Source organism: Rhinopithecus roxellana, chromosome 11 (assembly GCF_007565055.1).
Source record: "Rhinopithecus roxellana isolate Shanxi Qingling chromosome 11, ASM756505v1, whole genome shotgun sequence".
Classification (NCBI taxonomy): Eukaryota; Metazoa; Chordata; class Mammalia; order Primates; family Cercopithecidae; genus Rhinopithecus; species Rhinopithecus roxellana.
In genome coordinates, this window is record NC_044559.1 from 98,117,643 (window position 1) to 98,239,538 (window position 121,896).

The following is a 121,896-nucleotide window of genomic DNA, read 5'->3' on the forward strand; positions in this document are numbered from 1 at the left end:
AAGATAGGCACATTCAACCCACTGCTGCTACTAATGGGGCCTGGAGATTGGCCCACCTGGCATCCCAGTCCCCAGCATGACTTCATCACAGCCTCCACGAATAACTACACCCTAACCCACCGAGGAAATCACAGACACCACTAACATTGTTTACAGCCAAAGAAATCATATAAAGACTGTACTACTGCACACACCCAGAATCAAAGCCAAAGTGCCCTACCCAACCAACACCATAGACATGTCTGCAGGAAAAAGTTCTTCCCTACGAAGGTAAATTCAAAAACAGAAAAAAGTGACTGTTACACCAGATGCACAGAATATCAACATAAGGACACAAGAAAAATGAAAAAGGAAGGAAAAATGGACCTCCAAAGGAACACAATAATGATACTGCAATAAATCTTAATCAAAAAGAAATTTTATTTGCTTTCTTTTTTTCTTCTTCTTCTTCTTTTTTTCTTTCTTTTTTTTTTTTTTTTTGAGACAGGGTCTCACTCTGTCACTCTGTCACCAAGTCTGGAGTACAGTGGCATGATCACGGTTCACAGCAGCCTCAACCTCCCCAGGCTCTGGTGATTCTCCCATCTCAGCCTCCTAAGTAGCTGAGATTACAGGCACATGCCACCATGCCCGGTTAATTTTTGTATTTTTTGTAGAGATGGGGTTTCACCATGTTGCCCAGGCTGGTCTCAAACTCTCTGGGCTCAAGCAATCCACCCTCCTCAGCTTTCCAAAGTGTTGGGATTATAAAAGTGAGGCACTGTGCCTGGCGCAGATCTTTTTAAATAATCCATTCAAACAAAAATAAAGAAAAAAGAATGAACAATGCCTATAGTTAACAACAGTGTATTGTATATTATATATTTCAAAATACCAAGAAGAGAGGACTTGAAATGTTCCCAACACATAGAAATGATACTCAAAGTGATGGATACTCCAAACACCCTGAGTGGATCAGTACACAGTTTATGCATGTAAGAAAATATCACATGTACCCTGTAAATATGCACAAATATTTGTATCAGTTTTTTTTAAGAAAAGGTATTATGGGAGATAGGTTGGGACAGAGAAGGAAAGCCAGGAAGAAGAGACAGTATGCGCAAAAACATGGACATCAGAATTCGAAGAGGATACTGCTAAGGTAAGAAGGATCATCTGTCTGCAGCACAGCGTTCGTGCCAGGGTTGGTATACAGAGGCCTGGAAGATGTTGAGTGACGATGATACTTCATCCTTTGGCACTAGGGAATCATTGAAGGTTCTAGATTAGGGGAGTGATTTATGCAGAGTGCACTTAGGAAGATCTGCAGTGGGCTTGTGCAGTATGACACCAGGAGAACTTAGTTTAAGAGGGACTCATTTGGAAATGGTCCCTGGGATAGGTAAGGCAGATACAGACTTGAGGGTGGCCTGTGGGAATATGAAATAAAGGTCCACTATAGACACCAACAAAAACAAGATGTCCACAATTCCTTTCTATGTGCCTCAAAAACTATCTGCCACTTCCTACTTATCTTTCTACCAGTGACAATAAGATAACAGAAAGACCAGGTTGAAACACTTCATTTTTCTCTCACTGATCCTATACTTTCAAATAAATTTCCTTTGATTTTGCTTTCCCTTAGTGTAATTTTTCAAATTTTTATGTTTTACCATATTTGAAAAGAGGTCTTGTTTTAAACAATCCCGTTTTAATAAGACATATTCCTAAAGGAGACTTTGAGAAGGCTGTTTATTAAGTTGATATTATCAACCAAATATGCAGTTCTCTAAACAAAGATAATGGTTAATGCAAAAGCAACCACAGGCAATTGAGGTTGGTTTGCTGCCTGGGGCTTTGTTCTTTTAATTAGCATTGGAATAATTCTCACCTGTGAGAGCCAATTACCTCCTCCAAACAATGGCAAAGCCAAATCCATTTAGGATGGACATCCCCAAGTTACGAATGGGTTGTGCTCTAGAACATGAATTTGTCGTTTTAGAGTCAGGTCAAAGCTTTCTCACAGAGGAAAAAAAATGAACCATAGAACAAGCAACATAATGGCTCTGTGACAGGCACTTCTAAACCTTTTGTGTGGATTATTCCATTTATTCTTCACCTCAAATTCTATAAAGTTGGCATGATTATTATTGCTGTTTTTGTGAGGGGGAAACTGGGATGCAGAGTGTAAATATCTTCCCTCAGATTATACAACTAAGAAGTGTCAGCACCAATGGACTATGCTCTTGTTTGTTTGTGAGATAGGGTCTCCTTATGTCAACCAGGCTGGAGTGCAGTGGTATAAACCTAGTTCACTGTAGCCTTGACCTCCTGGACTCAAGCAATCCTCCCACCTGTCTCCCAAGTAGCTGGGACCACAGGCACATGCCGCGACACCCCGCTAATTTTTTTTTTTTTTTTTTTTAGAAATTAGAGACAGAGTCTTGCTATGTTGCCCAGTCTGGTCTCAAACTCCTGGCCTGAAGCAATCCTACCTTGGCCTCCCAAAGTGCTGGGATTATAGGCATCAGCCACCACACCCAACCCATGCTCTTAACCAGTGTTCGATCCTACCTTCTCTGGGGAGTAGGAAGTTTCTAAGTCGGGCCATGCGTAGGGTGAGGCAGGTGAAGCACTTGCCTTGGGTGCAGAATTGAAGGGGCTGCAAAAACACACAAACACAAACCAACTTGGTAGGCCAGCCCCAATCAGCCTATCAAGTCTGTAGTGAAGTTTCACTAACCTCCTCTCACACTGTAGGGCTTGGTCAGCCTGGGCCATTCAACATACCCATCTTAAACTCATCAGTTGTCCTTAAACATGAATTCCAGAATCACCTGTAGCTCTTGCCCCACCCCAAAAAATTAGGATTTGGTGGGCCCAGGGTGGTTTTTGTGGCACTCCCACCTGCAGCTAGCCTGCTGCCATTGACCCTTTGCCTGGCTAATCACCTGAGATGGAAAGCCAAAACTGGACCAGGAACGAGCAGAGGGATGGTCAGCCTGAGAGCATAGCTACTTGGCCAGAAGAGCAAAGAGGGGGAGAGGAGGGACGAGAAATCAAGGACAGGCTTCTGGGACAGCATAACCAGGCCAGCTCTGTCCATAGTGAAGGGTAGCACCATTAGTATAGAGAAATCTGAATAACCCTACAGACTATCTTTTTAAACAAATGCTACTTGCCATTACAACAAAACACACGCTATAACAACTAAGTGCAATGTTCAGATCAAATTTCAAAATATTTGTTTATCTATTTTTAAGTACTTATTTGAATAATCAAAGGAGTAGTATCTTTATCAATGTTTAACTCTTTCCCATTTTTCAGAGCAAAAGTAGAAGCATGAAAGTTTAAAAGGCTAGCACATAAACCTAAAAAAAGTGGCTTGATCTGGATGAATAGCAGTAGAGACAGAAAGAGCTAGGATATGTTTTAAGGGCAGACCTAACCAGACTTGCTAATGGATTGATTGTGGGAGGTGAAGGAAAAGGAGATGTTAAGGTAATTACTGCCAAAGCACATGGAATCTGTCCCAAGCCACTAACAGCTTCTGGAGGCATATGGATTAGTATTGCATTTAGAGCATGATGTTGAAACTTCCATGTCACTTCTCCAAAGATAGCTACACCCCAAAGAGAAAAGTGTTGGTTACTCACTGCTATCAAGTATCCACTTGGCGCTAAAATACTGGTAGGGGGCATTGTTAAACATAGCATGCAAGGAATACAAGGAATGAATTTTTTCCTCTTGAAGATTATTAACTCATAGATGCAGCAGGGAAGAACAAAGATATTCGGCATATGAACAGGAGTCTCTCACATGCTTGAGCATTGATATCAACACACACTCTGATTAATTAAAGAGGCTGATGTGTTTATTACAATTTCATCAGGAATTATCATTCTAAATACTAAGATTTGAGTGGACTTTGCAGGATATTAGGATTCAGATAGGCAGAAAAGTAGAAGGGAAGCACACTTAATCAACTGGATTTCATGAAGCAAGACTTCTGTCAATTCTGAGCTAAATGTAGATGCAATGCATCAAATAAATGTGAAGAAATCACTGAAATGAAGTCCCATCAGGATCCTCCAAGCAATTCCTGGGACTCGGGATTCATGTTCCAGGGCCCTTAGTCTCTGTAGCAAGGATAATATGGAAATTGGCTGCCAACTCTTATATTTAGCCAAAACCTTGAGTTTTCTGAATCCATAGGCCTTTTTAATGGCCTCTGTTAGTCTTTTTCTCTTCATCTTCTCTAAAAGAAATTAATAATATCTAATGAAATACTATAAGGTTTGGGGTTCTCATTTATAAATTTTCCTTTATGACAAACTAGATGATGCTTAGAATTTGTTTTTATACAAAGGTTCTTTCCTGCTCCATGATATTTTCCAGAACAGTATTTGATACATAAAGGTAACATACATAATATACATTTAAAATATAAAACAAATTACATCAAACACTATGACTACACTTCTAAGCCTGAAACTAGACTGTTGACAACTTATATTTATTTCTGTGCTTTTCCCCATCCTCTTGTCCTCCCTTTATCACTGAAGCAGCCATTGCTTGATGTTTTAAAAAATTATTTATGAAGCTTTTTTGTTAAGTTTTTATTATTGGACACATGCTTCTGTCTATAAACAACATACAATTTAGTTTTATTTATGAGTTTTATAAAATGGTATCATATATGAACCTTCTGAGATGTATGTTTCTGAAATTCAACCATGTACTATGTGATCCAGTCATTTTCTCTGCTGTATGATATTCCATCATGTGACTGTACCTCGATACATGCATTTACTCTTCTTACCACGGAAAAAAATGTATTGTAATCTCTAGTCACTCAAAAGTCCAACCCTGTGTTTTATAATTACAAGATTAGGAAATGATCACAGCTAAAAATGTTAATGCATAAAGGGAAGTAAGTTTCACAAGCCCATCATTAGCCTTCATATTTATATAAGGGCATGCCACTCTGAATGGCATCAGTCTATTTTATTTTTGAACCGAATTTATGCAGCACCAAAAAGAACAGATCATCTGCATGATGGGCTAAATTTTCACTTGTCAAACATGTGTTTTGAATCTTGTAATACAGACAGCACAGAGGAAAATATAAGAAAGTTACCCTCTAGAGAAGCTACTTAAATAAATTTGCCATCAAAATAAACCAAATGTATAATTGAAAAAATATCTGATGTGTCACCTGCAAGCTTGATACATAAGCATAAACTCTAAGAATAGAGCAAGTAAAAAAAACTTTGGTAATTATGGCATTGATTCTAAATTAAAAGCCATTCAATAACTGATCATTCAATTGATCCTGGAAATTTTTACTTATGCCCATGATAAAGCCAGAGAATAAAAATAATTATCAAATTTTGCAGATTTTATACTCTACATAATTTATACCCATTTATCCCACTGAATCCACTTTAGCAAATGATTAATCAGTTAACTTTTCTTTCTCTCCTTCATGGTTGAAATATGGTTGCAATTTTTATTTTTTGCATTTCATTCACTGCAGGAAAGAATATGAATTTATCAACTATTCAATTGCCAAAGAACCCACAGGCCAGTGTATGTGGAAGATTTCCTTGCTTCCTGAAAAATGGGTGTTGTATAAACTTTCAGATCTGGAAGATCTATGCAGTTTATGCTTTTAACCAATGTGGAATAATGGTTAATAACTCAGTAGTTAAGAAACATGGAGAGAGAATAGAATTATGGTTACCAGAAGCTGGGAAGGGTAGCTGGACAGAGGGATGGGGTGGGGTGGAGGGGTTGGAGGAGAGGTGGAAATGGTTAATGGGTACAAAAAAATAGACAGAATGAACAAGATCTAGTACTTGATAGCATAATAGGGTGACTATTTCCTTAATTATCTGGATCTTTGATGTATGAATTGGTTATGAGAAAGAATAAACATTGATTGAAAGGCTCTCAAGAAGTTGCACGGTATTGATATCTGTCATCATAAATTATAAATGTAGAGAAATGAATCTTGTTAGAAAAAGATTGCAAAATACATTTTGAGAGCTTGACATCCTGATGCACATACACATGCACACACGCACACACACACACAGAATCCTGATTAATGAATTTGCCTTTTACCTTATTTTTGTTGCCTTAACTTTACAGATAAAGATCTATACAAATTAACTTCCCATATTGCTTCAAAATTACTTACTTCAGTCCATCACAATTCATTCAAAAAAGGAAAGGAAAGTGAATCGGTATGGATTTCATGTCCTGTGTCAGGCACCTCATGCAGGCCTTTCCACACATAGTATTTTATTAATGCAAGAGCCCATTTATAGAGGAGAAACTGCAGTTCAAAGATCTACTTGCTGAAGGTCATCCAAGTGTTTAAATGCTAGGAAATAAAGTCTTTTAAATTCCAAAGCCCACATTTGAAATAATTAAGTCCTAATCATTCTGCAATTTCAATTCACCAATCGTAATTCAAAATAAATGGGTCACTGGCAGGCCTTAAAAATATTTAAAAATAAAGATCATCTAATATTCTTCAGCAAAATGGGAAGACTAAAAACTATATAATTTGTAGGTGGTTTATTAAGAGCTATAACTAACAAATCAGAAAAGCTAAGGCTCAAAATGAAGTGAACATTTAAGTTAATATGACTTTTTAAATTGAGGTATTTTGGGTATGGGGAGAGACAATGTTGGTGGTAATAGTGGCTTTTTGTTTTTCTTAAATGTTTTTGCTTGTTTTGATAAAAGCTGTATTGCATCTGCCTCATAGATAAAGATTTAATATTAACAAACCACAAGAACAAACGTGTTCATTGAACTTCTATTTTACTTCCATCTGCTCTGTCTAAAAGTATATTGTTGTCACACTGGGAAAGGTAAAACTAATATTGTTAAGGGAGAATTGAAGCTACAGAAAGGTAAGGAGATTTTAAATGAGGACCTAGTTGCTCTAAATGAGTTTCAAGCGGGACAAAAAACAAGTACAGGGGATACAATGAGAACTGGTATTGGCAATCTTTGAAGAAACAGAGAAAAAGAAAGCATAATCCTCATTCTCATCAAATAAAAGAAGAAAGCGCATTCTACAAAAACCATGTAGTTGAAATGTCCAAAGAGAAATAAAAGGCTTCATGCAATCTACCAACAGTACTAATGGCTGCCTGGGAGGTGACAAAGAAGTCAGACCAGTTCCTCTTCCTCCAATTAACTAGACCTTCACGCTTTACAAAGGTACAAAGGAAGAGGACTGTGTGTCCACCTGCTGTTTGAAAAAACAGCAGGGATTTGAAACAAAGATTCGAAAAATGGTCTGGGTTGAGCATCTGAAACTCTCTGGGAAGTAGCATTTGAAATTCATAACAGGGAGACTCAACTGTATTGAGGGACAGTCAGAAAACACTTTCCTGAAAGGTTTCAGGGAAACCTGAACTTCCCTGAATGGTTTCAGGAAAAGATTTGGATGCACCAGACATCTCTCCCCAAACTTTGAGCCATGCTTGGATAGGTTGGGTCATGAGGTGGGGGCGCTCATTATGGTATTAATTCCCTTATAAAAAGAAGAGGAGACCAGGCTCTCTCTCTCCGAGTGCATGCACTGAGAGATGCCGCCTGAGAAAGAGGCCCTCGTGGGAACCTGATCACGCTGCATCCTGATGTCAGATTTCCAGCCTCCAGGTCTGGGACAAACAAACTTCTGTTGTTTAAGTCACCTAGTCTATGATATTTTTGTCATGTAACTCAAACTGACTAAGACAGTGACCTAACTAAAAATCGACAAAATCCTGGGTAATGAAATTTTCACGTGGCTAGGAACCCAGAGGCAAGTGCTTTGGATCAGTGAAACAATTCCGAGAATTCTTGTCACAGGAAATTTAAACCTAATTCTTGGAAAGTCCCAGACTTTGGCCCAAAGAATTAAATGTGTAAGTAAAATAGTGATATGTGAAAAAGAATTAATAGCTTTTGATGAACCTTTAGGCAATTTAAGACAGTTCAGAGATGTAGCCACAAACAAATTAGTAAATTCTTCATCTCTAATAGTAGAAATGATAATATCTAAAAAAGAAGAAAATGACATTTCCAATTCTTTCTTCAGCATATATCTGAAGTACTGTGTGTCATCCTCAGTGCCATAAGTTAGGAGTAATACTCCCAAATGGAAGTATGTTCATAGTGCACTTCATTCATTCATTCAAGAAACATTTATTGAGTACCTCCTATGTTTTGATCAGTATTAGGATTAGAATAAATTCCTACGAGGAGCGCAGTGAATAGGAAAGAAAGAGTCACTTGCTAACTTACTGTAATACTGTTTTTAAAACCAGTAGTTATCTTTTAGAAATGGATACTGAATCTTTTCATATGATATGATGCCTGAAATTTGCTTCAAAATAATCTGATGAAATGGAGGGAGTGGTGAAGTGATAGCCAAAGCAATGTTGGTCATGAGTTGGTAAGTTGAATATGTGGCAGGGTTACATGAGGATTCTTAATACTATTTGGCCTTTTCTGTATATTGTTCATAATTTTTTATTTAAAAAATGCTTACTACTCTAATAGAGTATATATTATAAAGGGGGAAAAATAAAACAAAGGCATAGTCGGGCCAGCTGCGGTGGCTCACGCCTGTAATCCCAACACTTTGGGAGCCAAGGTGGGTGGATCACGAAGTCAGGAGAGAAAGACCATCCTGGCCAATATAGTAGAGAAACCCCATCTCTACTAAAAATACAAAAATTAGCCAGGCATGGTGGTGCGTGCCTGTAATTCCAGCTACTCAGGTGTCTGAGGCAGGAGAATCATCTGAACCCGGGAGGTGGAGCTTGCAGTGAGAAGAGATCATCCCACTGCACTCCAGCCTGGGCAACAGAGCGACACTCCATCTCAAAAACAAAACAAAACAAACAAACAAAAACATAGTCCCAACAATGGAGAGCATTAAGAAGTAAAAAATACAGGTTGCTCTGAAATTCATAACAGGGAGACCCAACTGTATTAAGGGACAGTCAGAAAACACTTCCCTGAAAAGGTGGCTGCATTAGACCATTCTTACATTGCTATAAAGAAATACTCAAGACTGGGGGATTTATAAAGAAAAGAGGTTTAATTGGCTCACAGTTCTGCAGGTTGTACAGGAAGCATGATGCCAGCATCTGCTTGGCTTCTGGGGAGGCCTCAGGAAACTTACAATCATGGCAGAAGGTGAAAGGGGAGCTAGCAAGTCACATGGGGAAACCAGGAGCAAGAGAGTGAGTGGGCAGTACAGCTGGGGCCTGAGGAAAAGTAACATTGGCCAAATGAATGCAGAGGGAATAGGAAGGAAAAGACTGTTTCAGTCAGGGGGGCACACATGTCTGAAGGCCCAAAAGCAAAGGAGAGAATGCCCTGTTCAAGGAACTGAAAGAAGTCTGCTGTGATTGAGATCAGGAAAGATATGAGAATAGAGATAAAATACAAGGCTGAGAAGTCAACAGACATCCATATAGCTATGGGATAGGGTTTATTTTTTATTCCAGTACAACAGGATGCCATTAATTTATTTTCCACCAGAGAGTAACAGAATCAAATTTGTAGATTTAAAGTATCGCTGTCTGGCTTCAGGGTGGAGAATTGACCAGAAAGTGGCATTGAGAGATAGGAAATGATGATGCAGAGACTATTGTGTTAGCCTAGACCAGAGATGATGGCAGCTTGGACTAGAGTGGTAGCCATGGTAGCCCTGAGTAAGGAGAGTAGCTGATAGATTCAAGAGATACTGAAGACATAGAGACAACAAAACCAAGTAAAAGACTGCGTGGGGATAGGGGTGAGGGAAAGAGGAGGGGCAAGGATAAACTTCATATTTCAGGTACCTGGGTTGCTATGTTCTGAAGGTTTGTGTTCCCCAAAACTTGTATGTTGAAATCCTGACCTCCAGGTAATGGTATTAGGAAGTGGAGCCTTTAGGAGGTGATTAGGTCATGAGGGTGGAGCTCTTGTAAATGGGATTAGTGCTCTTACAAAAGAGCACTTACAAAATGGGATTAGTGCTCTTAGAATTAGAGCTCTTACGAAAGAGCCTGAGGTAGCTGGTTTGCCCTTTTGCTGTGAGGCCTGGCAAGAAGATGTCATTTATGAACCAGCAAGTGGGTCCTCACCAGACACCAAACCTGCCACCTCCTTGATGTTGGACTTCTCAGGCTCCAGAACTGTTAGAACTAAATTTATTTTGTTTATAAGCCACCTAATCTATAGTATTTTGTTATAGCAGACCTGACAGACTAAGACATGCATGCATGGCTGCTATCATTTATTGAGCCCCCAAACACTGACCAAAATACAGGCTTAGAAGGGAAGAGAATGGAGAGTTAGTGAAGCCATGGGAATAGAAGAGAAGGTCCAGGAAGGGAGTGTAGAGTGAACACAGAAAATGGCCTGTGGCAGGAAGTAGAGTGGTGAGGAATCTTACATTGATAGCTTATAAGAATGAAACAAAAGTGACATTAGAGCAAAATTCTCATAGGTATAGGGCCTTAATTTAAAAGAGAGATTAGACTTTCCATATGTGTCCTGAAGGCCAATTGAGAACAACAGTTTATTTATTATTATTTTTTTTTTATTATACTTTAAGTTCTAGGGTACATGTGCATAACGTGCAGGTTTGTTACATATGTATACTTATGCCATGTTGGTGTGCTGCACCCATCAACTCGTCAGCACCCATCAATTCATCATTTATATCATGTATAACTCCCCAATGCAATCCCTCCCTCCTCCCCCCTCCCCCCTCCCCATGATAGGCCCCAGTGCGTGATGTTCCCCTTCCCGAGTCCATAATTCAAGATGGATTAGAGACTTAAATGTTAGACCTAATACCATAAAAACCCTAGAAGAAAATCTAGGTAGTACCATTCAGGACATAGGCATGGGCAAGGACTTCATGTCTAAAACACCAAAAGCAATGGCAGCAAAAGCAAAAATTGACAAATGGGATCTAATTAAACTACAGAGCTTTTGCACAGCAAAAGAAACTACCATCAGAGTGAACAGGCGACCTACAGAATGGGAGAAAATTTTTGCAACCTACTCATCTGACAAAGGGCTAATATCCAGAATCTACAAAGAACTCAAACAAATATACGAGAAAAAAACAAACAACCCCATCAAAAAGTGGGGAAAGGATATGAACAGACATTTCTCAAAAGAAGATATTCATACAGCCAACAGACACATGAAAAAATGCTCATCATCACTCGCCATCAGAGAAATGCAAATCAAAACCACAATGAGATACCATCTCACACCAGTTAGAATGGCAATCATTAAGAAGTCAGGAAACAACAGGTGTTGGAGAGGATGTGGAGAAATAGGAACACTTTTACACTGTTGGTGGGATTGTAAACTAGTTCAACCATTATGGAAAACAGTATGGCAATTCCTCAAGGATCTAGAACTAGATGTACCATATGACCCAGCCATCCCACTACTGGGTATATACCCAAAGGATTATAAATTATTCTACTACAAAGACACATGTACACGTATGTTTATTGCGGCACTATTCACAATAGCAAAGACTTGGAATCAACCCAAATGTCCATCTGTGACAGACTGGATTAAGAAAATGTGGCACATATACACCATGGAATACTATGCAGCCATAAAAAAGGATGAGTTTGTGTCCTTTGTAGGGACATGGATGCAGCTGGAAACCATCATTCTCAGCAAACTATCACAAGAACAGAAAACCAAACACCGCATGTTCTCACTCATAGGTGGAAGAGAACAACAGTTTAAAGTTTGGGAAGTGTATTTAGATTTACCATAAAGAAGAATTTTCTAAAAGCTCAAGTTCCCCAAACTGTAATGAGTTGTTTAAGCACAATCATAATCACTTTCTATGTTACCTCATTTAATTTTCGAATCCTATCAGGTAGGTGTTCCTGTCCTCATTCTGCAAATGAGAAAATTGAGTGGCAAGGAGAGTATGTAATTCATTCAAGATCACATAGCTAATAAGTGTTGATATTGGAATTTGAAATTAGGTCCTCAGTCCTATAGTCTTTCTATCCACTACTCCGAAAAGAAAGCTAAACTAAATTTTATAATTCTGAGGATTCACAATCTAAAATGTGGTGAAAAATGTGACTTCCTTTAGAAGGACTACTATATACAATCATTCAGTCCCAATCTTTCAACTCTAAGTAAAGTACAGATGAAGCACTTGAAAAAGCAGGTTTTTATTCACATATATATTTCTTTGTTTTTATTTTACTTTAAGTTCTGGGATACATGGGCAAAACTTGCAGATTTGTTACATCAGTATACATGTGCCATAGTGGTTTACTGCACCTATCAACCCACCATCTAAGTTTTAAGCCCCACATGCATTAGGTATTTGTCCTAATACTCTCTATCCCCTTGCCCCACACCCTACCCCCTCCACCGACAGACCCCGGTGTGTGATGTTTCCCTCCCTGTGTCCATGTGTTCTCATTGTTCAACTTCCACTTATGAGTGAGAACATGCGGTGTTTGGTTTTCTGTTCTTGCGTTAGTTTCACATACATAACTTCTTGCTGCCATGCGTGTGTGTGTGTGTGTGTGCGTGTGCGTAAAGCTTTTGCTAAAACTACTTTGGATATTGAGGATAAAGATTCAACACTTAGAGTACACAAATCTCTGAGCATTCTACATGAGAGTGTAACTGAAAGTATGCTACAAGGTCATTTGATGTAAAATTAAAAGGAAAAATGTAGTAACAACAAATCGGATGTATATAAAATTAACAGGAAAACATTACTGTCAGGCTACCAAGCTTTTGGGTTCACTCCTCCAGCAAGGAGCTTTTTGTAGCCCATTTGTAGGGGTGGGTGCAAGACTTTGATAATGTATGAGATAAATTCTACGGTGTTTCTACTTAATGCTGGAGAACTGTCAACCTCATTTCCTGGGAGCATTGGCACATGGAGTCTGACTCATGCTGAGAGCTGAAAATTATAACCTTTCAGTAGCACATTAGTCTTCATTTCCCAATTTATTTGTAACATTTTGAGACTGCAAGGCATTTTTATGGCATACATATATTACTATAGTTACATAAAAGTCACATTTCATTCTAAAGCAAAGATAGATGATACATAGCCTGTCATTCTCCATTCCCCCAGAGAAAGCAGAACGTGGAGTATGGGCTTACCAATATAATTTGAGATAGCAACTGAAGTGAGATAAAGAGTAGTGTAGTGTGTACCAGAATACTAAATGGGAATCAAGAGGCAGAGACGTGCTCCTAAAATTCATGATGTAACCTTGAACATGTTAATTTTTTACTATTCTTATTCCTTTCTGATAAAACGAGAATGATATTCACATCTTATCTATCTCATGGTAATGTTCCAGTGCTGTCGATGAGACCAGAGACAAGGGAGACAACAGAGATGATAAAGGTTTCTGCCAATTTCCATCTGTCAAATCACTCATCATCATAATAAATTTATCTTCCTTGTTTCCGTGGCTCTGAGCTCATGCCTTGTATTATAGTGTTTTCTCAATGTTTGTATGTGTTGCTTTTGTAATGATTCTTATTAATGAGCTTTGTGTTTTAACTTGGAAGGAAAAAACAGGTCCTAGCCATGATCAGTTTATAAACAGGGGTTATAGGGAAAAATAAATACTCAAGGTAGCTGATGCAGAAGTTCATTGAACTCCCTGATTTCACTGGGTAAGACTATGCCCAAATTGTTCCAAGCGAGTGAGTCTGTCAACAACATGGTTGGTGCCCCCACCCCGAACCCCTCAGTGCTTACCACTTCCATGCTTGTACTCTGTCTTCACACACACACACCTTCCCCAGTCCTTAGGGGACCAAAGACAGTTAGCGCTTTTATCTCTAGACCTCCATGTTCTCCTTAAAGACCTTTATAAGGAGGTAGGGAGCAGCTATGGAACTGAAAAAAATCATTCCTTTAGGTGTAAATAATCTCAAAGTGAATGCATACAGAAAAAAAGGCTATGATCATAATAGGTAATATTTATTCAGCATATCTGTAAACCAGATCCTCTGTAAAGTGCTTTACATACATCATTTTATTTTATTCTCATGGCAACTTTATGAAATAGGATTGTTATCTCAATTTTGCTGATGAGACAACAGAACCATGAAGGGGTCATCCAGTTTGGAAGAGTCAGGGTTTGGGCATGACTGTCTTGTGATTCCATGCATGCATTTTCCCCTGTGCTACATAGACTCCCTGCAATAAAATAAAGCAGGTTTTGTACATCTAGTAGCCTAGGCTTCTAGTTTGCAGCGTATAACAACTGGTGCAAGACCCAAAATCAGAACCATTACAAAGCCTGAGAAAGAACTTAAATTGTGAGAGCAGCAAGAAAATATCTTAATAAATGCAGCTGGTAATTACCAGACTTTCAGACATTACCTGTGCTACACCACTGGCTGTAAAGCAAACAATCCAAGTTTACCCAACATGAGTAAATTGCTGAATGTGCAAAAAACACAGGGAACTCACAACAGTGTTCTACACAAAGTCTTCCTTTTGGCTGCAAATATGCATACCTCAAGAAAACAGATAGGGATAAAAATAAAGTGAGCTACTGAAAGCATGAGCCATCAAAAAAAAAAATTGGTAAACTGGACTTCATCAAAGGTAACATAAAACAAAAAGCAAAACTTTTTCCCTGTGAAATATCCTGTAAAGAGGATGAAAAGACAAGCTACACACTAGAAGAAAAATATTTACAAACCACACATCCAGCAAAGAAGTTGTCTTTCAAAACTCAAATGAAAAAATCAAACAATTAGAAATAAATAATTAGAAAAGGAGCAAAAGCCATGAATAACTAGTTCACTGAAGAGTGTATACAGGCAGCAAATAAGCACATGAAAAGATGTTTAACATCATTGACCACTAGGGAAATACAAATTAAAATCTATATCACTACATACCTATCAAAGGGGATAAAACAAAAAGTAGTGAAAACTCCAAATGCCAGTGAGAATGTGGAGAAAATATATCACTCATATGTTGCTGATGGGAATATAAAATTGTACAGCCACTCTTAAAAAAAGAGTATAGCAGTTTCTTACAGAACTAATTATGCAATTACCATGTGACCTAGCAATTTTACAATCTTGGGCATTTATCCCAGAGTAATGAAAACTTATGTTCATACTAAAACCTATGCATAGATGTTCACGAAGCTTTATTTATGGTTATCATGAGTTAAGGAGTGGCTAGGAGGAAAGTGACTGTGGCAATAAAAAGTAGTACCAGGGTTCCTTGGGATATAACTGTTTTTTATCTTGACTGCGGTAGTCCTACCATTCCAAACATGCGGTAAAATTGCATAGAATACACACACACACACACACACGAGTGCATGTAAAACTACTGAAATCTGAACAAGGCAAATGGATTGTAGCAGTGTTAATTCCCTGATTATGATGTTATGCTATAATTATGCAAGATGTTGGCTGGGTGCGGTGGCTCACACCTGTAATCCCAGCACTTTGGGAGGTTGAGGCAGGTGGATCACCTGAGGTCAGGAGTTCAAGACCAGCCTGGCCAACATGATGAAACCCTTTCTCTACTAAAAATACAAAAAGTAGCCAGGCGTGCTGGCGCACACCTGTAATCCCAGCTACTTGGGAGGCTGAGGGAGGAGAATGGCTTGAACCTGGGGGGCAGAGGTTGCAGTGAGCCAAGATCGTGCCACTGCACTCCAGCCTGGGCGACAGAGCAAGACTCTGTCTCAAAAAAAAAAAAAAAAAAAAAAAACTACCAGTGGGAGAAGCCAGGAAGCAACATATGAACTCTCTTTGCAGTATTTCTTACAAGTATATGTAAATCTACAATTAAAAGTTTTAAATTTTTAAATTGTATTTAGTAAAATTTAGAAGTAAAATTGGAATATAGGAATGTTTATGTTTGCTCATATAGATTAAATTATAGTTTTACCTTTACAAAATGATGTATAGGTAACTTATTTACATTTTTGTTGCCAAGATTTATCTCTTTTCTTTTTCTTTAGGTAAATAGAGCAAGGAGATCCAGCAGTAAATTAAAGCATATTTGGATCTTCCACAAGAAGTTTTAGATTTTCATGTCTTACATGTCAACAGGGTGTAGGGGAAAGAGTCCAGTCCCGGTAATCAGGAGACCTCAGTTCTGATTCTGTTTTTACCTCTCTCTAGCCGAGGCCAGGTTTGACCTTTAGTGATAATACAACACAAACATCATTTCCTTTAGAACATCAGTATCTGAAATGTCCATCCTTACTGAACATTCTTACGGTATCTTAATTTAACTTATAGAAGGCAAGAACAGCTTTTTCTTACATTTCTCCTCCTGAACTCATGTGCCATGATTCAACTTTCTCTTTGTTCATAAATATATGGAGAACCTTAATCCAAATTCATAAATCTTTAGATATCTGTTCAAATAGCATAATATTCCCAAACCAGTACCTCTCAGATCTCCTAGGAAACCTCAGTTCTTATCTCCACTGCTGATGTCCTGGTAGAGCAAACTTCTCCCAATAACTCACTCCCTCTTCAGCCAAATTAAAACTTAGATTTATTCCAAATGACTCTGACATGTCATTAGAGAAACATTTACTAGCTATGTGCATTTGACCTAACTCTACCTTTCAACAAGATCATACAATGATTGACTTAGCCAAGGAAATGCATGGCAGCATCACCTCAGAATTTTTCTTTTTCTTTGGTTTCTATCTTGACCAAAAAGTTATGAGTTTTAAAAATGCCAAACTGTGTCTTTGTCTTGCAACTAATGTAGCTGAGTTCACATTCTAATACATAACAGACTGATACAATTTTTTTATCTCTTGGACAGTGAGGTAATATGTTGGAAAGTTGGGGGTACACATTCTAGTGTGGAGACCCCATCCTCCATATGCTTAGTTTATTATTTTAAATCAGGCAAGCCCTAAGGAACTTTGGAAGATGGGATGGTCATCCCTAGCAGATACAGGTAATAGAAAGAGGATCAAGTAGGGATCTCTCTAGATTATTGTTCCAAGAGAAGGTTTTGACAAAAATAGTTTGTAGCAAATATTCTGTAAGATAAGAAAAGCTTTGGATTTGGTGAAATACCATTTGAGACTTATAAAATAGGAAGTCGCAGGTACAAGGTGATCTTTAAAAGAAATTCTACAGGTCAAACAGAATGAAGTTAAATGTTACAGACTGAGTGTTTCTGTCCCCCAGACTTCATATCCTGAAGTCCTAACCCTCAATGTGATGGTATTTGGAGGTGGAGACTTTGCAATGTAAGTAGATTTGGATAAGGTCATGACGGTGGGGCACCCATGATGGGTTTAGTGTCCTTATAAGAAGAGAAAGAGACCCCAGCTTGCTCAAGAGCTCTCTCTCTCTCTCTCTTTCTCTCTCTCTCTCTCTCTCTCCCCCCCCCCCCCCCCCCCCCCCCCCCCACCATCTGAGGACACAGTAAGAAGGCAGCCATCTGCAGGCTAGGAAGAGAGCCCTCACAGAACTTGACCATGCTGGCACCCTGATCTGGGACTTTTCCTGTCACTGGAACTGAAAACTAAATACGTGTTGCTTCACCCAGCCTGTGTGTTTGGTTGTAGGAGCCCAAGCTGACTAAGAGCAAGACTGTACTGGATCATATAAATGGGCAAGATTTCAAGCTATCATCATAAAGGGAATCAGACTATTGAGTCACCTCTTAGGGTTTAAAGTCACGTTAGCTCAAAATTTGAAGCAGCCTGTACAAAGAAAAAGAACTCACTTCAGAGACTAATGGGTCCTTGTCAGGCAATAAGTAGAAATATTTATCACCATATAAAAAGTTATTCACCTCTAAAAATAAATGAGTAAATAAATAAATACACAAGTGTTTCCATGACACTGAATCCACTACATAAGTCAAGGACTCTTTGGGATGAATATTTCCTTGGCACAGTCCTCCTGAGGTTCTCAATGCTTTGTGAGGTGAAGAGCAGGGTTAGGCAGTGTTAAGGAGGAGGTGCCTGTGCATATAGACATTTCTAGTGATTCTTGCTAATCCTCCTCTCATCACTGCAGCCCACTACCACATCAGAATAACAGCTCAGAAACATTAAAAACAGGTGAGGAATCAAGTGGAAAAGGAAAAGAAAATAGTTTCCTGGCATCATGTCTTTTTCTGCAGCCTCCACAGTTGGAACTGGTGTGGCACCACCCCACTCCCCCATCCCAAGTGAGCACTATCCCTCTTGCGTCAGGACCAGATTCAAAGCACTCTCTGGAGTTAGTTTCCCTTTGGGGTTTTGTTATTGTGGTTGTTGTTGTTTTGTATTGTTTTGTTTTGTTGCTTGTTTGAGACAGGGTCTCACTCTGTCACCATCCAGGCTGGAGTGCGGTGGCACAACTGTAGCTTCAGCCCCTGGAGTAGCTGGGACCACAGGAGCATGCCACCACGCCCAGCTAATTTTTAAATATATATATACATATACATATACATATATATATACACACATATACACACATATACATATATATATATATATTTTAGAGATGAGGTTTTGCTCCATTGTCCAGGCTGGTCTTGAACTCCTGGGCTCAAGCAATCCTCCTGCCTCAGTCCCCAAAATGCAAGGATTACAGGCGTGAGCCACTACGCCAGGCTTATTTCCCTTTGGTAATCCCCCAACCTCTAGCAAAGTCTTCTTCTGACTATCCCAGCTGTCTCACAGGTTTTATGACAAAAATTAGAAGTGTCTACCATCCTTGGTGGGCTGGATTTCCAAAGAGAATATGCAGAGCATGAAAATGGCAGTGGAATGAGCAGAGATCCCAAGAGGAAAGGAAGGCTTTGGTAAGAGTTTGTGTCATGAGCTCCTGCAGCACACCCCAAGAGATCCTCTTTACAGGGCAATCGTGAAGGCTCTGGGTTTTAAGTACCATACCATCTCCTTAGGAACACCTTGATGATAGTAACCTTCCAGTGAGGAAAGTTGCCCACCTTCCCTCTCTTACCTCTGATATCACCTCTGAGCCCATTCATTGCCTTTGACTTCATTTCACACATTAAAGCTACTAATGCCAATTTGTCCAGAATAGCATACTAACCTGAATATAGACCAGGTCCTGAATGTATAGCGGGCCCGGGCAAACTATGGCCCTCTGGTCAAATCTGGCCTACTGCATGTTTTTATCAGTACAGTTTTATTGGAATACTGCCATGTCCATTTGTATTATATCTGCTTGACTTCATGCTACAAAGGCAGAGATGAGTAGTTGTAACAAAGACCACATGGCCCATAAAGCTTAAAATATTTCCTATCTGATATTTATAGAAAACATTTGCTATCCCCTGGTATAGTCATCTTTGTTTGGGCTGCTATAACAAAATATCACAAACTAAGTGGCTTAGAAACAACAGAAATTTAAAAATTTATTTCTCACAGTTCTGGAAACAGGAAAGTCCAACATTAAGCCATCAGCAGATTCAATGTCTGGTGAGGGCCTGCCTTATTTTTTTTTATTCTTGTTTTTATTTTATATTTATTTATTTATTTATTTGATACAGAGTCTCACTCTGTAGTCCAGGCTGGAGTGCAGTAGCGCGATCTTGGCTCACCACAACCTCCGCCTCCCGGATTCAAGCTATTCTCCCACCTCAGCCTCCCTAGTAACTGGGATTACAGGCATGCGCCACCATGCTCGGCTAATTTTTTTGTATTTTTAGTAGAGATGGGGTTTCTCTATGTTGGTCAGGCTGGTCTCGAACTCCCAACCTCAGATGATCCGCCCACCTCGGATCCCAAAGTGCTGGAATTACAGGCGTGAGCCACCATGCCTGGCCGACAGCCTGCTTTATAGATGGTGCCTTCTTGGTGTCCTCACATGGTGGAAGGGATGAGGGGTCTCTCTTGAATCTCTTTTATAAGGAGATTAATCTAATGCATGAGGTCTCCACCCTCATTACCCAATTATCCCCAAAGGCCCCACTTACCACTTCCTCATATGTCACATTGGGGGTAAGGATTTCGACATATGAATTTGAGGGAAGGATGACATGAGCATCCAGAGCACAGCAACAGTAAAAGTAAGAAAATGAAAAGAAAAAAAAAAACCACACACACATTGTGTACTTAGCTATTTAAAACTCCTTTCATATACATAACCCTATTGGAAACTCTCAACACACTTTCTTTGGTTTTCCTACAATAGTCTTGAGTAAGAAAAAATAATTTTTTTTAATATTCAAATAAGCATATGGCTTTAGTACACTAAATGATAATAATATATTTACTATCAGTTTTCACATATTCTATTTGCTAGAAAGGGCAAATGGCAATCACATTATTAACAGTTGTTGGCCTACTGAGGTCTGGAGTAAAATTAATCATAGATAATTTAACTAGCAATTCTCCCCCTTACGCTAGGGACATGGCCACAAGAGCAGGAGGGCACAGGGAACTGGGGTCTTCTGATGCTGCTGGCTGCAGGCCTTTGAGAAAAGCCCTGTGTGAGAGCCACTATAGATGAAAATCACTCATTTCCTATCACACGTCTTCAATGTCTTGTGCATTGAAATATTTTTATTTTGAGATGGTTTGGGCTTTTTAGTCCATTTGGGCTAACAACATGTCTTAGATTGCATGGCTTATAAACAACAGAAATTTCTCTCTCACAATTATGGAGGCTGAGAAGCCCAAAATCAAGGTGCCAGAACATTTCAGTGTCTGGTGAGAGCCGGCTTTCCCATTCATCAATGGCACCCTCTCCCTGCACCTCCTGCATCCCCACAAGGTGGAAGGGGTAAACCAGCTCACTCAAGGCTTTTATGAGGACACTAATCCCATCCATGAGGGCTCCATCCTCTTGGACTAATCACCTCCCAAATGCCCCACCTCCTAATACCATCACCTTGGGGGTTAGGATTTCAACATATGCATTCAACATAAACATTCGGACCATAGTAGATGGTTTTAAATTTTTTTCCTTGAATTTTTTGATACTTTAAAATTTTTTAAGGTAAATATATTATCTCTGTAATCAGAAAAAAAAAATCCTATTTAAAAATAAACTATACAAAAGGCCCATTAATTTCACATACACTATTTAGGTTATCTATATAACATCCCACAAAGCTAATCTTCTAAAAACACACACACACACAGCCATTAAAAAGTAACTGTGGGCCAGGTGTGGTGGCTCACACCTGTCATCCCAGCACTTCGGGAGGTCGAAGCAGGCAGATCACAACGTCAGGAGTTTGAGACCAGCCTGACTAACATGGTGAAACCCCCGTCTCTACTAAAAATACAAAAAGTAGCTGGGCATGGTGGTACACACCTGTAATCCCAGCTACTCAGGAGTCTGAGGCAGGAGAATCTCTTGAACCTGGGAGGCAGAGGTTGCAATGAGCTGAGATCATGCCACTGCACTCCAGCCTGGGTGACAGAGTGAGACTCCATAAAAAAAAAAAAAAAAAAAGACTGTGTCCATGGACATAGAAAGTAGAAGGATGGTTACCAAAGGCTGGGAAGTGTAGCGGGGTGCTGGGGAGAAGGTGGGGATTGTAAATGGGCACAAAAGAAAAGATGAATTAGACCTATCATTTGATAGAACAATAGGGTGACTAGAGTCAATAATAACTTAATTACATATTTAAAAATAATTTAAAGAATGTAATTAGATTGTTTGTAACTCAGAGGATAAATGCTTCAGGGGATGGATACCCCATTCTCCATGATGTGCTTATTTCACATCATGTGCCTGTATCAAAACATATCATGTATCCTATGAATATGTACACCTACTATTACCCACAAAAATTTTAAAAAGTTACTGTGTTGCCATATACAGTAATCTAGAGGTACCAGTTGGTGGCCTATTAGGAATCAGGCTGCGCAGCAGGAGATGAGCGGCAGGCAAGCGAGCAAAGCTTCATCCGTACTTATAGTTGCTCCCCATCACTCGCATTACCACCTAGGCTCCACCGCCTATCAGATCAGCGGCATTAGATTCTCACAGAAGCGTGGACCCTGCTGTGAATTGCTCATGTGAGGGAACTAGGTTGCACACTCCTCAGGAGAATCTAATGCCTGATAATCTGTCATTGCTTCCCCTGTGCCCCCGAGATGGGACCGTCTAGTTGTAGGAAAACACGCTCAGCATTCCCACTGATTCTACATCAAGGAGAGTTGTATAATTACTTCATTCTGTATTACAATGTAAAAATGATAGAAATAAAGTGTACAATGAATGTAATGTGCTTGAATCATCTGGAAACCATCTCTCCTCCCCACAGTCTGAGGAAAATTGTCTTCCACTAAAACTGGCCCCTGGTGCCAGAAATGTTGGGGGCTGCTGCGGTATTCCACGGCCACCTAAATATTTCCTGTGTATCCCAGGATAGTCGTTCCCAGAGCTCAGCTGTAAGATCTAATACATGAGCTCCCCAGCCTTCTCTGGGTAGAGAATGCACTTTTAAAAACATACACCTTATTTTTAAGGCTGAGCACAGTGGCTCACAACTGTAATCCCAGTGCTTGGGGAGGCCAAAGCAGGCAGATCACTTGAGACCAGGAGTTTGAGACCAGCCCAGCCAACATAGTGAAACCCCGTCTCTACCGAAAATACAAAAATTAGCTGGGCATGGTGGCTTGCACCTGTAATCCCAGCTACTTGTGAGGCTGAGGCAGGAGAATCACTTGAACCCAGGAGGCGGAGGTTGCAGTGAGCCTAAATCACACCACTGCATTCCAGCCTGGGTGACAGAGTGAGACTCTGTCTAAAATAAATAAATAAATAAATAAATAAACAAACAAACAAAAATTAAACAAAAAACAAAAACATACACTTTTAGAATAGATTTTATTTCTAGATTTACCCAAAAAATGAGAAGATAATACAAAGAGTTCCTCTATGCCTACCCCACACAGTTTCAATTAACATCTTACATTATAGCCCATCTGTTACAATTAATGAGCCAATGTTGATAAATCATTAAAGTCAAAAGTGCAATAAGGCTGGCATGGTAGTTCACACTTGTAACCCTAGCACTTTGAGAGGCCAAGGCAGGTGGATCGCTTGAGCTCAGGAATTCGAGACCAGCCTGAGCAACATGGCAAAATTCTGTCTCTACAAAAAATACAAAACTTAGCCAGGCATGGTGGTGTATTTCTGGAGTCCCAGCTGCTTAGGAGGCTGAGGTGGGAGGATCACTTGAACCCAGGAGGTCGAGGGTGCAATGAGGCAAGATTGTGCCACTGAACTCCCAAAGTGAGACCCTGTCTCAAAAAAAAAAAAAAAAGAGTCAATAGTACAATACATTAAAGACTTCCTGATGCCCTTTTTCTCTTCCAGAATCTCATCTAGGATCTCACATCACCTTTAGTTGTCATGTCCCCTTAGGCTCCTCTTGGCTGTGACAGTTCTTTAGTCTTTCCTTATTGTTAATGTTCTTGACAGTTTGGGGGAGTCTTGATCAGATATATTGTAGGATGCACCCACTACTGGGATTTGTCTGATGTTTTTCTCAGGATTAGACTAGAGTTACAGGTTTTAGGGGAGGAAGATCACATAGATAAGTGATACCTTTATCACATCACATTAAAGGCACATACTATTGATATGACTGTTGATGTTTACCTTGGTACATTGGCTAAAGTAATATTTGTCAGATTTCTCCACTGTAAAGACACTCTCTTTTCCCCTCTCCCTTTTGATACTGTGCTCTTCAGAAGGAAGTCACTATGCAAACTCCACATTTAAGGAGTGGGAGTTATGCGCCACCTCTCCTGAGGCAGTTTTAGCTACATACATTTGCCTACATAAATTTCTTTGAATTCTTCCACATAGATTTGTCTCTTCTTCCCCATTTATTAACTTATTCAATCATTAACTCTAATCAATATGGGCTTGTGGATATTTTTCTTACACTTTGGGTTATAATAGAATGTAATTTTATAAAGATATAAAATACTAAAACACAGTGTTCCAGAAAAACAAGAGCTATGATCCAAGCCCTGCCTGTGCTGCTGAAATAATCGATGTCATTTATTGGGACAATCTGTTTCCATGTCCAGTTCTGTCCTTCTGGGGATAGTTCTCCTGCTATGAAAAATAAAAAAGATTAAAAGTTAAATGCTGAGCCTAGTCTTTCTCATTGCAGCCATACCTGACTTGTGGCTTCTGTCTGCAATACTCATTTAAGAAATACTTACAAAATGATCCGTCCAAGAAACAGCGAGTCCCTAAATCTCTTAAAAGTGCTATTTGCTGTCCAATAAGGCAGTAAAGAACATTTTCCCTAGGATGCACTGTGATTCAGACAGAGGCCCTGATTTTGCACAGAGCTCTTTCTCTTTTATTTCTTCACACATAACCATTGGAAAATTGACTTTCCCAGGAAAAAGGAGGGAGGAACATTTTTGTCCCCGTAATTGAACATTGATGTTGAACTAAGAATCTCTCCTATGACATAAGAAAATTCATATCAAAGCATATTTAGATTTTTAGTTTATTGTTTAAAAAAACAAAGGTCTTTTGAACCCAAGGGAGGCATTCCCAACAAAGCACTTCTCTAAGAGAAGGTCAGGCATCGTGGGCAGGAATAGCAGTGCTTTTCTGTATTCCTTCAGTACCCACATACAATAGATGATAAATATATATGAAATATATGTGAGTTAATTAACTAATTGGAAGAAAGAAACCCAGGCTCCTGCATCAGGAGGCCCATGTACCTGTCCATGACCCGGCTGGCTGTGCTAGAATCACTTTGTGATTCTGTGGCTCGGATTTTTTTGAGCAGGGGTGGGAGAGGCTGTTCATTCTAACTATTAAAAAGCAAAAACACTGCATGTACTTTGTACTGGAAGTTCTTAGACTTCAAAATATGTTTCAGGAAACCGACTCAGAAAATGTCACTGCTGGGTGAAAGCCAGATTGATTATAATTGCGTGACAGTCACGGAAAACAGGCCACCATTGCAAGAAGCTTCCACAATTGCTCCTGAGATGAAAAGGGGCAGTGACAATAAAGAATAAAGCTGCTCCTCATTTTTCTAGACCAAGCCAGATTTCAGCAAAATTAAGAATTAAACAATATGTGTTTTTCTATTTTCTCCCCGCTTTGTATGTAATTTTTACCTTTTAAAATAAACTGTTATTACAGGAACAGAACACATGTAGAGTAGAAAATAATGAAGTAGAAGCAAGTATAGCTTTAAAAATAAAAACATCACATTTCTGCCTTGCAGAGAACACCATTGTTAACAGCTTACTGACTGTTATTCTGGGTTGTTTTTCTGTATATATGTACATATTATGTGTGTTTAACTGAAATGAGGTCATATACTATTTTATTGCCTATTTTTTCAGTCAGTGATCTCTACTTTATTATTTCAACTAATATCCAGACAACATTCAGATTTTCCTAATTGACCCCAAAATGTCTTTTAGCTGTTTTTTCAAACCAATATCCCACTTAGAACAATGAGGACATTACACTTTTTCATTTTTCCTTTTTAGTCTTTTTTAATCTAGTTCATTCACCCAGACTTGTGAAATAGATAGTTTCGATGATCCTGGAGAATGTTCCACCTTCTGGGTTTGGATTTGTCTTTGCTGCTGTCTTATAGTGTTGTTTAGCCATTCCTGTTCAGTCTAAAGGCTCAATGGGCTCAAGTAACATCACATCAGAAGACATAATCATATCTTAGCACAAGTTGATGATGCTGAGCCTGGCCCCTGGATCAATGTGATGATGGTCTAATATCATGTTGTGCTTTTGCTTTGTGCAAGTTTTCCCCCTGTATCTGAGCATGTATCTGTGTGGTATAACTTTGCCATTATGGAAATGTTCCATTCTCCTTCAGCTAGCCACCTAATGATTTTTTTTTTTTTTTTCTTTTTTTGAGATGGAGTCTTCACTCTGTTGTCCTGGCTGGTTTGGAGTAGCCCAATCTCAGCTCACTGCAACCTCCGTCTCCCAGGTTCAAGCATTTCTCCTGCCTCAGCCTCCTAAGTAGCTGGGATTACAGGTGCCAGCCACCACACCCAGCTAATTTTTGTATTTTTAGTAAAGACAGGTCTTACCATGTTGGCCATGGCTGGTCTTGAACTCTTGACCTCAGATGACCCTGCCCACATAAGCCTCCCAAAGTGCTGGGATTACAGGTATGAGCCACCGCACCTGGCCCACCTAATGATTTTTAACACAAATTGATCATGCATGCCTAGAGGAATACTTTCATTATGATTTCCAAAACCATATTTTCCTTTTTCTTCCCTTTCTTGCGTATGAAAAGTATCTATCTCCATTTGAGCATCCCAACTGTTCCCAGCTGCTTGTGGATTCTCAAGGTACCATATCAATGGTCTCTTGAGCCTTCCAGCTGGGAGAGACACATATGAATGTATAAGCTTCCGCATTATTAGCATGAGGGAGTTAGCTCTGCTCACATCTTCATGAACTATCACCCCAGTGCCTCCCTGTTTTGTAATGATGCTACTTGAAATGTCTTTCATATGTAAGGGCAACTGAGATGGGGCATCAACTTCCTAAGTGGGATCATGATTTGGATTTTGGAAATACACACTTTTGTAGTGCTTTGCACGTATTAATAGAAAGCATTCAAAATCTGGTCTTTTTTTTTTTCCTTGTATGGTTTATTGTTCCCTACTCTCTGTTCCCCATCACTGCTTGACCCTCATGTTGCCATGAGATCTAGTGGGAAGGGGCTGACCCTATCTAAGTCAAGATCACTTTCTCCCATCATTTGTCTTGTCTGGACTTCATAACCAAAGAACACATGACTATTGCAGCAACAGCTTCCTGAAATTCTTGAACTATGGATGCTGGAAATGAAAGAACATGCTTTGATTGACTTTGTCTTGTGTATCAGGCATTCTGTTAAGAACATAATTCTGAAACACCAATTTATGGGTAAAGAAAACTGAGGACAGAGATATTAAGATTCTTGCCCCATGCTTCAGATATTTAGTTGTCTATTGACTACATTGTCCCACTCCTCCCCTGCTGGTAAAGTTCACCTCTCACTCCAGAGACTGTCACAGCTAGGGCATAAGCATGTGACTTATTCAGGCCGCAGTATGCAAGAACAAATCTTCAAGGGGCTTCTGAGATATGCTTCCCTTCCTCATAAAAAAAGAGTGCATAAGAAACTCCCACTCCTCACTTTTTTTCTTTTTGCCTTTCATTGGGATTGCGTGAGACAGTGATGCTTGGTGCTATGGCAGCCATCTTGTTACCATAAGACAATATTTGTGATGACAACAGTCAGCATACTGACGATGGCAGAGCAGAAAGATAGAACTTGAATACTTGCTGGCATCAGTTGAAACCAAACTTGAGTATCTGATGGCATCAATTACTAGCCTCAGAATTGCCCTGAGTTACAACTTGCTTTTACATGAGATAGTAAATATCATCCAGATATCCTAATTAACACACTTAGGAAAGCAAGGAGTAAGGGTGTGAGTCCCACTGTGTCTCCTATGAAAACAGGAGTTTCAATTTCTTAGCCTTCCTTGTTTGTTTCTAGACTGTAGAATATTCAAAGGAGAGTCAGAGAGACTGATGCCCCTGCTATGTTCTACCCAACCGCCCCCAAATATGTGGACTGATGCTTAGCTCTTCACTTATCATTCAACTAGGCCTCATTTTACAATGATTTGGTCTATGACTTACTGGCTGATGTTGGCCCCAAGTCTGCCCCCTCATCAAGACTTGAACTTGTCCTTAAGATCCAGCTCTGGGAAAGGCATCTGAAGCACTAAACCTCCTCTTCTGACCGCAAGGGTCAATATAAGAGCCTGGACCTAATTGCTGGCTGGTAGCCCAAGTTAAATAAAAAATAAATGCTAGGCAAATACTCTGTCTTCCAAGCATCCTGCCTGTGTAGCAATATTTCTGCTAATAGACTCCAGCCATCAGTCATCTGTCCATCTTGACATACTGTGCATTGCAGATGAGAAGGAATATTCCTTTCCCCTGCAGTATTTGCATGTTGATATTTTCCTTCAGGGAAATACCTGAATTTCATATCACCCACCTCATTAATATTTACCTTCCACAGAACTCATGTAATACGTAATTTTTTTTTTTTTTTTCCCGAGACGGAGTCTCACTCTGTTGCCAGGCTGGAGTGAAGTGGCGCAATCTCAGCTCACTGCAACCTCCGCCTCCTGGGTTCAAGCAATTCTCCTGCCTCAGCCTCCCTAGTAGCTGGGACTACAGGTATGCGCCACCATGCCAGGCTAATTTTTGTGTTTTTAGTAGAGATGGGGTTTCACCATATTGGCCAGGCTGGTCTCAATCTCTTGACCTGATGACCCGCCTGCCTCGGCCTCCTAAAGTGCTGGGATTACAGGCCTGAGCCACCATACCCAGTCAATATGTACTTTTATAATAAAAATAAAGTCGCAAATGAAAGCTTAAATTGCTTCCTTAGCTGAATTATACTTTTAAGGCCTGTCAATGCCTTAACTCGAAGGAGAGATTCACACAGAACTACAGGTACTGAGGCCACCTAGTGGGAAGAAATTTTTATTTCAGAGGTTTTTTCTATGCCACTTACATCCCTTGTGCACACAGGCATGTGCACACATGCACACACACACACACACATACACACACAGTCACCCGGTGTGATGGCAGACCACGAGCCTTAGCAAAAAGGTGAATGTTGGGGCCAAGAGCAGACAGGACTCCACTGTGTTGCCTCTGATCCAGGAGGCTGCATAGGCAGAAGCTGTGTCTGTTTTTACTTAATATCTGAAATTACAGGTACACTCTGACTCTGGGAGGAAAGGGGAAGCTAAACACAGAAAACCATTAACTTTGGGGACTGAAGGAGGGGACGTAAGTTGTTTGACCTTGTTAGTTATAATGATTGTTCTTTGCCTTTGTTTGAATAAGTAAATAAAATCCTGTAGATAAATGTGCATTTCTTGACATCTTGGACCTCCATTCTGGATCAAGGGACCCCCAGCTCACTCGTCAGACAAGGAAGGGTCAGTAAGGTTGAGCTCAGCCAAAAGTAATGAAGTCAGAGAAACTTGTCCCCAGAACCCTGCAGTCTACCGCTTTTGGCTCTCCTTTCTCCTCTCAGTTCTAAGCCTATTGTTAAATTAAGGTTAGCCTAAAGCTGCCTTCTTACATATTTTAAGTTTGGCCTAAAGTTTTCCCCATACATAGTGAACTGTAACCCGATTGGTGTGTAAACAGAGTGAAAGCTACTCTAATACCAATCGCCAAGTTTCAGCCACTCACAGGCCAGCTGTTCAAACTGTATTCAAATAAGGCAAACGCCAAGCTATAATCAATCTGGCTGTTTCTGTACCTCATTTCCATTTTCTGTACATAACTTTCCTCTTTCTATCTATAAATCATCTCTAACCACGCAGCAGCATGGAGCCTTTTTGAACCTATTCTGGTTCAGTGACAACCCAATTCACAAATCGTTCTTTGCTATCTACCCAGGCAAGTATCTTGCACACTGACCATTTTCTCCCCTATAGTCACTATTCAAATATTGCCTCAGCTAAACCTTGGGGAAATGTCCACAATGATGGGATGAGAGCTTCGTGTGTTATTCTTATGAAGTCTTCTCATGGGCCCAGAGCACAATACCTTACCCCAGAAATGAAGCCTGCATCATGAAATCTCAAAATGGGAGGAGAGAGATGATTGGATCATGGCTATCCAGCTGCTCCTCAGAATGTTTATTTGGCCTCTACTGAACACAGGGAAGACATTAATGTTACCAGAAAAGCCTGATCCAGACCCCAAGAGAGGGTTCTTAGATCTCATGCAAGAAAGAACTTGGGGTGAGTCCACAGAGTAAAGTGAAAGCAAGTTTATTAAGAAAGTAAAGGAATAAAAGAATGTCTTCTCCAAAGCCAGAGTAGCCCCGAGGGCTGCTGGTTGGCTGCTTTTATGGTTATTTCATGATCATATGCTAAACAAGGGGTGGATTATTCATGAGTTTTCCAGAAAAAAAAGCCAGTAGTTCCTGGAACTGTGGGTTCCTCCCCCTTTTAGACCCTATTGGGTGGCTTTCGGATGTCGCCATGGCATTTATAAACTGTCATGGTGCTGGTGGGAGTGGCTTTTAGCATGTTAATGTATTATAGTTAGCATATAATGAGCAGTGAGAATGAACAGAAGACATTTTCTTCACCCAAAAGTGGGATTTGCCCGGCTTCTTTACTGCATCCTGTTTTATCAGTAAGGTCTTTGTGACCTGTATCTTGTGATACCTGTCCTGCTGACCACCTAGCTCATCCTTTGACTAAGAATGCCTAACCTCCAGAGAATGTGGCCCAGCAGGTCCCAGCCTCATTTTACCCAACTCCTATTCCAAATGGAGTCGCTCTCGAATGTCTCTGATATTAACACTCCAAATAATGCCATAGAAATGTTAGCTATTATCATCATCACCATCACCATCATCATCAGGCCCAGGGATAGAGTCAGGCATGCGAGGCTCTCACTTTCAGAGTCAATTTGCATCCCCACCTGCTTTACCCTCTTTCCAGTACTGACTGTCATCATCAATGAGGCCTTAGTAGCTCCTAGGCCCTGTTATAAGGCCCTTATACATTATTAATTCATTTAATGAGGAGAAAAACAGCCACAGAAAGCTCACCAATAGACATTCTGCCCAAGTTACACAGTGAAAGAAGGGTAAACCTTGGATTTGAACTGGTTTAACAATAGTTAAACACAGGTCTTACACAGGTCTCTTAAGTTGCTGACACTTGGAGACTCAGGGACTCAAGATACTGATTTTATTCATCACTCTAAGTACAAGCACATCTTTGCAAAAATCTGATGACATATTTTAAGTAGGAAATTGCAGGAGAAAGTAGTCCATTGTTAGCAGTGGTAAGTTAGTCAACTGTTGGTGGGAGTGTAAATTAGTTCAATCATTGTGGAAAGCAGTATGCTGATTCCTCAAAGAACTAAAAGTAGAACTGCCACTTGACCCAGCAATCCCATTACTGGGTATATAACCAGAGGAATATAAAGCATTCTGCCATAAAGACACATGCACACGAATGTTCACTGCAGCACTATTCACAATAACAAAGACATGGAATCAACCTAAATATTCATCAATGACAGACTGGACAAAGAAAACGTGGTACACACACACTGTGAAATATTACACAGCCAAAAAAAAAAAAAGAATAAGATCATGATTTTTGTGGGAACAGGATAGAGCTGGAGGCTATCATCCTTAGCAAGCAGGAACAGAAAACCAACTACCATGTGTTCTCACATATAGGTGGGAGGTAAATAAGAAGAACTCACGAACACTAAGAAGGAAACAACAGACACTGGGGTCTGCTTGAGTGGAGTGTGGGGAGAGGAACAGAAAAGGGAACTATTGGGTACCGAGCTTAATACCTGGGTGATGTATTAATATGTACAACAGACCACTGTGACACACGTGTTTACGTGACAAACCTTCGCATGTACCCCCAAACCTAAAATAAAAATTAAACAAAAAAGAATCTGCCAGTGACCACAAGCAAGTCAAACAGCCTCTCCATGCCTTTAAGCAAATTGCAAACTCATACACCTTTGGCGCAGGAACAAATGATAAGGGAATTTGGGAGTACAGGTGTAAAATAACAGGGAAGTACAAAAAGTTACTCACAGAAAAATTACTGGGCCACGGATATTGGCAAAACCGCTGCACAATCTGTCAGTTTTCTAACACTGGTTTTCAACCAATACTGGCCAAAGCAACATGTCTGCTGATAAAATTCAGCTGCAGACTGGGTTGTGGATCCAATGAAGTGAGCACGGTTTCCAGGACGTATCACCAATGGCCAGGAGCTAATTCCTAACTTGGAGCAGTTGAAAACAATCACGCCACATTTTACAGTAACAGCAGACAGAGATGCCAAGTTCCCTGGCTAAGCCGAGTCATCTGTGAAAAGTAGACACAATTCAATCTAAATAATAGAGAATAGTGGCAGCCTGGATTGATGTTTCTGCATGACTCTCTGCTTAGTTCAAATTGGAGCCATTACCTTGTCGGATTTCTCAGCAGGCAGTTTAGCCTATAGGAGACATTCCCTATTCAGTAACAAATCTCATTTCCTCTCAGGCTGAAGGAGACAACAAAAGCCAGATGGCCCTTCAAGACTGTTCATGATGCTCAATGAGCCTAAGATGGATGCGGCCCGTTTCTAGACTCTTTTCAGCTGAACCACAAGGTGGTGCTAAAGTACAAAAAAACGCTGCTTCAGCCTGCAGGTGTCACCCACTGCAAGGAAGGCAAAAGAAAGAAAAGACCATTATTTCACATCGCTGAATAAAAAAGAAAATGCAAGTCTAGAAGGGCCTAATGAAGCCTCAACACACAGCAAATCCCCACTTATTCTTAGTAAATTCGGGTGCCTGAGTTTCAGGAGGCTGCAGGTAAATTGGGTCCGAAAATTCAAAGGAGCTTAAAAGAGCAATTAAGCCTTTGGTTTGGTAATGAAGGCAGCACTAAGCAATAGGCCAGACAATTAGTGTAATTGAGCTCAGTGCTGAAAGAGCTACTGTGTCTTATTGTAAATTCTGCACCTGTTCAGGGCTGTGTGTGTTTACAGGTGGGCTAATCAAAGAAGAAAACCACGGGCAGATCCTGCAGAAAATTTCAGGCAACTGGAAGGTCACCTCCCACAAAATCCAGGGAGCACAGAGGACTGCTTTCCTCACAATCCTTCCTTCTAGACCTGTGTGGTGCAATACGGTAACCACAGGTGGCAGGCCCTAAACTGAAAATATACGCTGGATTTCAGCAACAACAAAAAGTGAAATCACTCATTAATCAGTTGGATATTAGTTACATGTTGAAATGATAACATTTTGGACCTACTGAGTAAGACAAATGTCAAATTTAATTTCCCCTGTTTCTTTTTACTTTTGTTCTTTGTCTCCTAAATATATTTAATCACATAGATACTGCCCTCAGTATATTTCCATGGGATATTGCTTCTCAAAGAGAATATCATTGGTAAAATATAGAAATACTTCCACACCAATGGGATGCTTAGACTGCCCTGGGCCTCATCCCCTCCTCCCTATGTCCCACTGCCTTGGCTGCTCAATCCCTAACAGCCCTGCAGTGCCTGCCACCCAGCCAGCCTGAGGGAGGCCCCTCATTCCCTCACATCCATCCCACCACCCCCAGGATGGGCCTGGATCCAAAAGAGAATGCCCTATGCCCATCTGGCACGACTTAGTCACACTGCCCTGGCTGTAAGAAACAGCCTTTACAGTGACTCTAACAAGTGTCAAATATTTGGTATTTGTTATTGTTGCTTTTTTTGAGACAGGGTCTCACTCACTCTGTCACCCAGGCTGGAGTGAGTGCAGTGGTGCTATCTCTGCCTCCTGGGCTTAAGCAATCCTCCCACCTCAGCCTCCTGAGTATCTCGGACTACAGGCATGTGCCACCACTCCCAGCTAATTTTTGTATTTTTTGTAGAGACGGGGTTTCACCATGTTGCCCAGGCTGATCTCAAACTCCTGGGCTCAAGCGATCCTCCCACCTCAGTCTCCCTGTGCTGTGGGATTACAGGCATGAGCCACTGCACCTGGCCAGTTGTCAACCCTTTCGAATACCACTCACACCTATAAAGTTTGCACTTATCTCTACAACGACATTTCTCAATTTGTATATTGGTCTCTTCAGGAAGCATATGAGCTCATGGGTGGCAGGACAAACCTTGACCAGCCTTATTTCCCCTGCTCCCAGTCCTGCGAGCACTGGTATATATGTGTGCTGTGCATATGTACTTTGTGTATTTGTTGGTTGAAGGTGAGTAATAGAAAGACACCAATGCAGGGTCAAGAGGCCACACAATGTCCTTTGATCCTGGGGCTCTACAGACTATGTTGCCTCTCACATTCAAAAAGGAGACTGACTTCCCCAAAAGAGCTACTGAGATCAATTTTTTCCTTGGCGTTAGGCTATTTGGGAAGAACAGAGAGCAGGAAATCTATGAAGGGTTTACACAGTGAAGAAAGAATCTGGCAGAGTGCAGTGGCTCACACCTATAATCCTAACACTTTGGGAGGCCGAGGCGGGAGGATCATGAGGTCAAGAGATTGAGATCACCCTGGCCAACATGGTGAAACTCCATCTCTACTAAAAATACAAAAATTAGCTGGGTGTGGTGGCACATGCCTGTAGTCCCAGCTGCTCAGGAGGCTGAGGCAGGAGAATCGCTTGAACCCGGGAGGCAGAGGTTGCAGTGAGCCGAGATCACGCCACTGCACTCCAGCCTGTCAACAGAGTGAGACTCTGTCTCAAGAAAAAAAAAAAAAAGAATCTAGAATTTACTTTGTCAGGAATCTGACATTTGGCATCAAAGGACCCAAGTTGTGTTCATCCTGTGCGTTGAGGTCTCAGTTTGATCTGGCTCTTTAAATCCTCATTTATTCTGTTTCTTATTTGAAGATGTCTATTTCTTTCCAAGCTCTCACTTGAATCAAAAATTGCAAGATACAAGGCAGGTACATTTTCTCCTCTCTAGGATTGAAGGTCTCACATAACCCTTACAACAGGCCTTGGGAAGGAGGCCAGTGGAAGAAGAGCTGTTCACCAGAGAGGACCCCCTTGTCAGTTTGAAAGGAGAAGGCATTGGATTACTCTGTGCCTTGGGGGAGACCTAATGTGTCAGCAAACCACAGGTAAGGATTCCATTGACAGGAGAATAAAGATTGAGCTCCAAGGCTTTCTCTCAGCTCTCTAAGCCTGACTCCTGTGTTGCTAACAGAGAGCATGGAGAGAAATGGCTTGCCCATCCAAATGCATAGCACTTGGTGAAATTTCCTGGGCTCCCAGGTGTTTCCACTAATCAAGGAGGCAAGGACAGCAGATACCAACTCATTGTAGAAAAAGCAGATGACTTTATAAAGTGCCTTCCTAAAAGTACACGCCCCGACCACTGCCAGCCTCCCAGCTATCCTTTATCGAAGGCCCATAAAGTGCCAAGCTCTGTGCTAAGGAGTTCCCAAATCTTACCTCAATCATCATTCCAAATGAAAAGATAATTACTATTATTGATCGCTACTTTGTAGATGAGGAAACTGGCACTCAGAGTAATCAACTTGCTTAATGTTATACAGCAAACAGGTTTCAAGAGCTTCCCCGATCTGTCCAAATTCAAAGCACAGGAATTTAATCACTACAAAATGCCACTCCTGATACATGAGAGATGTTGATTACTCAAGAAAAGACTTCACAACATTAGCTCAGCGGAAAGGTTGGTCTCACCAACCCCTCTCCATACATACAACATTGGAGGAGGCACTGAGGCTCTGCCTGGCACTGGTTTGGGCACAGCTAACACTTGATGACTCTTCTTTAGACTCAGGTGGCTGCCTTGGAGGCTGCTTTGCTGAGAATAATAGTGGTCAATCAACTATGTGCAAGAAGGACACCGCTGTGATCACCTACTGTTGACAGGTACAGAAGGGAGTGGGAGAGAGAAAGTTTGTTGAGGTGCACATATATACCACTTTATATAACCTTCATAACATATAAAGGAGGGGCCGGAGGCTCAGTAAGGTAAATGACTTGGCAATTGTCACATAGCTAGCTAGTAAAAAGTAAAGAAAGGATTTAACCTAGGATTGTCAATCTCCAACGTAAGAGACTGCTTCTCCCCATGAGACAGAGTAGGGGCCCCCCTAAGGTGCCAACGTGAGCCTCTCCAAACATGGAAATAAAAGAAAATCTTGAGTTTTCTTCAAGGGAAATTCTAGGTACCTCACTAGCCTTAAGAAGTAAGTGAGCAATTTGGTAAGCAAGAAGGTGACTGTAGCTTAAAACAACGACCATCCAAGTAAGTTAGAGCCATGAGATGACTGGTTCCCTATGGAAACTAAAGATAATATCTTCACCTATGTCCCTGACTTGTTTTTCAAACCTGAACCCCTACTAGATGGAAAATGCCAACTGCTGTCACACAGAGCTCAGATAAGGGGAAACTGAGGACTGAATTCTGACCACTGCTCCTTGTTCTAAATTTCTTCCTAGGCAGCCTGGAGAAAGTCATGCCCACAAGCTAGACCTTAGCATTCCTTTCTGCTAACTCCAAGTTTTTAGATGAAACTTCACTTTCTTAACCAATTGCAAATCAGAGGATCTTTGAATCAACCTATTACCTGTAAGCACCCACTTCAATGGGTAACCTCCATGTATTAATTTATTATTTTTGCCTGTAACTTCTGCTGTTCTGAAACTTACCCCTGCCTTCAAAAATTCTTGCTTGTGGTCAGGCATGGTGGCTCATGCCTGTAATCCCAGCACATTGGGAGACCGAGGAGGGCGGGTCACTTGAGCCCAGGAGTTCAAAACCAGCCTGGGCAACGTGGCAAAGCCCCATCTCTACTAAAAACACAAAAATTAGCCAAGTGTGCTGGTGCATGCCTGTAATTCCAGGTACTTGAGAGGCTTAGGCACAAGAATTGCTTGAACCCAGGAGGCAGAGGTTGCAGTGAACCGAGATCATGCCACTGCACTCCAGCCTGGGCAACACAGCAAGACCCTGTCTCAAAAAATAATGACGACAACAACAACAACAAAACCCTTGCTTGTAAGCTATTGGGGAGGTCAGATCTTAAGCATGAGCTGCCCAATTGCCCTTGCTTGGAGTCCTGCAAATAAATGTCCTCCCTTCTCCTGCTGTAAAACCTCAGTGTGAATGTTCGGCTTTACTGCATTGGGCGAATGGAACCTAGTTAGATTCAATAACACCCAGAGTGGATGAGATACCTTTTCAAGGTTCTTCTGAACCATATGATCATGTAACTTCAGGAGAAATTCAGATGCTAAAAAGAATTTGAAATTATAGTGCCTTGGAAACGGTAATTCTCATTAATTAAATGTCATAGCCTCTTTCCTCTCTGTTAGGATAGCCTTTTGTGTATAATACTTATCGTATTTGTACTAGTTAAAAATATTGTTGGAAATAGAATCAGTGAAAGTGTTTTGAGATTCTTTTTTCTTACAGGCATGGAGCAAAAGAGTCAGGCAACGAAAGTTGATTTGGACCCTACTATGATCAAACATTGTATGAAATACAGATTAGTGACGAAAGCAGACATCAGCTCTACCTATTCCAGCTAGTGATCTGGAAGAAGCCAGACACTCAGATTTCCTCCCCGTTAATCTCTCACTAACAATTTATGCAGAAGCCTTATTGAGTCTTCCTTCTAAATCTCTTTCCGAACATCCTCTCCTCCATCACAATTCAAGCATGCGTCATCTAGACTTTGGCCATCTGTGTCCTCCCTGCCTCTAGTCTTGCCCCTGCCATTTACCAGCTTCTCAAGGTTACAGCCAGAAGACTATTTCTAAAATGCAGATTGGGCCATGTCACTCCTTTGCTCAAAATTCTTTCATGAAGAATGAAGTGAAAACTGAAAGTTTCTTGTAACAAAAAAAAATGCGTATCTACCTCATAACCCCGTAGGCCTAAGTATTTTTACCAAATTGTAGCATATTTACAGCATAGCATACGACAACATTTTAGAAAAGTTGAAAACATAACAGTATGGATTAGGGGTACCAGATTTAGCAAATAAAATTAAAATTTTGCATGGAACCTGCTTTTGCTAAAAATATTTGGAGTTTATCTGAAATTTAAATTTAACTGGGCATCCTATACTTTCTCTGGAAAACTTAACATGGATAAATCTTCAAAATATTATGTTAAGCAACTGAAGTCAGACACAGTAAAGCAGATGCTAAATGATTCCTTTTGTATGAAGTTCATGGGCAGGAAAAAGTCATACTTAGTGATAGAAATTAGAGCAGTGGCTGCCTCTGGGAAGTGAGGATTGAGTGGACGGAGACTAAGGGACATTTCTAGGGTAATGAAAATGTTGGTGGGGAGGGTGTATACATGGGTGTATACACAGGTATGTACATTTAATAAAACTTGTCGACTTGTACTCTTCATTTTGCCTCAATGTTTAAAACTCGTAAAATAACCCCACACTATCCTCCATGGATTCTCAACCCCTAAGCTTTTGAATATAGTACACATTTCTTCCTTATCTTGCCATTCTTATGCATAGGTCTTCCTTTCCTCCCATTATCCTTAGTGAGTCCTTCTGACCAAGTATGATTGAAACCCTTACTCATCACTTCAGCCTACCCCTGGCTCTACCTCCTGTACACTGAAGACTTGCTAGAGAGGTTTAGACCTCCCTCTCTTTTCCGGTCCCTGGTACCTTGCAACCCACCTCCATGACAGCACTATCCCATTGCATTATTGTCATTGTTTGTGCTACACTGTACTGTAAATTCCTCATTAAGGCAGGGACCTTTCTTCTTTGTATTAATGCAGTGCAATGCAAGGCACCTAGCAACCATCCATGAATGAACAAAATGATCACTCACTCTGGCTTCTCTGCTTAACACCCTACCTAGAAGCTCAATATGTTCATTTAATTTTTATTTCAAATATAATAGTAAGTACCTATGCACTTATATTTAAAAAGTAGAATGGTCAGAAGAGAATGAATGAAGGACAAATCTTCTGTATACCCTATTTGCACATTTGCCTTTACCAGAAGCAACCACTATTTACATTTTCTTCTATACCATTCCAGAAATTTTCTATGCACAACTAGCATTTTTTGTGTGTGCATATATATACATATGTATATATTTCTCCTATTTACATAAATAGGAGATACTGTGCTACTTCTTTTCTATTTTCCACTCCCTGTTTCCAGTCTATTTTAGGTCCTATTCCTTGTCCCCAGAAGTGACCCCTGTATACCTTATATACCTTGCAGGCTAGTTTCCAATTGGGTTTGTCCAGTGAGAGACGATGGAAGGTGACTGGAGAGTGAGAGGAGAGAGAAATTTGGGTATCTCTTCTTCCTCCACTTTAGCTGCATGCTCCTGGTAGTATTTGCATCCCTTCACAACTTCAGCTTCTGCATGCAGGCTCTACCTTCAGTCCCTAGCACTTTCAGCACCTTTGGCCCCAGGGATATGCCTTAGATTAGGTTCCCTGGAAACAAATTGAGATGGAGAGGTGCGTACAGATGGCTTATTGAAGGGTGGTTTTTGGGAGATACCAGTAAGGAAAGGAGGAAAGCAGGACTGGCTGGAAGGAGAAGCTAACCTGAAATGCAGTTCAATGAGGCCTCAGCCGATGCTACAGGGAACTTCTGGATGGCCCTTGAGAATTGTTCCAAATTGAGACAAGGGGGCTGGGCTTTCATATCACTGAATTGAACAGTCACTGACCATGGTCACCCCCAAGCAAAAGTGCAACCTGGGTGAGACTGTACCTGTGGTGGCTGAGCGAATTCTAGTGAGGGCTCAGCTGTGAGCAAACAACAGCTGATATTCTCAGCCCTTGTGGATGATGTGTCAGACCTGAAAAGGAGACCAGGTGGAGCAGCAGTGTGATAATGGTTTCCCACTGGTGCTAGTGTCTGAGTGTCTTAACGTGCCCTGCCCACACTTCTGTTCATTGTCCGTTCATTAAAGCTCAACATTGGAACCATCTGGGGCAAATTCTGTTTCCTGATTGGATCTTGATTGATACACACACACACACACACACACACACACACACACACACACACACACCACTTCACTTAATCTATCCTGAAGCACACACTGTATCAGTGCATCTCAGTCTCTCTTATTCTCTCTACCAGCTGCATGGCAGTTCAGTATCAATACAATACAATATAATATAATATAAATCTTTATTAAGCCTTCTAATCTTAGACATTGGGGTTGTTCCTAGTTTCAGTCTTATATACAATGCTATCATCAGCATTTGTGTTCATCTTCGCACACATCTACAAAATTGGCATAAATTTATTTTTGTGGGTTTTTTCGTTGTTGCTGTCATATGTTTGTTGAGGCAGAATCTCACTCAGTCACACAGGCTGGAAATGCAGTGGCATGATCTCAGCTCACCACAACATCCACTTCCCTAGTTCAAGTGATCCTTTCACCTCAGCCTCTTTAATAGCTGGGACTACAGGTTTGTGCCACCAGGCCCGACTAATTTTTAAATTTTTTGTAGAGATGGGGTTTCACCATGTTGGCCAGGCTGGTCTCAAACTCCTGAGCTCAAGCCATCCACCTGCCTCAGTCTCCCAAACTGCCGGGAAGTAAAAATTCATAATAGTGAGACTACTGTATCAAAAGGTATATACATTCAGATTTTGGTAGATATTGCCAAATTGTCTGTGAATAATTTACTCTGGTGCCTGTCATCATGGCATATGAATACATTCAGAGTTTGGTAGATATTGCCAAATTGTCTATGAATAATTTACTCTGATGCCTGTCATCATGGCATGTGAGAGTGACTGTATCACTATACATTTCCTAAATGTGTGTTCACCACTTAGAGCAGCCTGTTTGATTTAAGAGCTCCCAAGCACACGCTTCTACCACTTCACATGCCTCCTTTGGAGATACACTTATTGCTGGACTGGAGGAAAACCACTCATAGATGTTGTGTGACCTCACCACCCGTTTTCCCCACAGTCATTTTGCCTTTCCTTCATGTAGACTGTTATATGATACTTGGCCCTCAGATGCAATTAATGAAGTAATTTCTATCTGTCCCCTCTTCTCCCTGAGTTCAAGATGGCTTTATGATTCCATGAAATGTCTACAGCTAGCAAACCAGAAGTTAACCTGTAATAATGAAATCTGTCGTATACAAATGCGTCTTACTACGTAATCAGTAATCAGGCCAGTGCCTCACATTCAGCAGACTCTGCAGACACTGAATGTGTGTGCGCTGCTTGAGAATACTAGCGATCATGCCTTGACGACCCTTTTGAAGCCACTGTAACATCTTAAGGGAAAAACATGAGCTTTCAGAAAAAGAAATCAGGTTTATTAATTCTGTCGGCTCGGTTCCAAATTTCCCCCTTAATACCCTCCCATTTATGCATAACATAGAGACATGTTTCATTTGCTTGGACTAGGAATATTAGCATGTGAATTACACTCTTTAAAATTTAGTTCTGGAATGTTCTTGGAAATGGAAGAGAAGTTAGATAATTTCAGAAACACAAAATGAAAAGCCACCTATTGGATTACTTTGTAACTTTAATCCTTTATCTCTTAATTTTAAAAAGAGCTACACTTGATTTTAATAGAAGTAAATGTCATCCAGTAAAATCTGATAGGCTTGTCACCTCCATTCAAACTATGAGGCACAACCTGCGAAAAACAGACCATCTGCAAGGATCAAAAAAGGAGAGAGCTCAGGCTGGAGTCCATGACTTCCAGACACCAAGGCAGGTCAAGCAGCCCCAGGTTGTTGATACACCACAGTGAAGGCTAAATGCCATCCTTTCTTCCCTTCCTGTTACCAGGAAGACATCACACAGGAGAGCAGCTCTAGCCAAGAACAATAGGGCTGAGCCAGCCAGTCGAACCAGACTGAATGGGAACAACAGGAGACAGGTGGTCAGAAGTCCTGGGTGTGCATCCCAGCTCCATGCCCTAAGACAATTCCTCAGCCACTGGAATCTTCAGTTTCCTCCTTTATAAAATAGTGATTTCATCATCTGCCTGGCCTACATCACACTGTTGTTACGAGGATCAGATGAGATGATGAATAATAAAGCACTTTGTAAACCAGGCAGTGCTGTAAAATCAAAGGAGGTGATACTTTATAACTTTATCCACAGCAACTGCCACCCAGTATGTCCAACCAGAATGCCTTGCCCCAACTTACTACACAGGTGGGGAGGACTTTCATAAGGAAGATGGCTAGGGATCCCCTTTAGTCAGACAGATGTTTCAAGTTATTTTTCCAGAACTGTGCGTGAGTTTGTGATGACTCATCCACATTCTCTCAAGGTAATTTCCAGAGGAGAGTATCAAGAATGATCAAAGCCAGGAATTCATTTTTGGCCATGAGACAAAAACAAATTGGCCTTGTGTTTAAATCTCACATAGGGACAGAAACAGAAATTTTGGGCAAATGAGCATCATGTTCAATCAGTCAACAGAGTTTATATTTTCATCATACACAAGAATAAACTACTGAAGAGTCATTTCTATTGATGATTTCCAATCACTTTCCCCCAATTCTCAATTGAACCCATTCTAATGAGACACTTGTGTGCTGACTACTCCTGCAAACTACTTATCAAGATCACCCAATGATCTCCACACTGTTGAAGCCAGTGATCAGTGTGCAGCCCTTACCTTACTTGATCCATCAGCATCATTTAACACCGCTGATCACTTCCTCTTTCTTGAATCACTTTCTTCACTTGGCTGTAGAGACACTCTTCCCTCCTTTTCCCCCTATCTTACTGACCTTGTCCCTTTCAGTCTCTTTTGTTGATTTCATGGAATTCTCAGACTCAGTCCTTGCCTCTCTTCTCTTCACTCACTCCCTAGGTATCTCATCCAGACTCATAGCTTTAAATACCTTCTATATGACTGATGACTCCCAAGTACACAGACAGCAACTCTGAACTCCATGCTTGTACATCTTGCTTAACATCTCTGTTTGGATGTGTATCTCAAACTTAACATAGCCACCCCAGGACTCTTATTTTACAATATGCATAACTTTTCCTGTCTCAACAAACGGCAACTCCGTTTTTTTGGTTGCTGAAGCCAAAAGGCATGGGGTAATTTTTGCCTTTTCCCTTCATACCCCATACCAAACTTAATATTACTCTACCTTGAAGCATATCCAGAATCTGGTTACATATCAACACCGCTAATCTATTCCAAGTTACCTTTATCTCCCAACTGAATTACTGTAATGGCTTCCTACCTTATCTCTCTGCTTTTCCCCCTTGCGTTCTTATAGTTCATTCTCAACAAAACAACCAGAAGGATTCTCTTAAAGCATTAATCAGGGTCAGGCATGGTTGCTTATGCCTATAATCCCAGCACTTTGGGAAGCCTGGGCAGGAAGATCACTTAAGACAAGGATTTCAAGACCAGCCTGGGCAACATAATGAGACCTCATCTCTACAAAAAATAAAAAAAATAAACCAGGCATGGTGGTGTGCATCTGTAGTTCCAGCTACTCCAGAGGCTGAGGTGGGAGGATCACTTGAGCCCACGAGGTAAACATTGCAGTGAGCTGCGATTGCACTACTGCACTAAAGCCTGGGCAACAGAGTGAGACCCTGTCTGAAAAAAAAATCAGATCTGTCACTTTTCTTCCTTCTTTCCTTCCTGCCTGCCTTCCTTTTTTCTTTCCTTTATTCCTCCCTCTCTCCCTTCCAATGTCTCTGCTCCCTATCTCTCATCACTGGATTGGTCTCAACCTCATTTAATGCAAAAGCCAACATCCTTATAGTGGTCTATAAGGCTCTGTATGATGCCTGTAAGTTCCTTCAGTCTCTGATACCCTCTCTTTCTCATTCACGTTATTCCACCCATCACAGCTAAGCATATTCCTGCCTCAGCATCTTGGAACTTTGTTGCTTTACGTGGACTGCTCTTTCCATAGGTAGCCATGTAGCTTGCTTTCTCATTTGCATCATGACTCTACTCAAATGTCAACTGCTCAATGAAAAACCTCCCTGTCAATTATATCTTTAAAAACATCCCCATATCCTAGCCTGCTCATCCCTCTTACTCTTTCTGTCCATTGTATATTTATATGTATGCATACACACACACACACACACACACACACACAGATCTATTTGTTTTTTTATCTCTCTGCCTTACATAAAATCTAAGCTTCTGAAGGCCAATATATGGCTGGCACATGGTGGGCATTCATTTATTTCAATATAAATAACATGCAGTTACATTTAAGTATCCAATTTTCAAAATAAAAATAGCTGGCATATCCCATGACTTTCGGCCTAGAATTCATAAATTTTAAATTATATTTTGCCTTATTTGTCTAGATTTTAGATGCAGAGAGAACATCGCCTATCGGTTTCTGACATTGGGGATCTGCTTGTGATGTGAGCAATGTGATTTGAAGGAGCTATCTCACAAGGGGTTTCTGTGAAATAGGGAATTTAAAAGACTTGACCAAAAATTCCCATGCTCTCAGCAGATTTTCCTGTTTCCTTTTAGAAACTATCATAAGGGAGCTGATTTAAAAGATAAGTGATTTAATACACAGGACGTCTAGCTAGTTGTTTAGGAAAAAACAATAAGCTTGATCCCTAGCTCACTGCTTACGCTAACACAAATTTTAGGTGGATGGAAGTTTTATGTATAAGAAATGAATCTGCAAGACTACACAATGGTGATTTCTTTCTTGGTCTAAAAACCCAGATTATGCTCACATGTGTGGTAATCATTAGCTTTAGGCCCTGCACAAGTCTCAGGATTAAATCTTTTTAAAAAATTTTTTGAGACTGGGTCTCACTGTGTTGCCCAGGCTGGAGTCCAATGGTGCAATTATAGCTCACTGCAACCTCCAACTCCTGGGTTCAAGCGATCCTGCCACCTCAGCCTCCTGCATAGCTGAAACTATAGTGCATGCAACCACACCCAGCTAATTTTTAATTTTTTAAGAAGAGATGGGGTCTCATTATGTTGCCCAGGCTGGCTTCAAACTGCTAAACTCAAGAGAGCCTCCTGCCTCAGCCTCCGAATGTGATAGAATTATAAGCATAAGTTACCACGCTCAGCCAGTTAAATCTATTAGTCATTCTTGGCAATTTCATCTCCAACGCTAGTGACTGAACTGGAAATGGTCACGCAGCATGATTTGGACCCAAGTCCAGCCAGGGGCCTTCTAAGAATGGTTTTCCACTTTGTCCAAACATGAAGTCTAAGGAGAAGACTTCATCTTCTATTTTTATGGTTGTCTGCATATGACACTTAGAACAGCAGCAGCCCGGCCAGATGTGGTGGCTGATACCTGTAATCCTAGCACTTTGGGAGGCTGAGGTGGGCGGATCACGAGGTCAGGAGATGGAGACCATCCTGGCTAACACGGTGAAACCCCGTCTCTACTAAAAGTACAAAAAATTAGCTGGGCGTGGTGGCGGGTGCCTGTAGTCCCAGCTACTTGGGAGGCTGAGGCAGGAGAATGGGATGAACCTGGGAGGCGGAACTTGCAGTGAGCCGAGATTGAGCCACTGCACTCCAGCCTGGGCAACAGAGCAGACTCTGTCTCAAAAAAAAAAAAAAAAACAACAGTGGCAGCCATGAGGACAGCCAGCCTAAGAGGATAAACTACTATATTATGATTATAAAACAAAAAGATGAAAACAACTTGAGTCCTTGATGACAATGTTTTGTCACAAAATTAACTATGCTGAACTTTTCCTAGCTCCAGATTTTTTGCTATGCAAGATAATAAATATTCTTAACATACTTACTTACAATTTTTAATGTTAGTATTCTGTAGTCTGTAACCAAAAATATCCTGATACATTTAAAAAATAATTTGAGGTTGAGAAGGCCTTCCTAAGCATGGGAAAAAACTCATAAGGCATAAATGGGAAGTACTTATAAAATTCACTCCATACTATGTAAACTTTTTATTATAGTTACAAAAATAAGCAAATAAGTAAAAATATTAGCTACTATCTAAGCTACTCTCTAAATTATACAAATAACTCATAGCTACTAAGTTACTATCTAAGCTACTGAGTTATACAAATTTATATTTTAAATCAATTTGAGAAAACATGATAAAATGAGTTAAACATAAAAATAAAAAAAAGCTTTAACATGGCAAAAGATATGATAAATAAAAAGACAATTGAAAAAATGGGAAAAACCAATTTTAACTTATAGTACAGACAAACAAGGGGTAAGTATCCCTAATAAAGAATAGAAAGGGTTTCTAAAAAATAGGGAAAAAACAGGCAAACTGTCCTGTAGAAAAGGAGAATTTACAAATAAAGGAATACAAATATCCCTTAAATGTATAAAAAGATATTCAATCTCACACATAATAGGAGAAATACAAATTAAAAGTGCACAAATAAACCCAAGTAAGTATCAAATCGGTGACTTAGTCACACGGAGAGAAACCATTTCAAGGGACTATAACATAGTTGGCTCACACATCTAAAATAGGTTACTCTAGAGACAGAAAGAACTAGAAAACAGTTTTCAGTAACCATATTACTAGTAATAATTATAATATTATTGTTATTTTGAAAATGTTGGCCGGGCGCGGTGGCTCAAGCCTGTAATCCCAGCACTTTGGGAGGCCGAGACGGGTGGATCACGAGGTCAGGAGATCGAGACCATCCTGACTAACACGGTGAAACCCCGTCTCTACTAAAAAACACAAAAAACTAGCCAGGCGAGGTGGTGGGCGCCTGTAGTCCCAGCTACTCGGGAGGCTGAGGCAGGAGAATGGCGTAAACCTGGGAGGCAGAGCTTGCAGTGAGCTGAGATCCGGCCACTGCACTCCAGCCTGGGCGACAGAGCAAGACTCCGTCTCAAAAAAAAAAAAAAAAAGAAAAAAAGAAAAAAGAAAATGTTATACAAATAGTAGGATAAATCAAATACATTACTGTCATTTGAAAATCAGGATTTTTAGCAACAGAGAATTTAAATACAAAAATCAATGAAGTTAGGTAAAAAATATGTGATCATTGATTTAAATTAGAGTTGTCAGTACTAACTCATGATACATTTTCTGCTTACAAAACAAAAATACCGATTTTGCAGAAACAATCTCCAACCCAGTAGCAATGAGTGTCTCGAGTACCCACATTACAGTCTAGAACTATCCCCAAAGGCTCCTTGGAGGAATAGCTAATTCCAGATCTGGGGCAAAAAAAATATCCAAAATGATCCTAAAATATCTTATCCTATTGGTAAGTAAAGAAACTATCAAGGACTACTGACCTTATGTGGGCTTTGGACTCAGGAGTCAATTTGGTAGAAAATTTGAGCATCAAACAACAACAACAACTAAACTGCCATTGCTGAAATTCTCCCTCCTCCAAAATTTAAAATCCATGAAATCATAATAATATTTGCCCTCAAGGGAGGGAAAAACTCATTCATTGGTCAACTCGGAATCAACTAGGTTAATTTCATATTTTGGCTATTGTAGATAATGTTGCAATAAATATGAAGGTGCAGATGTCTCTAATATAATGAATTCCTTTCCTCTGGATAAATTCCCAGTAGCAGGATTACTGGAACATATGGCAGTTCTATTTGTAGTTTTTTGAGGAACCTCCATACTGTTCTCCATAGTGGCTGTACTAGTTTACATTCCCACAAACAATGTATAAGAATTCCTTTTTCTCTGCATACTTACCAGCATTTGTTATGCTTTGTCTTTTTGATAATAGCCATCCTAATTGGGAAAGATGATACCTTACTGCCGTTTTGACTTGCATTTTCCTGAGATTAGTGATGTTGAGCATTTTTTCGTGTTTATTGGCCACTTGTATGTCTTCCTTTTTTTTTTTTTAATTTAATTTTTATTTTTTTAAGAGATGGGGTCTCACTTTGTTGCCCAGACTGGAGCACAGTGGTATGATTATAGATCATTGCAGCCTTGATCTCCTGGCCAAGCAACCGTGTGCCTATGCTCCTGGCAAGAGTAACAGCACTGTGGCCTCAATCCTGTGGCCAGCCTCCAAGTTAACCAACCCACTGTGTATACACATAAGCCCTTGGCCTGTAAAACAGCCTGGTGAGCCCAAAACCAATAACACTGCTACCACAACCTCTCTCAGCTTTGGCCACTGTGAAATTTTTAAATGCCACTAGTGTGGATTGTAGCTAAAGAAACTACACAAAGACTACACTGCTAAATCTACCTAGAACAAAGGCCAACATATCCCACCAAACTGATACCCCAGGACCCATTCATACAAATAAATATTTCCTGACAAATTCTGGTTATTATATTATATTATGTTAGCTATTATAAACGGGATTCTCCTTCTTGATTTCTTTTTTGGCTAGTTTGTTGTTCGTGAATAGAAACACTATTGATTTTTCTTTTTTTTTTTTTTTTTTTTTTTAAAGGACCAAAATGCATTTATTTAATATACATCACAAGGGTTCAACCGAGGCTTAATTTAAAAGACAAAAACAAAACAAAAATAATACCACAGCTCAAGATACAGAGTCCTATACAGAAATCACAAAAAGGACAGACCATCTAAGGAAAAATTAAGACAACACAAGGACAGGCTGGGCAGCCTGGGTCAGGGCTCCTGGCTGGTGACCTGCTTTGAGTAGGTTTCTTGCAGGTACTTCTTAAAAGCTGTGGGGTTTTTCCAGAGCTCGGCAGCATGCGTATTCAAGGGACTATCAATGTTGGGTTCTCCTAGAAGGCTCTGGATGGAGAGCAGAATGGTCCTGACGTCATATAGGGCAGACCACTTGTCCTTCAGGATGTCCAGGCATATGTTACCCTGGGTGTCCACGTTGGGGTGGTAGCAGGGTGTGAGGAATTTCACCGTGGGCGCATTGTAAGGGTAGCCACTGGGGAACTCTAGTGAGAGCTTATACCTCAGGTCTTCATATACTGTTCCAGCTGCTCCATGGATGGTCCCTACCCATTTGAAAAGGTTGTCTGATTCAGGGAAGGCAGAAATCCCTTTATCGCCAGACATCATGAGGGTCATCAGCTCCTGCTGTAGCCTTTTGCCCACGGGACCCCGGGCAGCGCCCCCGCTCGGCTCGGCTCCTTTACGGGCGGCGGTGACGCTTGTGGCTGCTGGGTCGCGGTTTTGGGAAGCCATCCGGGCGGCGCTGGCAGAGAGACAGGAACTCGGAGAACACGACTGCAACTGTCAACACTATTGATTTTTCTATGTTAATTTTGTATCCTGCAACTTTACTGAATTCATTTGTCTGTTCTAAGAGCTTTTTTGATAGAGCCTTTGGCTTTTTTCTACATATAAGAGCATGTCATCTGCAAACAGGGAAAAGTTTACTTCTTTCTTTCCAATTTGGATGTGTTTTATTTCTTTCTTGCTTAATTGTTCTATCTAGGACTTACAGTACTATGTTGATTAAGAGTGGTGAGAGTGGACATCCTTGTTTTGTTCCAGCTCTTAGAGGAAAACTTTTCAGCTTTCCCCTGTTCGGTAAGATGTTAGATGTGGGTTTGTCATATATGGCCTTGAGGTACTTTCCTTCTATGTCTAATTCATTGAGAGTTTTTATCACAAAGTGATAAAAACTTTTTGTTTGATCATTTGATGCTTTTTCTGCATCTGTTGAGATGATCCTATTGTTTTTGTCCTCTATTCATTGATGTGATGTATGATGTTTACTGACTTGCATATATTAAACCATCCTTATATTCCTGGGATAAATCCCACTTGGTTTTGACATATTATCTTTTTAATGTGCTGTTGGATTAGGTTTCGCAGTATTTTGTTGAAGATTTTTTGTGTCCATATTCATTAAGGATATTGGCCTGTATTTTTCTTTCTTGTTGCTGTTCTATTCTTACCAGGTTTGGGTATCAGGGTAATGCTGGCCACATAGAATGAGTTAGAAAGAATTCCCTTTGCTTCAGTTTTTTGAGATAGTTTGAGAATAATTGGCATTAATTCTTCTTTAAAATTTGAGAGAATCCAGGGGTGAAGCCATCTGTCTTAGACTCTTTTTTGTTGGAAGACTTTTTTTTTTTTTTTTTTTTTGAGACAGATTCACTCTGTCCCCGAGGCTAGAGTGCAGTGACCCGATCTTGGCTCACTGCAACCTCTGCCTTCCAGGTTCAAGTGATTCTCCTGCCTTAGCCTCCCAAGGAGCTGGCACTACAAGTATGTGCCACCATGCCCAGCTAATTTTCGTATTTATAGTAAAGACAGGTTGTTGGCCAGGCTGGTCTTGAACTCCTGACCTCAGGTGATCCACATGCCTCAGCCTCCCAAAGTGCTAGGATTACAGGAATGAACCACCACGCCCAGGCTGTTGGAAGATTTTTTATTACTGATTCAATCTTATTACTTGTTATTGGTCTACTCAGGTTTTCTATTTCTTTTTGTTCAATCTTAGCAGGTTGTATGTGTACAGGAATTTATCCATTTCCTCGAAATTTTTTAATTTATTGGCATATAGTTGTTCAAGATATTTTCTAATAAACCTGTATATTTCGGTGGTATCCATTGTGATGTCTCCTTTTGTGTATCTGATTTTATTTATGTGTTTTTTATTTTTCTTAGTCTAACTAACGGCTTGTTGGTTTTGTTTATCTTTTCAAAAAAAACAGCTTTTTGTTTTGCTGATCTTTTGTGGGGATGTCTTGTCTCAATTTCATTTATTTCTGCTCTGATCTTTATTATATTTCTTTCCTTCTACTAATTTGGGGTTTGGATTGCTCTTGCTTTTCTAGTTCTTTGAGGTATATCATTAGGTTGTTTATTTGAAATCTTTCTAGTTTTTAAAAATATGTGTTGATTGCAATAAACTTGCTTCTTAATACTGCTTTTGCTGTGTCCCATATGTTTGGGTATGCTGTGTTTTTTATTTTCATAATTTCAAGAAATTTTTTTTTATATATCATTCTTAATTTTTTTCTTTACCCATTGGTCATTCAGGAGTATGCAGCTTAATTTTCGTGTATTCGTATAGTTTCAAATGTTTCTTTTGTTATTGATGTCTGGTTTTATTCTATTGTGGTCACATAAGATACTAGATATGATTTGATTTTTTTTTTACTGAGACTTGTTTTGTGTACTAACATATGGTCAGTAACTGGAGAATGTCCCATGTGCTTATGAAAAGAATGTGTATTCTGCAGGTGTTGGGTGAAATGCTTTGTAAATATCTGTTAGGTTCATTTGGTCTATGGTGCAGCTTAACTTCAGTGTTTCTTTGTTGATTTTTCTGTCTAGAACATCTGTTACAATGATGAGAGTGGGGTGTTGAAGTCACCAACTATTACTGTATAAGGATCTCTGTCTTTAGATCTAATAATATTTGCTTTATATATCTAGGTGCTCCAGTGTTGGGTAAATATTTACAATTGTTATATTCTCTTGCTAATTGGTCCCTTTACTATTATCTAATGTCTTTGTCTCTTTTTGCAGCTTTTAACTTGAAATCTATTTTGTCTGATATCAGTATAACTATTCCTTTTCAGTTTTGGTTTCCATTTGCGTGGAATACCTTTTTCCATCCCTTCACTTTCAGTCCATGTGTGCATTTACAGGTGAGGTGAAATTCTTATAGGCAACATATAGTTGAGTCTTATTTCTGAAATCCATTTAGCCAGTCTATATCTTTTAAATGGGGAATTTAAACCATTTACATTCAAGATTGTTACTGATAGGCAAGAACCTACTCTTGTCATTTTATTTATTGTTTTCTGGTTCTTTTGTATATTCTTCGTTCCTTACTTTCTTTCTCATTGCTTACTTTTGTACGTGGGTGGCTTTCTGTAGTGAAAAGATTTGATTCCTTTTTCTTTCTCCTTTGTGCATTGGCTCTGCCAGTGAGTTGTATGGTTTTCATGATGGTAGTTTTACTTCTGGATGTCAGACTCTTTTGAGCATTTCTTGTAAGACTAATTGATCTAATGGTGATTAATTCCCCTAGTTTTTGCTTGTCTGCGAAAGATTTTATTTCTTCTTCATTTCTGAAGGATAGCTTTGCTGGGTATGATATTCCTGTCTGGCACTTTTTTTCTTTCAGCATTTCAGATACATCATCCTATTCTCTCCTGGCCTGTAAGGTTTCTGTTGAGGAATCTGCTATTAGTCTAGTAGTTATTTCTTTATGTGTGACTTGATGCTTTTCTCTTGCTACTTTTAAAATTCTTTCTCTGTCTTTGACTTTAGACAATCTGACTCTAGTTTGCCTCAGAGAGAACATTTTGGGTTGAATCTTTCTGGGGTTCTTTGAATTTCCTGGACCTGGATGTCCATCTCTCTCCCAAGACTTGGGAAGTTCTCTGCTATTATTTCATTAAATATATTTTTCTCAACTTTTCCCATCTCTTCCCCTTCTGGAATGCCCATTATACAAATATTTGTTCACTTAATGGTGTCTCATATATCTGTAGGCTTTCTTCATTCTTTCTTATTTTTTCTTCTTTTATTTCTATCTTCCTGTGTCGTTTCAAATAATCTGTTTTCAAGTTTAGAAATTATTTTTTTGCTTGGTCTAGTCTGTTATTAAAGTTCTCAGTTGTACCTTTTATTTCTTTTTTGAATTCTTCAGCTCTACGATTTCTGTCTGGTTCTTTTTTACAGTATCTCTTTGTGGAATTTCTTATTCAAATTATGAATTGTTTTCCTGATTTCACTGAATTGTCTGTCTGTATTCACTTGTATCTCACTGTGTTTCCTTAAGATTATGATTTTGAATTCTTTTCTGACATTTTTATATATTTCCTCTTGATTGGGGTCTGTTACTAGGGAATTCTTGCTTTTACTTGGAGATGATATGTTTCCTTGCTTTTTTGTGGTTGATGTGTCTTTGTGTTCATTTCTATGCATCTAGTGAAAAGTCACCTCTTCCAATTTTAAGAATTAGGTTTTGTCAGGAAAAATTTATTTGTATGAATGGGTCCTGGGATACCAGTTTGGTGGGATATGTGGGCCTTTGTCCTAGCTAGATTTAGCAGTGTAGTCTTTGTGTAGTTTCTTCAGCTATGACCCACACTAGTGGCATTTAAAAATTTCTTAGTGGCCAAGGCTGAGAGGGGTTGTGGCAGCAGTGCTGTTGGTAATGGACTCATCAGGCTGTTTCACAGGCCAAGGGCTTATGCTATACACAGTGGGTTGGCTAACTTGAGGATTGGCTCACTATGAAAGGCCACAGTGCTGTTACTCTTGCCATGGGCATAGGCACATGGTTGCTTGGCCAGGGTGGGGGTGTGCCTACCAGGAGAAGCTTGCAGAGCTGTTTCTCAGGTCCAGAATGCAGGCATAAAACTGCTTGGTCAGCCTGGGGACATATGCGTTAGGGGCAGCCCTTAGGGCTATTTCTCAGGTCTGAGATGTGGTAACAGTTTCTCAGCTCACCTGAGTGCATGACTGCTGGAGGTGACCCAGGGGGCTATTTTGCTGTCTTGGAACACAGATACAAATGTGCTTGGTCAACCTGGAAGCATATCTGCTATGGGTGGCCCACAAGGCTATTTTTCAGGTCCAAAACATGAGCACGTTGCTGCCAGCCTGGCCTAGGGGCTTGTTTGTCAGGGGAGCCACGAGACTGATTCTCAGACTCATGACATTGCTGCATGACTGCTTGGCTAACCTGGTGGTGTTTCTACAGGGAAGAGCCTACCAAGGCAGTTTTGTAGGTCCCGGATGCAAGCACAGGCATGAAGCTATGCCCAATACATGGGTGAACAGTTGCTTGGCTAGCCTGGAGGCATGCCCACCGGGAGCAACCTGTGGAACTGTTTCTCAGGCCCTCGTTGGGGATGCAGGGCCACTGGACAGTCCAGAGGCATGTCTGTGGAGAGCAAGGGTGCTACAGGGCTGTTTCCAGATCCTGGACTCATTTCCTCTCCAGGGGCACAGGGGCATATCAGCTGCTTGGAGGCTCAGGGACTGCTTCTGCTTAGAATAGCATATGCAGCAGTTTGGCCAGCTCAAGGGAAGTCTCGCCCTAGGTGGGACTGCCAGACTATTTTTTTGACTGGAAGTGCAGCAGTAGAGGTTGGTTTCTTGGCTGTGCAGGACCAGAGTCACAGCTGATTCTGGGTTCTGGCTCCACACTGCTGGGGTTGTGGCATTCAGTCATCTCTGTGGACTTGTGGAATGAAGATGGAGCTTCCAGTGCTGGAGAGGTGCAATGGCTGCTAGCCCCCAGAGCAGGGTACATTCCAGAGGTGACTTTGGTCTCAAGATGGCCCTGTGCTGCAGCAGCTTGGTTCACAGAGGCTCGAGGGTAGATAGGGAGTCCACACCTTGTGCTCCTAATCTGGGGCAACGTAGCTGAGTGAATTCCCAGCAGCTCTGCAAACTGGGCTCAGGACTTGTGAGGACTGCAGGATTTTCCTGTTGTAAGGACTGTAGCTGTCTGCAGTATCAATAGAGCTGGTGGGGATCTTTTGCTTCCTTTCCCATGCAACAGGAAGTCCCTCCTGTCTCTGGGACAATCCAGTGTAGGTGGAGGAGACGGGACTGCAGCTGTCAGGTACCTCCACACTGTCCTCCTAGACTTCCAATCACCACAGGTGCATCTCCACTGTCCCACTGTACCCCCGCAGTCTATCTTCAACACTGCAGTCAAATTGTAGCTGTGTATTTCTTTCCTTGGTTCTTTTGTGTGAGGGGAGAGTGCCAGGCTTCTCTAGTTAGGCATCTTGCTCCCCTAAATCCATTCTTTTGGGAATCTTAATGTGAGTCAGACACGACTGAACTCCACTGGGCCAATGCTGAAGGACCATCCCAGCTCCAGAATTTCCCACAGGAGCTGAAGCTTCTGTTACAACTGCATTGCCATCTAACTTATTCTGATCAACTCTGGGACACCGATGAGCTCGAAGAGTACAGGAACCTTGTCTATCTCGCTCATCATTATATCCTTGGTACCTGAGAGAGTACCCAACACATACTAGGTGCTCACTTAAGAAGTGTTGGATGAATAAGAAATGAAGTACCTGAACCTGTCAGGAAAGAGCGAGACTCCAAATGTCGTAAGACAAGAAGGCATCTTTGTGGTATCTTGACAGTCAAGCAGCCAGTCTTGCCAACAGCTTTAGAGCTTAAACAGGACAAGACATGGTTTGTGAAGTACCTGGAACAATACTGGGCACATAAAAGGCCTTCAAGAAAGGTGTCTCCCTCCCTCTCTGCTCTGATGACCCTGTGTATTTGGCATTATCTCAACATGTTGGGATTTCAGTTGTCCTGTTTCCTGGTGGGAAAGACTATGGAACAGAGTTTGCATGCAGGAAGTTTACTAGGGAGTGCTTTCCAGAAAAATGCCTGCTCCTTTGTTGCTAGGGTTCTAAAGTCATTTGGGCTGCCCTTAGCAATGCCCTATTAGAGCTGTAGATATTCAGCAGGTTTCAGATTTAAGCTGGAGGAATAACAACTTGCTTTATCACATCAGGAACTTTTCCAGGAGAAAATAAGCAGCATATATTTGTGGCTATGTAGTTTTAAGTTGACCTATCACAGGAAAGCACTTGACCACAGTTAATTATTATGTATTGAAAACATGTTGCTTACCAAAGATTTTAGAATATCTTTTTTTATTAAAAACTGATTAAATTTAAATTTTTATTTTTGAAAGGAGAAAGAATAAAAGTAAATGACTCATTAGGACAAGGAATGCATGCAGCAAACAAACAACTAATGCAGCTGAGATCTACTAGGAGACCTGGCAAGAAATCGCACTCTCTCAAGAGTAAGTCTCAAAGGCTGGAAAGCAGTGAGGTAAGGGCCCTGAGCCGAAGCCAATTAGTACTCAGTAAACAAATCAGATCATTTTGCTTTCTGCCCAATTTCAGGCCCACCTTCTGAGCGGTTCATATGAGAGTTCTTAAGAAAAAGAAAAAGTTCAAATTCCCATAGCAATTCAGTTTACAAAGTGGCTTCTATTTGATTTGTGGAGGAACAGCCTGTGTTTTGTTTTGTGTCAGAGCTTCTGAATGGCAATTCCAAAAAATGTGCTGAGTCATGAATCCCTAAGGAAAGAAGATTTTGACAAGAACAGGCAAGAGCTGTGACAGTTTCGTGATTAGGAATAACAGAGGCTCATTATTCTTCCAAATGAAGCTCTTTAATGCAAACATTAACCCTACACCAGTTCCCGGAACATTTGATGCCTGCCTCAGGTACAGAGAAGCAATGCATTTAAGAATGACGACAAAAACAATAGCTAATATTTTATTGGACATCTACCATGTCAGGTATATATACTAGGAATCTTATTTAATTCCCACAATAGCCCACCTGGCCACAGGGACCGAGATAGGCAATCTGGTTGTGGAATCACAACCTTAACAAGTGTGTACACTGCAGTCCCAAGTATTATCCATGTATTCATAGAGCTCTGATCATTTTAACTGACTGTGATTAAATGCCTTACTCAAAGAGGGATCTTACTAACCATCCTTCATATATAAGTGACTATATAGCAGACGGTCCCAAGATTTTTTTTTCTTTTTGAGATGGGGTCTCATTCTGTCACCCAGGCTGAAATGCAGTGGCACAATCTTGGCCCACTGCAGTCTCCAGCTCCCAGGTTCAAGTGACTCTCCTGCCTCAGTCACCTGAGTAGCTGGGATTACAGGCATGTGCTAGCACACCTGGTTAATTTTTGTATTTTTAGTTGAGATGGGGTTTCACCATGTTGATCGGGCTATTCTCCAACTTCTGGCCTCAAGTGATCCACCCACCTCAGTCTCCCAAAGTGCTGGGATTACAGATATGAGCCACTGTGCCCAGCCCAAGATTGTTATTAATGAAGGAGAAAGTGCATGACACTGCTAATGTAAATCATGTGTTTTATGTGCTCAGTATAATATTCCTAAGTAAAAGAGAAAATGAGACGTCCTTTGTTTCAAAATGGAGCTCCACTTTATGTCCTGGAACATCCTGAGTTAGGATAATTCTATACCAATTGCTAAGTGCTGAGGCTACCTAAGGTCATGGGACTGGTTGGCTGGCAGATATGTTTTTGGTCATGACCTCCCAGTGCTGGAACTCCTGGTTCTTGGGAATTGTTCCTCATGAGCCCTTTAAAGATTGGTGGCTGAACTTTCTTCCCTGCTGACATGATTACCCTACAGAAAATTTTCTCTGTTCACTGAAGGATTGGTTTTAGAGCAACCCTCCTGGGTAAGCCTAATTTCTGAACCATGTTAGAAATTAAAAGGTTTACTTTAATTTCTACAAAGAGAAACATTTTGCGTTTTGGTTTTGGAAATTACTTATACTTTTATAATATGTTGTCCATAGTATTATGACAATTATATTTTAGATTATAAAATGAGGGTCATAATTTCCATCTCACAAGGTTATTATGAGTGTTAAACAACATAAGCTTGAAACATATTAAGAATTCTATAAATGATTGGTGAAATTATTATTAAGAACTAAGACCTGCAGAATACTCTTTACAACAAGAGGTAAAGCTGATATACCAGCTTTTTGGAAGGCAATAGTCAAAGTAGCTAAGCATTTAGAATATGCTTTTGTCCAGTCACCATGTTCCAGAGTCTGAATTATGCCGGGTAATTTATAGTTTTACATTCAAGTGATGTTCACTATAATTGGGTGGAGAACTAAGAGGAGAGAAAGCAACCAAACTGATGCAAAACAAAAATATTTTATTGTAACTTAAAATTCATCCCCTAGACAATAGATAACGCCCACATTGGATGTTATTTAGTAGACATAGTGAAGATGCCTTTGGACAATTATCAGCACTGATGAACATGAAGATGTCACATCAAAGTCAAACTTTTTCAGGTTATTGGGTTTCCTGAACATAACATTGGCAAAAAGGAACTTTCAACACAACAGGTAGGTTTTTTTTTTTTTTTTTTTAATGTCACTTATTTTATTTACTAACCTTGACAGGGACTAAAGAATGAGGTACGGAAAATTTTCCAGAAGTCTGAGTGTGGTGTAGAAGTCCAAGACATCTTGGAGCTCCATTATTGCATTATTGAGTAGAATGAACTGTTAGGAAATTCTCCATACTCCAGGTTTACTACATAGAAAAGTACTATTTACCTACCTCACAGAGGTGTTGTGAGGATTCGTGCTTATAAAGTGCTTCAGGTGCCTTCGAAGAAAGGCAACATACAAGTATAAAATAACCATACATATTTCAAAAGAAATGAAAAGATGATTTTGGCACAATGGGAAGGGTGCCTCCTATTTAAAGAACACTTGGCTATTTGTTTATAAAAACCTCTGACCTCTTGGGTTTTTAAAAAATTATTATTTAAAAGAATAAATGTTTTTCCATTGCCAATCTTATAAAAATTCTCAATCCAGGCTGTGTTACCAGAATCACTTGAAGAGCTCAATAAAACTATGGATGTTTGGGCAACAGCCTACACCAGCAGAATTAAAAGCTCCACACATGATACCCAGGCACCTATATTTTCAAAAAGATCTGTAGGGGATTCTGCTGCACACCAAAGTTTAAAACCCATTTCTTTAGGAAAAAAAATCAATGTATTAAACATTGGAGTTTATCCCAAGGACATTTTTCTTAAGGTTAAATGCAGTTGAATAAGGGTATGAATTTCTTATTGCCCTTTTCCATTCCCATATCCCACGGAGACTTAGAGCATGCATAGCACATGCACACACACACACACACACACACACACACACACTCACTCACTTTTAGTTCTGCCCTTGAATTAAATTTGATAGTGGTAAAATCCGATAGTAGCAAATAAATGCTTCACCCGGAGGATACGCAAGAACTTGCAACTCATCCCCACTGTGCCCAAAGCAAATGGATGGTTCCCATTTGCCAGAACGGAATGATTAAGAAATGTGTTTCCAATTTGGAAACAGGCAAAATTAGCACTTCCCGGGAAACATCAGCTGAGTGGATGGTCAAGAAACAAAAGTGAGCAAGGCTGGAGTGGCCAACCATGAAGAAAGTCTACAGTGACTACTCCTCCATTTGGAGTTCACTCACATCTCAGCAAACACCTTAGGAACTGAAACAGTGTATGCTCAGTGGGTACCAAACAACATGCGAGTACTTCAGTGAGGTAAATAAAACAGAATAATGAAAACTGGTGACTGTAGGTTAAAATAACTTTGAAAAAAAATGACCAATTTGTTCCACTGCAATTCTTAAGGCTGTTTTAGTAACCACTTTAATTTCCTGGCTGGCTTGAAGTCTTCTGTTTACTAGCAAGTCAAACATAGAGAAGAGAATGATTTATTTCCTAGCGGGCTTCACACATAGCTTATCATGCTGCTCGCATCACTTTTAAAATAGGAGTGGTCTCTCTAGGTGCCTTGCAGTGGAATAAATGGAGTTGGCAGAGAAATTATACTTCTTTACACAGAGAAAGCCTTGTGAGGCTGGTCAAACTTTTTACAATGTTAAGAACTAGTGAATAACAGTAAAATAGAATAGTCCCATTTTTGGTGCGGGGAGGAGAAAGAGAAAAAAATACACGAGATAGAGGCTACGCATACACTACATAAAAAACAGGATATGTAAGAAATAATAATTCACTCAGAGTCATCCATTGTGAAATTTTGCTATAAGAAAATAATCTTGACTCTAGAAAATTTGCTTGAGAATCTGTTAAAATATCACTGCTATATGGTATAAAATAGCAAAAATAATGTCTTCCAATATTCCTCTAAACATTAAAGGCAACTTTGTACAAGAAAGTTGTTGGAGCTGGCTTGGGGAGTTGCTTGTTGCATGTATTCCAAGAAGGCAAGGCTGCCAGCAGCAGAATAAAACCTCCCAGCAGGACGCAGAAGCCACTAAAATAAAACGCAATGTCATAGGTCTGGGTCCAGTCATAAAACCAACCTGAGAAGACAGTAAGAAAAAAAGTAAGTTTCATGGAAATAGTATGAACATCCAGCCCACACCCTAATTTCATCAGTTTTATATATAGTTATAATTATGATATGTATTACTCTACTGCTTCCAACGTGGTTTACTGGGAGTTAGAAGAAGAGAATCTCTCAAATATTTGGATAAGAATAAGCAGGCAGGCTGGGTGCAATGGCTCATGCCTGTAATCCCAGCACTTTGGGAGGCCAAGGCAGGTGGATCACGAGATCAGGAGATCAAGACCATTCTGCCTAACATGGTGAAACTCCGTCTCTACTAAAAAAAAAACACAAACAAAAACAAAAACAAAAAATTAGCCGGGCGTGGTGGCAGGCACCTATAGTCCCAGCTACTCTAGAGGCTGAGGCAGGAGAATGGCATGAACCTAGAAGGCGGAGCTTGCAGTGAGCTGAGATTGCGCCACTGCACTCCAGCCTGATGAAACTCCATCTCAAAAAAAAAAGAATAAGCAGGCACTTTGAGTTTCTCCCAAATATAGAGTGAATACAAATCCCAGAGCATGCATACTGGGTTTCTCAATTACATCAAAGCAGTCTTGAATAAATCATTACCATGAGATGTTCCATGCAGATTTATTTTGTACAAATCTGTGCTACTATTACAATCTGGATTTCTATATCTGGAGACATGACAGGGAAGAACAGTAAAATGGGATGACTTTAAGATAAATATCTTACCAACGATGGGTGGTCCAAGGCTATTTCCAAGTCCAGCAAAGAACATTAATATCCCATAGGCATGGGCTAATTTTTCAATTCCCACAGTCTTTGTGGTCACATATGGAAAGATGGACCAATTACCAGTAAAAAACCCTAGAATCGCAGAGAGCAACGCCAGTGTGACATAGCTTTTGGCAAATGGAATTGCACACAAGGCCAGGCCCATGATGATTAAGGTAGCAACATAAAGATACAAGGTATTAATCCACTTGAAGTCAGCCAGTATCCCTAAAAGCAGTTTACCAACTGCTGTCATAATGCCTATAATGGAAATAAGTGGCATAATAAACTCTTCTTCTTTCACATTGGAACTTCTTGCTACATCTTCCATAAGTAATGAAGGTGGAAACCCTCCGATGTCAAAGAGTAAGATAGCAATGAAAAGGGCTGAAAATACTTTGTTTTTAAAAAGAGCCACAGTTTCTCCACAGTAGTTTTTATATAACTGCCACTTCCTTTTGGCAAGCTGTTTGCAAAAATATGTCTGTTCTGCAACTTTCTTTTTGTACGTTTCAGGCTCTTTTGTGTGTGTCACTGTGAGGTTTTTAAAAAGTAGGCTCTCTTGTTTCCAGTCACCATTGGCTAACGTGCTCCTGCATTTCTCCTCACTACTGTAGCTCTTGTCAAGAATGTTTATGTTTTCTTCCAGATTCTTTCCTTTTTCATTGTAAATGGAGTATTTATCTGGTAGATCTTCTGGAGCTATTTTTTTAGGCAAAGGACAATCAGAAGATTGGAGGGGTCTCATCAGACTGCCACAGGCTAATATATTTAAAGCTAAAGCACCCACAATCAGCAAGCATCCATCCAGTCCATAGAACTCAACCAGCATCCTCTGCAGAGCAGCATATATGAAAAGGCCAACGCTTGAACCTAAAAAGGGAACGGGAACTGTTCAACCTCGTAATCTCAGGCTCTCAGGATTTGAATTTGTAGTATCACAATTCAATTTATTTTTTACACTGGCATTTATATGTAAGTTAATATTAAAATCATAGTAAGAAGATAGAAGATAACAATAATATAGCAATACTGATAGAACATTTAAGAATTAGAATTTGCAGCTCAGACACTGTTAAGCACTTTACTTGCATGATCATGTTTAATGCTTTTACTGATCCCATTGAGTAGGTCCTATTATTATTTCCAGTCTAGAGATAAAGTGACCTAGGGCTGGAATGGTTGAGAAATTTTCCATAGATCAAAAATCTGTAAAGAACATAAATAGGATTCACACTCAGTCAGTTTGACCCCAATAGCCCATATTCTTAACAAGTATCATTGGCAGGGCGCGGTGGCTCAGGCCTGTAATCCCAGCACTTTGGGAGGCCAAGGCGGGTGGATCACGAGGTCGGGAGTTCGAGACCATCCTGACCAATATGATGAAACCCCATCTCTACTAAAAATACAAAAATTAGCTGGGCATGTTGCCGCACGCCTGTAGTCCCAGCTACTCGGGAGGCTGAGGCAGGAGAATCCCTTGAACCCAGGAGGTAGAGGTTGCCGTGAGCCATGATTGCGCCACTGCACTCCAGCCTCGTGATTGAGCGAGACTCCGTCTCAAACAAACAATCAAACAACAACAAAAAAACCCAAAACAAAGTATTATCATGAAACTACTTTCTTTGCACTTATTATGTGTCAGGCTCCATTCTACATATTTATTCCAGAAAAGTAAATTTTCATATTTTACTTTTTAAAAACAGTATGTTGCAGTTTAATGATATTTATAATGGCTTCATAGTTCAAATCCATTGCTGAATCACCAGAATGAGTGATTCACACATTTCATGCATTAATACAATTATGACAAAAGTATAATTTTTAGGATATTTAAATTACAAAGTATGCTGGTTTATACATCTGTGTAGCACTGTGAATAATTCATATTTTTAGCACTGATCACACTAAACACACAGTGTTGCCAAGTTATGGTAGCCTAATCAATTGGTACTGTTCTCATCTGGTTCTGATTTCAATCTTTAAAAACAGAGCATTTTAAAATTTAAATGTCATTGGGAAATGTCATGTGAAAAATCAGGAAAAAAATAGTCTGAAAAAGTTGATCATATGTTTAAGATGGTCAGTATTAAATTACATTATAACCTTATGATGCCAATAGGACCAAGCTCAGAGGTATCACTGATTGCATGGATATGATTGCTATAAAAACCTACCTTATAAAACAATTCTTCTAAATAGCCAGATGACTCTGCCTTAGAGTTGCAAGAAAATATTTTCTTTGGGACCTCAGTTGTCCCTTCTTAACATTTTTTAAAGTTAACCCCTTCATTCCCAAAGGAAAAAAAACTTTGCATGCAAATATTAATGTCTCATGTTAATGTAATGGCAGCTAAAATAGACTGCTGAGAGTATCTCTTTGCTAACTACTGAGAAGTAGTAACAGTAGACAAATGTAATCCTTTCTTTCTCTCATTAAATGTGGCATATACTGTAAAAGTTAAAAATGCTACAGAAAACACACTGACAGAATTAAAAACAGTACGTGAGGGTGACCTCACGTACTGCTGGCTGCATTAGTACCTATTAACTATAAAGTATACTATTAACTATAAATTTGTGATTTTTGCCTAACATTTCTTTTTACAGATTCTAACAAAGTGTCACATCATTAGATACTTAAAACTGCTCTAGGTGTTTTGAAAGTTCTATATTTTCACATAGAACAAATAAACAAACAACTTTCCTATTCTTGCCAACCAAGTTTATCTGTCAACATGATGAAAATCAATTCAACAGATATTTATTGAACACATAAGATAGGAGAGAGTGGGGAAAATCAAATTACACATTGGAGGCTAGTTTCCTCAGCCTTCATCCCACAAGAACACGTCTGTGGTTTAGAAAGATGCAGGATTTTTCCCCCCAGGGTATTGAAGAGTAATTTAGAGTTTCCTGAATTTTGTAAACTGCAAAACTGTGATTTTTTTTTTTTAATTTTAAGTTCCAGGATACATGTGCAGGACGTGCAGGTTTGTTACATAGGTAAATGTGTGCCATGGTGGTTTGCTGCACCTATCAACCCATTACCTAGGTATTAAGCCCTGCATGTAATAGCTAAAACTGTAATTTTTAATCTTCAAAAAGAGCATCCTAATTTTAATATAATCATTGTAAAGGGTTAAGTGAAATAAAACTATGCTTCCATGCATGTTATATATTATTACAAAGAGAGAAAATATTAAATGGTGTTCAGGGAACACAAAGCAGTGAGAAATACAGCCATGCTTTAACTCATTAATACCAGGGGTCAATAACTTCTGGAAAGGATCAGAGAGTAAATATTTAAGGCATAGAGGGTATACAATCTCTGTCCCAAATACTCAACTCTGCCCTTGAAGCATGAAACCAGCCAGAGACAATCCATAAAAAAAACAAGCATGGCTGTGTTATAATAAAATTTTATTTATGAACACTGAAATGGAAATTGCACCTAGTTTTCACATATTATGAATATTCTTCTTTTGATTTTTTTCAACATTTAAAAAAGTAAAAAGCAATCATAGCTTGTTAATCATACACAAACCAGCAGTAGGCCAGATTTGGCCATGGGCATTTGTGGACCAACCCCTGTTCACTACGAAGGAAGATCGCTTCCCCCAAACCTTCATTTCATGCCCACATTCCTTTCTTTCAACTAGGTCACAATATTTCAAATGTTTGGATGTGCGGTTTCTTTTTAATTTTTAAAAACCTCTGCTGTGACTTTTGTTTTGTTTATCGTATCTTTGACTGAAGGTGGGTTCACACTTCTCCCTAATTTCCCTTCACCTAGCTCCCTGTGAGTTGAAACTGAAAACTCCTTTAAATCTTGACTGTCCATAGTTGCTTCATTTTTTATTTACTGTGCTATGGACCAGGCCACTGTGCCCTCCTCTCAAGACTGAGTGAAAAGCAAAATCATCTGTCACAGCATGCAATTCCCAACACCTTCAAAACAAATAAATTCGGACATTAGGGAAACCTAGGTCAGAATTATAACTTCTAACACTTGAGAGCTCTTGTCATGCGCCTTACACATACATCCCTTTCATATGTTCAATAACCCAATGTGATGGGTACTATTTGTAAATCAAAAATAAAATTCTAAGCCACCCAGCCAGCTGATGGACCCTCCCCTTGGCCAAGGATAAACCTGAAAAACTAGTTCAGGCCATGATAAGGTCGGGGGATGGGGGCTAGACATGCCTGATTTTACTCTCCCCTCTTTGGAATTCAGACCCAGCTGACCAGTATTAACATTAAAACAGGCATCTTAAGATTGAAAGAACAGACTCTAAGACTGATAAGAAATACTCCCTTCTATTGATTCTATCTGCATAATGGGACTCTTGGTCTCCACAACCCCTTGTCTTAACCCAGACATTCCTTTGTATTGAACCTAGATCTTTCGACAATAACTTAACCCTTTCAATTTACTGCCAATTAAAAAATTCCTGAATCCACCTACAACCTGGAAGCCCCTGTTTCCAGTTGTCCTGCCTTTCTAGACCAAGCCAATGTACAACTTACATGTATTGATCGATGTCTTATGTCTCCCTAAAATGTATAAAATGAAGTTTAGCCTGACCACCTGAGACAGAATCTCATGGGACTGTGTCACGGGCCACTTGTTACTCATGAAAATTCAAATATTTTAAAGAATTTGACTCTTTTCATCAACATACTATTATCCCTAGTTTACAGTTCCAAAATGGAGGCACAGAACAGTTAAGTAACTTGTCTAACACCAGGTAGCTAGTGAGTGACAGAAGGAGGATTCAAAACTAGACAGTATGGATCCAGGATTGTGCTTCTAACTTGACGTCATGCTGCCTCTACAGAAAATATAGTACAGCTGAGACCTACTGTCCTTGAAGCTGCCATACCTACTCTCACAGTCCTTCCTACACTTGTAGAAGATCCTCACAGGTTCTGCAAACTGCAATCTGACTACTCTGGATTCCCCATCTTCTGTTTTTGCATCCCTTCTCCCATCACTGCCTTAGCCATATCCTCTGACTCTGGCCTTGTCTCCGCCTAGATCACAATTCACACTTCTCACCAGGCAGTGCTTCTTAAAATACGTGGGAGGAATATCCAGCTGGATTCAATTCAACCACGAATCACTTTGTTGCCACTCGGTTGGCCTCAGGAACAAAATATTAGCTTGGATCCTGTTGCCAGAATAACTACCGACGTTCTTCAGCCTATCTAAAAGCCTGACCTTCCAGGGTTACCCACCTACCAGCAAGAAGCATATGTAAATTTACAACTTTTGATAACTTGGCAACTGTATGTCCTAAAAAACTCAGGAAATGTTGGCCACATACATTTTGATAAGAACTGTACATAACTTTAAAAAAATCATCTGAAAACTGAAACACCACTTTTATATGTCCAGAATGCTTTTTATTTAAAAATTATATTTTATATTCCCCCCTCAGTGATCATTTCTTGATTACCAAAGGAATAACAAGAGTAAACAGCCTGTCATTTGGATATGCACACAGGCCAGTGAGAGGTATTGAGAAACCAGTACTTTAGAAAAATTGTAAGTTCTACACTACAAGGAGGTGGAGACATGATCAGCAAGTCTTTCTGACAGTGGCCTTAGGGATGTTCATTTTCCTTCCTTTTCTCCTATCTTTTTCATGGATAAAGTGCTTTCTAAAGCACTTGCTTTTTCTTTTAGCAAAGCCTTCACCAGCACGTGACTCTCAATTTACTGCGCCCATAAGCTTTCTTTTCGTATGTTATGTTGGACATTGAATGCCCCCAAATTAGATATCTTAGAGACTTTTGAAAGCCACTCCTGCTCTCTAGATTCCTCCTCTCTGGGCAGGATATCTCTGAAAGAAAGGCAGCAGCCCCAGGCAAGGGATTATAGATAAAACTCCCATCTCCCAGGGACAGAGCATGTGGGGGAAGGGGCAGCTATGAGTGCAGCTTCAGCAGACTTAAACGTTCCTGCCTGCCAGCTCTAAAGAGAGCAGCGGATCTCCCAGCACAACGCTTAAGCTCTGGTAAGGGACAGACTGCCTTCTCATGTGGGTCCCTGACCCCCATGCCTCCTGACTGGGAAACATCTCCCAGCAGGGGTAGACAGACACCTCATACAACAGAGCTCCAGCTGACATCTGGCAGGTGCCCCCGGGACGAAGCTTCCAGAAGAAGGAGCAGGAGGTAATTTTTGCTGTTCTCCAGCCTCTGCTGGTGATACCCAGGCAAATAGGGTCTGAAGTAGACCCTCAGCAAACTCCAGCAGAACTGCAGAAGAGGGGCCTGACTGATAGAAGGAAAACTAACAAAAAGAAAGTGATAGCATCAACATCAACAAAAAGGATGACCATGCAAAAAATCCATCCAAAGGTCACCAACAGCAAAGACCAAAGGTAAATAAATCCATGAAGATGAGGAAAAACCAGCACAAAAAGGCTGAAAATTCCAAAAACCAGACTGCCTTTTCTCCTCCAAAGGATCGCAACTCTTTGCCAGCAAAGGAACATAACTGGATGAAGAATGAGTTTGATGAATTGACAGAAGTAGACTACAGAAGGTGGGTAATAACAAACTCCTCCGAGCTAAAGGAGCATTTTTTAACCCAATGCAAGGAAGCTAAAGAGCTTTAAAAAAGGTTAGAGGAATTGCTAACAGTTTAGAGAAGAACATAAATGACATGATGAAGCTGAAAAAAACAGCATGAGAACTCCATGAAGTATACACAAGTATCAATAGCCAAATCGATCAAGTGGAAGAAAGGATATGAGAGGTTGAAGATCAACTTAATGAAATAAAGTGTGAAGACAAGATTTGAGAAAAAAGAATAAAAAGGAACAAAGCCTCTAAGAAATATGGAACTATGTGAAAAGACCAAACCTACTTTTTTTTTTTTTTTTTTTTTTTTTTTGAGGCGGAGTCTCGCTCTGTCACCCGGACTGGAGTGCAGTGGCCGGATCTCAGCTCACTGCAAGCTCCGCCTCCCGGGTTTGCGCCATTCTCCCGCCTCAGCCTCCCGAGTAGCTGGGACTACAGGCGCCCGCCACCTCGCCCGGCTAGTTTTTGTATTTTTAGTAGAGACAGGGTTTCACTGTGTTAGCCAGGATGGTCTCGATCTCCTGACCTCAGTGATCCGCCCGTCTCGGCCTCCCAAAGTGCTGGGATTACAGGCTTGAGCCACCGCGCCCGGCCCCAAACCTACTTTTGACTGGTACACCTGAAAGTGATGGGGAGAATGGAACCAACTTGGAAAATACCCTTCAGGATATTATCAAGGAGAATGTCCCCAACCTAGCAAGAAAGGCCAACATTCAAATTCAGGAAATACAGAGAACAACACAAAGATACTCCTTGAGAAGGGCAACCCTAAGACACATAGTTATAAGATTCACCAAGGTTGAAATGAAAGAAAAAATGTTAAGGGCAGCCAGAGAGAAAGGTCAGATTACCCACAAAGGGAAGCCCATCGGACTAAAAGCGGATCTCTCTGCAGAGACCTTACAAGCCAGAAGAGAGTGGGGGCTAATATTCAACATTCTTAAAGAAAAGAATTTTCATCCCAGAATTTTATATCCAGCCAAACTAAGCTTCATAAGTGAAGGAGAAATAAAATTCTTTACTGACAAGCAAATACTGAGAGATTCTGTCTCCACCAGTCCTGCCTACAAGAGCTCCTGAAGCAAGCACTAAATATGGAAAGGAAAAACAGGTACCAGCCACTGCAAAAACATACCAAAATGTAAAGACCATCGACACTATGAAGAAACTGCATCAACTAATGGGCAAAATAACCAACTAGCATCATAATGACAGGATCAAATTTATACATAACAATATTAACCCTAAATGTAAATGGGCTAAATGCCCCAATTAAAAGACACAGACTGGCAAATTGCATAAAGAGTCAAGACCCATTGGTGTGCTGCACTCAGGAGACCCATCTCATGTGCAAAAACGCACGTAGGCTCAAAATAAAGGGATGGAGGAAGATTTACCAAGCAAATGGAAAGGAAAAAAAAGCAGGGGTTGCAATCCTAGTCTCCAATAAAACAGATTTGAAAGAAACAAAGATCAAAAGAGACAAAGAAGGGCACTATATAATGGTAAAGGGATTGATGCAACAAGAACAGCTAACAATCCTAAATATACATGCACCTAATACAAGAGCACCCATATTCATAAAGCAAGTTCTTAGAGACCTACAAGGAGACTTAGACTCCCACACAATAATAATGGGAGGTTTTAATATCCCACTGTCAACACTGGACAGATCAATGAGACAGAAAATTAGCAAGGATATTCAGGACTTAAACTCAGCTCTGGACCAAGCAGACCTAATAGACATCTACAGAACTCTACACCCCAAATCAACAGAATATACATTCTTCTCAGCATCACATAGCATTTATTCTGAAACAGACCACATAATTGGAAGTAAAACACTCCTCAGCAAATGAAAAAGAACAGAAATCATAACAAACAGTCTCTCAGACCACAGTGCAATCAAATTAGAATTCAGAATTAAGAAACTCACTGAAAACTGCACAACTACATGGAAACTGAACAACCTGCTTCTGAATGACTACTGGGTAAATAACAAAATTAAGGCAGAAATAAAAGTTCTTTGAAACCAAAGAGAACAAAGACACAATGAACCAGAATCTCTGGGACACAGCTAAAGCAGTGTTTAGAGGGAAATTTATAGCACTAAATGCCCACAGGAGAAAACGGAAATATCTAAAATCGACACCCTAACAACTCAATTTAAAGAACTAGAGAAGCAAGAGCAAACAAATTCAAAAGCTAACATAAGACAAGAAACAACTAAGATCAAAGCAGAACTGAAGGAGATAGAGACAAGAAAAATCCTTCAAGAAAAAATCAGTGAATCCAGGAGCTGGGTTTTTGAAAAGATTAACAAAATAGACCACTAACCAGACTAATAAATAAGAAAAGAGAATAGAATCAAATAGACTCAATAAAAAATGATAAAGGGGAGATCACCACTGATCCCACAGAAATACAAATCCCATCAGAGAATACTATAAACACCTCTACACAAGTAAACTAGAAAATCTAGAATAAATGGATAAATTCCTGGACACATACACCCTCCCAAGACTAAACCAGGAAGAAGTCGAATTCCTGAATAGATCAATAACAAGCTCTGAAATTGAGGCAGTAATTAATAGCCTACCAACCAAAAAAATGTCCATGACCAGGCGGATTCACAGCCAAATTCTAACAGAGGTACAAAGAGGAGCTGGCAGCATTTCTTCTAAAACTATTCCAAACAATAGAAAAACAGGGACTCCTCCCTAACTCATTTTATGAGGCCAGCATCATCTTGATACCAAAACCTGGCAGAGACACAACAAAAAAAGAAAATTTCAGGCCAATATCCCTGAAGAACATTGATGCAAATTTCCTCAATAAAATACTGGCAAACAAAATCCAGCAGCACATTAAAAAGCTTATCCACCACGATCCAAGTTGGCTTCATCCCTAGGATGCAAGGCTGGTTCAACATACACGAATCGATAAACATAATCCATCACATAAACAGAACCAATGACAAAAACCAAATGATTATCTCAGTAGATGCAGAAAAGGCCTTGTAGAAAATTCAACACCCCTGCATGCTAAAAAGTCTCAATAAACTAGGTATTGATGGAGCATATCTCAAAATATGACAAACCCACAGTCAATATTATACTGAATGGGCAAAAGCTGGAAGCATTCCCTTTGAAAACTAGCACAAGATAAGGATACCCTCTCTCACCACTTCTATTCATCATAGTATTGGAAGTTCTGGCCAGGGCAATCAGGCAAGAGACAGAAATAAAGTGTATTCAAATAGGAAAAGAGGAAATCAAATTATCTCTGTTTGCAGATGACATGATTGTATATTTAGAAAACCCCATTGTCTCAGCCCAAAGTCTCCTTAAGCTGGTAAGCAACTTCAGCAAAGTCTCAGGATACAAAATCAATGCGCAAAAATCACAAGCATTCATATACACCAATAACAGACAAACAGAGAGCCAAATCATGAGTGAACTCCCATTCACAATTGCTTCAAAGAGAATAAAATACTTAGAAATGCAATTTACAAGAGATGTGAAGGACCTCTTCAAGGAGAACTACAAACCACTGCTCAAGGAAATAAGAGAGGACACAAACAAATGAAAAAACTTTCCATGCTGATGCATAGGAAGAATCAATATCGTGAAAATGGCCATACTGCCCAAGGTAATTTATAGATTCAATGCTATTCCCATCAAGCTACCATTGACTTTCTTCATAGAATTGGGAGAAACTACTTTAAATTTCATATAGAACCAAAAAAGAGCCCATATAGCCAAGACAATTCTAAGCAAAAGGAACAAAGCTGAAGGCTTCACGCTACCTGACTTCAAACTACACTACACGGCTACAGTAACCAAAACAGCATGGTACTGGTACCAAAACAGAGATATAGACCAATGGAACAGAACAGAGGCCTCAGAAATAACACCACACATATACAACCATCTGATCTTTGACAAACCTGACAAAAACAAGAAATGGGGAAAGGATTCCCTACTTAATAAGTGGTGTTGGGAAAACAGGCTAGCCATATGCAGAAAACTGAAACTGAACCCCTTCTTTACACCTTATATAAAAATTAACTCAAGATGGATTAACGACTTAAATGTTAGACCTAAAACCATAAAAACCCTAGAAGGAAACCTAGGCAATACCATTCAGGACATAGGCATGGGCAAGGACTTCATGTCCTAAAACACCAAAAGCAATGGCAACGAAAGCCAAAATAGACAAATGGGATCTAATTAAAGTAAAGAGCTTTTGCACAGCAAAAGAAACTATCATCAGAGTGAACCAGCAAACTACAGAATGGGAGAACATTTTTGTAATCTATCCATCTGACAAAGGACTAATATCCAGAATCTACAAGGAACATAAACAAATTTACAAGAAAAAAAACAACCCCATCAAAAAGTGGTGAAGGATATGAACAGACACTTTTCAACAGAAGACATCTGGCCAGGCACAATGGCTCATGCTTGTAATCCCAGCACTTCAGGAGCCTGAGGCAGGCAGATCACAAGGTCAGGAGTTTGAGACCACCATGGCCAATGTGGTGAAACCCTGTCTCTATTAAAAATACAAAACTTAGCCGGGCGTGGTGGTGGGCACCTATAATCCCAGCTACTCAGGAGGCTGAGGCAGGAGAATCACTTGAAACTGGAAGGTGGAGGTTGCAGTGAGCCGAGATTGTGCCACTGCACTCTAGCCTGGACAAAAGAGCGAAACTCCATCTCAAAAAAAAAAAAAAAAAGAAAGAAAAAAGAAAAGAAAAGAAAAAAAGAAGACATTTATGCAGCCAATAAATATGAAAAAAAAAAAAAACTCATCATCACTGGTCATTAGAGAAATGCAAATCAAAACCACAATGAGATACCATCTCATGCCAGTTAGAATGGCAATCATTAAAAAGTCAGGAAACAACAGGTGCTGGAGAGGATGTGGAGAAATAGGAATGCTTTTATACTTCAATCATTGTGGAAGACAGTGTGGCGATTCCTCAAGGATCTAGAACTAGAAATACCATTTGACCCAGCAATCCCATGACTGGGTATATACCCAAAGGATTATGTATCATTCTGCTATAATGACACATGTGCATGTATGTTTACTGCAGCACTATTCACAGTAGCAATGACTTGGAACCAACCCAAATGTCCATCAGTGTTAGACTGGATAAAGAAAACGTGGCATGTATAGGCCGGGCGTGGTGGCTCACGCCTGTAATCCCAGCACTTTGGGAGGCTGAGGAGGGCAGATCACCTAAAATCGGGAGTACGAGAGCAGCCTGACCAACAGGAAGAAACCCCGTCCCTACTAAAAACACAAAAAATTAGCCGGGCGTCGTGGAACATGCCTATAATTCCAGCTACTCGGGAGGCTGAGACAGGAGAATTGCTTGAACCCAGAAGGCAGAGGTTGCAGTGAGCCAAGATTGTGCCATTGCACTCCAGCCTGGGCAACAAGAGTGAAACTCCATCTCAAAAAAAAAAAAAAGAAAGAAAATGTGGCATATATACTCCACGGAATACTATGCAGCCATAAAAAAGAATGAGTTCATGTCCTTTACAGGGACATGAGTGAAGCTAGAAACCATCATTCTCAGCAAACTAACACAGAACAGAAAACCAAACACCACATGTTCTCGCTGATAAGTGGGAGTTGAACAATGAAAACATATGGGCACAGGGAGGAGAACATCACACACTGGGCCTTTGGGGTGGGGGCTAGGGGAGGGATAGCATTAGGAGAAATACCTAATGTAGATCATGGGTTGATGGGTGCAGCAAACCACCAGGGCACATGTATACCTATGTAACAAACCGCACGTTCTTGCACATGTATCCCGGAATTTAAAATATAATAATAATAAATAACAAGCAATGAGATAGTTTACTTTGGACTTTCAGGAAGCAAATACAATGGATAAAAAAATAGCTTTTTAAAAAATATCATAAAGACTAGTTTTCAAGTTTTATGGTCATTTAAATTTAAGTTTCTAAAAGTGCTTTGACAATCATAGGTGTCCATGTAAAAATTTATTAATGTTATACTAAATATCAGTTTACAATTTTAGAAGAGCTATACATTTTAGAAAACATCCCATATAAGACATAAAAATTTATAATGTAAAAAAAGAAAAAAGTAAAAAGAAAGTCACTGCCATATTTACAGTGTAAAATAAACTTTCCTTCTAGAAGTAAAGAAATTATTTTGCTACCTGATTGGTAGCTGGGTAATGATTGGTTAAACATGTCTGTGCTTGGTAACGTTTTACTTTGTTTAGCAGACTGAATGGTGACAATACTGTACTCAATTTGAAAATTTACCTGTTGAAATCAGGCCAAGTGCTAGGCCTCGGCGATCGTCAAAATACTGGCACGTAATGGTCACTGTTGCAGTGTATAATAAACCACATCCAAGACCTACGCATGAGAAGACATAGCATAAATTAAGACACTGCATTACATCAGTGCAAGAGAAAAAAGGAAAAACAAGTATGTCCAATAGGACATTCCATTATTTGCTGGCTAAAACTGTTGTAAGTACAGACTCCTAGATTCCTTCCATGTGTGTAGCCCCAATAGGCACCATTGGGCAGCCTCATTTTTCACCCCACACCCTAGATCAGGGTCAAGTAAAAAAGCATCCAATGTCTAAAGCATGAATGAATAATGCCAATGTAAATTAAGACATTATAGTGAGAGAGAGAGAAAATGGCTAAATTCACATACAAAACAGCAAATTTGATCAAGTTTGCCCCATAGAGATCTATGCCTCTTTCAAGTCCTTGCCCCCAGCTCAGTGTTCTTCTTCTTCTAAGTCCTCTAAACAACTTTTTAAAATACACTTGATCACTCAAAGCTATTTTGTTAGAGTTTAGCCTGCACAACCCAGTCTGCAATATGAAGGCCCTGTGGGGTTCTTATATCATCTCACCACAGTGAAATTTATATCTGTAAGTCTTCATCTTTTAGAGGTGCATATTACCTTATTTAGAAGTAAAATGTAGTAATGTCTTTACTTTAAAATACTTTCACCAAAAAAAAGAAGCACATACAACAAAATACTAACAACTATGGTTGTTTGCTATCCTATTCTCCACTTTTCTGTAAATTTGAAATTATTTTATAATTAACAACAAAAAAAGTTACAAGTAAATTTCTGTTCCTGAATCACAAGGGTAATATTTATCTCCAGATAATCTCCAAGGCTCTTGTTTGTTAGCTTAATATTTTCTTCCCTTTTAAGAATCTGACAACCCCAGTTTGTTTTTCATATAACTCTCCTTTGGCCCTCAGTCATTTACTTTATGCCTTTCTTCCACAACATTATCTGTTCTTGAGGATCACTCTAAAACAACACAAGAGCCATAGTCTAACAACCGAATTTTAACTATGGCCTATTACGTGAATTATTAAGGTCATTTTCATTACTTAAAACAGCTACCTGGACGATGATTTAAATGAATACATGAATTTAACAAATACACTGCATAAACATTTTAGGAAATCAGCACTTAACCCACGACTCAGATGATCATCCATGATTGCATACAGAGTCTTATTAATGAAATGAGAGAGATTAAAACAATTAGACTTTAAATAACCCTTTAAAAATAGAGTGCCCTTTGATGTCATTTATGGGGAAAAAATACTTTCAAAATCTAAGGCATGAGTTGGATTAATTTATATAGTTGTCATTACTACACAGAGGACACTTCAGAACATGAAATAAGAACTGTTTCTAACCAATCAATTTTGTGAAGCCAAAAACTGTCACCTTTAACTTAACTAAGACTATTTCTGAAAGCCTTTGGAGGGGGCTTTATTGTAAATAATGCAAATTTATATTTGCATTATTCATTCATGTTTTCTGTGATTTCGTTGTCAGAGCTGTGTCAAAGGTTAAGCATCGAAGACATGAAAAAAAAGACATTTCAGATTACTAAGTGTCAATGCCAAAAAAGTTGAAACAGCAACTTTTAAACTTTAAATCTTATACTAAAATGAATTTTCAAAAATGATTTAAAGGTCTTAGGGTTCAGATAAGATTACTTCACTTTTTTTTAATGTACCAGAAATCTGAAATGCATTTACTTTAAATTTGTCAGAAAGCGAAAGTTGAGGCCAGGCACGGTGGCTCATGCCTGTAATCCCTGCAGTTTGGGAGGCTGAGGTGGGAGGATCACTTGAGGTCAGGAGTTTGAGACAAGCCTGGCCAACATGGCGAAATCCCATCTCTACTAAAAATACAAAAAATTAGCCAGGCACCCAATGGCGCACACCTGTAGTCTCAACTACACAGGAGGCTGAGGCAAGAGAATCATTTGAACCCTGGAGGTGGAGGTTGCAGCAAGCTGAGATCGTGCCATTGCACTCCAGCCTAGGCAACAGAGTGAGACTCTGTCTCAAAAAAAAAAAAAAGAAAGAAAGAAAAGGTGGCATGATTTCCTCTCTTAATCTGCATCAGGACAACCTTAAACCAGCAGCTATTAAAGAGAAGTCTGTGTACCTATGGTCCCTAAGATCTTTCATGAAGTTAGTCAAGTCAAAACTATTTTTATAATAATACTGAGATGTTCTCTGCTCTTTTCACTATGTTTACATTTGTGCTGATGGTGCAAAAGAGATGGTGAGAAAAACTGCAAAAAGCCTACCACAAACTAAGGTATTTCTAAGGAACTTGACACTTTATAGGTTTCACCACCACACCCTCACAGTCAGAACAAACACATCTGTTTTCAGTGCTTCACCTGAATTACAATAATTGCTGCAAGGATAAGCACTTACGCGATTGTTTTATAGCTAGCTAAAATAACCACTTTTAAAATAGAACATCATTTTATTTGAAACAATGTCTGACAGAAACTACGGTTATTTAACCTTGGGTGTCTGGCCGATATTTTCTTGGAAATGAACCAATGCCGGGAAACAACTGGTAGTAATTGTTACCAATGATAAAATGCATGTTTTCCAGCAAAACAAAAAGAAAAAAAAAAAAAACAGAGTTTTGGAAAACTTGTATCTGTCACCATGCGTTTGACAGCTTCCCAATCCATAAAGATTTCTGATGAGCTTTTTGGTAATATTAACCAAAGTGATGTTTTACAATGAAATGTGTTAACATTTTTAAGTTCTTGCATAACTCAGCAAATCAATATTTTTCAAATAGCCAATGCACAAAGCTATAAAATTAGGTTTGAGTAAAGATCTATTCAAAGCACGGAATAAACAAATGGATTTCCTATAACAGAGTATGAAAAGTATACTCATACGGTATCAGGTTCGTCATTGCAATTAATCCTTAGGAAACTATCACTTACCAAATTTTGGTAGAGGAATATCTATAATTACCTGTAATGGCTATTCAACACTCTTCCCTTTTCTAATCACATCTTTGTGTGTGAGACCAGATTTTCTTCATATATACTTCAATCAAGAAGCATATTGTAACATATTGAGTACAGTAGTAGATAGGAGAATACAGCTGCCTTCTATGAAACCAGACATTAAAGAGATTTGCAAACACGTAAGACAATGGCACTCTTTTCACCAAATTTTGTTTGCTTTGGAAAACAGTTATTTTTCATAATAAATATGATATTTATGTTAACATGTACTAGATTTGTTATCTTGAAATGAATAGCTAAATAAATATTTATAAATGTCTTATCTCTTAATACAGTACATTTTAATAGACTAAATCTAAGTATAATAGTCATAATCAAAAGTTTCTTGGTATCTTAAATAAAAGAATATAAAGGGCCCCAAGATTAAACAGTTTGGAAACCACTGCCTTAAAGCATTCCTTGGCCTCCAACCAGTTTGGATCAGACCCCTACCAGTGAAAAAATTCTGTGTACCAACCTCCAGTAAAAGTATAACAATTTTAAAAATTAAATACTTGTACTACTGACAATTCACAGCATCAGTATTAGTAAGGCATAGTTGTTTGTTTCCCTTTCTTTAAATGATAAAAACTAAATATATTTTACATGTTGCAACATTTCTTTTCCACACTTTACCTTCCATTTCACACACTGGAGACACAACTTCAGAGGCCTCTTTCCCCTCATCTCCTCTCATCAAACCAGACATCAAGCTCTTTATCACACCCATGGCCTAAATTGTCAACCTCAGTCTCTCTCTGCACTAACACTGCCTCAGTTCATCTCCTCATCTTTTTTTGTGTGTCATCTAAGGCCTCCTAATAGCTGTCTCAGCCTTCAGTACCTTTCCCACCAATCTGTCTTCTAAACTGTTGTCATACAGTTCTCATCATGTCATACTACTGCAATAAAGACCACATAAAACTGTTAGCATCTGGCCTCTGTTACACACCATGCTTTGACATATTTGCAACTCCTCACACCATCTGTGCATTCCTTAACAAACGTATATAAAAAGACTACTGTTTAGCCATTCTATCTTGCTTCTCTGAGTACTTAGGCTACTGAAAGGTCCTCCTCACACCATCCCCACTCCTCTTCCAACCGTATTCACTCAAACCACTTCCTGCCTATTCTTCAAGATTCCAGCTCAAGCATAAATTAAGCATGAAGCTTCCACCGTGTCTCCCCTGCACACGCACATACATTGGCTTCATCATTGCACTTATTGTGCTGTGCTATAAGTTACATATTTTCAAGTCTATTCCTCCAACTAGACAATTGGTTGTGTGGCTTTGGCAAAGTCATTTAAACTCTAATTCCTAGTTTCTTTATCTGTAAAACAATCTCGTAAGATAGTTGTAGAAATTGAGACATAAAAAAAGGTAAAGATGTAGTTTCTGCCCCTACACTATCATGAGTACTAAAAAATATCCATTATATTGGTATACTTTTTTTCATTTTCACCTGAGTATTATGGCATTATGTAGATACTGCCTCAGACTACATTAAAAAATCATAGTGCCTTATTACACCTGTATATCCATGACACTTAAAGATTATCTTCAATTATACAACAATTTTGAAAGGGGGGGGCTTGTAAATCTCTATTTCTGCTAAAGCGAATATACAAGAAATGCCCTTTATCTCATTTGGCAGAATTACAGTAAGAGAATCAGACTGTCTACAAACATGTTCTTTTCCTCCCCACTCTCAGTGGACTACGCAGATATTACCAAAAAAGGGCGGTGGCAGTAGGCGGGGGGAAGAAAATGGAATTCTTCTAAAAATTGGGAAGGGAATAACAAGAAAACCATAATCAGGTAGCTAAATAACAATATATCCTAAAGAAAAGAGAATACCAGGAATTGATTTTGAGTTGTGCTTTTCAGAAAAGCAAAGAGAAATTATTAGAAAGAAGCTTGAGCAAATCATTACAGGCACATTTCCTGCATCGCCACCTCCTACCCACCTAATTTTCATCTCCCACTGTATTGCCTTTTCCCCAGTTTAGTAATTTTATTGAGAAAACAGGAGCCTCAATTACCAGATTTGGCCGTGTGGCTTACAATCACTTGCCAATCCATAAAGATTTCTAATGAACTTGTTGGTAATATTAACCAAAGTGATGTTTTACAATGAAATGTGTTAACAGTTTTAAGTTCTTGCATAACTCAGCAAACCAATGTTTTTCAAAAAGACAACGCATGATGCTACAAAATCAGGTTTGAATGAAGATCTATTTAAAGTACAGAATAAACAGAGGCCGGGTACAGTGGCTCACGCCTGTAATCCCAGCACTTTGGGAGCCCAAGACTGAGGATCACCTGAGGTCAGGAGCTTAAGACCAGCCTGGCCAACATGGCAAAACCCCATCTCTACTAAAAATACAAAAATGAGTCAGGCGTGGTGGTATGCTCCTGTAATCCCAGCTTCCTCGGGAGGCTGAGGCAGGAGAATCGCTTGAACCCGTGAGGCGGAGGTTGCATTCATCTCAAAACAACAACAACAAAAAAAAACAAAGTACAGAATAAACACATGAACTTACTCTAACAGAGTACAAAAGCTATACTGATATGGTATCAGGTTCCTCACTGCAATTAATCCTGCAATCTGACAAGTTAGTACAGGTTTTCATTTGAGCTACAAAAATCTAAACAAAAGAGCATCATGTTTTCAAATTGTTAGTTTTGAAAAAAATCAATTAAATGGTAAAACAGAATTATATCATTTAATACACTTTAGCATTCTTTTGACATTTTAGGTTATAATATCCAATATAACTTTAATTTCTTTTTCTATATTTTAAATCTCTTACACAAATATTTCTGATTCAATAGAGCTTCTTCAGTAGCCAAAAACTACTGCTGTATGGGTCAGAAAGGAATTTAAGGAGAAAGGAACAAATACGTATTAAACATCTCTGTTTGTCTTTTTATAAACATTATCTCATGAATAGTCACAATACCTCCATGAACTCACATCAGTGCCATTTTATAAAAAATAAACACGGAAGCTCAGAGAGGCTGAATAATTTTTCAGGGTCATAAAACAAATGATAATGGTTTATGCTAGCTAACATTCATTGCATTATGTCACTCATCTTCACAAACTCTTAAAAATGGGTGCTATTATTATGCTCAGTTTAAAAATGATAAAACAGTAGTTACAAAACATGTTTACAGTCACACAGCTGGCAAGTGGACAAAAGAAGGTTAACCCACATGGTCCAACCCCAGAGCCTGCCTGCTAGTCAGTGTCTGATCTTTCCCTTGATCACACTGTCTAGCTTAAGAGGCCATCTAGCTCATTAAAGACAAATGAAAGTCTTTAGGATATGATTCTGCACAGAATTGCATCTTATAAATGTTACCATTAGACTGAACCCTTCAGCTCATGATACAGGAATAAAATGTTAGACTGTGTAATAATTTCCTGTCACTTTCTTTTCAATTTGATACTCTACTTCAAATGGTAACAGAATGAAAGTGCCAGTGTTCATTATTATCTCATTTATTTATCCCACAAACATTCCATGAGCCCTTTACTATGAGCCTACTGATGAAATAAAACTGTGAAGAAATCAACGATGGTGGTAAATATTAATAATTTGCCAGCAAGCAGTAACTCACAGGTCCCCAGTAATTACCGTGGTGAGAGATACTTTTATTAATTGAAATCTAACTCAACTCTTTATTGTTATCTTGCTTGTCATCATTTAGTCCTCACAAGACCCATCTGAGGTAGGTTTCTTAGCCTGCTTTCACAGATGCGGGAGGGTACAGCCATTCACAGAGATGAAGGAGCTTGCTCAAACTCACAGAACCTTTGTCTGCTGACCTGAAGTCCAGTGCTCCCTCCATGAGCTGACAGTTTCCTCTTAGTCACTGAGAATCAGAACCTATTGCCAAATCAGAGTTATATACATCCTCAGACTTGAGCCTGTTTTCTGACCCAGAATCCACTAACTGAAGGAAAGTCCAGGACTCTAGGAGGAGGGACATTGCCACAAACATGATGACAAGTTTGTATATATGGAATGATAACCTGAGTCTTTCCCCAAAGAGAACTATGGCCATCTATTTGAGTAACTGTACACTGAGGAAAGTGAAATACATTTTGAACATTGTTGTCAGAGACACAAAGGGTCTACACGGCTTCCCCTTAGAGTGCGCTTACATGGGGCCGGTAATATATGGGATTATGCCCCAACTGCTCAGCCAATGGTCCTTTCCCCAGTCCCTGATATTTAATTATAGCACATATATGCAACAGCTGTAGAACTCCCCACATTGTTCTTTGGTCCCTTGGCCAAAGCAATAAGAGTTATCATTCCCTACAACACCATCATAGTGAGGAAAGCCAAGTGAAAGCCCTGTAACTCCACCATCAGCAGCAGCAGTCAAAAGTGTAAGCCAAATACCATATAAATGGACGGACTACCGGACTACCGAGTGTCAGACTGAGTGTCACTAAGTATCAGACCAAGTCTTCTAGCTTTGTTAATTTAGTTAGCAATATTTTTACTTCTCTGAGCTTCACTTTCCTTCTCTGTAAAATGGGTTCTTGTGAAGAGGAAATGAGATCATATAAAGCATTTAGCACAGTCCCTAGCATACGATAAGTACTCAGAGAATATTAGTTGCTACATTTTCTATTTATTATTGGGGAAATATTTCCAGGCAGAAAAGAGGAATATTGGTAGTCAACAAAATTAGCTCCTTTGAGGCATTAAGAAGAAACTTGAAACCTGGAGGCCATCTTTTTCTAAGTCTCTACCAACAGCTCCTAGAAATACCAAGTCTGGTGATTTTTAACACTGAACAGAATTAGTGTAATGACATGACAAGGATATCTTCCCAAATTTTCTGTACTCTAAGGTCCTGAGCCTCCTATACTTTCCTCCCCTGTAACCAGTATCATCCCACCACTCAGCTTTCTTCACTCATGTCTTATCTCTAAAAAAAATAATAATACTAATACATGCTTTCAAATCTACTTTTTACTTGTGCTGTGACTTTTGACTTGGGCCCACAGCAACAGATGCTATGGAATGCAAACAGCTGTTTGTGAACACAAACAGCTCCAAAGAATCATGCTTGACTGCCCAATAGGAAAAGGGCCACTTCATAATTTAGTGAGAAGTGACAGATGTCCGTAACATCCAAGTTTTGTGTTCCCCCCTTACTTTTCCCGTATGTGCTATAGAGAGACAAGGGCTGAGATGAAAAACTTCCCTGTGCCTTGCAAGGAGATAGAGTGTGGATTGCTTGTTCTCTCAAACATTTTGATTCACTGTGCAGGTTTTTTTTTTTTACTAAAGCAACAATTTTTGGAGAAGTGGTTATTGAAAGTAAATTATTAGTGAGCATTTTCACTCCTTTACATTAACTGGATCATAAACCTGGCACTGGTGAAACGATGTGTGTCCCTTGAAGGTTAGGAAAGTCATAGTGATGAGGTTCCTTACCTACAACAATGCCATAGGAAAAAAACAGAAAGTAGATATTGGGAGCGAAACTGCTCAACATCAGGCCTCCAGCCACCATGAAGCCACTGAAGATTGTGACGGGTCTTGCTCCAAAAGATGAGACACAGAGACTGCAGACAGGACCTAAAAAAAGAAGTGAAACCTTCACTTATTATCATATGATCCATCCGTCATAAGTTCAAAATGATTCTTTCCATCATAAAACAACAAAAATAAACATGCACTGAGTATTTATGATATGCAGACACTATATGAGGCAGCTCACATGAACAATCTCATCTCATTTTAATCTTACTGCAGCCCTGGGAGGTGGATACTATTGTTAGTCTCATTTTTTTTGATAATGAAATTAAAGGATAAGATCACATAGGTAAAATGGAGGTTCTGGAGTCAGATTTTATTCAAATTCTAGCACTACTACTTGGTAGCTGTTTGGTCTTGGGCAACTTATTTGATCATTCTGTGCCTTAGTTTCCTCATCTGAAAATGGGAATTATAATAGTACCCATCTGATAGTGTCACTGTGCCCTGTTGACTGACAGGCAAAAGTGACCATCACCTGGAATTGTTCTATCATGAGTGGGCAACTGCTCATGTAACAGAATTTAAGTGATAGTGAAATTCTTTCCTACTAGGACTGTACTCAGAAGTATAGAACTTAATATACTAGAAATAAAAGGATGTTAAGGGTTATTTAACCCAACAGTCTCATTTAACATAGAAGGAAACGGAAGCTCAAAGAAGCTGTTCAAGTCTATGGTAGAAGAAAGACCAAGGATTTGGAAGCAAAGAGAAGTATATCTGAATTGAGCTGACAACCTTTCAAGCTACGATCTCCAGTTTTCAAAAACCACACCTACCAGAATGGCTAAAGACAGACAATATTGTTAGCAAGAAAGTGGTAGGAACAGGATTCTCACACACTGCTGGCAGTGTTTATTAAAGCTGAACACAGGCCGGGCGTGGTGGCTCACGCCTGTAATCCCAGCACTTTGGGAGGCCGAGGCGGGCAGATCACGAGGTCAGGAGATCGAGACCATCCTGGTGAACACGGTGAAACCCCGTCTCTACTAAAAATACAAAAAAATTAGCTGGGCGAGGTGGTGGGCGCCTGTAGTCCCAGCTGCTCGGGAGGCTGAGGCAGGAGAATGGCGTGAGCCTGGGAGGCGGAGGTTGCAGTGAGCCAAGATGGTGCCACTGCACTCCAGCCTGGGCGACAGAGCGAGACTCCGTCTCAAAAAAAAAAAAAAAAAAAAAGCTGAACACAGCACGCTGTAAAACCCAGAAGTTTCAATTCTATGTATACACCCAACAGAAACACCCACATGAACACCTAAAGTTATATACATAATTATATGGCAGTGAAAATGATCTACAACTACACATGTTAACGGTGTATCACACAAACACAATGTAAATGAAAGACACCCAACATAAAAGTACAACCCACATCATTTCAATTATAAAAACCATAAAAACAAGCAAAACTAATCTGTGTTAGGAGTCAGGATACTGGCTATCTTTATTAGGGCCTGGGGAGTTATAATCAGAAGACAGCAAAGCCAAACTTGCAGGGTACTGCTCATGTTCTGGTTCTCAGCATGAATGTTATGATTACATGAGTGTGTTCAGTTCATGAACATTCATCAAGCTATACTGTCATGATACATACACTTTTCTGTATGCATGTGTCTTTTACCCCTTTTTGAAGCAACCTCAGAGAAACAATGGAATCCATCACAGTCTCACTGTTTGTAAATGACAGAAGCAGGTTCCAATAACCCATGCACTATACTAAGTTCTTACATTCTTCCCAATTCCAGAGAATTTCTTAAACACATACTTAAGACCAGTTTATGGCCCCTGAGATATACTGAGATCATAGCTTCTGGTGCTTAAGGCTCTCCCACATTCCTTCCTGGCCATAAATTGGATCCTTCCATTTTCAGGCCCTCTTGTGTGAGTCAGTGCAGAAGAGGAGACTGACACATTTACATGACAAACAGAGGGAAATATTCTGTGCCAGTATTTTAAAAGGAAAATCCATTCGAAAGACCAAACTTGTCATCCAAAAGTTGGGCTGTCTGTACACCCAATGAGAAATACTTAGATAATTCAAAAATAGAAACAGTTTTAAGGGTCTAATTTTACAAATGGATGTCTGAGAGCATAAGGCATGACACTTCTCTGCTGTTAGCAAACTACATTGACATTGAGTTTCAGTGTTCGCAAATTTTACAACACAATGGAATTGAAACACACAGAGACTATTATTTCTGGAATACTCGAAAAGTTTCAAGTTTCATCCTCAAAACAGGACTTTAACTCTATGCTCCTTAATGCATGTTAATTCCACGAGGAAGCCTCAGAGGCTGGGAGTGTGGGGGCAAGATGGAGGAGTCATAATTTTCATAGCACGTACAACCAAAGCCACTGTTGTATGAAATGTACAGCATTGTTATAAACTATGTGATAAATTCTTAAGTCACTTTTCTTGCCTAACAAATGATTTTTTTGAAAAACATTTAAGCATTAGGAAAAAATGAACAGAAATTCTCTTACAGGTGAAAACAGCAAATGGAAACAGGTTTTAAAGTTCTCTACTTTCACACTGCCATCTGCTGCTGATTTAGAGAAATATATCATTAGGTCAGAGACTAAAGACAAAAAATTTTAGAACTGAAATTTTGGAAGTTAGAAATGGTCTAAACACCTCAATTTAAAAATGGTGAAACTGGAACTCAGAAAGATCATGTGATTTGACCAAGAGTCCATAGCTAGCCAATGACAGGTCCAAGGCCAAAGTCAGATCAGCATTCTCCCTGATTGAGAAATAGTTCAATTGGGATCTTAATTTTTTCCTAGCAATCAAATTATTAGTAAAGAACATCAGTGTACTGTTAGAGTAGGTAGTTAGGCAGACATGAGCAGGGCGGGAGAGCCCTTGCCTCACCCAGGAATTTCCGGTAACCATCAGGTGATGGTCAGGTGTTTAATATACTGTTTTTCTGAAATGATCATTGGCCACAGCCAACACCAGGGGAAGACAGTCTCCCAGTAGATAGAAAACACCTGGAGCTGGTGAGCAGCAGCTTCTCAGTAAGATCTCAGGAGTTGGGCACATGGACTCGGGCATGCTCTCTAAGAGGCAAAATGGATGTACGACCTTCCTCTGGGGGCATTTGACTGGTAAAGGAAAACTGCCCCTACGGAGCACAAGCACAACCTCAGTAAACACACTATGCACGTGGTCACCCTCCCAAATGACCAACACTGCACATGCAGCAGTTGAGCAACAGCCAACCACGAGGGAAGAATCAAGAGAGAAGGAAAATCCCCAGAACCATGCCAATTGGTAAAACCCCAAGTCAAGGACTGAATGGCGCACTCGAATCTCTCAAGTTGCCCACATAGCCTTCTTCCAAGTGTAAATACTTCCTTTCACTCCTGCGCTAAAATTTTTTAATAAACTCTCACTCCTGCTCTAAAACTTGCCTTGGTCTCTCTCTGCTTTAAACCCACCTCTGTCCCCTGGCTGAATTCTTTCCTCCAAGGAAGCAAGGATCAAGTTTGCTGCCGACCTGTATGGATTCACCACTGGTAATGGTACTTTTGTTAATGTCTTATAGATAACATAGCTTTATGAACTTATGTTAGATGAAAACATAAAATTTATAATCACTTGGTGTTCAATAGTTCAGAGCAAATTATTTTACCCTTATCCTTAGAACCTGGGTTTATTTATAGATCCTATTTACATAGATTTAAAACACAATAGCCTCATATTTCAGCAATAACAAGACAAAATGTATCAAAGTGACCATCAAGTCACATCTGCAAAATGTGACACATTTATATGTTTAGCTTTATAGTAACTGTGCAAGGCCTCAAGATGATAAACCATCTATTATTCCTCAGCACTGGATGAGTTTCAAGAGACAGATTAAATCAAAGGGCTACTTGCAGGAGATTTCTTACAATGCAAAGTGAAAACTTTGCAGAAGGGAACTTTGGAACAAAAGTTAGTTTACCTATGACATGAACCAGTGATTCCACACCTTTGAACCCGAACAATTTTAGGGGAAAAAAGGGGGAAAAGGGGGAGGGGATTCCTAATTTTTTATTTTCACAAGATACTTTAAAAATGCAATAACTGGCCGGGCATGGTGGCTCAAGCCTGTAATCCCAGCACTTTGCGAGACCAAGGCAGGTGGATTACCTCAGGTCAGGAGTTCAATACCAGGTTGGCCAATATGGCGAAACCCTGCCTCTACTAAAAGTACAAAAATTAGCCAGGCGTGGTGACACATGCCTGTAATCCCAACTACTCAGTAGGCTGAGGCAGGAGAATTGCATGAACCAGGAAGGTGGAGGTTGCAGTGAGCTGGGATCACGCCACTGCACTCCAGCCTGGGCAACAAGCAAAATTCTGTCTCAAAAAAAAAAAAAAAGTAATAACCATCTATTATTACTACTGCTTAATTAGAGAAGAAGAAATGTTTAAATAAGCAAATAGTGAGAAGGATGTAATTTCAGAATAAACTGCAAGGCAGTAAGAAGATAAGGGGAACTTCACACATACACACACACACATTTCATCTATCATTGCCTTTATATTTATTGTGCCTTTGGTGAAAGTTTTTCCGGAACTTACCATTGCCTGTGTATTAGTGTTCAAGAGCCAATATTACTGTTGTCAGTATTGGTGTTTAGAAGCCACTATTGCCTCAGCTTCCTAAGTTACCACCACTCCTGCCTAATTAAAAAAAAAAAAAATTTACAGAGACAGGGTCTCATTATGTTGCCCAAGCTGGTCTTAAACATCTGGTCTCAAGTGATCCTCCTATCTCAGCCTCCCAAAGCTCTAAGTTTTATAGGCATGAGCCACTACACCCAGCCCAGTGTGTATTTATTATACCTATAGCTCATCTAAACTGGAATGAGCCACATTTCAGGTGCCCAGTAGCCACATGTGCCCATAGTACTGGACAGTACAGTTCTAGAGTCTCATAAAATGTTAGAAAAGGACACAGAGAAATCAAACACAATCCAGGATCTAGACAAGAGGCAAAACAAACTTGCATCAAGGGTTAAAATAAAACCCAAGGCCAAAAGCACCGAAAGAAAGGTTCAGATGGCTTGTTTGGGGATTTCATAAGAGGGAGAACAACCAAGGCCACAGAACTAAGCCTTGAACTAGGCTGCGAAGTGTGGTTATGTCAACAAAAGGGATGAACATGTATTCTAAATGGAGGAAATAGAAACATAACGTGATTTTTCAGTTTTTAATTTATTATAGGATAGTTTTGGGAATGAAATTATTCCCTTTGGGAAATAAACTCAACCTCCACGCACTTCTTTTTCCTAGAAAGTTTCAGAGAGTCCCAGGAGTAGAAGGATGGCCAGGTCTGCTGCAGTGAATATGTAAGTTGGCTGATGCTACAGTGAGAAACAAAATATAGCAGTAACCAAGTTATGGACCTGCCATGCAGCAAGTATTTCCTAACAGAGTGGATCAGTTGGGCCTGTGAAGGTTCTACCTTTCCACCTAAAATGCAGGGAGCCCAAGATGTGAGCTCCCCCAAATTGCAGGTTCCTCAATCCTTGCTCCAGCAAAGACTGTAAATCTCAAGTTCATCTCCTTGAAAAAGAAAAAGGCACTAAGGAGCCACGCCCACTCAAATTTTTGATCTCATATACCCTGACTGCCTTTCATTTTAGTTGGTTTGGTGGTATTTAGACGGCAGAAAGCTTAACCAAAACGTGGTCTTTATTCCTACCAATCTTAAATCTGCCTAGCACACTGGGAACCTGCCAATGCAACAGAATCCTTGAGAGAGGCAGGAATTCAGTACTTCTTGAAGGAGTTAACAGTGCTTAGGGAACCCAGCTCTGCCAGCACTCATAACTCATTCAGCAAGTGGGCCTAGCCATACTGACTCACTGTATTAACATGGTGATACATTTACTGACTCATATTATGAGTTTGAACACCTTTGGAGGAGGTGAAGACAAAAGGGAGAGGGCAAGAACTCTCAAATCTGCTTTGAGTACAAAACTGCAGACTAGATCTCCGTGTTGTTTCCTGCTGTTTCAGCACTTGGGTAGAGTGAGAAACAGAAGCACCGTTTCCTTGAATTTGGAGAACAAATATCTAGTCAAAGGGTGTGTTAGCTCATCTTAAAACAATGCAAGGCCGTGATAGCTCTCTAGTTCAGTTACCTTCCATTCCTCCCCTATCAGTCAGGTTTCACCAGAGAAACAAAACCAGTGGGAAGTATATATGAACACATTGATTGCAAGGAATTGGCTTACACATTTGGCATAACCATACTAGGCAGCCAGACAATACCTGCCTAGCTAACCAAGTCAAAAATTTGTAGGAGAGCCTGTTAGAAAGGGCATGTTGGAACTCTCAGGGATAGGTCGCAGCTACAATTACAAGCAGAATTTCTTCTTTGGGGAAAGCTCATTTCTGCTCTTAAAGCCTTGCAACAATTGAGCCAAATCCATCTAGATTTTCTAGGATACTCTGCCTTATTTAAAGTTAAGTGACTATGCACTTTACTCACATCTACAAAATAACTTCACAGCAACGCCTAGATTCATGTTTGAACAACTGGAGAAAGTAACCTAGCCAAGGTGACACATAAAACTGACTGTCACACCTTCCAACATAATCCCTCCTCTCCAGCCAAATTTACTCCACCAGAACACGGGCTCTGCAGTATGGGATCCACGCCTCTGCATAAAGTTAATTCGCATGGACTTCCCTCTCCCTGTCTATCTGCTTATGAAAGTCCATCATCCTATCTGACCCATCTCAATAGCTTCCTCAAAAGCTATCCCTCTAAAACCTCAGAGATTTTTCTGCCATTGCTATTCTCCTTGATACTTGTGAATTCTCAAATTATTAGTTACCTTTTTTTTCTGTCTCTTCCCTGAGACTACAAACCTCTTAGAAACATGGATGGTGTTTTCTATCTTGGCATCCCTAGCTCAGAGACCTTAGGAATATGTGTAATGAGAATGAGCTCATTCACAATGTATAACCCAGGAGGGTAGGATCCTTCTTACCCAGCTTTATTCATCCCAGGGATTATCCAGACAAACAAAGAAATCAGGCAAGGGGAGAAGTATTTTCTTCTCAATTATTTAAGTTTCAAGGAAAAAGAATTAAGAATTAAGATTACGAAGAGTGTAAAGCCCAGAATTCCATGCCTTTTCACAGTTTTAATATGCTATTATGAGCTACTGTCCAAATCTAGGTTTGTCAACGCCCAGGAGTAGGACTTCATATTTCACATGCTTATGCACAATCTTGGCAAAGTTCCAGCTCCCTCTCCTGCCCACCTTTCCAAAAACTGTCTTCATCTTCCATCCTGAAGGGTCCCTTTCTTTTGCACGTTTTATAGACAATTTACTTTTCATGATTTACATGGCATGAGTAGCGCCACATGCAAGAAGAAATCTATAATAGTTCTCTTTATTTTAAAAAATGTCAAAGCAAATCGTACATCAGAGAGTTATCAAAAAGTTAAAGATTAAAAATTAAAGATAGAGGGCTTAAGTCAGTGGTAGTTCCTAACTAAAAATCACTTTGGGGACTTAAAAAAATTCATGAGGTCAGGCACAGTAGCTTATGCCTGTAATCTCAACACTTTGGGATGCTGAGGCAGGAGAATCCCTTGAGCCCAGGAGTTTGAGACCAGCCTGGACCACATAGTGAGAACTTGTCTCTACAAAAAATAAGAAAAAAATAGTTAGGCATGGTGGCATGCACCTGTAGTCCCAGCTAATCAGGAGGCTGAGTTGGGAGGATCACTTGAACCCGGGAGGTCAAGGTTGCAGTGAGCCAATACAGCACCACTGCACTCCAGCCTGGGTGACAGAGCAAGACCCAATCTCAAAAATAAAAAATAAAAAATAAAAAAATAAAAAATTCATGAATCTAGGCCCCATCATGGACCAAATGAATTAGAATGTCTGAGTGTCAAATCCACGCAATTATATGCTGAAATGGTCCCATAGATGATCCTAATTATCTCCCTGGCTAAGAACCGCTGATGTCCATTTGAGTAACCAACATAAAAACACTTATTCCACTTCCAAGGTACTAATGATCCACTTGTTTCTCTGTAGAACAAAGTTGTCATAAAGCAGATGGTCAAAGTGGCTTGCACACTGCCAGACACTGCTTACTAATACTACATAAACACTGTTTCAGAGTTTGCTTCTTAATTTATGCTATGAGGAACCCAAAGAGGCCAACATCAAATACAATATGTTCAATGGAGCCAGCCATGCTGAAACTTGAACACAGTATCTAAAGTGTATGTATGTATGTATGTTTATATATATATATATGCATATATATACACACACACACACATGCAGGCGGAAGTTATAGCTGTTTAGCCATCCTTTTCTTTCCCCACCACTTTTCATTCTTGAATTATTTGCCCTCATTTTTTCTATGCTCATCTTTAAAAGCTTTCCTCACCAGGTGCAAATGACATTGAACCTAGAGAGGTTAAGTGACTTGCATAAGGTCACTCAGCTCAATGGTGGTAGAGCCAGGACTTGAATTAGCTTCTGACTCCACCCTCAAGCTCCTTCAAGTACTTGTTGTCTACTAGAATTTTGATAAGATGGCCTAACTCTCTGGTCCCTACAAGCAGGGCTGGCTTGTTGGATTTGTGACCTATGCAAGTTGCACAGGGCCCAGTGCTTAGAAGGATCCCACACTTGGTTTAGTGCTCTGCTGTCACTAAATTCTTAATTTTTTAACAAGGATTCTGTATAGTCATTTTGCACTGGGGCCTGCAAATTATGTAGCCAGTTCTGCCTAAGAGTAAAGAGGGCTGCTCCTGGCTCTTGAGATGAGTGATCATCCACCTAGAAACTTGGAAAACGTGTAGAGCTGTAGTTGAATTGTCAAAAACAGTCAGCTTCAGCTCTGACCACCAATGCCCATCCTTAAGGAGATCTAGGCTTTCCTCAACCCTCTACTCCAACGGTGGACAGACTTGTGAAAAGAAGCTTCATTCTTCAAGTATGCGCTAATTGAGTTAGCATTTCAATTATCCTTTGACCCTTGCTGGGAGCCAAAGTAATTACATTTCTGTTTAACTTAGTATTTGCTAATAGAAATGGTGACTAATTAGAGAACATTTAAAAAATTCTTTCCTCCCCACTACCGGTCTTATTTTAGAAATCAATACTTTCAAATCGCATTATTAACATTATCAATTATCATCCACTTGTACTTTGATGGCTTTACAAGCAATCCTTATTTTGAGAAACTCTATGAAACAAATCTAGGGCAAACTTTTCCTGTTTCCCTTGAGCTTATAATGGCAATATTTTTATGTGTTTACTTGTATTTAGTCATCTTATCTGACATAGTGAGATGATCCCGCATTGTTTTTTAAGCCTTTTTGTCTTGTTTATAATTTCACAAGGTAATATAACAATTGGAAGCATTGCTTTTTTTGAAAGACATCCCCTTTAAAATTCAGGAGAGAAGCATATTTAAAAGAAGGAATGACTAATACATTTTGTTTTAAGCATATTTTCAAGAAACCATTTTAGAGCTGAAAAATACCTTACAAATCATATTTAATGTCCTTATTTTCCCCATAAGAATAGAGATTGTGATTTGCTCAATGAATAATGGTGAGTTCATAGCATACAGGAAGAGAGCCCAGGGCTACTGACTCTATCTAGATCACCACCTTTTGTGCTTAAATAGTTCCAAATGTGTTGGAGTAATGGTCACTAAATATTACTGCTGAGTTCCAACTATGATTCTAGAAGTTGAAGTGGCATATGATTTTAATGGTGCAAAGGAAAATAAAAAGTCTCTACTGTTCTCTCTAAAGATGACAGGAATCACTATTACATCATATGCAACTGTTCATCAAGAATATCACCTTTGGAGACACACAAAATATATCACATATATCTTATACATAACACTATATTAAAATCTTTAATGAGGATTTTAATTTTGTGATTGGATTGGATTGGATTTTGTGAGACTCTTTGCTGTGTCTGCTTTTTCTTGTGAAGTTCTCATGACCACAGGACATGTGATTTGACCACAGTGTATCTGAAGCAAAGAAGAGTAACCACAAGCCATGTAGAAGCTGCTTAGAGGGCTGCCGAGAGCCATTTGGTCCTTTGGTCCTTACCAGTGTACCTTGAACATACCTTGAATGTACCTGGATCACTACCTTCATCTCCCTGACTCATTCTTACTCATACATGTGTGTGTCTTACAAGACTGTGAGCCTCTTAAGGGCATGAACCATGTGTTTGCTGTTCATCTTTTCATTTGTAGCATCTAGTTCACTGCCTGGCACATCGTAGAAAATAAATGAATAAAGATATGAATGAATGGATGAATGATTTAACATCTTAGGGAGTGCCTGTATTTTCACACAGATTTATTACAGTGAAAGTACAATCATTTTAATGAAGGTGGGAAAAGACATGTTATACTTTGAAAAGAAAGCCCTCTCTGCCTTGCATAATGTTCATGATGTAGTAAGCGTAATTAAATGATTAAAGAGTAAAGAGAGGCATAAATTTATCCACTTACTTGCAAGCAAGCCAACTCCACTTGCCAGGGATCCAACCCAAGCTGTTTTTCCTTTCCCTTCACCAAAGGCATCCAGCCATTCTATGTACAGGACTCCAACAGCTAGCGGGGATCCGTAACACAAAAACTGAGTAAAGAAGGAGACAAACACAATCACCCAGCCCCATCCACCATCAGGTGACTTTTTAAGTTCCATTGTAAGACAAAATCAGGAGACGTTTCTCTGCAGGTCCTAAACAAAAACAAACAGAAAAGAAAAGCTTATTTAAAGTGTGGTAGGACACAGCACTTGGGGTTAAAATATCTCCTCCGAAAGTAAAAAATAAAAAAGGTTCTCCAAAGACATGCATGGAAAAGCATAAAATATCACTGACATAGCAAGTTAACAAATACATCTGCATTTATTATTTGAATAAATGATGCATATACATGGTACAATTTTTTTTTAATTATAGAAAGGCGTAAAGTGAAATATAGCCTTCTCAACTTTGTCTACCTTCACCAGGTTCCCACCCTGCTCAACCACAGAGAGCCACTAATTTTAGTTTCTTAGTTTTTAGTTTCTTGAGTTCCCTAGGAAGCAGATTCCTAGCAAGAAGGAGACTGATCAGGAATGCTCTCTCGTTGATGCCTGTGGAAGGGCATAGATGGCAAAGGGAGAAGATCAGCTGCAGATAACTTTCCAGTTATAAAGAAGGGGATTTCTAAAGTTGGGATGACCCTTCAGAGCTGTGCTGAGCTGGGTGCTGGGAGCTTCCCATCCATACTTCCATGTTGATCATGCACTGGATATGGCTACCCAGGATTGGGTGGTGATCCAAGGTGAGGTGGCTCCCTTCAGAGGAGGCAATCTATCCCCATAAGAGCTGTCAGCATTCTCGACAGTTGGGGCAAGGACTCTGTCATTCCTGAAGGGGACCTGGAGAGGAACTGGCAGCACATCACAATGCTCACTGACTGGAGTATTTTTCCAGTTTCCTTATGCATGTATAAGCAAAACCAAGCAAATATTCTCAATGTCTTTTTCATAAAAAAGTAGTGTATTATATATTACACTCCCCACCTTCCTTTGTCCACTTAACATCCTGAGAGATTTTTCCCTATCAATACATAGACAGCATCCTTAGTCATTTTTATAAGTACATAGGATGTACTTATACCATGTGGCTGTATGCTTGCTTATTTACTTATTCAATAGCAAAAACACTTGCATGGTTCAAAATGAAAAAAAGACAAAAGACAAACAGTCCTCTATCTACCTATTTCCCACCTAAGCCTTATCTCCTCCACAGGTAACCAGTGCATCTTGTTTCTTGTATATCCTTCTAAGGTTTCTTTATGCATGCACTGGCAAACTCAAATATAGATTTCCTCTATTTTTTACACAAAAAAGAGCATATTACATACATTGGTATGTGTTCTCTTTCACTTGACAAATATCTTGAAGATCTTGCACATCAATGCATACTGATCTTCCTTATTCATTTCTTACTTCTGTACTATATTCCAGTATGGAACTTTATCTTAAGTTTTGTTTGACCAGTCCCTATGGCTTCAATGAAAAACCTTACACATTCATATACCTTTTTGCTTATAGGCATATCTGTTAGATAAAATCCAAAAGAGGAATTGCTGAGTCAAAGGGAATATGCATTTATAATTGTAATTTCAGAAAGTATTGAAAAAGGCTGAGGTGGGAGGATCATTGAGGTCAGACACTACCAAATTAAGTTCAAGAGCATTGAACTAATTCATATTGTCTCCAGGATTTTGAATGTGTTGTGAAACTTTTGGATTTTTGCAAATTTCTTGGTTTTAAAATAGCATTTCATCATAGTTTCAACTTGCATTTCTTTTTCTTTTTCTTTTTTTGTTTTTTTTTGAGACGGAGTCTCGGTCTGTCGCCCAGGCTGGAGTGCAGTGCGTGATCTCAGCTCACTCAACTTGCATTTCTTATAGTATAAATGTGGTGTATCATTTTGAAGATGAAAAGTCAGTTGAAAATCCTAATTCTTAGATGTATTTGGATATTCTATTCTGTTCCATTGGTCTGTGTATTCATACATCATTACCACATTTGTTTAATCACAGAATATTTTTTATAAAAGTGCTTTTACCATATGTTACTCTCTAATGGGGCTTTTTCTGTCTTTATAATTACACTCCTTTTGCAATATTTTGTAGCTATTCATGTTTTCTGTTCTATATGAACTTCAGAATCAGCCTGTCTGGTTCAAAAAGAAATCAGATGATGCTTTCATTAGGACTGAGTTAAATGTAAAAGTTGATATATGGAGAATTGACCTTTTACGATGTCAACTCATTCTAAGAACATAATATGTTTTGCATTTGTTCAAGTCTCCGTCTATGTTCTTAGTGTTTAAAATGTTCCTCAATAGTTCATTGTACTGTATTTTTATAGATTTTATCCTTGCTGCTAATATTGTAATTGGGGTCATTTCTTTTATTTGTCTTCTGTTTGTATGTTTAAAAGCTATTGATGTCTGTATGTTAATTTTACACCCCACTTCCTTACAAAATTATCCTGTTTGTGGTGGATTTTCAGATGATTTTCTGAATATACAATACACAATGCAATACAGTCATATAGTCACCTACAGTTACAATTTTTATCTCCTTATATGTCTTAAATATTTATACTTCAAATTTCCTTCTTTTTTTTTTTTTTTTTTTTTTTTTAGACGGAGTTTTGCTCTTGTTGCCCAGGCTGGAGTGCAATGGCACGATCTTGGCTCAATGCAACCTCCACCTCTTAGGTTCAAGCAATTCTCCTGCCTCAGTCTCCTGAATAGCTGGGATTACAGGCACCCACCACCATGCCCAGCTAATTTTTTGTATTTTTAGTAGAGATGGGGTTTCACCATGCTGGCCAGGCTGGTCTTGAACCCCTGACCTCAGGTGATCCATCCGCCTCAGCCTCCCAAAGTGCTGGGATTACAGGCGTGAGCCACCGTGCCTGGCCCCTAATTTCCTTCTTTTGTCTTTGCATTGAACAGTACATACAGAATAATATCAATTTACAAAAGTATACATTTTTGTCTAATTCCTAACTTTAGTGGGAATGCCCTCAAATAGCATGATGGTGTCTCTGGTGCTTAGTTGGATTTCTTTTACAAAGTTAAGAAAGTAATTTGCATTTTTATATTTTTGAGTGTTATTATAAGTAATCGTTATTATATTTTATCAAATGTGTTTCCAGTGTATAGGAAGATAGTCATACAATTTTCCCTTTATAACTTTTAATATGGTAAACTATATGTTTTCTACTACTGAAGCATCCATGAATTATTGGATTAAATTTCCCTGGTTCATGCATTATTTTGACTATGTTAGTCTATTTTGGGAGAGGGATTTTTTAATTCATAGGAAAAATTGGTCTATTTTTGTTTTTGATTTCTACTAGTGTTGGTACCCAAATGGTGTTTACTTTATTTAAAAATTTGGGCTGGGCACAGTGGCTCATGCCTGTAATCCCAGAACTTCAGGAGGTCAAGGCAGGCAAATGGCTTAAGGACAGGAGTTTGAGACCAGCCTGGGCAACAGAGTGAAACCCTATCTCTACCAAAAAAATACAAAAATTAGCCTGGTGTGGTGGTGCAGCTGTAGTCTCAGCTGCTGAAAAGGTTGAGGTAGAAGGATGGCTTGAGTCCAGGAGTTTGAGGTTACAGTGAGCAGTAATTGCACCACTGCACTCCAGCCTGGGGGACACAGTGAGACCCTGTCTCAACAACAACAGCAACAAAAGGCAAGAAAAGAAAAGAAAAATTTTTCTTCTTTTTCTAAACAGCTTACATGGCAATGGATTTGGAGATCCAAGGCCTAACCTTCAAGTCCCCAGCAGGGCCTCCCACTTAACCTGCACCTTCCATGTCTCTTCACTATGCCAGGTTTACAGTCAGGTGCAACAGAGTCTTTGCCCACAGATTCTGCCAAACCATGCACTTGGCTGTGGTTTCAACAGACGATGTCTGAAGACAGTAGGAATATCAAGTATCCATTCACACGCAGCCTAATTAGATGACAAGGCATTTGGCTATCTTTAGAGAGTCATAGCTACACCCATCATTTGCCTGGGCTTCCGTGGATTTATTTCTTCACTTTGATTTCAGAGCAATGGGCAGAACTCATGTCACCATGTGCCATAAGTCTTTATACAAATTAACTTTCAACATTTAATAACCAAAAACAGAAAGATGTTACAAGTAGTGAACAAAACTGTAGGTATAAAATCCAGACACTCAAACCACATGATTGTGTTAACAGAATTATCCAAACTTCCAAATCAGAAACTTTTGTAGTAATCAAATATATTCCTCCATTGGACATTTACTCTCTCCATAAACTCTCTTACCTACTCTATTGTAAAAGTAAACAATGTAATGCTGGTCTTTCTAATGACAATTTAGTACTTTACAATTTCTGTTCAGAATCCTCTTTAAAGAAAATATTGTCTGAACTCCTCAAACTAGATAGGATATGATAAAATAGCCAAACACCTGAAGAGCCTAAGAGGTTGTGTGAAGACAAATGCATATGAGATTGTCCTTCATTCAAATGCTCCAGTCACAGCACTTCAGGAAAAGTACACATTTATAGAGACAAAGCACCAGAATCATGAATAAAGCCAGTATTCCTGAGAGGTTGCGGGTAATGGGGGAGGATGAAGAGAATTATCTCCCTTACCAGTTTTCAAATCTAAGTAGACAAAAATGCCTTTCTACACCACATACCTCTGCCCTACCTTGCATTGCCATGCCTTGCCTTCGGTGACATTTCAGGATGTAGGACAAGAGCCAAAGAAATTCTCACAGTAAATATTTACGAGAGCAAACCTTAGAAATACAAAGTTCCCATGCACATCAACTCTGACTAGAAAGGCAAGTTTTTATAGTGATGACTAACAGCTTCTGATCTGTCATCATCTCAGAGTTTAAGATACATGTAGTCTCAATAGAACACAGTGAAAACTACCATTTAGTGATTTCCTGTATTCTGTCACTCTAGCACCCTCCTCTCGTGGCTTCCTCTATTCCCTAGGTGCCTCTCACCAGCTGTTTTTCTGATATTCTGTACTGCGTAAGGTGATTTTATAAATAGGCTAGTCTTCATTTCTCCTTTTTGGTAATGGTGCTCAACTTCCTTTTTGAGGATACAGATCTGCCCTACGGCTAGAGGGCTTGTGGGACTGTTAATTAAGTTTCCTCGACCTTGAGCAATAAAGGGCAGATAACCCAGGAGAAGCCAGTAGGCTTTCAGGACTCTGAATCTTGATTGAAACGCCTGAATCTTGAGTGAAATGCTATAAGGAAAGGAAAGGAAAATCTGCAGAGATTCCGGATCCCCATGAAAGTGCACTGAAGAGACCTCTGTCAGTTCTACTACCTTGACCTCCCAGAGATACCGAAGCCTGGTTTCTCCAGCCTTCCACTTTTGTGAGCTAACCCAGTAAATTATTTTGTTAAGTTATTGATACTCATTTCTTTACTTGCACAATATATTTACTTGGATAAATATATTGTGAGTATGCAGTAATTTCAAGTTGATTATTTTAACCCTCTATACTCCATTTGGTCCCATTTGGGACAAAGGTAAAGCTGAGGAATATTGTTGATGACCATAGAATATAAGAAATATAGATGTGCAGTATCTGTTTTTAAGAAAATTTCTTCCTATTATCGTCCCTTCTTCATATTTTATGATCTAATATGATAAATTCCCTTATCTGGCATTCTTTTTAATAAAAATTCCATATTAACTAAAATTTCCACTAAGCCTATTTATCCTAATGTTTACAGAAATGCAGCAAGATAAAAGTGGTCTTAAAAATTAGCTGGGTGTGGTGGCATGCACCTGTGGTCCCAGCTACTTGGGAGGCTGAGGCAGGATGATACCTTGAGCCGAGGAGGTCAAGGCTGCAGTGAGCCATGATCATGCCACTGTTCTCCACCCTGGGCAACAGATCAAGATGCTGTCTCAAAAAGAAAAAAAATAAAAGAAGAAAGTGGTCTTTATTCAAAATGTTCTTGATCACTTACACTTACACGTTATATTGCACTAGTTACTAAGGGAGACCAGAAGACATAGAAGGTATGGTCCCTGACCTCAGAAGCTCTTTTAACTCACTTAGGAAGGTAAGATATGTGTACATGGGAAAGTGTCTCCATGTGGGAAGGTATGTGCACAAGAGAGTATGTATATGGTTGGGTGCCAAACAAGTGGATGGATATTAAATGTTTAGGAGTTAAAGGAAATGAAAGCACTCAAGGTGGGAGCAGGAGTGGAAGGGCCTCATAAAGTAGGTTAGTTCTAAAGAACAATGAAGAGATTCATATAAGGGCGGCCAAGGCAAGAGGAACAACATGAACATACATGTGTAATCAGGATAGGCCTGATAGGTTTGGTGGAGTTGTAGATGGCAGTTCTTACAGGGCTCACATAGCAAAACAAGATTAGAAAAATGATACTCTCCATGTAAATTCAAGAAGAATGAGTTTCAAGATGTCTGTGTTTATAACCCCAAGAAATAATTGTTTCTATATATTGTAGAATAAATCATTTATATTATCTAAGTGGTGGAATATTTTTTTCCAAAAAAAAAAACGGCCAGGTGGGGTGGCTCACGCCTGTAATCTCAGCACTCTGGGAGGCCGAAGTGGGTGGATCACCTGAGGTCAGAAGTTCAAGACCAGCCTGGCCAACATGGCGAAACCCCATCTCTACTAAAAAATACAAAAATACAAAAATTATCTGGGCAAGGTAGCACACGCCTGTATTTCTAGCTACTCAGGAGGCTGAGGCTGGAGAATCGCTTGAACTCAGGAGGCAGAGCTTGCAGTGAGCCGAGATCATGCTACTGCACTCCAGCCTAGGTGACAGAGCAAGGCTCCATCTCTAAATAAATAAGGAAACAAATAAATAAAACAGCTTCCTGTTGCCTTTGCTCCCTTCCCCAAAATAATCGTTCCCTAATAACCCCCATTTGAGCATTGTCTATAAATATCTGCTTAAAGATTCATACATAGACTTTTCACTTGAGATACAAAAGGAGTTCAACAGTAGCACATTTTTATTTGAATCTCAATCACTACCAGACTGTCTGGTGCTGAAGCACTCTATTTTAAGAGCCAAGAATCCTGTGACTTTATCTTGGGAAAAAATGGTTGATTCCAGGTTGATTTTGCCTTGATCTAGTCATCTGTGAGGTGAGTCAAAAGTCTAAAGCATGCTGGGTTCCATGACCTTCCTACAGTTACATTTATGACACTTTAAGCCTGTAAACCACAGGTGAGGAGGTGGACTGAAACCCTCATACGCTGCTGGTGCAGATGAAAAGGCTGAAGCCACTTTGGAAAAAAGTTTCAGGGGTGGAAATGGGGAATGACTTAAAGGGTGCAGGGCTTCTTTGTGGGATGATGAAAACATTTTAAAATTAGATTGTGGTACAGGTAGCACAACTCTATGAACATCCTAAAAATCACTGAGCTGCACACATGAAATGGATCAATTTTATCGTGTATGAGTTATACCTCAATAAAGCTGTTAAAATGAAACACTTCAAAAGCTACTGAAAATTATATTTTAGCTCTGACTCCAATGTTGGTAACAAGTTTTATAAACTAAAGAGCAAACCTGTTCAGCCAGAAGCAGTTGTAATACTGATGTCACTCTTCCCCTCAATGACTTTTGTCCCTCCAAACATATACCATTTATCCTATACCACCTCAGTTTGAGTGAAGGAATCCTGGGAATTGAGAAATAATTAACCAATACCTAAAAACAAACAAACAAAAAATGTAGGTAAACAAGTCATTCTTTGGGTGTTTTAATGAAATGTAAGCAAAAATGTAGATTTTTGGGGGGAATTCAAAAAATAGGTAAACAAATATATTTAATACAAAATGAAGCTCATAACTCAAATACAAATTAATTACATTTCATTTCATGAGAGGCATAACACAAGTGATCATTTCTCTAGTTCTTGAATCCGCCTTCTCCCTACCACATCTATTATTCGACTTCTACTTTCGCTTTCCCATTTCTTAAACAATTTCATTTTATACTGTTCAAGGGGTAAAAAGTGCATCTGCAGTCATCAGCTGCAACAGTGTCAACACTTATAACTGATTTTTATAACCATTTTTAAGTAGGATAGAACTTTAAAATAAGTCTCCTCTGGGTCAAAGACCTAAACTGTCAGGTAAAACTACTCTCTTTGTTGATTTATATATTAGCAAATGTCATCACGTTAACACTAACGTAAGTCCTTTAAAAGTTATAGTCACCAGTGACTTAATTTTGGCACTTTCCAATGACATTTCAAAATGTCAGTGTATCATTTCTCTTCTAAGGTCAAATAAATATAGTTATATATCAACATCGGTTTTTAAGGAAAAGAAAAAGAATCCACCCTGTTGTGCTTCTAAAGTATTAAAACTCTTTGTAAAATCATATTGAATCATCTTCGTTCTGTATGTGTGTGTGTGTGTGTGTGTGTATATACACACAATTCTATAAGCATTTTCTACAGTTTGAAATAGCTATTCCAGGGGTTGAACTCCAAATGATACATATATATATATATATATATATTTTTTTTTTTTTTTTTTTTTTTTTTTGAGATGGAGTCTTGCTCTGTCATACAGGCTGGAGTGCGGTGGCGCGATTTTGGCTCACTGCAAGCTCCGTGTCCCAGGTTCATGCCATTCTCCAGCCACAGCCTCCCGAGTAGCTGGGACTACAGGCACCCACCACCACGACCCACTAATTTTTTTTTTTGGTATTTTTAGTAGAGACAGGGTTTCACCATGTTAGCCAGGATGGTCTCAATCTCCTGACCTCGTGATCCGCCTGCCTCGGCCTCCCAAAGTGTTGGGATCAAAGACATGAGCCACTGTGCCCGGCCTCCAAATAATAATTTTAGTACAACTGTAAATCCAGTTGTGGTGGCCTTGATTAGATTGTCTCAGAAGTCAAGATGGGATTAAGCTACTTTCATGTTTCTGACTACTAGCATACTAAATATTGAAAGAAAACAAAAAAGAGGATATGAAAACCCAGGTTTTGGTTAAATATCTACATCTTAAAAATTAATGCTATTAGCCAAACAGTGATGAATATATATAGAAAATAGTCTACATATTAAAATAGACTACAGATAGACTATATTAAATATACTAAATATTCAGCCAGGTGCAATGGCTCATGCCTGTAATTCCAGCACTTTGGGAGGACAAGGTGGGCAGATTATTTAAGGCCAGGAGTTTAAGACCAGCCTGGCCAACATGGTGAAACCCTGTCTCTACTAAAAACACAAAAATTAGCCAGCTCTGTTGGCAGGTGCCTGTAATCCCAGCTACTTGGGAGGCTGCAACAGGAGAACTGCTTAAACCCAGGAAGTGGAGGTTGCAGTGAGCTGAGATGGTGCCACTGCACTCCATCCTGGGTCACAGAGCGAGACTCCATCTACACAATGGACTATTATTCAGCAATAAAAAGAGATGAAATATTTACACATGCAACAACATGTATAACCTTAAAAACCTTAAGCTAAGTGAGAAAATGTAATTGAAAGAGACCACATATTGTATGACTCCACTTATGTGAAATGTCCAGAACGGGCACATCTGTAGAGACAGAAAGCAGATTAGTGGCTGCCTAGGGCTGGGAGGTTTTGGGGTAGGGAGAAATAGGGAGTGACTGCTAATGCATATGAGGTTTCTTTCAGGGGTGATGAAAATGCTCTAAAATTGATTGTAGTGATGGTGGTACTAATCTAAATATACTAAAGCCATCAAGGGAGTGATACACTTTAAATAAGTGAATTATATGTAATTTGTAATATAATAAATCCAAAAAAATTAATGTAAACCCTGACCATGTGAATTTGTCAACACTCATCATACTGTATGCTTATAATTGTTGAATTTTACTGGATGTAAGTTATAACATGATAAATCTTGTTGGGAACAGACTCCCCAAATTCTGGCCATAAACTGGCCCCAAAACTGGCCATAAACAAAATCTCTGCAGTACTGTGACATGTTCATGATGGCCATAAAGCCCATGATGGAAGGTTGTGGGTTTACGGGAATGAGGGCAAGGAACACGTGGCCCACCCAGGGCGGAAAACCGCTTAAAGGCATTCTTAAACCACAAACAATAGCATGAGCGGTCTGTGCCTTAAGGACATGCTCCTGCTGCAGATAACTAGCCCATCCCCTTGTTTCCCATAAGGGATACTTTTAGTTAATCTAAAATCTAAGGAAACTATGCTAATGACTGGCTTACTGTTAATAAACATGTGGGTAAATCTCTGTTCGGGGCTCTCAGCTCTGAAGGCTGTGAGACCCTTGATTTCCCACTTCACACTTCTATATTTCTGTGTGTGTGTCTTTAATTCCTCTAGTGCTGCTGGGTTAGGGTCTCCCCAACCAAGCTGGTCTTACTTTTAAAAAATAACTTACTTTTTAAAAGATGAATGCTATAAACACACAGTTACAATGACCAAATATGTGGCCTGACTTAGAGATAAAATTAACAACTGCACGAGACTTTTCATAAATATGAGCCCACATACCGGGTCAATGGCCCTCCTCCCCACCCACATCCACTCTCCCCACCTATACCTACACCCAAATTTTTAACCTAGTAACAGGTTTGTGTGAGGGAAACAAAATCAGAAATTAGGTGCTGCTTACTTCATTGGTATTACAGCTCCTCAAACAAAGGAGCAACAGAGCAAAGCTTCTCCTGAGGTGCAGGAATGCCTAAATATCATGAAAGAGGAATCTGAATAATGAGAATAAAACATAAATTCAGGGTTTCTGAGGTCAACATCAGTGACCTTGGGCTGCTTTAGGTACACATGGAGGACGGAGAAAACAGAAAACTATTTTAAGCAAGTTAACAATTTTTTCAATTACTTCCTAGCTTTCCTTTATTCTTCTTAGTCTTACCATCAAGATGGGGTAGATAGGAAGAAGGCACATTTTTCTAGTATCTGGTTCCAGAACGATAGGAACTGAGTAATGGTTAAGATCAGATGCTTTTTAAATCAAGTTTGTATCTAAGTTCTGGTCCAGTCTGTGCTACTTAGCATGGGATTTTAAGCCAATTGCTTATTGGCTTTGAGCCTGTTTTCTCATTTGTAAAACAGGATCAGAGTGGGGTTGCAAATTCAAAGCTCACTGCTAGGCATGTAGTTAAAAAAAAAAAATGCTTAATAAATATGAGCTATTACTTTCACAACCTTAGGATTTTTTTTTCTGGTATTGAAGAATCTGGAACTTAAGGGATTTCTGGTAATTTCACAGCCATTGTCTAAGGAGTAGTTACTGGTTACTCCAGAATTCTAGAACAACAACCAGTTACTGGATCATTTAGAGACCTAGGGCTTTTAAAACTTTTAAATCTTTAGTTATTTCTTAATACTTAGAACACTTAAACAAAACTTTATAAAACAAAAGAGCAGAATAATTAGATTCTTTCAGGAGAATACGACTTTTTTTCCTAAGCACACTGGACCATAGAGGAAGACCAAATGAATGTACAGTTGCTTGCTCGTTCACTTGCTGCATTTGACGCTGTCGGCACTGGTGGTGGCAATGCTATTAACCCCACACTTTGATGTGGCAAATCCCCAGAATCTGTTGGCTGGTCCCTGGCTAGAGAATGAGCACAGTTTCACCCTTGTGGCTCCAGAAAGGGCAAGACACACCACTGCCAGGCAGAAGAGAGAAAAGTCTTGTTCCATCTCTTTCCCATTGTCCCAAATAGCCAAGCACAGGTTCAACCACCCAAAATGCCACCCTTCTGCTGTGCAGTAGCCAAGGAAAAGACCCGGGAGGAGCAGCTCCAAGAATCTCTGGGCAGTCAATGCCCAGATACTTGCCCCAATTCTTTGTGTCCAAGCCACACTCAGCTGACAAAAGTCAACACTTCGTCTCTTTTTATTTTTTTCTTTTTTTTTGAGACAGTTTCACTCTTGTCACCCAGGCTGGAGTGCAATGGCGCGATCTTGGCTCCCTGCAACCTCCACCTCCCAGGTTCAAGCGATTCTCCTGTCTCAGCCTCTCAAGTAGCTGGGATTACTGGGATTACAGGCATCTGCCGAAATGCCTGGCTAATTTTTTTTTTTTTTTTGTATTTTTAGTAGAGATGGGGTTTCACCATGTTGGCCAGGCTTGTCTCGAACTCCTGACCTCAGTTGATCCACCTGCCTCAGCCCCCCAAAGTGCTGGGATTACAACACTTTGTCTCTTAAGCACTGCACAGTTGAGTTTATCTTGGCATTTTTCTTTTTTTTTTTTTTTTTTTTCTTTTTTTTTTTTTAGACGGAGTCTCGCTCTGTCACCCACGCTGGAGTGCACTGGTCAGATCTCAGCTCACTGCAAGCTCCGCCTCCCGGTTCACGCCATTCTCCTGCCTCAGCCTCCCGAGTAGCTGGGACCACAGGCGCCCGCCACCTCACCCGGCTAGTTTTTTGTATTTTTTAGTAGAGACGGGGTTTCACCGTGTTAGCCAGGATAGTCTGGATCTCCTGACCTTGTGATCCGCCCGCCTCGGCCTCCCAAAGTGCTGGGATTACAGGCTTGAGCCACCGTGCCCGGCCTATCTTGGCATTTTTCATAACCCAGCGTTCTGCTCTTTCCCCAGTTCTGCTTTTTCCGTAGTCCCCAACAGAACAGGCATGGGGCTGGCAGGAAAACCCCTGAGAAGATTCTAACAAAGATAATAGTGTGAATGACGATAATTATAAGGCTGTCAGGATAATGACTGTCACCTATTAATTTGCTCAAATTAACAAAACAACCTCTCAGTGTGGGAAAGGTAGCAGAAGAGAGGCTGTGATCATTTGGTAAAGGTATTATGTGGTTCACAAGAATGGCTGGTTGAATTTCCGCTTCTCTGTGTTTTCAATAACTACAGTCTCATACAAGTACACACACAGATACTTACATCTATGAGTACATGAGAACATCTATTCTAGAAAATTTCACATAAGGAATAAGCACACTGGCTGGTGTCCTGGATAACCTGAGTGTACATCACAGCTCTGGTACCAGCCAAGAGTGTGACCTTCAGCAAGTTACTTAAATAGCTCTGTGCCTCTTTTTCTTCATCTGAAAAGTGAGGGGAATGGCAGGATTTACCTCATCAGATTGTGGTAATAATTATATGAGTTAATTTCTGTAAAGCATTTAGCCCAGTGCCTGGCACATAGTAATCTGAATATAAAGTATCACTATTTTTTTTTAATTCCTTTAGATATAATTGGTAGTCACAAAAAGTTATTTTTTATCCTCCTATAGCTCCCCCCAAAATCTTTAAGGTACTTTCCCTATAAAGACCTCTGGCCAGAACATCCTCAACTCTCCTTCCCTGCCACAATAGCACATCTTCTGTTAGATACTTGGTTCTAGGTTTTCATTATTTCAGATTCAACTGCACTTAAAACACACATACACACACATACTAGTATCACATCTCTCCCCTCACCCAAAAATAATACTATGATATGGAAATGGCATTTTTAACATCTCTTAGAATAATTTCCTGATGGAAAGAAGAGTCAGCAAATAGGAAGAAGAAGTCTTAGTGAGGAAAGACCAGAATGACAATCATAGGCTGCTTTTAGATCACTGAAAAGCTCCCAGGTCACTGACAGCCAAAAAAAGACAAAATCAAGAGGCACTGAAGTCCAAACAAGGTTTGCTTTTGTTTCCTGTCTTTCCTTCCCTTTCTTCCTTCCGTTCCTCTTTCCTTCTTTCCTTTTCTCCTCAAATCAGGAAACCACATAGCTGGTTAGCACCCCCTTTCCAGATGTTGCAGCACAGTTATTAGGGTACTTGTTGGTAGAATGAAAGCTGACAAATGGCTGACTTTTTCTCTTAAGCACTGCACAGTCAAGTGCATCTTTGCATTGTTCATATTCCAGTTTGCTGCTCTTTCCCCAGTTCAGAGACCCCTTCCTTATCCCAAAGACTCCTAGGATCTCCCTTTCAAAACCAGTTTTCAAAAAAAGGTGGTAAGTCAATGTGCAGCAAAAAGCAAATGAAGAACCCCATTTTAAGTTTGTATTTCACATGAGCATGTTTCTAGTATCCATCCAAGCATATGCTAAAACCTACAGGGGATTTCAAGCCTGGCTATGAAGCACAGGCAAGGAGTTTGGCATAAAGTAACTATTTAGTAAGTGTTAGATCTTGTTACTGTAGTTGCATCTTTCAAAGGTTTTCTTAGAAAAACAGGAAAGGGTACTCTCCCTACCTCTGCTTCCTCACCTTCTTTTTCATCATTCCTCTACTCAGTGATTTCTGGCTTCTGATGCATCCAAACAAGAAGAAGTATTTTCACTATGGCATTCCCTGCCTCCTCACTGTTCGTCAGCACAGCCTCCTCATTCTTGACACTGTTTACTTCTCTGTTTTTACGAACCACTGCCCCCTTGCTTTCGTGAGCCCACTCCCACAAGACTCTCCCAGGCTCTCTCAAAAGCCACCAACTGATCACAGATACTCAAGCAAGAAGTCTGAAGTCTCCATCCCCAGCCCTGACCTCTCTCAGAACTCTAGATCCCCATTTCTAACCAATTGTTCACCATTTTCCATGTCAAGATCTCAACTGGATGTGCCCAGGCCCCTCAAACTCAATTCTTAATTTCTCCTCCTGAATTTTATCTGGAAAACTGTCATGACCATAATTCCATTTGCCCAAGCACTGAGCCTGACTTCATTGCATTCCAGCTCTTCCTTGAATCCCAGCCCCTCGTCTCCAGCATACCAGGGTCCCCTAAAGAGTTCTGCAATCAGACTTTTCCTCTTCATCTTTTCTGCGAATGCCTGGACCATCACAACTGCCTACAGTTGGATCCCTCGCCCTACACTGTCTCCCTGCTGCAGGGCATCTGCCGAGCTGCTGCCACCAGATGGATCTTCCTAAACCACGGCTCTCTGGTCATCTCAATTCTGCCTCCAAGTTTTCAAATTCTTCCATGGTTCCTCATCACCCACAATTTACCCATTAGCAGAGCACAAGTTATTTCATTAATTACAAAAGGACACTAAGAAATCAATGACAATCATTCTTGCCCTCATGATGCTTACAGTCGTCCATCACTAAAACTATAATGTTATTCAAAAATTATAAACAAAAATGAAAACATTGATTTTATAAAACCATGTTTTGTCCATATGACATCAGATATCCAGATCTTTAAATAAGTAGCCAGTTACCTGATTCTTTCTTCTAAAAGTCTACTGTAACACTAGGATATCCCACAAATCTGTGTCCCCCAACCCACAGCTCGTGACTCAGCATTTTAGCATGCTCCCTCCCTTGTCCAAGCTTTGACTCTTCAGTGCCTGTTAGTAGGTGGAGGCAGCTGGATTGTCTTTCTCCAATTCCAACTCTTCCTTCAAGACTGAGCCCAAATGTTTCTCTCATCTTGATGCTATCCATGAAACTCTACATCAGTCATTCCTCCTCCAAGGTCTCACACCAATTTAAGCATCCCTGCTACAACATTTATTATAACAGATTGTTATTTGTTAAGGGACTAGCCCACAAGTCTATCCCATATGTCTAGCACTAAGAATTACGATTGGCACATAGGGAAAGCTCAACAAATCTGTATGAAATGAATGAATGAATTCATTGAAAGCCTACTTACCTAAATCTCCTATATATTCAAATGATTAATCAAATATCTTTCATTCAACAAAATGAATTGAGTGCATTTAGAAGGATTGTAGGGTGAAGGAGATATGGCCCCTTCCTCTCTGGAGCTTAGAGTCTTTTTCCACCATTGAATCTGAAAAGCTAGCTGAATACATAGTAAAAAACTTAAAATCCAAATCTTTTACCAATATAACATCAGATGACAGGGCTGAAATGGTCAAATAATTACCTGATTCTTTCCGATTCAGTTTTAAATGTTAAACCTTCAGTGATGGTTAACATACTCTGATGTGGAAGGGTGGGGTTGACTCATTATTGGGACAAGGGCAAATCATGGCTCAGAACTGTCATTCAGAGCCTCTTGTTTGTCCTCTGTAGTCAGCTCAGTCACAGTAAGGTATGTGGTTTCTCTGAACACGTCATTCGTGTTTTATGTACTCAGATGCTTCCTTCTCATTGTCAACATCTGCTCTGAACTTTAAGTTAAAGTCAGGTCCACTTGTTTGTAGAATAGCTCATTGACATAAAGCAAATAACACATCCCAGCCAGTCAAATCCAAGAAATTCAGCTTTAAAAACACACTTGTATTAAAGAATTTCACTGCCAATCCATTCATTATGTTTACCTTTTTATTTTTTGGATCCATATAAATAGCTTTTCAAAAAAATCTAGCCGGGCGCGGTGGCTCAAGCCTGTAATCCCAGCACTTTGGGAGGCCGAGACGGGCGGATCACGAGGTCAGGAGATCGAGACCATCCTGGCTAACACGGTGAAACCCCGTCTCTACTAAAAATACAAAAACTAGCCGGGCGAGGTGGCGGGCGCCTGTAGTCCCAGCTACTCAGGAGGCTGAGGCAGGAGCATGGCGTAAACCCGGGAGGCGGAGCTTGCAGTGAGCTGAGATCTGGCCACTGCACTCCAGTCCGGGCGACAGAGCGAGACTCCGCCTCAAAAAAAAAAAAAAAAAAAAAAAAAAAAAAAAAATCTAAATTGCCATGTTAACTTCTAAAAGTCAAACACTTAATTTATTCATCTAGCTGAAATTCAAGGACATCCCTAGATAGCTCTGTTAAGGAAGAGGGACAGAATATGTGGTGAAATATTGCCAGGTTAAAGACAATGAAGATTTCTTTGTCTGAACACCATAAGCCAAGCATATAAATATGCCTCATCCAAGTGGAAACCAAAATTGATTCTTTCACATCGAGATGGAAAGGCAGAACAGGAAGTAAAATATTTAGAAGAGCAGTTCTGAATCTTGGAATTAAATCACACTAATTGTTCCTGAAAGGGACAATAAAAACAGGCAATTAACTTCTGGAGCCTCTGATTTTTTGAGACAGGTCCTTGCTGTATTGCCCAGGCTGGGGTACAGTGGTGCAATCACAGCTCATCACTGCAGCCTTGACCTTCCAAGCTCAAATGATCCTGTTACCTCAGCTTCCCAAATAGCTAGGTCTACAGGCAGGTGCCACTACAACCAGCTAACTTTTTATTTTTTGTAGAGACGAAGTCTTACTGTGATACCCAATCTGGTCTCGAACTGCTGGGCTGTAGCAATTCTCCTACCATGGCCTCCCGTGGTAGGAAGCCTCTGAATTTTATCAATAGTGCTGCTATGAAAAAAGAATATATTTTAACCTTCAAGGCCTTGTAGATTTTTCAAAATCCAGCATTTGCCAAAGAGCTCCTCTAAAGCTGTCATAATTTGGATACAGGGAGTACTACCATCTGTTTTAGCAAAAGGGGAAGAAATAGGTTATATAGGATCACCCAAGTCTGAAGCCAGAAGATATTTTGGAAACTTTGACAGCACTCAAGCCAAATCTGGTCTCTTAATGTGTTTTGTTTGGCAGACCCAACGTTTTTGGTTTTGTTTTTTAGCAAATTTGAATGAATTGCTGATTTTTTAAAAATTTTTATTTTTATTTTTTTGAGACAGAGTCTTGGTCTGTCACCCAGGCTGGAATGCAGTGGCGCGATCTCGGCTCACTGCAAGTTCTGCCTGCCGGGTTCATGTCATTCTGCCTCAGCCTCCTGAGTAGCTGGGACTACAGGCGCCTGCCACCATGCCTGGCTAATTCTTTTTGTATTTTTAGTAGAGACAGGGTTTTGTCCTGTTAGCCAGGATGGTCTCGATCTCCCGACCTCGTGATCTGCCCGCCTCTGCCTCCCAAAGTGCTGGGATTACAGGCGTGAGCCACTGTGCCCAGCCAAATTGCTGATATTTTAACACTAGAAGATTTCACATAAAAATCTGAATTTCAGGATTCTCTCAAAACATTGAAGGGTGTGGTAACACTGGGCCCTCGTTCTTACATAACGATTAACTGGAACTGAGTAAGTCTGGCTCTCACTGGATGAGGCATTTTCTCTCCAGGTCCTTCCACTCCCTAATATCTCCCTGACCACAGGACTAAGGTTTCCTTGCATTTAGTTTCACCTGTGCTATCCCCCACACCTTCACACACCTACTACCCAACCACTGCCCCCAGTCTTCTTTGCTCATTTATGATGCCTGTCTCATCTGGGTAAACCTTGTGAAGATTGTGATTGCCACCACTGATCTTATTCAATCCCTTAATCCACCCATGAGGAAACTGAAGTTGAGAGATGCCATGCTGAAGGAGAGAACAGTTTCAGGATCGTTTGCTCACCAATCCAGTGAAGAGTCATCTATTTCTAAGTCTTACTCTCAAACTCAAAAGTGAAAATAGCAGGATCTGTAAACCACTCAGAGTCTGAGAAAAGATGGAAAGGTCCAAATATTTAACAAAGTAAATACAAAAATAGAGATGTAACAGAGTTAAATTTAGGCAGAGTGAGGACCAGACACTGAGATCCATTGGTATCATCATCTCCCTGGGTCCCACACTGTTACCAGGGTCACTGGACTGCTGGGTTCTCATTTCAGCTTCTCTCTACTCCACACAACCCTCTCCTGCAGAGCTTGGCCTGAGAGTAGTGTTCTGGTGAGCAAATCTATGATAATAACAACACTGATGTGTTCTTTCAGTTAGCAAACGTTTTGCACAATTTATACGTGATCATGTGATGTTTGATCTGTTGTCTAAATACATACTTTAGTATGTTATGTACAAAGTAGTATGTTCACTGTATTACCTTCATAATAAAAAAAATCAAGACACACGGAAAAATATATAGGATGCTGAAATGCAAAAAGATCTGGTGATTTGGGGAGTTTATTGGGAATCGTGAGAATATTGGTAATCGACATTCTTCCAGAGAATCTGGAAGTCCTGGTCTTCACATTTAGTGCCATCACTTTTGCTAACATTTTTTTTCATCCCACATCCTGTCTCTTCTCAGAGTTTAAGAGTTTCTTTTGGGTGGGTCATAAAAGTACAAGATCCCATGAGTGTTTAAAGGTATATTAAAACATTAAAATATGTCCCGTCACTGAACGTGTAAGGTAAAATTAATCTGAATGATGAAAATGATGATGCAAAGAGAAAAACAGAGAAACAGTTCTGCTACAGGAATCAGGCACATTTTCTAACTAATATTAATAATAATTATCATACACTACGCCCCTGTTACATGTTAGTACAATAGTTCAAAGGACAGGCTCTGGGGGTAGACTCCTTGGTCCATTTACTTAGTTGTGTGACCTTGTAAAAATTCTCAGTCTAAGATCAAAATAACGCCTCCCTAGATAACATAAGACTATGTGGCTCCCTTGGCATAACATGTTTAATAAACATTAATTATTATTATTATTATTAATGATTGCAACAGAGAATAGAAAATGACTATATTCTGCCTATTGCCCCAGGAAAGTGGAAGTGTTTTCCAATCCCAAGAGTTTTAATCACGCTAAGAGCTATTCATATCATTGGAATGCAGGTTTGGGGGTAAAATACTGTTGTATTTAGATAAAGCATTGAAGGATATCAGGAATACATTATTCTTTTATTGACTGAAAGTAACTGATAGGAAGTAAATATTGAGATTTTAATCAACTACTTATTTGAGAAGGAAACTCATAAAACTGAAATTAAAAGCAAAAAGTACAGTTAAGGACATTGACACTGTTTATGTAAATATACCAATAATGTTCAATCACATTTTAATTTCTTAGCATGACATGCCATAGTCTCTATAATCTAGCCCCATCCCACCTCCCAGCCTTATCTGTCTTAAATTCCAGAGTTCAGCTACTCCAAACTGCTTTGCTTCCTGTAAACACACTAAACTTCCTTATCTCTGTGCTATTCTCTTGTTCCAGCAGGCCTCTTTTCCATCAAGGAAATCCTCTTCCTTCTTCAAGTCCCAGCTAAATTGCTACACCCACCCCACAACTTTTCTTCATACTTAGCCTTGAATGAACCTCTCCTTTCCTTTGTCATTCAGTAGCACACTATTGATGTTGCTACCCTATGACTCCATTTATACTATCTTGTAATACAGATATTTGTAAGTCTATTTTTCCTCACTAAACATTTGGAGGCAGGGACCATGTGTTCTTTCTTTTTTCGAACTTGGTTTTTTGTTATAGTTCAATCTCATCATCTATAAGAGTTACTTTGGTGTCTGCCAAGAACCTCCTGAAGAAAAGGCTAAGTAGCTCAAAATATATACATTTTTGCAATCATTAATTAAAGTCGAAGTCATTAAGTGATACTATCTTGGAAAGCCATGATGGAAAACAACATGGTATTTCCTCAGAAAAATTAAAAATAGAATTACCATATGATCCAGCAATCTCACTATATACCCAAAGGAAAGGAAAGCATTATATTGAAGAGACAGCTGCATTTCCATGTTCCTTGCAGCATCATTCACCATAGCCAAGATATGGAATCAACCTAAATGTCTATGAGTGGATGAATGGATAAAGAAATGTGATACACACACACACAATAGGAGACTAATTCAGATTTGAAAAAGAAGGAAATCAGTCAGGCGCGGTGGCTCATACCTGTAATCCCAGCACTTTGGGAGGCCAAGGCGGGTGGATCACCTGAGGTCAGGAGTTCAAGACCAGCCTGGCCAACACTGGTGAAACCCCATCTCTACTAAAAACACAAAAAAATTAACCAGGCATGGTGGCACGCGCCTGTAATGCCAGCTAATCGGGAAGCTGAGGCGGGAGAACTGCTTGAACCTGGGAGGCAGAGGTTGCAGTAAGCCAAGATTGCACCACTGCACTCCAGCCTGGGTGACAAGAGCAAAACTCTGTCTCAAAAAACAGAGTGAAACTCCATCTCAAAAAAAAAAAAAAAAAAAAAAAGAAGGAATTGGCCAGACACAGTGGCTCATGCCTGTAATCCAGCTTGGGAAACATGGCAAAACCCCATCTCTACAAAAAACACAGAAATTAGCTGGGTGCGGTGGCACATGCTTGTAGTCCCGGCTACTCGGGAGGCTGAGGTGAGAGGATCACCTGAGCCTGGTTAAGTCGAGGCTGCAGTGAGAACAAAGAGACAGAGAGAGAGAGAAGAAAGAGAAGAAAAGAGGGAAGGGGAGGGCAGGGCAGGGCAGGATGGGGCAGGACAGGGCAGGGGAGGGGAGGGGAGGGGAGGGAGACTTGAATCTAAAATGGTTGAACTCAGAGAAGAGAGTAGAACCCTGGTTACCAGTAGCTAGGGTTGGGGTGAAGAGATGTTTGTCAAAGGATACAAAATTTCAGTTAGGAGCAATAAGTTCAAGAGATCTATTGTGCAACATAGTGACTATAGTTAATAACAATGTATTGTATTTTCAAAATTGTTAAGATGGTAGACTGGGCCGGGCGCGGTGGCTCAAGCCTGTAATCCGAGCACTTTGGGAGGCCGAGGCGGGCGGATCACGAGGTCAGGAGATCGAGACCATCCTGGCTAACACGGTGAAACTCCGTCTCTACTAAAAAACACAAAAAGCTAGCCGGGCGAGGTGGCGGGCGTCTGCAGTCCCAGCTACTCAGGAGGCTGAGGCAGAAGAATGGCGTAAACCTGGGAGGCGGAGCTTGCAGTGAGCTGAGATCCGGCCACTGCACTCCAGCCTGGGCGACAGCGCGAGACTCCGTCTCAAAAAAAAAAAAAAAAAAAAAAAAAAAAAAAAAAAAAAGATGGTAGACTGAAAGTGTTCTCACCACACCAAAAAAAAAAAAAAAAAAAAAAAGATAAAAATGTGAGGTAATACATAGGTTAATTATGTTGGTTGGGCCATTCTACAATGTATTACTATTTCAAAACATCGTGTTGTGTGCATCACAAATATATACAATTTTTATTACCTAATTAATTAATTAGGGGTTTGAAAGATTGGGGCAAGGAAGTAAAACTTGAAAATGTGACCACGGCTGTGTAGTTGTCATCCTCTAGCTTGAGTTGCAAGGCCAGATCCACCCCAGAGCACCATGTGTCCTGATAAAGATTCAGACACCAATCAATTCACACCACCTTTTCAGACTCAAAGTCAGAAGCCGGAAAAGATTTCCTAATGTCTTGATCTACCTCCCCATATCTTTGGTTCCTCCCGATGCTCATCCTATGGATATGAAGGATACTTGTTATTCCACTCGCCTACACAAAATGGAAGAAACCAATAGGGATGTTATTAGGGGATGGGTGGTGCTGAAAGTCTGAGTTGCTGCAAAATTGCAGGTTAAGCTATTTGGTTAGCTAATTCCTACTTCCGAGGACATTTTTGAGGTGGTGGGGAGCGGGACTGGTTTCTGGCAATGATTTGGGTATTAACCATGTTTTCTGCATTTACATATTTATTATTAATTATTGCAACAGATAATAGAAAATGGCTTTACTCTGCATTTGGTCCAGGAAAGTGGAAGTGTTTTCCTATTAGAAGTTTTAAAAGACGCTATAATCATGCAGCAAATAATCATCCTTTCTCTTCGGAATCTTCTCTAGCTTCCTCAGCTCTGCCTAAACCTGCCTGAAGAATTTCTCAAAGCTGAAGCCAACTCCAATACAAGAAACTGTTAAGGCATAACAATTTACAAAATTTGATACAACAACGGAAAATTCTACTCTGGGTGCAGGGAATGGGGGAATCCACCTTCAATATGAACTATTATTCAGTTAATTCAAGATTTTTTTAAAAAACACATCAAAACTGTAGCCTAGAAAATTGATCAAAAACGTTATATCGAATAACTTACTATATAAGTAATATATTTAGTGTAAATCCTGACTAAACTTCCGGAATAATTTGCGTTGGATAGACTAGGGACCCCCAAAACAAGGTAAAGCATTGATTTGCTTTGGACGGCCAAGTTTGTTCGTGGTTATCAGCTCTCTGGAAAGCCTCTGGGCGCTGCTGAAGCCACAGCAGGTTACCTCGGGCGAACCAAAGATGAGGCGTTAAGCACCAAGTCCTCCCAAGTTCTGGCTAAGCGGCCAGGTGGCCGCGGTGCCGGTGCCTCCTGCGGCGGTGGCAAAGGCTGGGCTCCCGCGCTTGCCCAGGGCTGACGGGTGGTGCTGAACCTGGCGCCAGCGTGCAGAATCCGCCGGCCCTGCGCGCTGCGCTCCACGTAGGTCAGGAGTACCGCCGGCTCCCCAATCCCAACCCTCCGAGGGCACCTGCTTGCTCGCGCTCCGGACCAAGGCAGTTGGAGGCCTTTCGGTCCTCTGGGAAATGGAGGCAGACCTGCAACACATGCACCTCTCCCTGCTCTTCCACCAGCAACCCTAGAAGCTCTCTCGGGAGTCCAGGGGCAGCTCTCTGGGGGGCCAACGTACCACCCCCAGGACCACCCTCCCTCTCTTTCTACTCCGTGCAAAATGCCTCCTTCAGATTCCCGGGAAAACTTGCCCACTTTGTAGAAGCACCCCATCAAAAAGTGAGGAGGCGAGGGGCGGGCGCACCGTGGACACTCGAAGCCCCGGCATACACCCCAGACAAAAGCCACGTTCCATGCTGCTCCACCGCCCCCTCCTACTGCTCGGAGTCGGAGTGACTTCTTGTCTCCAGGACGCAGGGCAGCAGGGACTGCTGCCCTCCCTTGGAACCCTCCCCACAAGCTCCAGCCCTTTACCTGAGTCCCGGCCTCTGCGGGGCCTCCGGTACTCAGCACCCGGCGCAATGCCCCGGGCGGCCGGGCTGGTGGTGTAGTGGGGGCCGCGGCCGCCGCTCTCCCGTACAGCTCCGGGCCCGCCGGGCGGCTATTTATCAGAGCCAGCTGCGGCCCCGGCCCCTGCCGGAGTATTAGGCAATCGGTCCCGCTACGCGCGGCCCCGGGAGCCGCTGCCCTCTGCCCCCACAGACCCGCAGCGGCGGCGGCCACATGGAGCTGGGAGCCGGCCCCCTTCTCTGGGCTCCACCTTCTCTTTCTCCTCCTCCTCCCCGGGGTTTCCCTGTTGTCTTTTTCTCCCTTGTCTGTCTTTGCGGGGCACCCCGGCCAGTCTGAACCGGTTGTGACTGCGCGGGTGGTTGGGGGAAGGAGGAGGAGGCGGCGGAGGAGATGGAGGCGGAAAAGCGGGCGGTAGGGGCGCTGTGCCTGCTCCCGCTGCTCCCGGCCCCACCAGGAGTAGGGAGGGCACTGCCCGAGCTGCGGCCCCGGCCCTACCAGGCCTGGAGCCACTAAGGCCACGAGAGAGGTGGGCACCGTCGGCCAGGCACCCTCTCCGTGCGCACACACGCGCGTACCCAGGCGCCGCTGTGCCCCCGCCGCCCACCACGTGCCCTGACGGAGCCCGCCAAGGACCGTGCGCATTTCGGGGGAGCCGGGGTCTAGAAATGAATGCTAGTTGTCCTTGGTCTCCCTGGCTCCCGGGGCCACTGGCGCCCTCCTGGCCGGAGCTGTATGCTCAACTGGCAGTGGTCCCGGAGAAACGGGCACCAGAACTTTGTGGAGTCCGTGATCCTGGGAAGTGAGGAGTGAGGATGCCAAGTGAAGTCCTTTGTGACAGCTCCGCGGGAAAGGAGGGCGTCCCGTGGTGCACACACACACACACAGAGGCTGCTTCTAAGGACGTCAGTCTGTCCTGCAGTTGAACTGCACTAACAATACTACCATTGGCAATACTATCTTTGGCTGAAAGGTAATGGGCTTGCGCGCGGATACGGATGGCTGTTTTATCCCTCAGAGTCACTGCAGCAGCAGGGGGCTGTCCAGAGGTACCAGTGGTTCGCCAGCCGTGGGAACCCTCCAAAGTCATAGGCACTTTTTGTGTTTCTCTGTGTATGCGTTTTTCTGGGAAGCCGCACCACACTGGGGCCATCAACCACCTTGATGAGAACTCCCTTTATACACTGAAAGTCACTGGTCCTGGCCTAGACGAAGACTTGACACCCGGCAAAGGGTTGGTTTCAGAAGTGCTGATCAAGCTGCTGAGCCTCCATTTCCTTGTCTATGAAATTACAAGAATCTTGCCTGTATCATGGAGTCTGTGTGAGATGAGAGTTTAAAAAACCTGTGGAGCCTAGGCAACCATGTCATGTTTTCTTACAGCGCAAATGTGGTGGAGGTTCAGTCCTTTTGCCCCCATCAGTCCTTTCTACTCAATTTACTGACTTTCAGGTTAGAGGGAAGAGAATGACCACTGCTAGTCAATAGTATTTTGTTTTGTTGTAAGAAGGAAAAAGAGAAGGGGGAAAAGTAACAGAAAGAGAGCAAGGCGGTTCCAAGAATAAGTTCTGGAAGAAAACATGGAGAAGCTATACTGTCAACACCATAAAAAACTTACTTCCGAAGAGGAGAGGGAACACAATAGGGGATTCTTAGGCTGTATTTTTTACCTTATTTATTGTTAGTCAAGTGCGTTCACTTTGTGATAATGCATTGACCTCTACACTGATAATTTGTGTTATTTTCTCTATATGTTTCAATAAAAGATTTTTTTTTAGATGGAGTCTTGCTCTGTTGCCCAGGCTAGAGTGCAGTGGCATGATCTCAGCTCATTGCAACCTCCACCTCCCAGGTTCAAGCGATTCTCCTGCCTCAGCCTCCTGAGTAGCTGGGATTACAGGCAAGCAGCACTACACCTGGCTAATTTTTGTATTTTTAGTGGATACGGGGTTTCACCATGTTGGCCTGGTCTTGAACTCTTGACCTCAAGTGATTCACCACCTTGGCCTCCAAAGTGTTGAGATTACAGGTGTGAGCCACCACACCCTGCCAATGAAAGGTAATTTTAGAAAGTCTGTCTTTGATTCAAATACTTCCTAAGCACTAGAGCCCATGTTATCTTGATTGTCGCTCAAACCAATCAATGTATATGAACTTATGTTTTGGGGACAAGGAAACCGTGCCTGGAAAATATTCTACATCCACCAACTGGTTTCTGAAATAGACACATGCCTGTTATCACTTGCACCAAGTTTTCCCAGATTTCTTTTAGAAGAAAGAAATCTTGGCCAGCACTTCCATCTCTACTCAGGCCAACCCTTGCCTATCAACTAAGAACCAAATATGAGCTTGTGCTCACATACAGGCATGCTCCCAGCTTTAGAGAGAAAGACTGGTTCTCAGAGGTCATAAACTCAGATGACTGCAGGGCCAGGTTTCTAATGTAATTAATGAAGTGGCTAGAAGGGAGCTTGGAGGAATCAGAGAGCTGGAATCTGGCCCTGGGGCAGTGTACACTTGGCTCAGGGGACTGTTGCCAGGCTGGAATGTGAAAATTGCCCCCATCATCTGCAGGAGAGCATTAAGACATGTAAAAGAACTCAGAAATCTAGTTGAGCCCTGACACTTTACTTGCAAATGGAATTTGACCGGGAGAAGCTCAAGATGTGCTCCAGATTACCCTGAGGGTGGGGGAGGCAGACAAGTCAGCAGAGACCAGGCTAAAACCACCTCTCTATATCCCCACTTTTTTCCCTCAAGCCACAAAAAATGCAAGATGTGCTTGCAAAGCAAGAATCAGATAAGTTAGATATTGCTGGCTTTACAGCTCTGGCCAGCCCTTTGGGTCACTCTCCAGGCTCAGAAATAGTTTCAACAAGATGGAAAAAGGCAGGCTATTAAATAAGCCAGATTTAAATGAACCCGGCTTTGGAAGAAAAGGAACCTGAGAAATGCTTTTAAAGAAAAGTTGATACAGAGGTGTCAACTAAATAAAAGAGTTCATTCTTTGCTTTGCATTGTTATTATTAAGCATTTATTAAGAACTTCATAATTTGCGAAATGTTCTAAGGTCTCCCTTTCTTAAACTATTTGCCACCTTAGTCCTTTAGAGAATGAGATGGAGCAATTAACATAAAATTGCTCTTTCATCCTTATCCCAGCATGGAAGCAAAAACACGAAACAAAGAGGGCAGAGCAAGGTGTCATCAGGTCAGGGGAAGGTGGTACATTTGACCAGCACCTGAGTCACTGGTCCAGTGCTTGCCCAGCTGACCAGACTTTCCTCCCTGACTTACCATGCCGTGCAGGTTTCTTTTCTTTTGACATGATGTTCTTCTCCTGTTACGAATGACAGCATAGCTACAAAGACACTACACTTTGTATTAAAAACAATTAGGCCGGGCACGGTGGCTCAAGCCTGTAATCCCAGCACTTTGGGAGGCCGAGACGGGCAGATCATGAGGTCAGGAGATCGAGACCATCCTGGCTAACACGGTGAAACCCCGTCTCTACTAAAAAATACAAAAACTAGCCGGGCGAGGTGGCAGGCACCTGTAGTCCCAGCTACTCAGGAGGCTGAGGCAGGAGAATGGCGTGAACCCGGGAGGCAGAGCTTGCAGTGAGCTGAGATCCGGCCACTGCACTCCAGCCCGGGTGACAGAGCGAGACTGTGTCTCAAAAAAAAAAAAAAAAAAAAAAAAAACACAATTAAAGAAAACTGATTTTGTGGTTTTTATAGCAGTTGGCTTGGAGATCTATCTATAAACCATTCTATTAATTCCAATTTATTCTCTCACACTCTAACAGACAAATGGTCAGAAAATAATAAAAGTGGATAAATCATTCTCTCTTATGCTTATAGAGCTTTTGTTTAAAAGGACAAATTTTCAAATGTTAAAAGTGACCTTAAAGACACACTATATTGTATTTTTACTTGCAATTCTCCAGAATATCATTTCATATTTTCCTGCCTTTATCTTTCATCACATTATCTGGCTCAAATGATTTTTAATTTAGGGGAAATGGGGAAGATAAATACATGGTATTGTTTTGTTTTGTTTTTTAGAGACATGGTCTTACTCTCTCATCCAGGCTGGAGTGCAGTGGCATGATCACGGTTCACTTCACCCTCGAACTCCAGGGCTCAGGGGATCCTTCACCTTAGCCTCCTGAGTAGCTGGGCCTACAAGCATGCACCACAACACCCAGCTAATTCAAAAAAATGTTTTGTAGGGACTTGGTCTTGCCATCTTGACCAGGCTGATCTCAAATACCTGGGCTCAAGCGATCCTCCCTTCTCAGCGTCCCAAAGTGTTGGGATTATAGGCATGAGCCACCGTGCCCAGCCTGGTTAAGTATTGTTATCTTCACTTTGCAGATGAGGACACTGGGGTTCCGAAAGCTTAAGTTACTTCCCAAGTCACTCTATGGGTCAGTGATGGAGTGGGATTCCGAGCCTGATCTGGCTGATTGTTAAGCCTGTGCTCTTCCCAATCTACTTTAGAAAAATGATTCAAGGCTGGGGAGAGCTAACAATGAGGACTGACTTCTTACACTCATTTAAAGCTTCACAAGAAACCCAAGAAGTAGGTTCTACTAGTATCACCTACCTTTTGCCAATAATTAAAATAAACTAGAGAGAAGCTGAATAATTTGCCCTCAATCACATAGTGAGAGGTGAAGTTGAGGTTTGAATCTTGGTGACGAGACCACAAAGAACCCTGCTCTGAACTGTCACTCTAAATTCTCATGAAAGTGTGAATCAGAAACATAAAATTATACAGAATGTGTATATTCTTATGTATAAGGAAAATTAAGACCTCGTGAGGTTAAGAGAGGTGCCTAAAGTTGGAGGGCACCAAAGTGGCTGATACAGAGGCAGACACAGGCAATGTGAGTCCAGGGTCCACACATAAGTAGGACCTCCAGCTGTGCTTACCGAGCTTTATACCAGACTCCAGCAGAGTGCTTGGCACATAGCAGGTTCTCAAAAGTGCACTGAAGGAGAGGAAGAGAAAAATTCTGCATGTGTCCAGGACACTTTAAAGCCATGTCCCACATTTTAAATCCACTCATATGTGTTACAAATTCAGTTTACATGACCTACAGTGTCATCATTAAGGAAGAAGGGTTTACTACCAAAGGCAGGGTATGGAGTTCAAATGTACCCATGGATCCAATTTGTTCTTGTGAAAATACAAGTGGAGTAGATGAATACTATATAAAATAATTTAACAATTTAAATATTTAATATTAATAATTTAATATAATAACCAAATCTCACATTTTAAAGAAATGACTATGTACAGTGTATTAGGGTCTGGGCAGGAAACAGGATTCATCCCAGATAGTTAAAGAAATCTTAAGGGAAAAACACTTTATAGCAATGTGGGCAGAGTCAAAGGAATAAACAGGAGGCACCCAAAGATGAGGGACAATGGGAAGCCTTTACTGCTCCTGGGGCTTCAGTGACAAAGGGAAGACCTAGTATGCCCATGGCCTGGGCTAGCAGTACCTGAAGGGGGCTGGAATTGGGAAGGAAGGTAGTTTATTCCCAGAGACAAGGCATCAAAATGGGTGCAGAGCCAATACCCTCACCTCTCTCTCTGCTCTCAGATCTCTTGGTGGTGCCTACCCTTGGCCAAGCCCAAGAAGAAGGCAGGCATTGAGGGAGACCAGGGAATGCTGCCCATAAGGGTTCAGCCTCCCAGGAACAGAGAGTCAAAGAGGGGCAGAAATTGGATTGGGATGGGGGAGGAGGTGGCAAATGAAGAATGACTAGAACCACCAGGCACTGTGCTAAGTACTTTACCTATATTACTTTATTTTCTTTTTTTTTTTTTTTTTTTTTTTTTTTTTTGAGACGGAGTCTCGCTCTGTCGCCCAGGCTGGAGTGCAGTGGCCAGATCTCAGCTCACTGCAAGCTCCGCCTCCC

At 40.3% G+C, this 121,896-nt stretch overlaps 2 protein-coding genes across 5 annotated transcripts; both read right to left on the minus strand.

Annotated features, from left to right (window-relative positions):
- Positions 1-47,962: 47,962 nt before the first annotated feature.
- LOC104663672 (ubiquitin-conjugating enzyme E2 C) lies at positions 47,963-48,684 on the minus strand. Of its 3 annotated transcripts, none has more exons than XM_030941108.1 (2): positions 48,532-48,684; positions 47,963-48,354 (listed from the first exon to the last, which is right to left on the minus strand). In XM_030941108.1, the coding sequence occupies exons 1-2, from the start codon at positions 48,682-48,684 to the stop codon at positions 48,145-48,147; spliced, it is 363 nt and encodes a 120-aa protein (XP_030796968.1). In that variant the 3' UTR covers positions 47,963-48,144. The 3 variants fall into 3 exon arrangements, with proteins under 3 accessions (XP_030796968.1, XP_010363247.1, XP_030796969.1); XM_030941109.1 differs by having other exon boundaries at positions 47,968-48,263; positions 48,469-48,684; XM_010364945.2 differs by having other exon boundaries at positions 47,963-48,684.
- Positions 48,685-57,174: 8,490 nt separating this feature from the next.
- Positions 57,175-116,339, minus strand: SLC16A9 (solute carrier family 16 member 9). 2 transcript variants are annotated; one of them, XM_030941480.1, is made up of 7 exons: positions 115,929-116,248; positions 99,880-100,020; positions 92,230-92,461; positions 81,603-81,746; positions 73,071-73,166; positions 60,115-61,029; positions 57,175-59,389 (listed from the first exon to the last, which is right to left on the minus strand). In XM_030941480.1, exons 3-7 carry the CDS (start codon positions 92,423-92,425, stop codon positions 59,211-59,213), a joined length of 1,530 nt encoding a protein of 509 aa, XP_030797340.1. In that variant the 5' UTR covers positions 92,426-92,461; positions 99,880-100,020; positions 115,929-116,248; the 3' UTR covers positions 57,175-59,210. The 2 variants fall into 2 exon arrangements, with proteins under 2 accessions (XP_030797340.1, XP_010363249.1); XM_010364947.2 differs by lacking the exon at positions 99,880-100,020 and having other exon boundaries at positions 115,929-116,339.
- Between the last annotated feature and the right edge of the window lie 5,557 nt (positions 116,340-121,896).

Bases quoted from the DNA above. Each gene is read 5' to 3' on its own strand.
- LOC104663672 (XM_010364945.2), bottom strand. From the start codon at position 48,684: ATGGCTTCCCAAAACCGCGACCCAGCAGCCACAAGCGTCACCGCCGCC.
- SLC16A9 (XM_010364947.2), bottom strand. From the start codon at position 92,425: ATGGAACTTAAAAAGTCACCTGATGGTGGATGGGGCTGGGTGATTGTG. The intron at 61,030-73,070 runs GTAAATTTTCAA...TTCCCTTTTTAG, and splicing joins ACTTGGCCTGATTTCAACAG to GTTCAAGCGTTGGCCTTTTC. The intron at 59,390-60,114 runs GTAAGATATTTA...CTGTCTTCTCAG, and splicing joins CCTTGGACCACCCATCGTTG to GTTGGTTTTATGACTGGACC.